The 144,179-nt window shown below is 35.9% G+C and overlaps 2 protein-coding genes and 1 long non-coding RNA gene across 12 annotated transcripts in view; 1 reads left to right on the top strand and 2 right to left on the bottom strand.

The window, feature by feature from the left end:
- Positions 1-34,105: 34,105 nt before the first annotated feature.
- Positions 34,106-87,533, top strand: LOC131056345 (uncharacterized). 6 transcript variants are annotated; one of them, XR_009108612.2, is made up of 8 exons: positions 34,106-35,565; positions 35,710-35,980; positions 36,074-36,169; positions 36,297-36,368; positions 36,954-37,025; positions 37,161-37,232; positions 37,434-37,494; positions 86,615-87,533. It is a non-coding gene; the product is annotated as an uncharacterized LOC131056345 (long non-coding RNA). The 6 variants fall into 6 exon arrangements; XR_009108611.2 differs by lacking the exon at positions 86,615-87,533 and adding an exon at positions 39,676-39,826; XR_009108608.2 differs by lacking the exon at positions 86,615-87,533 and having other exon boundaries at positions 34,106-34,341; positions 34,430-35,565; positions 37,434-39,660.
- LOC131056344 (wall-associated receptor kinase 2) lies at positions 71,008-74,391 on the bottom strand. Its single transcript, XM_057990696.2, has 3 exons — positions 73,416-74,391; positions 72,751-72,933; positions 71,008-72,506 (listed from the first exon to the last, which is right to left on the bottom strand). The coding sequence occupies exons 1-3, from the start codon at positions 74,305-74,307 to the stop codon at positions 71,314-71,316; spliced, it is 2,268 nt and encodes a 755-aa protein (XP_057846679.2). The 5' UTR covers positions 74,308-74,391; the 3' UTR covers positions 71,008-71,313.
- Positions 87,534-141,349: 53,816 nt separating the features above from the next.
- The window catches only part of LOC131056340 (disease resistance protein Roq1), a 21,346-nt gene continuing 18,516 nt past the window's right edge, over positions 141,350-144,179 (bottom strand). For all 5 annotated transcript variants that reach the window (XM_057990692.2, XM_059207639.1, XM_059207641.1 and 2 more), the window contains 2 exons: positions 142,425-143,627; positions 141,350-141,844 (listed from right to left, as the gene is read on the bottom strand). In XM_057990692.2, coding sequence (XP_057846675.2) covers positions 141,389-141,844; positions 142,425-143,627 — 1,659 coding nt within the window. In that variant the 3' untranslated portion in view covers positions 141,350-141,388. The remainder of the gene's footprint in view (positions 141,845-142,424; positions 143,628-144,179) is intronic.

The following is a 144,179-nucleotide window of genomic DNA, read 5'->3' as shown; positions in this document are numbered from 1 at the left end:
CTTCATTCTAAGAAACAAGCATTTGCTATCATACTAGGATGTGGTAGAGAGCATAAATAAGGAATTTCCATCTTTTTCTACGGATAATTCAAACAATAACTCGGCTGAGTATATGCCATGCACAACAAAATAATAGTTGGAAAAGAAACTATTCTCCCTAAAACATCCACATTCGGCACCCGTCCTGAAAGGTAAATTTTTCTAACTCAAGCTTAACCCTAGCTTGATTCCCTCAAACACATATTCTATTGAGAATACAATCTTTCTTTTAAAACAAAAATAGAGATATCATTTTTGTTTACTAATCATTACTTGTCTAATATATCTATCGAAGACAATCTTTCATATTTTGGAAAACGATAAACTTTTATAAGCAATAATCTTAAAATCAATCTTTTGACTAAAATAAAGTACATACAAAAGAAGGTGTTATACATGTATGAAATTAATCTCATATATAACCTAAAGTACGCAAACACATTCTTAAAAATAGAATTAAAACTATTTATTTTTGTGCAAAATACGATATTAACAACATCTTTTCTCTAAATTCTTTTCTTCTATTCCACAATGGTTTATAAAGCATTTCAAATACGATATTAATAATTGATACCCATTTGGACGTATATATCTATTATCTAAACTTTCATTTCTACACATTTTATACCAAATTTAACAAATAAAATAAAACGTAAACAAAGGATTCTAACCTCTTGGAAACTTAGAGTGGATTGTAAGCTTTTGACCTTGTCGTTCTTCATCAAATGATTCCACGCCTTGATCGCAAGTCTCTCTTTCTCTCCAACTATTCTTATCTCTATCCAACTATCTCTCTATCACTCAATCTCTACAATATTATCCAACTATCTCTCTATCTAACTATTCTTCCTCTATATCCAACTATTCTTCCTCTCTATCAAACTATTCTAACCCTCCCTTCAAGAAATTATCGCTCTTCTAATCTCGTGTGAGAAAGAATGAAAGAATGTGTGTGTGTGTATACGTCTATTTATTCTAATCTTTGGCTATGTTTGCTGCTATCCTCTGGGTCTTATTTACTGTTCCACTATTTCTATTGTCATGTGGTTGTAACTATAATCTCCACGCAGTTCTATGAATTAAATACCACCCTTGTTTTGTGGTAAGTTCGAGTCCTTTATTGTTAAAAACCTCCAACCGTTTTAGTTGGAGCTTGATTGCTGCATCAATCAAACATGGAATCTGTCGACTTCTTATCCACCGTGGATCGGGTTTGCATGCCAAGTCTAAATCAATTTAAGTTCTTTTTATATGTGTCGATCAAGATAGATATCGTGGCTAATGAGTTTTACACATTATTTTCATTTGAAAAGGAGTAGTGGTAGTCAGTGGTATTCCCTTAAACTACGCCTACCCTAAACAACTTACCTTTAATTGCCTCCCACTGCATTTGACCTGCGTTAAAGGTTTTGATAGCGGCTACCGTGGGTGAAGGAAGACTGTAATCAAACCGACCAAAGCGGCTCTTCCTCCGGCTTCAAACGGTCGACTACTTTTTCAACCCGCCACCTTATATTATTAATGTAGTCACATAAATCTGTCCACTTAATTAAATGAATACTTAGTATTTATTTGATTATTTAACCATCAATTAATGAATTAATTAAATTAATATTTAATTAATTCATCTTAACCCTCTTCTCCTATTAATTAAATAAATTATTCAATTTATTTGATTTAATTCACTTAACCAAATTTAGACCATTAATTAAATAAATAAATCATATTTATTTAATTAAATCTTCTCTCACATTTAAATAAATTAATATTTATTTAAATTCCCCCAAAATCCCACCTCTCACATTTAAATAAATTAACATTTATTTAAATCACCTTTATCCTCCACCCACTTGCATTTTCCTACAAATGCAAGTTGCACAATTATTTTAAATAAATAATTTATTTAAATCACCTTTATCCTCCACCCACTTGTATTTTCCTACAAAAGCAAGTTGCACAACTATTTTAAATAAATTATTTATTTAAAATCCTATTTATCCTCACCCACTTGAAACCTTTAATGGTTTCCCTTAAAGTATTCAAACTTGATGGCTTTAAAGTCTTCAAACTTGATGGCTTCCTTCTATAGTCTTCTTAAGACTTTAATGGTTTTCCTTAAAGTCTTCAAGCCTTTAATGGTTTCCCTCAAAGTCTTCAAGCATTTTAATGCTTTATCTTCCTTTTTCTCATTTAAATAAATTAATATTTATTTGAATATTTATCCAAATGCAAATTACACCATTTAATTGAAATAAATGATTTTATTTTAATTGAAAATACCAAAATTTCTCCCACTTGCATTTTCCTACAAAATCCACTTGCATGCCTAAACCCCTTCTAGATTCTTCTAAACCCTTCATAATTAACCTAATCCATCCCCTAAATATTGTCACATTCCTAAGCAAATTGGAGTCACTTCTCAAAGACTCCAAAGTCTTTGAAAAGCAATTAATGTTTTGTGTGTTCAACAAATTAACCTCTAAAGTCTTCCAAACCACTTATGGCTCTTACATGACCATTAATGGTTAATTCCACTTGCATGCTTAAACCCCTTCTAGATTCTTCTAAACCCTTCCTAATTAACCTAATCCATCCCCTGAATATTGTCACATTCCTAAGCAAATTGGAGTCACTTCTCAAAAACTCCAAAGTCTTTGAAAAGCAATTAATACTTTGTGTGTTCAACAAATTAACCTCTAAAGTCTTCCAAACCACTTATGGCTCTTACATGACCATTAATGGTTAATTCCACTTGCACCCATGGTTAAGGACTTTGACCCCTAACTTAACCCTCATGTAACCCATGTGTCTCTTCAAATCATTTAGTTCTTTGACTAAGGTAACCATCATGTCCCCTCAAGCATTTAATGCTCTTTATCTCTCCTCTCAAGCCTCCTCATGGTGACACTTGTCAACATGGGATTGGATTGAATATCTTTCAATCCTAACCCTTGTTAAGATTGCTCAATCTTAACCCTTCATTTCCCCATTTCTTCTATAAATAGAACCCTTCTCCTCAAGCAAAAAAGAGAAGCATTAGAGTATTGTTGTTATACTGGTATTAGCATAGAGCTTTTTCATAGCATCACTATCTACACTTGCATAGCATTTGCTTATCATATTCAACCATCTTGAATCTCCATATGGCATCCATGGCTAGTGCTAAAAGCTGAGAGCTACACTCATTTGGGACTTGGAGAGGAGAGGAACAAGGGAGGAGCAACTATGAGCATCTTGATTAGCTATTTTATTCTATGTTTATATGCTTTCTATTTCATGCTTAATATCTCTCTTGATATGTCTGTTTAGAATAATCTTTTGTTGCTAACACTAATGTTTGTTTCTTGTGCTCTTGTGTGTGTTGCCATCAAACAGATTTTCTAATCCTTTTTGCAGAGCATCATTTGGTGAACTCGACGTGAATCCAAACACCAAAAAGATCAACTTTTTTTTTTAACCAATAACATGTTTGAATGTTGAAAATGTCACACAGGTTGCGTTTTTGACACTGTTTTGGTGCGTTTGACATTATTTTGGCGCTATTCACCCTATTTCGGTGCTTTTGCCTTCTCTTGTTTTTCTCTTTCTTTTAGTGCATTTCTGTTAAATAGCACCTCTGTTCAAACGCAGACTAGCGCTATTGTAACAGAACGTTGTACAAATCACCTTGTAACCAAAAAAAAAAAAAAATTAGGCTTGTAGAAGCCCACCAAATAGGCGGATTTTACTAACTATTTTTCTCTTTTGTGCAGATTTAAATTAGATTAAAAAGTAGATTTATATTTTTTACTAACTTGTTTTTGAAGTTGGTTTTAAAAAAATGAATTCACTTTTTATTTTGGTTTAAAATTAACTTCACATTTCAAATTTGGGCTTTTAAAAAAAATAATCACACATTTGTTTGGGGCTCTTAAAAAGAATTTCATTGTTCCGAGGTAAAAAGAACCACAAACTTATACAAAACAACTTTATTTCTTGCAAGTTAGGAAACAAACTTCGTTTTGGTGCTTAAAATCAACAAAACAAATTTTCTTTCTTACATCAAACTTAAAAATCACAAGCCACACTTCAATTTTTGGACAAGTAAAAAGAACAATCAACTTGTTTCAAAATTTTTGCAAAGCAATTTTTCCTTCAAGCAAACGTGTTTTCATTACGTTGACCAGGATTTCAAATTCTAGAATACAAACACATTGCTTTTTGGAGTTAAAAAGAACACCATGACTGTTGGAGCAACATCTCCAAATAGTTAGATCACATTTGCAAATGCTGGATTAAAAAGAACAAGTGTTTTACGTGTTTGGCACACTTGTGCAAAGAGTTGGTCGAGTGGTCCTACTTCTAACACACACTATCCTCTCCCTTGGCTTTCGTGGTCCTAGGTGCAAGAGAAAAGTGTTAGTAACACTCAAGTTTTATCTTTTTAAGAGAGGCCTGCCACGGGATTGATACTCTTGGGAACGACCTCGAGCGGTAAATCCTTCGAGCCGCTATAGAAATCAGGTGAGAGCGAAAGCTGTAGCCTTGGGTATAGTTGTTCCTACAGTGTAACTGGCCGAAAGGACAAATGGGCCCCACCACCAGTTACAAGGCTCTTAAGTGAGTCACTGCAGAATGAACTTATGTCCAAAAATATCGAACATGACTAAACGCCTTTAAGTAGTAGCCCACCCATTCTATTGATTGAGAATATTTGCGATATAATTTAGTGCAAGAGCATAGATGATTTTGCTCCCAAGATACTCACCATACATATTTCCTTGCGTAGAAACATAGCTTTTTGAAAAGTCACTTGTGGCTTGATAAAAGTAGTGACTCCCCCATCATAGGGATCATCTATTTGTTATGCTCGTGCAAGACTTAGTATATCACATCCTTACCTGCCACGACGGGATTCATAAGGTATGTAGTACCAAAGTCGAAGAAATATCAAGATGTGGGCTAAATTTATCACAACTGGCCATTTGACCTTAGGGATAAAAAGTGTTTGAAGTGTGTTCGTTTTAAAGACCAAGCGCAAATTGAGCCAACTTCAGGCTTTGGAAATACACCTTAAAATACATCTAAAGGAAGGGTCATATACAAGTCCAAAGATTGGGTTGATCTAGACCCATACTCATTTGTGCCTTTGAGGCAACATTTTGGTGTTTGTGTGCTTGCTTTGTTTTCTTGTCAAAGAAACATCAAATCAGAAAATCAATCCCAAAAACAAAGTATTCATCCAACTAAACATCTTTCAAAAACAACCAAAAACATCAAAAACAAAGTGCAAACAACAAAAGAGTCAAAAATTTTATGACCATTCTTCACATCTTGTGAAAGAAGAAGCGTCATCAAAATATCAACTTGAAAAGAAGACAATTAAGCTCAAAGGCTTTGATCAAACAAAGGAAATTCTTCTATATCAATAGACAAATCTTTGTCTCCCATAGAGTTTTCTTGCGTCACATGTGTCTCTATCTTCAAGGCAAAACAAACGAATTTGATTCCGAATCATTGAACCGCAGAGCTTTTATGCAATATAGAGCTCTGAGTTATCACAAAAAAAACCAAGGAGGAAAGATTAATCCCAACTTCTTCCCAAACGTCTGTATCACATACAACACAGCTCGAGAAATACCACCAACACCTGAAAGGGAAGAGATAGAGTTTGTCCCATTTGTAACACAAATTTTTTATTGAAGTTGAAAACATTTTCATCCATTATCTCACTCATACATCATCACTTCATCATCAATCCATTCCAACTCTCAAAACATTAAGAGGTTCTTGCTCCAAGTTCTCTTTTTAGATATTGCTTGAATCAAACGCATCACATCACTTTTTAGATTGTTTCTACATCTAGGATAAGCTCATCCTAAGAGACACATCTACGTAGGTTAAAACTAGTTCATGAGTGAATCCTCTCATTACTAGGTAGTTAAATTTGTAACACATCTCAGATTTCTCTACACCTTATCACATCCAACCTTATCAAAACAAGCAAGCAATTCAAAGAAGGAATTTCGGTTACATTTACCTTAAAAGTGCTAGAGATCTACGTGCAACACCAATCACCAACCATCAATCTCTCATTTCAACAAAAACTCATCATAATTTTCACACAACTTCAACAAAAAGCTTATAAACAAAATGGCCCAAACCCAATCACAGTCCAGGCAACGAGAAATAGAAAGGGAAGAAGAAGAAGAGGAAAATCTCAATGAATTTCAAGAAGCACTTGGAGGAAATGTAGATGACGAAAACCCAAGTACTCCCACTCCTGCAACAATAGAAAGGGCTCAGCATAACCCTCTCTTTAACAGATTGTTTGACGAACTACTCAGGAGCAATGCGGATGCTCACTTCTTAAGACTCGCTCAAGAAGGAGCCAAACTCCCCTCTGACTTTGATCTTGCCCAATTAAGACAAGCATCAGAAAGACAAAGTCGTCATGAAGAGGAAAGAGGTAGAGATCCCATCAGATATAACATTCCTCGAGGTAACCCACCACCTCCTCCAAATGAAATGGAGATGTTGCGGCAACAAGTCGAGACTCTTGCCCAATAGCTTCAGAGTGGTGTCAAGATTAACCAATTCTCCCTTAATGACATCTGTCCCTATCCTTTTGACAGGAATATTTACATGCCACCCTTTCCAAGAGGATTTGAAACACCCAAATTTGAAAAATATAGAGGAAAGGGAGATCCTCGTGATCATGTCAGAGAATTTCATTCCGCTTGTCTTGAAGTGGCATATGAAGACACCTACCTAATGCGCCTTTTTCCCCAAAGCTTGGGAGGAACAACCACATCATGGTTTTCCCGACTACCAGGTGGCATTAGAACATTTGAGGAACTCATCCAGAAGTTCCTAGCTCATTACTCTCATAACATTGAACGCGATGTCACCATGGCTGATCTGTGCAACACCAAACAAAAACCAGGTGAACTATTCTCAGTATTCCTACAACGATGGTGTCAAATGTCTAGCAGACGTTCTCTTCAGTTACCTGAACGAGAACTAGTGGAAATATTTATTTCCAACTTAAGCGAAGAAATGCAATTTCACCTGGATGTCAAAGACACAGACTCTTTTAATGATATGATCACCAAGGGTTTAAAATGTGAAGGGGCACTCATCAAGAAAGGACTCATCAAAATCTTTAATGAACCAAAAGATGGTCCTCACCCGCGCTTCAATAGTGATAAACCAAGCTTCTGGAATAAAAACAAGAATATCGTCAACGATGGGGTTGTGGATGCCTGGACTATCCAAAATGCACAACCTGTGGTTCGGTTTGTAGGACAAAATTCTCCACCTCAAAACAACACAAATGTTCCTTCTAATCAAGGTCGCATCACATCTCATGATGAACCTAGACCTCGTCAGCAAAAATAGAAACGCACATACACTCCCTTAGGGGAACCCATTGAAACAGTATTGCGACAACTCATTTCTCAAAATTTGGTCACTCTACCTAAACTATCAAACTATGAGCCTCGGGTCAAACCGGCATGGTGGAGAGATACTGAACACTGAATTCCATCAAGGAAGAGGGCACAAGACAAGTAATTGTCACCGATTGAAAGATCTCATTCAGGATCTTATTGATCGAGGAGAAATTGAAATTGAAGGACATGACCCAAAAACAACCAATAACAATCATCTGATGTTCAAAAATCTACTTCCATCACAAGATCAAAGGGGTCCTTCCACTTCCAGGCGAGGCACTGATACCACAGATTATACGCAGGCTGCATACAATTACACTGTAAATCATCTGTATGATGCCAATGAACAAGTTGCAACAATAACCTTCAAAAATCCCAACTCAAATTGCAATGTTGTTACGCGTCACGACAAAGTTACCATAAAGGCAGCTCCACAAGGCACCACCTCCATCCCAGAGCAGTACAATCTTGTGGAACAATTAGACAAAACCCCTGCGCTTATATCCATTTTAGAGCTTTTGCGTCTATCGCCATCTCATAAAACTATCTTGGATCAAGCACTCCAAGAGGCGTCAGTCCCTGCAAACCTGAATACAGACCAATTTCAAGCAATGGTTGGAAGTCTAAAGTCATCACCTTGTCTCACTTTTTCCGAAAGTGACAACTCTGCCTTCCAGCAACCTCATAATGCTTCGCTACACATTGAAAGCTTTATCAACCAACACAGGATCAAGCGAGTCTTGATCGATAATGGAGCCGGCCTGAATATTTGCACACTACAGTTGGTCACAGCATTGGGATATGCAGTAGAATCAGTAGATCCTCGTCAGAAGATCACAATCAAAGCCTATGACGATGCAGAGCATTCATCCAAAGGAGTTGTGGTACTACCAATCCGAGTGGGCCCCGTGGTAAAGCACATCATTTGTCAGGTTCTGGACCTTCCTCTGCCATACAATCTATTGTTAGGAAGACCTTGGATACATGCCATGCAAGCCGTTCCATCTACCTACCATCAATGTATCAAGTTCCCACATAACGGTGTAGAGATCACAATTCTGGGTGACGCAAATCCCTTTGCATATTGCCATAATATCAACCATCAACCAGAGATTACCATTCCTAATAATAGAGAAGCCATTTCCTCCACATCATATATAAGTCCCGCCTCTCTTGCCCATTCAAACACCACTATACCCAAGCAAGAAAAGCTTAAGATGAAGATAGCAGAGGAAGTTCTTGGGGAATACAACTTGAGTCAACTCTTTTGTGTGGGACAAATGCCCACTTCTCCCATAACACATGGTAAACCACAACAGGTACTCCAGCAACCACTAAACATACCAGCATGTGCCTTGACGCCTTTCGTTCTTGGAAAGAGTCAAGAGGAAGAAACACAAGATGAGGACCTGGCGGAATGGATCTATAAAGATCCCATCACCACTGATATACCGCGAGTTAAACTTCCTACGGACCAGTATGGCAAAGGTCTCCTCATTATGTAAAGAATGGGGTATGATGGTCAGAGTGCTTTGGGATATTGCAAACAAGGATGACATGAACCTCTACTACCAGAATTCAAACCCAAAGGTAATACAGGCCTAGGCTTTGAAAAGGAGATATTTCCTAAACTCAAATTCAAAGGAAAACCCAACAAACCATTATGTCAGCCTACCGCCAAAAGGCCACCTTTCATTATCAAAGTGGCATCAAGCACCATCCCAACTGCCCCATCGAGGCTCAGAAACGCAACACAGCCATCACCAATGCCACTCATCCCACCAAACGAACCAGTAATCCCATCAGCAACACCATTAGCAGTAGCAACTGTATCAGAACTCGCAACAGCATCTATGGCACCAGCAGTTCCAGCAGAAACCACTGAGTCAATACTACCAATACTTCCCATATCAGATTCTTTAATCTCCATCAACCGCCCTGCAGCACCGATCATTACAAAGGTACGTCAACCAATCACACCTGCAGTATTTAACTCAAAAGACATCCCAGTATGGTATAGTAATCGGATGCTAGAAAGTGATTCAGAGACCGACTCACATGAGTGGGAATTTGATTCAGTACAGCTTAACACTTCAGATGAGGAAGACACATCGCCACCTCCACCACGTAAAGACATCCCTGTTTATGGAGAAGCACAGATAAAGACCACTTGGGTTCCTGAGCTGGAAACATCTTCCACAGACCCTACGTCTCATCCTAGGCCTGATTCTGACAGGGAGAGTACCATTAACGACCTTCACCATAATGTATTAACCCTCATTGATACATCTAACACACTTAACCTAATCGATGAAGTAATGCCCATTATCCACCCTGAACTCATCTAATGGAACCAACCAAATCCCCCATGTCTTGACTTCTTCCAAAACGATGAGGCTATCATTGACTTTTTGGAATTAAGGGATAACCTACCAAGTGGGGATCACAAAGCTGGATTCGCCATAGAACTTAATAGCATAGCATACTTCGGGGTGGATGCCAAACCTTTCAGCTGCAAAAATATAACAATAAAACATGGATCTTCTAGTGAAAACCACATTGTGGCACTATTTGATCCGACAAAAGTAAAAAGAAAGAGCGTATCCAACGGTGAAAACCTCTCTGAGGCGCCTGAGGATGAAGGGTTTGACATTCTCCCTGATAGTGCACAATAGGAACGATCAACAATTCTCATCGAGGAAACCAAAGAATACAATGTGAGGACTCCTGACAATCCTCATCTCATACATCTGGCATCTCTTCTCACTCTAGAGGAACAACCTAAATTTATAGAGTTCTTCCAGAAGCGTCAGATCAACTTTGCATGGTCATATGCAGACATGCCTGGGCTTGATCCTGATTTAGTCATGCATCACCTCACTGTAGCAAAAGGAGCCAAACCTGTCAAGTAGAAGCTTCGCAAGATGCATCTTCAGATTGCAGTGCTAGTCAAAACAGAACTCAAGAAACTCCTAGATGTTGGTTTCATTAGGCCAATTGATTATGCAGAATGGATCTCCAACATTGTGCCTGTCAGCAAACCAAAAGGGGGCATCCGCATTTGTACTGACTTCATAGATCTGAATAAGGCATATCCTAAGGATGACTTCCCCCTACCAAATATCGACATCATAGTGGATCTGGCAGTAGGACATGCCATGCTTTCGCTCATGGATGGCTTTTCAGGATACAATCAAATAAAGATCGCACCAGAGGACCAACATAAGACAGCCTTCACATGTCCATGGGGCACATATTGCTGGAATGTAATGCCCTTCGGTCTAAAGAATGCAGGAGCAACCTATCAAAGAGCAATGACCACCATCTTCCATGACATGATGCATACCATGATGGAAGATTATTTGATGACTTACTAGCAAAATCACTCACTAGAGAAGGGCATCTCCACATCTTAGATAAAATCTTTGATAGACTGGAACAATACCATGTTCGACTCAACCCAAAGAAATGTGTCTTTGGAGTGACCTCCGGGAAGCTTCTAGGATACATTGTCTCAAGCAAAGGTATTGAGGTCGACCCAGCAAAGGTAAAAGCAATCATGGACATGCCACCACCAAAGAATATCAGTCAGCTAAGGACATTACAAGGGGGACTTCAATCCATCCAAAGATTCATTGCACAATTGGCCAATAAGTGTCACCCATTTACACATCTGCTACACAAGAACATCCGCTTTCAGTGGAATGCCCGATGCCAGCAAGCATTTCAAACGCTTAAAGACTATCTTATGAATCCACCATTGCTGATGCCACAAGATCCAAGTAGACCGTTGTTACTTTATATCTTAGCAACAAGTACAGCATTAGGTGTATTACTGGCACAACATAATGCAGAAGGAAAAGAGTGTGTTGTTTACTACATCTCTCGCACACTGGTAGGCTATGAACTCAATTACACGCCTATTGAGCGAGCTTGCCTAGCAGTAATCTTAGCAGCCACTAAACTGAGGCACTATCTGTTAACACACAAAGTACAACTCATTGTAAAGATTGATCCACTCAAGTATTTACTCAGCAAAGAAGCATTGATAGGTCGCTTAGCCAAATGGGTGATGATTCTAAGTGAATTTGACATCGAGTATGTGGACCGTAAAGCTATCAAAGGGCAGGTCATTGCAGATCAATTGGTCGATACACCACTCATAGGCGATCATCCTCTCATTTCCAATTTTCCAGATGAAGAGATATTCATGATCACAACAGCACAACCATGGAAACTATATTTTGATGGTTCATACACTAGGCACGGCTCGGGGGCAGGCATTTTGTTTATCACACCTCAGAGTGATAGCATCCCGAAGTCTTACAGGCTCACATTTCCATGCACAAACAACATAGCAGAGTATGAGGCCTTGATCACAGGACTCAGGTTAGCCGTACAATGGAAATTTCAAGAACTGCAAGTATATGGCGATTCCCAACTAGTCATTCGACAAGCAACAGATGAATATTAGACCAAGGATGATAAACTCATGCCATATAAGAAAATGGTGGACAATCTAAAGGCATCATTTACTACTATCACTTTTGAGCAGATACCAAGAGATCATAATCGAGCTGCTGATGCCATGGCTACCATTGCATCTCTACTAGATCTTCCACAGAATTCAACACGCTACGAGTTCTTGGTAGAACAGCTTTGGATCCCCGCTTATGATATCCCTGAATCTGAGATGATATGTCACCTTGTCGGTCCTAAATCCCCATGGTACGGTGAGTTCTAACCTATCTTCGCGATCATACCCTTCCTCCCAACCAATCGAATAACCAACGAAAAACCTTCATTCGCCAAACTGCTCGATATACCATTATTGCCGAAACCCTATACCGACACGGTCTTGATGGTACTCTCCTTCGATGTCTGGAACAAGGTGAGATAACAAAGGCTGTGGAAGAGGTACATGAAGGAATTTGCAGGACTCATTCAAGTGGTCCATCACTCGCCAAGAAACTCCTGCGAGCTGGATATTATTGGCCATCTATGGAAAAGGATTCCTACTACTTTGTCAGAAAATGCAAGAAATGTCAAGTTCATGGCGACCTGATACATGCACCAGCCTAGGAACTGCAACCAATCACAACACCATGGCCTTTCTATCAATGGGGCCTTGACCTTGTGGGTAAGATTCATCCATCTTCATCCAATGGCCATAAATTCATTATTACCGCCACCGAATATTTCACAAAGTGGATCGAAGCTGTTCCACTTACCCAAGTCATTGGCAAGCAGATCGCCTCATTCATCCTCAACTACATCATCTACTGGTATGGTGTACCCATGTCCATCATCACAGATAACGGTCTTCCTTTCAAAAATCAGGATGTTCGCGAACTTTGTGAGAAATTTCATATCCAACACCGCTTTTCCACTCCCTATTACCCACAAGGCAATGGTCAGGCCGAAGCATCCAATAAAAACATATTGAGGATCCTAAAGAAGACAGTCAATGATGCCGCCTGTGACTGGCATGTTCAACTAAATCCGGCACTATGGGCATATCGAACTAGCATTCGAACCCCTACAGGTGCAACTCCTTATTCATTGGTCTATGGTGCAGAAGCTATCTTACCTATTGAGGTTGAGATACCATCATTACGGGTTTCCTTGCATAATCTGATAGATGATGAAGCATATAGAGTATCCTGTCTTCAGGACTTGGAGTTACTAGATGAGAAGCGATAAGCTGCATACAACCATCTCAAAGCCTATCAGCAGCGCATGAGCAGAAGCTACAATCACCGAGTTAGACCTCGTACATTTGAGGTAGGTGATCTTGTTCTACGAGAAAATTCTCGCAACCAACCAAACCGAGAACATCAGGGCAAGTTTGAATCAAACTGGCTGGGCCCATATGTTGTCACTGTTGTGTTTGGGTCCGGGGCATATCAATTGGCTACATCAGAAGGAGAACCGTTTGCAGATCCAATCAACAGCATGCACCTAAAACGGTTTTATACCTAAGCTGTACAAAGCATCAGGCTCCCCTACATACCAGAAAATACCAAAAACATTCAGAAAAATGTCTTGAAGAAAATACAAAAACATTCAAAAAAAGTAAAGAAAAATCATGCATCCAAACGATGAACAACCACTCCGGTGGCACCTTGGGTAAGTACGGTGGTGAAAACCTGGCAAACAGGTGCCACTCGTAAAGGCTATGGCTCCATTGTCTTTCAGACTTGTTGTGATCACATCTACTTCATACATACATCCATCCATCCAAAAAACATGGCTTGTTATTCCTCTGCAATTATGATAGTACTCCATACATCTTATATCCTGCTTTTTCATAGTCATGTCTAAAACTGGGGGCAATGCCTTTAACCTATTGATGGAAGTGGATTCTACATTGTCTTATGATTCATTAAGTTCTTCATTCAAACAATCATCAAAAATCCAAAAACATTAAAAAATATCTCGCAAAAATACCAAAAACATTCAAAACAATTCAAAATCCAAAAACATCGACAAAACCATTGAAAAATCACACAAAAACATGGCAACACCTTGTACACACCCATCCATGCAGATACCAAAATAAACATTGACAAACTACTCACACAATGGCCATTTACCAATCAACCACACAATCAACATCAACAATCAAACTATCTTCAACAAGGATGCATCCTTCCTTACCAAAACAAAGACAAAAGTGACATTTTCTTTGACAATAAAATTATGTTAAGCTATCAAATACTTGGTTGATTTGTGAGTACAATCGTTCGTTTATCTGTATCAGGATCTTGCAGCATTGTTTTGTATCGTTTGCGCATTACTTCCGATAAAGTTCTGGGGCATGTACTAATGGTGTCTACGTGGGAAGTTCACTAAGCTATGTGATCATAGGCAAAAATATAGTCATAGATCACTACGGCTTGCTGACTATAGCGTATACCTCGACCATATGAGCATGAACCATTACCAAGGATCCATATTCTTTATTCTTTATGTATATACTGTTTGTTTGCAGGTACAATGCTCTTTCTTTGGTTCCTCCTACCTCATCCAAACTGGATAAAGGTTTTATCTCTTATTACGGTATGCACTTGTCTCAGGATATGATCAGCCTAAGATCAAGGAGGACAATCCAAGTCATGCATGAAAGGAGATAATCCTTGTCTGTTCTGCAAGCAATACTCAGGTCAACTTGATCCATTATATCAAGTTGCTTTTATTAACTTGCTATATAAAATCCATGTAAGAAATACTCTGGTCATCTTGAATCTATATGTCAAGTTGCTTGTATTTTCTTACAACATTTTAAAGCTCAATGATAAAAAATAAAGCACTATAGATCGTCATCTCATCTCATCTATATATATTGCATTTCGTTGCATTCCACCCATCCCTACATTCATAATAGTTGCATATCATGCATACATAGTCATAATAATGCATACTCTATTTTACTCATCTTCTTCCATAGGACTCGGTCATAGTCCTCCATATCTTCTATCTAACATCAAATCCCCCCTCACCGTCCCTATCTTGATCATCAACATCATCCTAATCCCTTCATCGCTTCCCATCCTCACTCATCCACAAAATTAAGCCAGTTACTCTGTCTACACAGATACATCGACTCCTACACACCTAGACTATCAACAGATACTTTGATCAAGTATCTTCGGGTCTCAACGGGTAATCGATTATGGTAATCCTAGACTACATCAGACATTTATCATAATGACCTAGTCTCAACGGGGCTGCCATGATCCCCCACAACCATCCATCACACGCACACACTATCAATTGATCAACCAATCAAACACAATCCAACAGACAATTACATCAATTGTCTACGTCTTAACGAGTGTTTTGCTTCATATACCTTAACTTCATCGGACAATTACATCAATTGTCTAAGTCACATCAGGTCACTTTGATTCACTTACTCAGACTTTATCATGTCCAAGCGACCAACAGACATCAACTATCACGCTTTGACTTGATCGTGGCAATTAAACCGATTGCACCAGATTGTCTAACCAATTTTGATCAATTGTATAGCATCAATCCAAACCCCACACTACATCTACTATGTATCTCTTGCATGACCTCAGGGTACTCGATGGCTTGTTATTTCTTCATATTCACTCCATTTTCTCTCATTCTTTCATCATTAGTTCTAATTTCTTCTATTCTACATCCCCTCCACTTTTCATTCTTTTTCGAGAGATCGCCCGATTTTTCAAAAAAAAAAAAAAAATTCAGCCCATCTCTCGAGGGGGCATACCACCCATTAAATTTACATTTTATGGGGCATTTCTTCGCACCTATTTTTCTTTCTTTGAAACGACGCGATAAACCGCACCGTCTCAAAGAGGGGCAAATGTAGTCACATAAATCTATCCACTTAATTAAATGAATACTTAGTATTTATTTGATTATTTAACCATCAATTAATGAATTAATTAAATTAATATTTAATTAATTCATCTTAACCCTCTTCTCCTATTAATTAAATAAATTATTCAATTTATTTGATTTAATTCACTTAACCAAATTTAGACCATTAATTAAATAAATAAATCATATTTATTTAATTAAATCTTCTCTCACATTTAAATAAATTAATATTTATTTAAATTCCCCCAAAATCCCACCTCTCACATTTAAATAAATTAACATTTATTTAAATCACCTTTATCCTCCACCCACTTGCATTTTCCTACAAATGCAAGTTGCACAATTATTTTAAATAAATAATTTATTTAAATCACCTTTATCCTCTACCCACTTGTATTTTCCTACAAAAGCAAGTTGCACAATTATTTTAAATAAATAATTTATTTAAATCACCTTTATCCTCCACCCACTTGTATTTTCCTACAAAAGCAAGTTGCACAACTATTTTAAATAAATTATTTATTTAAAATCCTATTTATCCTCACCCACTTGAAACCTTTAATGGTTTCCCTTAAAGTATTCAAACTTGATGGCTTTAAAGTCTTCAAACTTGATGGCTTCCTTCTATAGTCTTCTTAAGACTTTAATGGTTTTCCTTAAAGTCTTCAAGCCTTTAATGGTTTCCCTCAAAGTCTTCAAGCAATTTAATGCTTTATCTTCCTTTTTCTCATTTAAATAAATTAATATTTATTTGAATATTTATCCAAATGCAAATTACACCATTTAATTGAAATAAATGATTTTATTTTAATTAAAAATACCAAAATTTCTCCCACTTGCATTTTCCTACAAAATCCACTTGCATGCCTAAACCCCTTCTAGATTCTTCTAAACCCTTCCTAATTAACCTAATCCATCCCCTAAATATTGTCACATTCCTAAGCAAATTGGAGTCACTTCTCAAAGACTCCAAAGTCTTTGAAAAGCAATTAATGTTTTGTGTGTTCAACAAATTAACCTCTAAAGTCTTCCAAACCACTTATGGCTCTTACATGACCATTAATGGTTAATTCCACTTGCATGCTTAAACCCCTTCTAGATTCTTCTAAACCCTTCCTAATTAACCTAATCCATCCTCTAAATATTGTCACATTCCTAAGCAAATTGGAGTCACTTCTCAAAGACTCCAAAGTCTTTGAAAAGCAATTAATGCTTTGTGTGTTCAACAAATTAACCTCTAAAGTCTTCCAAACCACTTATGGCTCTTACATGACCATTAATGGTTAATTCCACTTGCACCCATGGTTAAGGACTTTGACCCCTAACTTAACCCTCATGTAACCCATGTGTCTCTTCAAAGCATTTATTTCTTTGACTAAGGTAACCATCATGTCCCCTCAAGCATTTAATGCTCCTTATCTCTCCTCTCAAGCCTCCTCATGGTGACACTTGTCAACATGGGATTGGATTGAAAGTCTCACATGGATTGAATATCTTTCAATCCTAACCCTTGTTAAGATTGCTCAATCTTAACCCTTCATTTCCCCATTTCTTCTATAAATAGAACCCTTCTCCTCAAGCAAAAAAGAGAAGCATTAGAGTATTGTTGTTATACTGGTATTAGCATAGAGCTTTTTCATAGCATCACTATCTACACTTGCATAGCATTTGCTTATCGTATTCAACCATCTTGAATCTCCATATGGCATCCATGGCTAGTGCTAAAAGCTAAGAGCTACACTCATTTGGGACTTGGAGAGGAGAGGAACAAGGGAGGAGCAACTATGAGCATCTTGATTAGCTATTTTATTCTATGTTTATATGCTTTCTATTTCATGCTTAGTATCTCTCTTGATATGCCTGTTTAGGATAATCTTTTGTTGCTAACACTAATGTTTGTTTCTTGTGCTCTTGTGTGTGTTGCCATCAAACAGATTTTCTAATCCTTTTTGCAGAGCATCAATTAATATGTTTAATAAAGTGATATATAATATTATATTTGTAATATGGTTTTTCTTTTTTATGTTTTATAATTTTTCTATAAATGACTTTTCATTAATATTTAAACATTAAACTTTGTTTTTAATAAATTCTTTGATAAACCTTTTCTTTGATAAAATATATATATCGGATTTTCATTACCTAATTTACTTTCATAAATACATATACAATATTTTCAAATAGATGATCAAATCATTATTAGAATTCACACACACGCATACATATATATTTAATCTCAAATGATTACGTATGAATAGACAAAAATTTGACGAAGTCAAATTTCACAATAATTAGATATTGATATATGTATATGATTGAATAAATTTCCCAGATATTGTATATATATATATATATATATATATATATATATATATATATATATATATACTATTATTCAATTTACAAAATTAAACTCGTAAGTACAATTTTCATACATTTATACATATCTAAAAAGAACATTAAACCTAGGGTCAATATTCATTTTTGAATCGTTTATACATTTTATCTCTTTTAATAATAAGGCATAATATTTCACAATCACTCACACAACTTAGATTTAATTCAAACACTACTCACATCATGCAATTAATGCACATGTATAAACATTTAAATCAATCTACTTCTTATTCCAAATTCATCATTTCAATTTGAACAAATACTCAAATAAGGTCATTTAAATCATCCATATTTTCAAGATGCAAATTATAAATCCTAATGTGGTGTGTGAGAGATTCCCTTTTCCATCGAAGTCGTTCAGTTAAAAGCAATTCTACCTGATTCATGTTCTCGCCTTCGACCTCCTTCACCTCATCCTACATTACTTGCACTCAAAAATTTATCAGTATTGACAAACCCACAAGAATATTAAATGTCGCATTTCATATCAATTGCAGGAGTAAAAAGCATACTATATTTCCTCATACTAGATTATGAATGATCTAATCTATTTTAAATTTCAAAATCACATTACATCTTTAAATTGCACAATATTAAATAAAACGATTCGTGACAGATGCATCCTTCCTCACAGACAAGACATGATAACATTTTCTTTGACAAGAAAATTCGATTTTGCTAAAAAGTACTTGGTAGATTTGTTATTTTTTTATTTATATCAGGTTCCTACGCTACTCCAAGATATCCACAAGTGATTAAGAGTAGTCAGAATGGCTCCTGATATCTTTTTTCTTTGTTTGTTGTTTACAGATTGTTCCAATGAAGTTATGGGGCATGTACTAATGGTGTCTAGGTAAGTTCACTAAGCTACATAATTCTATGCAAAAATACAGTCATGGATCACTATGGCTTAATGACTATGGGGTATACCTCGACCATTTGTACATGAACCAGAATGGAGGGTAATTTTCTTTGTCTGCGATGCTTGCTTATAGGTGAAACGCTCAACCTTGGTTTCTGCTACCTCAGCCAAGAACGATACTACCATGTTCGATGATGAAAATAAAGCACTATGAATAATCTATGGATCATCATTTCATCCCATCTATTTATATTGCATTATGTTGCATATCACCCATCCATTTGCTCATTCATTGTTCATATATGTTGTTTGCATGCAAGTAATTCATGTTTTTTAATGAGAAATCACCTAATATAAATTTGTCTTGGGAACAAATCACGACGGAGTTCTCTGACACATCATCTCACATTTTCATTCCACATCTGAAAATTCTCACCAACTTGCATTCATATATCATGAAGGCATGGCATTATCATTTCGTTACATTAAATACATTCAGTTCATTATCATTTACTTGGATTTTGTCATTTCATTTGAGTGCATTTGTTCACTCATCAATTTAGTGCATTTAAAACATCAAATGCATTTGTTCTCATTTACTTGTATTTTATCATTTCATTTAGCTGCATAAAGTGCATTTAGCTCCATTTAGATATATTTCAACTCATTTCATTCATCTATCTTCATTTTAGTTACATGTTAGTCATTGACGTACATTCACTTAAGTCATTAAGGTACATTTACTATCATCTAGTTGCATCTCAATCATTAAGTTGCATTCATCTAATCATAAACAAGCATTCATCGTCATTTAGTTGTTTAGTACATTCATTTATCATCATTTAAAGTTGCATTTAAGTGCATTTGTTTATCTGTCATCAAGAACATTCATTCTCCATTAGTTGCATTTATTTAATCATTAAAGTACATTCATGCATTCATTATCATTTAGGTGTATTTCATATCATTTTATTCATTTAGATTCATTTAGTTACCTATTTCACATCATTCTATCATTTAGTTGCATTCATTTAAATCATTAAAGAACATTTATCCATTTTAAGTGCATTCATCTAGTAGCATACATAACATTTGTATAAACATTTGATTCATTTAGATTCATCTTAAAAACATGCATCATTTACTCATATCATCACATTATCTCATCAACATAAGCAAGTATTATCTATCACAATATCATTATTCATTATCATTTAGCATACATCATCATTGCATCACATTAATATCATTACAAAGGCATCATCTATCTATTACCTTGCATCCACATATTAGCAAATCATCCATAGCATGCATGTAGGAATCATATCATCAATAGGTACATCTAGAAAGTAAAACATCTCCATAGCATGTATCTAAGCATAAATCATAAACATCATCCTGCATAAAAAGATACATGTCATCACATATATATACATATCATATCATCACAAAAAAATGGGATCTCCTCATATATCGCATCAAAAAGAATACATGTATTAGAGTACAATGATGTCAAAATATATCGACTACCAAGAGTCATCCAAGTAACAGTCTAATAACAATGTAACAAATACATAGAAGCTCTCAAATAACACTCTAGCCAGATGTTGCTCCCCCACCACTCTCACCATCTCACTGAGAAGGACCCATAACACCACCATGATTGCTTTGAACCCTTTGGGACGGCTCTGATCTCGCTCGCCGCATCTAGGATTAGCTCAGCGCTTGCTGACTACTCAGTACCACCTGCTCATATAATCCCCACCAATAATCTATCTCCTCCTGAGCCTGCCGCATCTCCCTCAACACTTCCCCAGTAGGACCCTGTGCTCTCACTACAACTCGTCCTCTATCCTGCAACTCCCTCGATATGTCCACCAGATCATCTCTCTCTCGCATCACTACCATCAACTTGGCCTCCCATACAAACAGTTGGACATCCCTAGCTACAATCTCCGCCTCTCTATCCTCTAACTATGCCTTGGTTGTTGTCAATCGAGTCTACAACTATATAATCATAAACTCTTGCAGATCTCCCTCTCCTCCACCTACAACTCACTGAACCATCTCTATAGGATCCTCTCCACCACTTGCGGCTCCCTCTCCCATCTCCATAGGCTCCACTCCCCCACCAATATCTCTCCCTCTTTCTCTCGCTGCCCCATGTATCAACAGACCCTATGATAGTTGTAAAGGCTTCCTACCTCTGCCTCTACTCTGTAACCGTCCTCCTCCTCCACCTCCACCTCCACCCCCAAATCCACCTCCCCCACCACCTCCACCCCCTCCTACTCCTCCAAAACCTCCACCACCCCCACCACCTCCATCTCCTCCTCCTCCTCCTCCTCCAACACCTTCGCCAACTCTGTCGCCTCTCCTCCTCCGTCATCATCCTCTAATATCCTCAAAAGGTGGTATAGGCTGTACAAGATCAGAAATCTATGAAATTGGATGAGCGACATGATACTGAGTATACTCCTCTGTCACCCCTGCATCTACAATCTCTGGCCTCATTTGCCATGCTCTCGCTTGTAATGTATGAAACTCTGCAAGGGCATGATCATAGGGTAAAACCGGCCCCCACTACCATCTCTCCTGCACTTCTCATGCATACTCCCTTGAACCCCTCGGCATAATATGCCTCTGCCCAAACTATCTCATCATTCTCCTTAGCAATTGTCTCTCCACCATGTAGGATGTGCGACCAATCAAAAAATGTGTCACATACACATATGGTAAGGCCTCTCCATCATCCTCCTAGACCTCACAATCTAGGTACGACCTCCATATGACCGTATCTAAGTCATCCAATGCCTGCCGCCAAAACTCCAACTTCCCCAAATGGGGCTGGCTCGTCAAACCTTCATACATAAACATATAGTGCTGATCTATCGCCTTAAACCTCAAACATATTGGTCGTGTGACTAGTAGGTGCTCCCAAGCCCAGATATGTAGCAAAGTGATCCCTACCACTAGTGATCTCATCTCTCGGTACACTACCTCGTGTAAATCCCTATAAAGGTGTACTAACACACATGGCCCCCATGCATAGCGGGTCCCCTCAGTCACCATCTTCTCTATCACCTGGCCCCAACTAACGACCAATCTATGTGAACGTCAATCGGAGCAAAGAAAACCCCCGACGATCCCTGATAATACTGATGGTAGAGGCTCATAAAGGGCTGCTATATCCTCCCATGCCATAGAGCCATCCTCAATATACACATCATCAATGAATATCCTCTACACGACTGTCATCCCCAGGGGTCGATCATATGTCACAAGCTCCCCCCTGATTGGGATATGCAGTATCCTCCACACGTCCTCCAATGTCACCATCATCTCTCCCATCACCAAATGAAAAGAGCATGTCTCACTATGCCATCGCTCAACCAATGTTATCAATAGTTCGCAATTTGTCAAAATCACGGGTAGGTACATCATGTCATATAATCCTACTGCACAGACACAATCTACCTCCACCTCAGTCAACGCTCATGCAGTTGTTGTGTTGCAGAGTGTCGCTCCCGCATCTGTAAGATGGGAAAATCCTCCTACACATATCAACTCATATCAGTTGTTTTTCTACAAACTTTCTTAAGTTTCAACCTAAACTATCAATAGATACTTTGATCAAGTATCTCCGGGTCTCGATAGTAATCGATCATAGCAAACCTAGACTACAACAAACATTTATCACAATGACCTAGTCTCAATGGGGCTGCTATGATTCATCAAAACAACCAATCAATCACTCAACACAGGCATCAGGAGATATTTTATCTAACACTGGGGCATTTTACTACAATCACACTACTCTATTGACAATAGCGCTACAACTTATGCACAAAAGTGCTAGAGCGACAATAGCATTGTAATAACTATACCATAGCGCTATTTAATGACAAAAGCATCACAACAAGCGCACAACAACGCTAATACTATAAACTCACTATATCTATGACACAAACACGCTAAACCAACAACAACGCTAACACAACCATGCAATAGCACCATTGTGACACAAAAGCACTATTTTAGGTGATAAAAGCGCTAAAACAAAGGTTTAGCACTATTGTCTTACTTGGACTTTGATGCTTGAAAAAGCATGACAAAAATGCATAAAAAGCAAAATTCAAGATTTGCATACAACTAGTCCGTAGTCCTCTGGCCATTGGTATCAACGGATCTGCTTTGACCGGTGATCTGCTATCGACATGATCATGATGACTATTGCTCACTCCTTCGCCAAAGGTCACTATCAGAGCTCCAAACTTCCAAGGAGATAGGTGCAAATGAGCTAGTTTTTACCCCTTCCCCTCCATATGTACCCCCCCCCCCCCAACCCTAACCCTAATTCACCCCGTTCACCGCTGTGGTCCTCATGAACTTTGGAAGCCTCTAATTTCTCCATCTTAACTCCGTTTTCTCTCATTCTTTCACTATTATTTCTAATTTCTTCTATTCTACCTTCCCCTAACTTCTTTCTTTTTTTCGAGAGATCGCCTGATTTTTCAAAAAAAAATTGGCCCATCTCTCGAGGGGGCATACCACCCACTAAATTAACATTTATGGGGCATATTTCTTCACACCTATCTTTCTTTCTTTGAAATGATGCGATAAACCGCACCATCTCAAAGAGGGGCAAATGCAGTCACATAAATTTGTCCACTTAATTAAATGAATATTTACTATTTATTTGATTATTTAACCAACAATAATTAGTTAATTAAATTAATATTTAATTAATTCATCATCAGCCTCTTCTTCTATTAACTAAATAAATTATTCAATTCATTTAAATTAATTCATTAGGCCACACTCGAACAATCAATTAAATGAATAAAGCACATTTATTTAATTTAACCCCCTTTCCTCATTTAAATAAATAAACAAATACTTATTTAAATCCCTAAACTACCCCCCCCCTCCCACTTGCATTCTCCTACAAATGCAAGTTTCACCTATTTGGTTGAAATACAGTAATTTTATTTTAATTAAAATCCTATTTTCTCTCACCCACCAAACCCACTTGCATCATAAACCCATTCTAGATTCTTCTAAACCATTTCTAAATTAGCCTAATCCCATCCCCTAATTATTGTCACATTCCTAAGCAACTTGAAGTCACTTCTCAAAGCCTCAAAGTCTTTGAAAAACATTAAAGGATTTATGTCTTCAACAAGTTAACCCCTAAAGTCTTCCAAACCATTAATGGTTCTTACATAACCATTTATGGCTCTTACATGACCATTAATGGTTAAACTCAACTCACCCACATGGTTAGAGACTTTCCCTCTAACTCAACCCTCATTTAAATCATGGGTCTCTTCAAACATTCATTGCTTTGACCATGGTTATCCTCACTAACTCTTGCACAAGAGTTTGTCCATTGGATAAAGGCATTATTCATTGGATAAAAGCTTTATTTACTAACTCAAGCCTAAACCTTACCTCCTAAGGTAACCTTCAAGTCATCTCAAGCATTTAATACTTCTTCCCTCTTCTCTCGAGTCATCTCATGCTGACATTTGTCATCCTGGGATTGGATTGAAAGCTCTCACATAGATCACAAAACCAACAATCCCAACCCTTGTTAAGATGACTCAATTTCAACCATCCATTTCTCCATTTTTCCTATAAGTAGAGCCCATTCCTTCTTCAAAATGATCCATAAATCTTTATGCATCAGATTTATAGTCATTTTAAGAGAGCATTCTAGGAGCATTTTGCTTTGTTTATTTTGGGTTAAAATTAACAATAGAATAATTAAGGTGATTTCTCATACTAGTTTGTTTACACTTGCATAAGTAGTGCATCATTTTCATAATCTTGAATCTCCATAAGACATCCATAGATAGTGCAAAAAGTTGAGGGCTGCACTCATGTGGAACTTGGAGAGGAGAGGAACAAGGGAGGAGCGACTATAAGCATGTTGGAGAGCATCTTGGAGGGTTTTGTTTCCTTCCTTCGCATTTGTATGCTTTTCATTATCTGTTTTATATCTCTCTTGGTATGCATGTTTAGGATTATAGTTTCATTTGTCATTCATTTTTTATTGTCACTAACAATACTAACGACTTGTCTTATGTTTTGTGTGTCCTTTTTAGTGTGCATCACTTTGAACATGTCATATGTTGTTTCCAACTTGGAGATAATTGGCACAATGTGATCTTTCACAAAGTCAACCAACATCTTCATTGCTTTGTGGTTGTTTCTCTTCCATTGAAGCTTGTCATCTTTGGTTGGTTCTAGTATGGTTTTCTTCACGAATTCGTTTAATTCATTTTCACCCAAGGCAAGCATAATTCTAAACTTCCAAGATATGAAGTTTGATTCTCCCTCAAGTCTGTCTTCAACTCTAATTCCATTCACCATCTTGAGGTTTGATAGGAGTAGTCGAACTTGAAGACAGTAGTGGAAGATAACCTTGCTTCTATAAATTTGATATGATCTTTCCTTAAGCCTTCTTTGATACCATGTTAAGTTTTGATTAGTTTTGAATAAGCAGGTACATTTTAAATTTTATAATACCTTGATCACAATCAGAGATCAATTTGAACTAAGAATTCAGATATGAATTCGATTTGCAGAACAAGTATTAGTTCGAACTATGAACTCAGATGTGAATTCAATTTGCAGAATATTGACTTGCTCAGTGTTTATATAATTTGTTGATTATATGCACCTTCAATATTGTTAAATATTATGAATTATAGTATGTTGTATGCCACAATCTTCTTTATGTAATTCAAAGTCTTTTGTTGTATACGTATTGTGTCGGTCTTATTCCCATTCCATATTTGAATGCCAAAGACATATATACATATGTATCAACCACAATGGTTGTCCAAAGGATTTGTGACTTTTCCCTAAGTCTTTTGCTTATGATAATCGAAGTTGGTTATGAATAGACCGATGCACAACACATGACTTGTTTTTTTAACAAAACCCAATAAGATAATATTCAGTTTAAAACATAAAACTCGATAATACATAATCAATACGTATGAATAGTAAGAATCTAATGATGCATATTCGAATTCATAATAGCATTAGGAGATTAATAAAGGTTAATTGATTTGATCAAATGTGTAAGGTCGATAGATGACTTACACATTTGATCTGCAGAGTCGGCTTTATAGGATTCCGACTACTGATATATTATCAACATAAATTATAGTTTGATATCTGATTTAATAATAATTTTATATTTGATTTATTAATCTAATGATCCATAATAATAATAATAAAAGATTTAAATATAACTCTACTTATCCTCAAATTACCTCACACAAAAGTAATAAATATCAAATAACCTTCATAATAAAAATTGAGTATCCTATTCCATTAATATAGTTGGACTAACTTCCATCAAATCTATTGAGCACTATGAAGGTAAACATACATGAGAGATTTGGTTAGAGTAAATTGGAGTTTAATCATTTTTTTTTTTATGGTTTTAAAACTATGACTAGGAAATTTACTTTATGTGCATGTTTCAGATTTGGTTCCATGAATTATTTTAGGCATCTAAATATTTTTCATTAGTTTAAGGGCTCAATATCATCCTCAATCAATTTAACTATTTTTGCATTTTGCCTATCTATTTAAATTATACATTGTATTTTTTAAAAGTTTTTTGCTTTTAACTTTACACTATTTACATTACTAATGATTTTGATTTGATACTTTAAATGCTATAATTTTTAAAATTATAATAATATTAAAAATAAATGAAATTATTATTATCAACATGTTGATATTTTTGGATTCTAAATTATACTTCTTTCAATATTCAATGAAATTCACTTTTGCAAATTCTCGTTTTGTAGAAATTTACTCCAAACCACGACAAACTCATCATAAAAAATAAATAATACATATCAATGGCCAATATCAATTGTACTCTACTCCTCATCTAAACTATTTTTAATTCAAACTATTTTAGTTACTAGGCCTCATCTAAACTATTTTTAGTTCAAACAATTTTTTTTACAAAAGTTTCAATTATGTAGAATACAAAAATTTAATTATTTTGGACCTTCATTAACAACAAAGAAGATATCTCAACAATTAACAACAAATATATTGATATAATTAATTCACTAAGTTGATCATTTTCATACATTTTTTTATATTAAAGATAGTTCAAAAAAGATAACATCCTTTACACTATATCAGTCACTAATTAACTGTATCAAACATTATCACTAAAGATCTTCAAACCTATTACAACTTACTTGGTAGTCAATATATCAGAGTATACAAAAAAACAAAAAAGTAACTACAAGAGTTTGTGGACATCAAAAGGACCGAAGGAGAGTAGGGTTCATCAAGTATCCCGTGACCCAATCACATTATTGCTACACTCGATCGCATCAATGTCAAATCTCCCCAGGGGGGATCAATTGTAGTATCAATAATAATAATGGTATCCCACCTTGGGGAATCCAGAGCTTTGCGAGTTTTGTTCTCGACATTGATCTCTTCCTTAGAGGTACCTTTATCTTTTAATATATGGTTCAGAGCATCAACTTCCTTTTGGTCCAACATATCCCTGTAAGTATTAAAGTAGTGAGCAAATCTAATGTTCCATTTGTAAGTAATAAGGGCCCCTTCTTGTACCAATATCATGAATCTACTCTTTGGAATCTCAAACACGGCTAAGACCTGCATCATAACCATATAATGGGTGATTTTATGGCTAAACTCAGTAAGTTTCCTCATCTTGTCCTAAAAAACCTCATCATTCCTATGTTTCCACAAAAACCACAAGACTTTAGGAGAGAAAACAGACCAGAGCTTGTTTAAATTTTTATCAAAGGAATCAACATAACCAGTCAGGGGTTTGATCCAAGACAGACCATGACGAGATTGCCAACAAATAGGAGACCCCAAAAAGATAGACCAAACTTGTCTAGCAAACTAGCACTCGAAGAAGATGTGTTCCGCAGACTCAGGGACCTTGCAGATGGAATAGGACAAAGGGGGAACACCCACATAAGACAAGACAAACCCAACATCAATTTTCTTAAGCAAAAGGAGCCATCAAAAACAAGATTTTTTGGGTTCAAAAGATTGATGCCACATCAAGTTGAGTACTGAATGCCATTTAGAGATCGACCAGTCAATACCCCAACACTGATTCATCCATATGAAGATCATGACATCCTCATTCATCATATCATATATTTCTTTGGTCGTAGCATCAAGGGATCCATCTTGCCATTTAAGCTACTTTGGAAAGGAATATGTATGCAAAACTTTACCTGGGAAGAGGCTCCCAACGACCCTCATAATCAAAGTATAAGTTTTCTTGTGAGAAGGAGGAATCCCATACTTATCACAAAGATCCTCCCAAGACCCAAGCTGATTGTCAATCAAAATGTACCCTACCAAATATATCCCCAAAGAGGCCCAATGTTTAGAAAAACAACTTTGAGTTAAAGCAAGGGGCTTGTTATTCAGCTAGATGTGCCACCACAAAGATTTGTCCACCACTGAGAATGTGGGGGGGGGGCGCTCCAACAACACCTCTGGAGTACAAAAAATCCCTCACTTGAGTCCATGCCTTCCATAGAGAAGAAAAAATAGGAGAGCCAAAAGTTTTAATGTTAAAATCCCCATAAGCAAGTCACAAAGATTCAGATATTTCCAATTCTTACCTTTCTTCACCTGAGACCTCATAATATTATTTTTGATTAGGACTTTCCAGGGCTCATTGCCATGAGTGGCTTTGAAAATCCATTTTGATACTAAGGAAAACCCATGATCCCTTAAGTTCCGAAGGCCCAAGATGCCTAACTTCATAGGCATACAACACCATTCCCAATTCACACAATGTCTTGTCCTGGTCCCCTTGCCATTAGACTAGAGAAACTCCCTCATAATCATATCCAATTTGTTAACCTGATAATTTGCAAACAACCAGGTGGAGGAATAATAAATTGCATGAGAAGCCAATACTTTTTGTACCACTTGTACTCTATCAGCCAATGAGAGAAGGTGTGTTTGCCATTTGAGTTGTTTCTTTTCCACCTTCAAGTATATCCACTCCCACATATCCTTAGTAGATGGGGAAACAAAAAAGGGAATCCCCAGATATCTAACAATATGTGAGGGCCCAACCCAACCCCATCCCTTACTTGGGATCCAATATGGAGGAGATTCTGACCATCCTAAAACTATAGACTTAGAGGTGCCAATTTTATCCTAGAGGCCATACAAAATTACTACAACCTATCCATGACATTATCAAAATTCCCTTCTGCAATTTCCAAGAAAAGGGTAGTATCAACAACAAATTGGGCATTAATCAATTCCTCCTGATCAGGAAGCTTTATCCCCTTTATTGGAGGTCCAAGATCAGAAGCTCTAAGAATATAAAACAAAGCATCAATTGCAATCACAAATAGGGAAGGAGCAATTGGGCAACCATGCCTTATAGATCTCTTGAGCACAATTGGATCTGATACCTCACCATTAACATCTATCACCGTGGACAAATATTGGAAGAGAATATCAATCCACCTACAAAATTATGGGGGGAAGCCAAATGGCTGAAGCATATTTACTACAAATGGCCATTCAATTCTATCATAGGCCTTTCCAAAATCTAATAAGACCATAGCAACCTCCTGCTCATCCTCCTTGGCCCAATAAAGAGCCTCCCAATTGGTTATAAGGTTTTCTAGAATATACCTACCTTTAATGAATCCAGTTTGAGTAACAAATATAATCTTATCCAGTATCACGACAATCCTTCGAGCAAGGGTCTTGGTTATGATTTTGTAGGAAAGATTGAGTAGGGTAATTGACCTCCAATTTTTTACCTAGGTTTTATCTCCACTTTTTGGAATGATCTTAATTACCCCCTTGTTAATATTCTCTCTAAGGGACCCCTATTGGAAAACATCATTATATAAATCTAGCAATTTAACACTAATCCACTTAATGTTTTTTTTATAGAATTATGTAGGAAGCCCATCCAACCTAGGTTGTGCCCAGGTGCTTTCCCATTAGCAAGTGATCTAATGGTATCTTCGATTTCAGTGAGAGAGATTTCTTATTCAAGACTTTTAGCATCTTCTCTAGATAATTTTCTAGGGATCATTTCAACACACTTCCTTAATATCTCATTATTTCTATCATCATGCTCTGATGTAAACAACTTCCTATAAAAGTCACAAAATGTTCTTTTGATCTCATTCACATCCTTAGATAGCCCACCATCAGTCTGCAATTCTTCAATCATCTCTCTTTTGTTTAGCCTTTATCAAATTAAAAAAATAGTTAGTGCCTTTATCACCTTCTTTCAGCCAAGTCATCCTGGCTCTAATCCTTTGACCTTGGAATTTGTAATTTTGGATTTTCCTTAGTTCCATTTTGGTACTACATAGTTCCCCTTCGAGATCTTTGTATTCTACACCTGCCTTTCCAAGACATTTAATTTAGTCTGAAGCTCTGTTTTAGCCTTGTTTCCATCATTCGCCTATTTTTCACCAATCAACTAGAACATTTTCCTCCATAGATTAGTTTAGGAGTTCCACTGCTCTCTTGGTTTTTGTCCTTATTACAAAATTTGGATAAGCAAGTGGCCATTCTTATAGAATCATGAGTATCATTATCCTTAAGAAGAGAGGTATTAAGTTTAAACAAGTTTTTGTTTCTAGTCTTGTCACTATCAAGCAAATCCACATCAACTTTGATGAAGGCATAAATAGGAGAATGATTATAAATGGTGACTAGAGTAACCCCAATAGACATACCTCCCTCATCTTTTTCAAAAGAGAATAGTGAAGAATCCATATAAAACCTGTCAAGCCTACAATATATCCTCTATCTACCTGACTGATTATTACACAAGGTATACCAAATATCAGAGCAAGCATCCTTTCTCCTCTCCAAGGGATCCATCAAATTGAGTCTCCTCTTACACTTGGTCTAGAAAAAATATTCATTTCCTTTCCAAAAATTCTTTGTGCCACCATATTTATCCTCCCTATATTCCACCATGTTGCAGTCATCAACAATAATCCAGTGAGCCTTTGGAAGAGAAGAAGCTAGCCAGACCTATAGGGCTACTCTTTCCCTATAATCATTAGACACATATATATTACAAATACCAATACTTTTGTTCATGTACTTCATACTTACCCAATAGTCCCTGTGACATGGACAGAACCCAAAGGCCTCAATCTTGTCTGCCCATCTAGGACTAATGAGAATTGCAATACCACCTTTACCCCTCTGATGGCTTGAGATAAAACATGTAGCCCGATTCCACATAAACTTCATGATAGTAGAGACATGAAATCCAACTACCTTAATTTCTTGAAGGCATATAATATCTTTGTTAAACATCTTATTGCACTAGTCTCTGACAACATACCTCCTATAAGACATTTCCAATCCCCGTACATTCCAACTGGCCATGTTAATCATCTTATTATTTTACATGGGAGGGTTTTTTTATTCTTATATAGTCTGTTGAAATAATTGGGTAGGTCGGCTCCTTTCTTCTTATTATTATTCCCCGTAGAGTTGGATAGGGACTGTCTCTCCATAGTTTTTCTTTTCTTTTTCATACTCTGGCTCATAACCTCTTCAAACTGATCATTTCCACCTTCACCCATTTCAATTTCCGAATTAAAGGGCACAATTTGCTTATCAAAAGCATCACCCTCTAGATGAACAATGGAATTCATGGGCTTGTGTGAGGGGTCATTGTGCACCAAGGGCTTTTGTCTCAAATTCTTCAAGAATTATGCTCTATCATTAATGGTATCTAGGGAAAGTTGCTGTGCATCCTTCCTTTAAGGATTATGTTTATCAAGGGACTATTTTGATTGACAAACTTCTCGGGAGGGGGGGGGATCACACCCATATCCAAGAATAACTTCCAAATCATCTTCAAACAATGGGTTAGTAAGTGAAACTTTAAACTTAAAAAGAGTATCAATTTCCACTCCATTGTCCTTATTGCCATTGGAAATAACATTAGAAGCATCAACAAATTTATCAGTTTCTTTATCTCTATCAACCATTTCAACATTTTTATTCAAGTTTGCAATAGGGTCATCCCCCAAAGGAGCTTTTTGTGTTGTCATTACATTAAAGTTACCTTTTTAGACATTTCTTAAAGATGGGCATTCCTTTCTTGTATGACCGTTGAGTTTACAATGAAAACATGCATTAGATTTCCAAGCATACATATATCCTAGAAGAAATTGTCTCCCTCAATATTCAATGAAATCTTTTCAGGTATAACCACCTCAAGGTTGAAGGCAATTAGAATTCTTGCATTCAAATGGGTGAGGGTAACCCTCAAATCTTCAACCTGAAGCACATTGCCTATTGGCTTCAAAATTTGGGGCAAAAACGACCAAAATTCAGGAGGAACCCCTTTTACTTCTAGCCAATTAGGGGAAGATCTGGCAACTACCTTATCAAGGTCACCCTTTAGAGACTAGGGAAAAGCACAAAACAAGGACTGAACCATGTTCCAAAATCCTTTGTTGAGGACCCACTCTTGCATATTATGTGTTTTTAGTAGGACCACAAATAGACCTTTTTATATCATGCAACAAAATGTAACATAGACGATCCCTAATTTTTTTCCCCAAACATTGTTCATCCAATCATCAAATTTTTTTCGTGATGGCAAAGCATTGGAGTCCATGCAAACAAAGAAAATAGCCACATTTCTAAGTAGATTGCTTAGACCTAATAACTTTTACCATATCTTCATTCAGAGTTAAAGATAGGGTTTTCAGGCTAGGAAGATGAGACTTACCATTTCTTCCCCCTCTAGGGTTACCATTGTCGAGGATGCTTCCATCTTGCAGTCAATCTCTATAGGTCCCCACATTTCTTCTTGATTCATTTTCGTTATGTTCCATGATTCTACCATGGAAGGCAACAGATGAAGTGCAAATAGTAACAATATTTCCTGAAACAACTTCTTTGAAGGACGATTTATGAGACTCCTTACCAATATTAATTGCTTCTTTCTCCATTTTATCATTTCCTTCTTTACAAGTCCAGTCAATCTGTGCATCATTAATACTTCCCATTTCACCCCAGATGGAGTAAATGCAGTGGCAGGGTTCAAAGGGTTGAACCCTAGTGTAAGTGGTCAATAAGACACGGGCTCATATATGCAAAGTAGGGGACAGATGGGGCTAGGCCAAAACAAAACAATAGAGCAACGAAGAACAAGATAAAGAAAAAAAAACATCAATAAAAAACAAAAACAACCCCCAAGAGACCAAACTGACGTGGCACGAGGAAACACAGGAAAGCAAGGGAAACTAGTCATTATGCAAGTACATACTCTGAGGAAGATGAAGTGTCCATTCACCTCTTGTAGAGCATACCAACATTCTCTCTCCAAACAAAGCTTCCCACCTATATCATTTTTATATATTGTAAAAACATTTTCTATAATTTATAACTTCAAATTAATTTGTACTAATGTAATTAACTTATTAAGTTAATCACTTTCATATATTGTAAAAACATTTCCTATAATATATAGCTTCAAATTAATTTTCATTCATTCAATTTATATTTCCTATAGTGTCAAAACATTTCCTCTTATTTATAGCTTCAAATTAATTTCTAATTTATTTATATTTATATTTTAATATTTTGAAATCACTTCCTTTAATTATCACTAATAAACGGACGCGTCTATTTTGGTTTCAAAACGACAGTGGATTGACTAACACGTGTGTTAATCGCATGTTTTACACCGTCAATTTTGCAATAAACGGCTGCGATTGACTAACACGTTGCTATCACGCTGTACGAAATGTCGATTTTGAACCCAGAATAACCCCGGCCGTAAGACTTTTCACATTCTATGTGATTTCCTAACCTCCAATATACCATTCAAAATATTTTTTTAGGAAAACGGTCGAATAAAATATTCACATTAAAACAGTTACCGTTGGGAAGCTGTCAATTAACATTTATTCCCAATTTGTTTCGGAATGGAAGCTTGCGAACAGGGCGCGAGCATATGTCAAAACATAGAGGAGGGTAGAGAAACTTGGTGGAATGTTTTAGAAATCACTGCACTGGCGAACAATAAAGTAAAATGTAGAAGCATTCAGAGAGAAACAAAGAATATCGATTGCTAGCTACCTAGTTTTTGTGTTTTTTAAATTTTGGCGCAATTAGAATCTGAAATCCTCAAAAATGGAGGAGATAAGAAGACAGAATAATTGGGTAATTGGTGTGGCTTCCGCATTATGCGTTCATTGCTCTGATCTTTGCCTTAATTCTTTCTAAATCGATTGCCATCTTTTTCTTTCAGAGGCGACAATTTGCGAATTACCCGTTATTTGGGTCGCAGTTTCGTGGCGGAAGCTGTAGGAGAGGCTCAAATGTTGCCAGAGGTTGAATATTTAGAAGAGGAGCGAATGCTTCGAAAAACTGTGCGCGAAGAAACGTGTAGGAAATGAGGGCTTCGAACTTAAAACCCTAGAAAGCAAAGGTTTGGAAATTGAAACCCCAATAGACATGGATTGAGAGTTTCAAGCTCTGGAAAAGGGCGAGAAAATGAAGGTTCTGGAGGTTCAAACCCTAGAAAAAGAAGTAACACCCTGAGCAGCAAGGGTTTGGATGTTCAAACCCCTGGAAAAGACTGTAAAACTTCAAGTTCTGGAAGAGGGCGAGAAAATGAAGGTTCTTGGGGATCGAAGCCTAGAAAAAGAAGTTAACGCCCTGAGAAGCAAGGGTTTGGATGTTCAAACCCTTGTAAAAGATGCTAAAACTTCAAGGTCTGGAAGAGGGCGAGAAAATGAAGGTTCTGGAGGTTCAAACTCTAAGAAAAGAAGTTAAACTCAAACCCTTGGAAAAGACGGTAAAACTCTAAAAGGGAGGTCCAAACCCTAGAAAAAGAAGTTAAATCTTGAGAAGCAAGAGTTTGGATCTTCTAACGCTGGGAGAACATCATAAAAACTCTAATAAGGGAGGTCCAAACCCTAGAAACATAAGTTAAATCTTGGGAAGCAAGAGTTTAGATCTTCTAACCCCGGGAGAATATCATAGAACTTGTAAGGCAAGGGTTGGGGTTTAAACCCTTGAGAGTGAGGGCTTAGATGGGACACTCGGAACGGGAAGTAAAGCCGTAGCAAGTGAGGATTTGGGGGATGAATGTGGAACTCGGAGGCTGCATGATGAGAGCCATTTGTTGACAGGGTTTGGAGAGTATGGACTTGGTTTGGGGGATGAATATGAAACTGGGAGGCTTCATGATGAGAGTCCTTTATTGACAGGGTTTGGAGATCATGGAATTGGAAGGAAGCTTTTACTATGCTTGGTCAATCTGCAGAGAGTATTTCGAATGATGTGCAGTTGCAGTTTTATGGACTTTGTAAGTTCGGTACGGAGGGGCTATGTACCGTTTTCGCAGACTCCACCTCTTAAGATCACTGCCAGTGTTAAATGGTATTGCTCATTTACTTACTTTTGGTTTATGGCTGATCTGCAACTGTGGAGGTTGAATTTTGTTAATTTTTGACGGCTGATATTAAGAGGCACAACGCAGACCGCCATTTCTATGTGATTTGATTCCCTGTCATGCTTTTGCAGGGATTTATTGGTATTTGCGGGCCCTTAATTTATTTAAAATTTTTGTCTTTAAAATCATTTCCGATGGCATTCCCCTGATTTTTCTATGCCTGTTACAACTTATGTATTGTGTATTCCTTAACCAGTCAATTATGAAACTGGCAATATTTATTAGTTTTGGTGGCTGTGGACTGTGGACCGAAAAATTAGGGCCTCTACTGTGCACCGCCTTTTTATATGGTCTCTTCTTCCCAACTGAACACATAGGTGGAATTCAGAGACAAGAATGAAGGTACATGCCAATTTCATTGCATTTACATGAATTTCAGTTCGCTTATTTGGACTCATATTTTTAATCTCTAACCCTTTGCTTTTGCTTTGACAGCTGAAAACACTGAGAAGCTGAGGATAATTTAGTTTCTTTGATCGGGTCGTAACAGAGCACAATCTCCCTAGAAGATCTATATGGAAGAAATGTTGGGTAAATTAAACTTCCATATTACAGGAAGCTATAACTATTTGTTTGTGCTGAATAGGCTATATGATCTATTCTGGGTATGGACTATGGAGACAACAGAAGAAATTCATTCTGTTAATATTTGTTGCAGAACATATCCAAGCTTAAATCAAAATGGAACGCATCCACCAGAGCTAGTCGATCTGTCAGACCTTGCGGGACTGTAAGTGATCAATATTATATTTTCAGGATTTTATAGTCTGTGTTTAGGCCAGCTAAAGAAATGGTCAAATAAGTTTGATGGTAAGATTTTTATAAAAAATATTGATGGAAGTCACCACACTTTTACATAATCACAATAATATAGGAGTGGATTGAACAACTATTGTTTGTTCTGTTTTTCAGTTGTGTGGAAACTAACTTTTACCTTGAGTTCACAAATCCAAAATACTAGTTTAAGTTTGTAATTGTCAGGCAATCTTCCAGTTTATCATTTGTCTTATTACATAGATTTATCCACGTTTGTATTAGACTATTATTTGGGCTAATGCTTTTCTTTATAGATATCGATTGTTCTCTTTGACAGAGATTTCCAGACAATTATCTTAGCAGTTCAATATCTAAAGAATTTGGTTTCCTGCCTGTCTGGATAAATTTGTGCGTCCTCTAATTTTTTCAAGTGCTAGAGTACCATTGTGTTAACGTGTAACACTTATGGAAGAATGCTTTCCCGCATATCTCAATTCAATTAGATTAGGGTTGTTCTGTCATTTGTGTCTATGATTGAAATTCTTGATTGCCTGATCAGATCTATGTCAGGAAGTCTCTTGTCTGGCCCTAATCCAAAGGAACTTGGAAATCTTGCACGCTTGGTTGAATTGTAAAATCCTCCCTACATCACACTATTTTGGTTACATTTGAAAATGCTCTTAGAGGAATAATATAATTTCTATGTTGGTTTCATTTTCATAAATGTGTGAAACTTTTGAACCATAAAAATATTTTTGCTCTGCAGGAGGCCCTTATTCGAACAATTCTGATGGGACGCTCCTCCAAGAGATTGGGAAACTGACATTACTATGAATTTGTATGTATCTATAAAATTATCACAGGAGCTTATCACAGGAGCTTATCAATTCATATGAATAGTCTACTCACTTGTGTTTTAATAACACAAACCAAAATTGAGAGCTTATTTTTTATCTGTCAATTCATTTATGTTTGGTCCAAGGCTAATTAGTAATTTGAATTATATCTCTGACAATCTTTGTTACCCTTTCATATGCAGGTATTTATCTTTTAATTCCTTTGGAGAGAACATTTTTCAACCTACGGAATCAGATAGAATTGTAAGTATCCATGTTCCTTGATTTATATGTCATAATTGCAAATAAATTATAAGTTAAAATTGTTAATCACAGAAATGGTTTCAAGCACATAAATATAATTTTTCTTTTATAGTGGATACAGTTTTGCATCTAGCAATGGTTTTGCGGTCACCTTGTGCCTGACGTGGATGAGTTAGGAGTAATAAGTTAAGGAGTTAGTAGTTAGAGACCTATTTTGAATTTCATGTTTACATGTAAAGCTTGTATAAGTTTGTAGCAGCCTGTGAGGCAATTAGTAATTTGCATATAGTAGGCAATTAAGGAGTTTGCAATCATTTTGTTATTTGAATTAATAAGAATCTCTATTTTCTTCATGATATTTTTTGTTGTGTTAACTCTAGGTTGCACAGTTGGACAATTGTCCTTTGACCCTCTGTTCATGACTACATCAAGTTGTATTAGAGTGAGTTTCGAATCCTAGAGAATGAGAAGCATTTTGAAAGATACTAGGGTGAATAGATCGTTGACTTGAGGCAACTTGCAAGTGTTTCTCAATAGAGCATTGAGCATCGATTGTGAGACAATTGCTACCTTATAGCTAGATTGTCAACTTGAGGTAGTTGCACCGGATTTGAAGGAAAGATGCAACCAAAGGAAATGCTTGATATGGCAAATGTTGCTGGTAAAAGATAGGTAGAGAGGCCTAACACTAGGCACGTGGAGAGGTCTAAAACCTAGACTTTTGGATAAGAGTGATGGTGATGAACCATAAACTCACTATTAGAATGAGGAAACCTTAGAAGAGTAGTCCGACCAAATCAAAATGCTGAAAGCCATATCCAAAATTAGTAAGAGGCTTGGAAATTAAATTTTTTCTAATTATGCCGGTATTTTGAGTCTTGAAGAATTGATTAATTGTATAAGTGATATGGAAGAATATTTTGAGTATGAGGAAATTGATGATCTAGATAGGGTTGGATATGCTAAAACTAAGAGGAAGGGTCATATTTCTATTTGGTAGAGAGAAGTCCAATTATATAGAAATAGAAGAGGAAAATTGTAGGGACTCAAATCAAGACGCTTAGTTGTAATTTGGCTGTCCTTTCCTTGGATTACCCAAGAGGAAGAGGATGTAGAGCATCATTGGGTAAGATGTCCTCAGCTTGTTCTAATTTGTAATTTTAAGTCGAGTGCACATCTTTTGATGCAACTTAAGTGAACTTAAGTTATTTTAAGTTGCACACGTCTTTTTAGGCAATTTTTAAGTGATGCCTAGCCAAGGGACTTAAGTTGTCCCCTCTTTTATGTACTTAAGTGACCTAATTAAAACATGTGACAAAAGCCAAGGTGGGCCCCAACTTCAAGAGTTCTTATTGGTGCACATTTTAGGGTTTTATTTTGGAGCCTTGGATTAAGAAGTGGATTATCAAGGGTGGAGATTGATTCATCTTTTTAGAAGTTGTTATAAAATACCCTAAGGGCTCATTTTGAGAGCATTATGTGATGAATTATTTTGAGTGCTTGACGAGGTAAAACCTTGAGTATCCCTGTTTTTGGTGTGACACATGGGCTCACCCTAGACAAAAGAGTGTTTCAGCGGAATAACCTCATGTTTGTGAAGCCCTAGCTCACTATCATTCAGAGCTGCAAGTATATATATCAGGTTAGAGGCTATAAAACAGATGAAGATAACAACGAACAAGTTTTAGATTGGTGATCATATTCAGTCAATTTTACCCATTTATGATCACTTTGTGGAATGACTGTCAAGGAGTAGTTGGGCAGATTGTTTTGCAATCATTTTGGAAGCCTAGCGCTGCCATCTCTGGACGTCTAAGGTTTGGTAAAACCCAAAAATAATTCTGAGGTATTTTTGTGAGTAGATTTGTTTATTTATTTGTCTCTATCTCAGGAAAAATTAAAGAGAAATCAGTCAAATGCTTTTCTGAAAATTCTGGGTAGTCATAAGGGTTTATGTTGTAATTTTTGGAACCCAGCATTAATAAGAACTCTCTATCTTTTAGTTTTAAATCAGTTCTCAGATCTGATCAGAATTTTGGGTTATGAAAATATTTTTATGCAAATAATTTTTTAGATATTTTGTGCCCTAGTTTGCAAAATTTTTTGTCATTTTTCTATTACTTGATATTATGCAAGATTTTTGGATTAAACTATGTGAGAACTTTTGCATCGATGTTTCAGGTCACACTGTGCGAACCATCATCAGGATGAGTAGAACAACTGAGAGAGAAATTATAGATTGTAGACAAAGACTAAATAAAAAGACCAGAGGAGAGGGGAGGTGAAAGAGGCTACACAATTCAAGGAGAGGAAAGAAAAGACCAAAAAATTATATGTATGCACATATACATACATATATGTATGTATGTGTATGTACCTATAATTATAGATAATAATAAATAATAATTAAAATAAAAAAAATAATAATAAAAATAATAAAAGAAATAATAATAATGTGTGTGAATAAATATATATACATAAGAAAAAATATGTTAGTGAATATGTGTGTCTTATATATATATATGTATGTATTGGTGAAGGATGGTACTATGAGGATGTGCATAAATTATTGTGCACTTAATAAGACCATCAAGTACAAGTATTCTCTTCGGCGTATTGATGAGTTGTTAGATGAGCTACATGGAGCGGTCTACTTTTCCAAAATAGATCTTCGATCAGGATACCATCAAATCCGAGTTCGAGAGTCGGATGTGCACAAAACAACTTTCATATGCCACTATGGACATTTTGAGTATTTGGTAATGTCCTTTGGATTATCAAATGCTCTAGCTACTTTCCAATCTTGTATGAACCATGTGTTCAACAAGCATTTGCGGAAGTTCGTGTTGGTCTACTTTGATGACATTCTAGTTTATGGCAAAATGTGGGAGGAGCATCTTTCGCATTTTGATGAGGTATTGAGCATTTTGGTAGCTAATTCCCTTTTTGCAAAAGCCTCTAAGTGTGAGTTTGGTATGATTGAGCTATTGTATCTTGGATGTCATTGGGAATGGTGAAGGCACATAGGGAGAATATTCAAGCTATACTTGATTGGCCACCACCGAAGAACGTGTCACAATATAGAGGCTTCATTGGTCCATGCACATATTATAGATGGTTTGTGAAGTGCTTCTCTTCATTAACCGCTCCTTTGACAAGTTTGACCAAGAAGGATGTTTTTCTTTGGACAAACGAGTGTCGAGGGATCATGGATCATCTTAAGAAGGTAACGAGTACTTGTCCCATTTTGGCTTTGTTGGATTTCTCAAAACCTTTTGTGCTTGAATGTGATGCATCCAGAATTGGCATTGGGGCTGTTCTAATGCAAGACAAGCATCCCATTGCTTATGAAAGATGAAAGTTGAATGAAGTGGAAAGGAGGTTTTCTACATATGATAAGGAGATGTTGGCGATCATGCACACACTTGAAAGTTTCTCCAGTATCTTGTGGGCAGCAGATTCACAGTGAGGAATGATCGTAACGGCCTCAAGGATTTCATGGAACAAAAATGATTGAACGAAAGACAAAAGTGCTAGGTAAGTAAGTTGCAAGGGTATTATTTTGATATTGAATTTGTTAAAGGGAAAAATAATGTTGTTGCTGATGCATTATCTAGAAATCCTACATTTTGTTCACTTTCAAAAATTTCAGCCATTTGGAAGGATCACATATTAGCAAAATATGTTGAAAATCAGCATGCTTGTGACATTTTAGATGGTAAAATAGATGATGAAAGGTATAAGGTGTTGCAAGACATCATCTATTACAAGGAACAAATCTATCTAGTACTTGAAAGTGAATTTAAATATAAAATTCTTGCTGCTGTTCATAACAATCAGCTGGTTGGTCTCCGTGGTTATTTGAAGACATACAAATGCATTCGTGAAAGATTCTCATGGAAGGGAATTAAAGATGATGTTCTTAAACATGTGAGAGAATGTCTTGAATGCCAAAGAAATAATGTTGAAACATCTTTTCTAGTAGGGATGCTATAACCACTTCCAATTTCGAATAAAAAATGGGAGCAAATATCATGGATTTTAGTACTGGGCTGCCAAAGGTGAACGGTAAGGATTGTATTGTTGTTGTAGTGGATAGACTTACAAAGTATGCTCATTTTATGCTTATGCCTTTCAAAATTTCTAGCTTGTTTTTTGAGCAAGTTTTCATACTACATGGAGTGCTAAAGAGGATTGTAGGTGATAGAGACCGCATATTCATCAGCACTTTTTGGCAAGAATTGATGAAGCTAGTTGGAACGAAACTTGATCATAGGACTAGTTATCATCCTCAAACAAAGATGGTCAAGTCGAAATTGTAAATAAGTGGCTTGAAGGCTATTTGAGGAATTATGTTTCGGGTCGGCAAAAAGCATGGGTAAGATGGTTACATTTGGTAGAATTTTGTTACAATACTACATATCACATGAGCATTAGCATGACTCCTTTTAAAGCTTTGTATGGGTATGGAGCTTTTACATTTGTTGATTTGATTTTTTTTCAGATTCTAGAGCCCCTAAAGCTCTTGAGTGGGCTAAAGAAAATCAAGATATCCTCAAAGCACTCAAGGAGAATATTCAGATTGCACATGAGTAGCAAAAGAAATATGCTGATCGACACTGAGTTGAGAGGTCTTTTGAGGTGGGAGACTTGGTATTTGTGCCTCTTCAGCCTTATAGACAATCTTCATTGAAGATGAGTGGGGCAGAAAAGCATAAACGAATTGGTGAAGTGGCTTATGAGTTGGAGTTGCAATCTACCAACAAGATTCATAATGTACTCCATGTATCATGCCTGAAGAAGGCACTTGGACAACATGTCATACCTTTTACAAAATTGCCTCCCATGGATGAAGGTCATTTTGCTATTTGGTGGAGAGAAGTCCAATTGTGTAGAAATAGAAGAGGAAAATTGTAATATCTGCTACTCAAATCCAGACGCTTACCTGTAATTTGGTTGCCCTTTACCTGGATTACCCAAGAGGAAGAGGATGTAGAACATCATTAGGTAAGATGTCCTTGGCTTGTTCTAATTTCTAATTTTAAGTTGAGTGCGCATCTTTTGATGCAACTTAAGTTATTTTAAGTTGAGTGTGCATCTTTTGATTCAACTTAAGTTATTTTAAGTTGGGCGCGTCTTTTTAGGCAATTTTAAGTGATGCTTAGCCAAGGGACTTAATTTGTCCCCTCTTTTATGTATTGAAGTGACTTAATTAAAACATATGACAAAAGTCAAGGTGGGCTCCAACTTCAAGAGTTCTTATTGGTGCACATTTTAGGTTTTTATTTTGGAGCCTTGGATTCAGAGGTGGATTATCAAGGGTGGAGATTGATTCATCTTTTTTGAAGTTATAAAACACCCCAAGGGCTCATTTTGAGAGCATTATGTGATGAATTATTCTGATTATTGCTACAACAACTTGGCTTGATGAATTAAAACCTTGAGTTTCCTTGTTTTCAGTGTGACACACAAGCTTACCCTAGGCAAAATAGAGTGTTTCGATAGAGTTACCTCAAGTTTGTGAAGCCCTAGCTCACTATCATTTAGAGTTGCAAGTATAGATCAGGTTGGAGGCCAAAATAGGAGAAGATAATAGCAAACAAGCCTTAGATTGGTGGTCATCTTCAATTGTTTTTACCCATTTATGATCACTTTGTGGGACAACTGTCAAGGAGCAGTTTGGCGGACTATTTTGCAGTCATTTTGGAAACCTAGCGTTGCCATCTGTGGACGTCTAGGGTTTGGTAAAACCTATAAATAATTTTGAGGTATTCTTGTGAGTAGATCTGATTATTTATTTGTCTCCATCTTAGGAAAAATTAAAGAAAAATCAATCAAACCCATAATGGATTGGATGGATCCAAGATAATCATAAGATATTGGTAAGTGAGCAATGTTTGATGAAATTTCATATAGTACCATACAATGTTGAGGTGTTGTGTGATATTATGTCAATGGATGAATGTCATATGTTGTTAGGATGATCATGCCAGTATGATAGGAGAGCAATTCATAATGGAAGGAGGAATACTTACGCTGTGACCTTAAAGGAAATAACATATCCTAATTCGCTTGGATGAAAAACGTTAGAGTGAAATATGTTTTAATGCTATAATATGTTTTGTGGATGGAAGATTTTTTTTTGGATGGATTGAGACATGAACATGTGCTTTACATTAATCCCAAACAAGTGTGGCAACTAAGAAGATCTACATGGAATTTATCTTCTAAACTTTGTCATGAATTTGAGCCCCTTTCCCATATGAACATCTAGATGTCCTTCAATTTTCAGCCACAATCCATAAGCAAAGGGAGTAACAATAATCTAATGCTTCTAAGAATCACTTTGCATTAGATGCCTGCGAAAGAGACATACTTCTTAAGGCTTGGATCAAATGTGAATCTTTATGGCAAGGTTCAATGCCATTTTTCAAATTGAATATGAAGATTATCTAAATTTTGACATGCTTGATATAAAATCAACAACATTACAAGGTCAAGCCTACCAATTATCATACCTGAACAATTTTGTAGGCCATTGGTTATAATTCCTTCTACCGTGGGTTGGCAACTTGTCTTAGTGTTTACAATGTAGTCAATGTTTAACCATATTAAAATGTACTTAGAAGAGTAGATAGACTTGGATACATGCAAAACCCTCCGTAAATAGACAACCTTTATTGCTCAATAAATTGATTAATGTTTAATATAGGGTCATTGCAATTATGATGGACTTTATTAAAAAAGGGTTAGGCAATTAATGTCCCGTGCAAAAAAGACACCAAATAAGACCATCTTGGGAGTTTGCGTTTTATCCGAAAATTACTAAATCACTACAATATGAACTTTGATTCATTAGTAAAACATTCCAATTTGTCCCTTTGATTTAAGCCTTGCATGTTTCATTTATTGTTTCCCCAAAGGATAACTATAAAGCATATTGCAATCTAATACATTTCAATGGAGTGTTATTGAAATAAACATAATGTAATTCGAGTTGCTGGGTTGTTTGGGATTTACCATGTTAAACATGGATTGAACTTGAACCATTTAACTATGGTATATTAGTTAACAAAGATCACAATATTGAGCAAGGTCTTCATGTAAAAAAATGAGAATCTCAAAATATATCCATAATTGAAACTCACAATACTTGTAAGAAACCCAACTGGTACCATTGATCAAGAACACATTGTCATTGCAAAATATTAATAATACATAGATATATCTGTATAATTAATATAACCTTAGCTTATTACATAGCTATTACATAAGTCCATAATTAAATTATCTAAACAAATCAAGTACAATTTGTTAAAAATAATGTATGGAAGAAGCTAACACAATTCGATAAATCCTTCAGGTCATTATGGCCTTCAACTCATGAAATTGATACCCTCCAGAGTCTTTGGTTCATCATGCAACTTATTCAACTTCATTGTTGAGGCATTTTCTACAAAAATGGGAGTCATTATAATTTGTTACAAAACCTTTACAATTCTTGACACACATTTCAGTATCAAAATAGTTTTTGACCATGATTTTGCTTGTCAAAGACACAAGTATGTGTGTAATTGAGCAATGGATTCCTTGAAAGGCTTAGAAACTTGCAAGCAATGCAATTGTTAGGCATGAAGTCAAATTCTGCATCCTTAATAAGAGTTAAAAAGATTGTGGAAGATAGTCTAAAAAATGAAGAAGTAGAGAATTGTCGTAAAACCCCAATTTGAAGGAGAATAGAGGATACAAAATGCTTTGGCCTCCTTTCACTTGAGAGTGTTATCCAACAACCTCCACGACTTGACCTCCTTTCCCCCAACCTCCTCCAGATTTTAGAAATAAATCTACGTGTTGAGTAATGTTTTGCAATTCATAAATGAGGAAAAATAGAAGGTTTTTTTAGATTAGCTAACAACACATACTTCGATATTTGTTAATAACAATTACATTAAATGTCATATGTTGAGCCTATGAAAAGATTGACTCACATTTCCATTAGTTTTGCAACTACCCCATGCTTCATTTTGTATGGATGGAGTTAATTTAGTATGCTAGGCACTATTAATATGTCAACTATGCAACCTAATCTCATTTTTGAGAAATACTGACAAAATTAAAATGCTAAAAGTAAATATTTTGTGGCATTCAATTTTTTTAAATAATTTGTAGCCTTCAATTTTTTAAACAATTATTTTCTTTATTCAAACCTAATTGTTTGAATTTATGTAACTTTGAGGCAATTCCTACAATAATGAGCCTACATTTTGGCTAACATATGACATTGAAATAAACATTTTCAACTAAATCTTCAGTTTTGACACACCTAAACCAGGAATTTGAAGATGACATGAACTAGTGATTTGTGGGATTTTGTCTGTAGATTCTAAATATGTATTTTTTAAAAATGGAAATAAATCTTGTATTTTTTATGTAACTTTTAATTTGTTTTTTAATAGTAAATAATATTATTTAAAATTGACGTTTTTTGTTGAAACACATAACTTTTTGATTATAGAGAATAAAATTCTATTTTATTTTAAATATAGATTTGTATGACTAATATCTAGTGGTTGCATTTTGTTTCACAATGTTTATATATATATACACACACAAATTTAGATATAGGCATATGTTGAAATGCATTTGTTCTTACACTTGATATTATTGTATCTCAAAGTGATGATCTTTCTTTCATATATTATGATGGTCTTACGTCTATGAAGTCGTTCCTTTTTTAGACCACATATCCCTTCTTTCATGACATGATTTGATGTCATGCACGATGAAATATCTTTGTATATCTCATGTTTGGTTGGCTCATATTTTGTGTGGCAATGTTATATTGATCCTATGATTATACCCGTTAGCTATTCAAATGTCGATGATTATAATATCCAACTACACCATTTTAATTGCTAGTTATGAACATTTAAATGATGATATAAATTATTTGATTCTAGCAAATTTTGAATAAACTGAAGGATAGAGCATTAAAATGGCTTTATTCTTTTTGTTTGCTTTACATTTTCTTGTCACAATTTTCTTTCCTATAATTTTTATCATTGTTCATATACATTTCCAACATGGACTTAGATAAATAAATAATCTTTGGATCCAAAATCATCTTCTATTAATGTGTCTTATGCCTAGATCTTATAACTATCTTCTATTGAAACCCTTATTCAAACAATTATAATCTCATGGGACATCTCATCGAAGATTAGGAAGAAGAGCTTGAAATTTAATCTAACACCACATCCTACCAAATTTCTTATTTAACTCGCCTCACATCGTAATTAACATCTAAAAAAGAGAGTATGGTATTATTCAATTAACATAAAGCATTCAAGCTAAAATGCACATATAAGAACTAGTATAAACATTACCTCGTTATAGAAACATAATACAAAAACTCTTATAGAACTAAGTTGGTTTCAACATCATTCTAAAATACACATATAAGAACTAGTATAAACATTACCTCATTATAGAAACATAATACAAAAACTCTTATAGAACTAAGTTGGTTTCAACATCATTTCACAATTAGTTACTTTAATCAAATACATTAGGCACAATGAACATTTAAGTATACGATGATTCAATATGGCACAACATGTATTAAAGGGAATAATGACATGGTTCAACAAGGGCCTTCTAACCTTGAAATATCTAGATTTGGTCATTCTTAAGTAGTGATGTAATGGTGTTGTATGCAATTGAAAACCATCATGGTAATATTAAATTTCATAAACAATAAATGTATGCAAAATTTTAAAGGAAGGAAAAGAACCTATAGATGAATATGTTTCTAGAACATCACTGGAATTTATTGTTAAAGTTTTCTAATGTTTCCATTAGACTTGTCTTCATATATAGTAGAAAATTACTCTAAAAATGGGATTTGTACAATCTCCTTTTTTGTGAAACTTATTGATTTGTGCATTTATAGTAAATTTAAATAATCAAATTTATTTTCAAGTTTCCCTCTTGATTTTTACATTTTTTTTCTTTTGTTATTTACCTAAAATATACATTTTAAAATTAGGGTTTTTGATTATACTTGTAGTTCACCATATATATCTTTGAACTCCTAACCTCCTACCCAAGTATACTTTAATCAAGAAAGTTTATTATATAATGAATCCTTTTAAGTAATTATCACAACGGTTAATATTCATGTGTATTATATTTTATATTTTTAAATGTATGGAATCTACACATCAAATATTTCATAATGTGGATCATCCATTCATCCTTGATATTCTAAAAGCATTATACGATTATAGACTTGAATATGATCATGTAATTGTATGGAGGTTTTCTTCTACCGCATGTCCAAGTGTCTTATATTTTCCTTCCAACATGGAATTGATTATTATATACATAGATTGCATGTTATCTATTTAATTTAAATAATTTTTAATTTAATGACGAAGTCACTTTAAACTAACATTACCTGGTGGCGGATGGCCCTCGCTCGACTCTTTCTCAGCATCACCTGCTGGCGACCTTGCCCTAGTGGGCGATGTGGATGCCTCTTGTCCCTCTGCCTCTACCGTTGGTGGTTTGCAAGGCACTGGTCTCCCTCCTCCTATGGTTGTTGACGGTGGCTCCCTTTCACCTTCACTTTCACCCACGCCCTCTGTGCAGGGGTTTCGGATTGGGTCCCCCATGGTTGGTGCTGACCCAACTTTGGATTTTGAGGCCCTTGTTGTTGCTGCGGGTGATGCTCGGGGTGAAGATGCTTTGCCTAAGTCCTTTGTTGGAAGGCGTAGCTTTGCCCGTGTGACTAAATCTGCTGCCCAACCTTCTAAGGGTGTTCGTCCTCTCCCTTGTGCCAAGACCTCTCCTGCTGTGGTCTGTGGCCGAGAGGTTATGGAGAATGTTGACTTCTACCAATGTAGCGCCCCGATCTGCAGATTTAATGGGTTTTGGCTTTCCCTCCCAAACCTGCATCGCTGGGTGAGTGATTCTTGGAAGCCCCTTGTTTCTTATGGCATTGAACTTTTCCCTTGTGCTAAGGGGTTTTTTGTTGCCTCCTTTACCTTTACTTTTGAGCGTGATTTGATTTTGGGAAACCTTTGGACTTGGGGGGATCACTCCCTCTCTATCAAGCCCTGGACTCCTTCCTTCAACCCCCTTACGGAATCCCTCTTTGTTCGTCCGGTTTGGGTCTGCTTGCCCAATCTCCCCCTCCATTTTTGGGAACATTCTTGTTTTGAGGCCATCGATAACTCCATTGGCAGCTTCTTGAAGGTTGACAATGCCATGTTCTCCATGGGTCATTCTACATTTGCTCGCCTTTTAATTGATGTTGATTTATCTCTGGGCCTCCCTAGGGATGTGGTTCTTATGGTTGGAGATAGGCCTTGGACCCAATCGCTAGATTATGAGGGCCTCCCTTTTCGTTGTCGAAGGTGCTTCTCAACGGGCCACCTTGCTTCTGACTATTCTTTGTCTTGTCGCAAGGGTGCTGCTACTTGGTGGAAAGATGCTACGGAAGACCACTTGATGATTAATGCTTCAGATTCTGTTTCGGTTAATTCATCAGGATGAGATGCCCCTTACTGTTGATGAAGGCTTGGTTGATATTACTGTTGTGGCGGATCTTTCCCCCCTTGGCTCTTGCACCTGTTGCTCCTACTCCTCACCTTCACTTTGCTCCTGGTGTTGGTTCTCTTGCTGTTGCTCCGCTGCAACAACTTGTTGCCGCTTTGCATCAGCAGTCTGGCAGCGACCTTGCAGGGACTTCCCCGCTTGATTCTTCTTTGAAAGTCCCTAATGATAGTGTTGCATGGACGGTTGTTTGTTGTAGGAGGAAAGGAAAATCTAACCCCCTTTCCCAAGCCCCCCCTGGTCAAGTTTTGGGTTTTTCTGCCCCCTCTTGATTTGGGTTGGGTTGTTGATGGTTTTACAGGCCAGTTTTGCTTGTCCGACTTTGTTCTTTTGGGATTTGCTCCCCTCTTGGTCTTTTTAATTTCGTTCGCCTTTGGCTTTGTAAATTGCCAAATGCCCTCCTTAATTCTGCTTTTTTTGTAATAAAAAACGTGCACCTATATTTTATGCTACAAAATATATAGATAGGAGTTAAATCTTACATATGTTAAATTTGTTTTTTTAACCAATTTTAAAACTTTATAGTGATTTTGGCTCCTATTTATGGAAAAATGGAATTTGAGCTATATACATGTTCAAGAGCTTATAGATAATGATTTTAAATTAATTAAAATACATTAATTTTATTTTGAACCTGAAAATTAGAATTTTATATGTATACAGCCATGTGTCCCTTATATATATATATATATATATATATATATATATCAAAATACAACAATTGAAATACAAGTTGAGTCTAATTTAGATAATGAAGCAGAGGAGGTTGAAGAACACATAGTTGATGTTAAGGAGGAAGCTCAAACGCAAACAATGGATGCTAGAGAGGAAGTCCATCGATATTTTGATGTTGGCAAGTGGTTAGTATTCCTTCTAGTATGGATATGCATATGAATTTTATTAAAGAAGTGAAAAAAAAATTCTTATAGAAATATAGATCATTTATTTGAAATGAATATAGAGATTGAAATTTTATGTTGAACCTAGTCTAATTATTAAAAGGTCATTGAATAGAATTTCAAAGGAAATATTTGTGGCTTATTATGAAAATCGTGACACAATTCGTCAATTCCAACTATTATCAAATATTCTTCTTAGTAACAATCTAAAAGAGGCATTACAATTGTTTGGTGTGGATTTCACAAAAAAAAGAAGAAAAAACATCTAAAAAAGATATTGTTGAAAATATTAGGAAAAGGTTTGTATTTCACTGGAAAATAATCTCGATCAGTCAATAAGAACATTTTAAAAAGAGTGATGTTGATATATATTGCAAATTCACAAATCCATATAAAATGACTAATTTGTTCATTTTCAATTGAAATCGGCTTAAGTACTAACAAGATATGTGAAAATGAGAGATTTTGGATGATAGTACTACAAAAGAGAATTGGGCAATGATGTGTGTATCTTTGCATTTTAACAAGATTAAAAATGGTGTTAGAAAATTGATCTCAAGTTTTTGGCATAGTCTTTTTTGTCTTTCATCAAATAGAAGAGATGTTATCAAACATAGAATTGAGCTCGTTGCCCTACTTTTTAAACTTTTAAATTTTAAAACTTTGGTACTAAAACTAATGTCTGGCCTATCTAGGAGTTTTGAAGAGGCAATCTAGCTCAATTTTAGTCTCAGGTACAATGATTTAAAAAGCCTCATGTGCCACTCATTTAAGCCCCACAATGATCTCTCATAATGATTTAAATGCAAAAACAATTAAATTTCAAAAATCGTAAAACATCAAGCCAAACCTTCTTATGAGCATGTTCTTGTTACCATTTTCAGCAATGTGGCAAAGTTTCGTGAAAACCCACTTCATTGTTTGTGAGATTTTAATGCTTCAATTTTTGTCACCCTCTATCTAGAAAATGTCAAAATATGGTTCTTGAGTTTGTGTCATGAGAAAAGACTTTTGGGTTGTGGTCATTCAATCCTCACAAGTCCATGCTTAAATTTTCAAGGTCAGACCCTATTAATCAAAAGTTATGATAGTTTGAAAAGTTAAACTTTTAAACCTCACCTATGCTCCAATGTTCTGAAGTTCTAATTTTTGCGTTTGGAAGTTAAAATTTCTAACTTTCAGCTTTGATGTTTCAAAATTTGAACTTTTGAACCTCCCAATGGTTTAAAATACTCCAGTACTCAAAAATTCTATTTTCTAACCTCATGTCTACTTGGTCGCTCCAAAATCTTAACTTCAAAACCTTTTTTGTTTGGTTGGTCTCAAAACCTTGGATCAATGAAGCACTCTGGAACATATCCTAACTTTGTAAGCTTTATTTAATGAATCATAAGAACATTGAAAACACTTAAGAACTTTAAAGCAAATGCCATTGGGAGATATGAAGCTTGAAATTTATAATCAATGCAATGTCAAAAGCATCGAATCAACATATTTCCACCAAGGTTAATTTTGTCAATATTTTAGTTGTAACTACAAAAGTGGACTTGTTTACAAAATGTAGAAGTATAGAAAAGGCTTATGACTTGTAATGAATGATGTTCAAAGCTCTCAAATTGAGTATGAGCAATCATTAAAGTATAAATGATTCCTATTAGATGTTGCTACTGCAAATGCTAGGATAGACATGTATGTGAAAGGTGAACACAAATTGGGTTGATCCCACAATAGATGGTGACACTTTTTAGCCAACTTTGATATTAAAACAAACATTTTGGAAAAAAATTTAACATTCAAACACCTATTACTGCTAAACCATAAGGAAACTATAGATGATGTAAATTAGTGATTTGTGACATTTTGTATGTAGATTCTAAATATATTTTTTGATTTTTTTTTTGGAATCAATTTGTATCTATTTTTCTCTCTCCCTCGAAAACTAGTTTTTAATATTAAACATGTTATGCTCGCCAAAATACCCTAGAGAAAATAACTAAACTAGCCAACAAAGAGAGAAATTTGTTTTTTAAAGAACATCTATTGATGCAACATAGTAAACTAACATAAGTTCAAATCATAGATCAAGTTCACAAGAATGCATAAAACATCATGAAGATAACCATAACCTCTTGCATTGCAAGTAGAAAAAACATTATAGCAATTAACATCTCAATGCATACCTATACTCATTCATCCATTCATCTATTCATTCATTCCCTAGGGTACTTTAACGTCATTACTTACTAGCAATAACACATAACACGTCAATATAATAATACCATTAGTATTTGTTATAACAATTACATTACTATATCTCATCATGAGAATCATAAATTTTCAAACACTTATCCTATCATATTCCCCTTAACTCTCTTAGTTCATTTGAAAACACCAATTCCAAGTGTTCCTAATTCCCCATTTCTCATTAACCATCTAACTCATTATGAATCCAAATAGCACTATCAACATATAAGCAATTATAATATTTTTTTTCCTTCATTAGTTTAATCATACATCCCATCAAAATAATGTATACTCAAACATAAACGAGTCTACACAACAAATGCTAGCTACTTTCCAAATGAGATTACTTATAACAAGATTATCTAATAGCACCATTTCTACTTATAAGGACACACATAGCTAACCATTGCAAATCTTATTCCATATAGATCTCTATCTCTTCTCTACCTAATGAACATTCTTACAACATGTATAATACATTAAATACAACATCTTATTCCATTACAAGATCATAACCTTGAGTACCTCATCATCACTTCCTATCACAAAAGAATACATGGTACAAGTGCATAATCTCTTTAATATTTTCAATGTCATCATGATTCAATATACTATCTCTATACATAGAAATTAGCTCCACATAAGGAAGAATCATAGAGTTCATTTAAACTTACAACTACTCATTCTTTTTGATACTCTAAGGATAACTAACATTAAGGATAACATCTTTCGATTAAAGTATACATGATCGTTAACACATCCACTACCATCCGCATGATATATACAAGATAATCTAATCGTATCACTTAATCATTTAATTCTTTTCTAATCTAGAATTACATACACATTGAATATCCATTTACAACAAACACATCCAATACATCTTATTCTGAAATCAACCTGCTACAAGTCCTAATACATATGTTCACAAGATACTAATTTCATAGTCTTCTTTAATATTACATCTTTCTTGAGATACAAGGCACATGATATCAATTCCAATTATATAGGATATTCTCCAAGATTCATTGACATGATGAGATAATATAAATCCATGCACGCAAGCATCCAATGAAGAACATCCCAATGGAAGAAGGCATCAAATCACTCGACCATGTGGAACCAAGTAGGAACCACCCCCTGTGCTAGGAGATGACAGGGGGTTCCAACTCACACTCAAGACTTACGTTGACACCTAACAACCAAGGGACTCAACATGACAACTACAATAACAACAACCATAACATTGAATTACATCACATCACAAGACTAATCATAAATCAATAAACTTCTAGAGGCATAATCAACAACGAAGGCATAAGGATAATGGACACATGTAGGGAAGAGTATCGTTACATTCTATCCTCACAAAGAAGGGGCCATGCCACACCTTGATAGACATGAGGAACCATCTCCATCTTGGAGCCAATTAAGGGAGATCGGTTTACCGCTCCAACGGTCTTACACGCTCATCCTGAGTCATCATTCAAGGGCTATGATGGGGCACAAAACAACATGTTCATTATCTTGATTAAGTGAATTTCCAATTACCCAAAGTCACTAAACAAATATTATGGTTCTCACTTGCAATTAATCATAAACTCTTCATGTGGTCCCATGACATGTGTAGACCCCAAACATCCTCTCAAGGAACCTCTTGGAAGCCTATTGCTCTCGACACCGGTCCTACACATGCAAGAGAACACTCCCTATTCATGGACCAAAACGTTAGGGTGAACATAACAATAACATCACATGAACATTTTTCCAAAAGCATAAATGATAGCCATAAACATCAAAATCAAGCCATCTAGCAGACAATGCCTAATTACAACAATATTCAAAAAGCCTCAAGAAGGATAAATACACATAAATAGGGGCAAAACATAATATTAATAGATCCACATAATCCTCTACAACGAGGCACAACGTATCCTCTCGTTGGAGCAACAATAATCTATCCTCAAACAATAAGGATTCACTCAACTTGTTAGAGTAACATTGCAAAAACTCAACAGACAAATACAAAACTTCTTGTTGAAGCTCAAAAAAATTCAAATACATCAAATATGAATAGTATAGTGCCCCAAAACCTCAAATACATCAAAACAAGGCTTCTAGAGTCAAAACCAATCGAAAAAACCAACTTTGGAAGGCTAAAACTGACTAAAAACCCATTGACACTCAAATGGTGTTATTATAGCCCAAAGTTGCGCTTTTGTTCTTTGAAGTGGCACTTTTGTCACCCAAAGTGGTGCTTTTGTATTAGCATGCAAAAAACTAAAAAACGGAACCTTGAGCAACTCAAACTTGCCTAGAATTGAACATTGACTTCATAAGGCCATAAAATCAACCCAGAAAGTTCGAAAAGCCAAAATAAAATCAAACCAAAGCTTTACTAAGGCCAATGAGGCCCATATACAACATTTAATCAACATTTGCAGGCAATACATTGCAAAATCCAAGACACAAACACAACCCCTTCTAAAATTTTCAATCGGAAGAACAAATGATACAAAGAGATCCTAAAACACGATACACAAGGCTAATACCCCTCAAATAACTCCCAATCAAACCACATTGCATTCACAGGGAATTTTCAAATCAATAACACATACCAAAATTGCTTTTCCTAGCAATACACACTCAGATTAATAAAATCATATATAAATCTTTTCCCAAATTATTCTTTCAGATTTAATGAAAAATGAAATGATTGTTCATTCCCAAATCTCCCCAAACAGTCTTTTCGTGAAACAAAATTGAGAATAGGGCATCCAGAAACCGACCTAGAAAATGAAGCAATGGCAAAAGAAATTTGACGAAGAGAAGTGCCAAATCCAGCAAGCTCCAAATGCAAAGTCTAAAATCACAACACAAGCAAGAATCCTTCAAAATATTTTTGAGCAATCTCCAGGAAGTCAACCCCCTCGTGAATGCTTAGGAAGCCCACATTAATAAAAATCAAAACTCAAAACATAAGAAAAAGTTGACCAATCAAAATATTTGATTAAATTATAAAATATTCCTATCCAAACATAACTTTGAGGCAAATAATATTTAGTTGCATGATGGGGTAGGTGAAATATATGATATTCCCACTAACCATGTAATAATAGGGATAATATTTATTTAATACTAATAATCACTCCCAATGATAAATAAATAAATGATAAATCATTAAATCAACTAAATTAAATAAAAAATATAATAAACATTAGAACCCAATAAATAAATAAATAATCAACTAAACAATAAATCACTTAACCAATAAAATAAATATCAAGGCACAAATAAATCAACAAAGTATTAATCAAATAAATTAAGCTCAATTATCATTAATCAACCAATACGAATAAATATTAAATAATCATCCAAATAATCAACTATAATATTTATACTATATTGATGTAGCCATAACCGGTGAAAACCCTCAAAAGAGTCAACTGATTTATGCAGCAAGGGTAACACAACAAAAGCAGTAAGAAAACATAACAAATTCATATGAACAGATCATCATTTGGTAATCATCAGATTATCATCAAAGAACATCTGGTAGTTAATCGGTTACATGCAGGCTACAAGCTAGAAACAACCTAAGAGACTCCAAAGATCAATCAGATCACAACATGCGAATCTCAATCCTTATTCTAAGTTCTACTTCCTCTGTCCCTACAAATGATTACATATCATATTTATACCCACCATAACATATCCGGGTCGGCCACAAAAGATTACATTCACCAATGCAAGAAAATGAAACATGTAATTAGGTCGGCCCTAAGATTTAATTTTTTTTTCCGGAAAATAACAACCAAGTGATGCGGTTCAGTAGGAAGGTCGGCCACGCCAAATTACATCAGACAAGACCCAAGGTGCATCCACACGCCAAGAATTGCATCAGTAATGAAGGAAAACCAACTGGTAAGCACAAGAACTATTCCAGAAACCTAGAAACAACCATCCGGAAGCGATAACATGTCGGAGAAGAACCCAAATGAACTAGAAATCTGGAATCAACCATATGAAACCACTAGGAAATTGCCAACAAGATCTGCCACGAAGAACAAGCAACTATCGATACATATCGGTAAGAACATAGAAAACTGTACAAGGAACTCAACAATAACAAAACTGAAAGGAAATATTTTTGGTTGATGCAAGATTGCTCATCGACCAGGGATGCTCCTGCATCATATATTAATCAAATATTAATTAAATATTAATCACATACTCACAACACCTTAAGATAATCCAGCATAGAGTCGAATATCGACACAAGACTCTAACCACCAACTTGTGCCACAACATATACTAACAAGGTGAACCCCTAGAGTGTAAAAGGGAAACACATGCCATTTCAACAACTTGCTATTGGGATAGGACATGTTTAAACCCGTGAGACTAGGTGGAGTCGATGTCTGGTACCTACAATCTACAACCACCACCAAACACAATACGATACATATAGAACATATATACATCATGATAAATAGACAAGTGAAAAGATAACCACAACGCCATATCATGCTCACAATGAGTGGTATGACATCTTCTCTAATCACGAAGACACTAGAAGACAATTACAATCATCGAAACATCAACTCAATTATCATAAACATAGAGTAGGGTTAGTGTAATCATAATATCATCAAAATCCCATAAGCAATATGATCCATCATGAATAACAAACACATAAAAATCATCAAATATAGGTTCATCATCAATATAGTCTAGGATGTATCATTCTTATAAATCATCAAATAGCATATGTTCATATAAAGTATTTAGCATCATCAATATCATCTGAGATAGAAATCAAAGCATCACATAAGAGTACATGTCTATCGATGCATAAATCAAAATGCAAGTCTAGGAGAGACTAATGCCAAAGAGACTATGAGAGCACAAATCCAAAAGTGTTTATCACATCCTTTCACAAGGATGAGTCAAAGAGAGGCACTACAAAACAACATTTATAAAGAGTGATAATCACTTGGTAATGCATAACTTTTTTTTTTCAAAATAGATAAAATTGTGATTCTCTCAAATTTAGGCTTGTAACATCGATATTTTGTGTTTGCAATTGGTTTCATAACATTATGTTGAATATTTAATATTTTATTAGGTTTTGAAGTCGAGGTAACTATAATTTAGATATAGGTTCATTTAGTAACTTGCAACTTGGGTATGTATCGAAATTCAATTTTTTTTTGTTGGAAAGAGGACTTCAAAAACTTAGTTCGTAGATCTTTTTCAGAATTTTTTTTTATTTGTTTGCTATTTTTCCATAAGCATTGAATAGAGAAGTTAATATTTGCTGAAAAACCTATGTTGAGTTAAACTAAATTAAATAAATAATAAACTCAATATATATTAAAATTATAAGCATTGGAAAGATCGCTTCAAGTACTTCTATCATGCATTTGGGTTTGCCAAGATTGTTCCATTTGAGCCTTCAATTAGAGCTTCAAATGTTAGAAATATGTAGAAATTTGGAGAGATTGGGGGGTAGATGTATAGAAAGCATGTTTTATCAAGGGTTTTGATTGAACATATGTTCTATCAAACATGTTGGGCACAATTTTTTCTATAATGACCATGTTGGATAGATCATGACCTATATTAACAGCCAATAATTCACATTTTTAATAAAGAAGACATTTTGAAGTGAATTTTGTTGGTGTGGAATTTTCAAGGGGCATTTTTTCAAAGGAAGCAAATGGGAAATAATAGGACAAGGGTGAATAAGACTATGTGAAAGTATTCATCTGATGTAGAACAAAGACGTCATGAGCAACAATTGGCAATATATCATATGAATAAAACATGTATGCATCTTTTCAATTTAGAATTCATCAACCCACTTAAATTTGGTATGAATAATTTGAACTCACTTGTCAAACATACACAATTGCTAATATAGCCTAAAGAGTTTGAGAGTAATCAAATTATAAAATGTAATAGAAATAGATGGAATTTTCTCTATGTTGAAGAGAGATGCATGCTTATATTTTAGGAATATAATTTTGGGTTTTTTTATTGCAACATTTAAATAGCTAAAAGATAAGGTTTTCTATGTGTAAAGCTAGAGACCATTGAAATTAAGATTTAATTCAACAATGAATAAATAATTATACAGATGTACTTTAATTAAGAATATCGTCTAAGGCTCTCCCCTTGAGACTCTCTCTCTCTCTCTCTTTATTATTCTCTTTAGGTCTTTTTAGTCTCTCTTTCTCTATTCTCTTTAGATCCTTTTAGTTTCTCCCCTTTAGGATCTATCTCTTTGTATTATTCTTAGGGGATTCTCTCAACAGGCTCAAGCTCAAGTAGAAGTTCAAGTTGTAGAAATTGGAGAAAGATTAGCCCAAGCTCAAGCAAGATTTCATCTCTCTCTCTCTCCCCCTCTCCTTAAGTCTCTATAATTAAATTTATACAATTCTAAATTGTTCTTCTTTTTTTGTGTGTGTGTGTAGCTCATGCTCAACAAGAAGAAGCTCTAGTAAAAAACTCAAACAAATGTTGGAGAAGGGTCAAGATTGTTTAAAGATAAAAAATAATTATCGAAAGTTAGATCATTTACTTCAAATGGATGTAGAGAAATTGAGATATTATGGTGAACAACCTACACATACTAACTGAATAGAAAATCAAATAAAATAATTGTTCAATTTGAAAAATTTTATACACTTAAAAAACCCAACTATTATACATTCAACTTCTTTGTAATAAGTTAAAAGAGCCATTAAAATTGTTGGGTGTAGATACAACATTGGAAAAGAGTTTTTTTCACTCACAAAAAGATATTGTTGAAAATGTGTTGAAAGGTTTGGGTTCCATTGGAAAACAATCTAGATCCGCTAATAAGGGCATTTCAAGAAAAGTGATTAACATCTATTTTAAATAAAAACATGTTCCAAAAAACACAAATATCTTCGCTTTCATTTGAGATTGGTGATAGTAGGAAGACAATATCACATTATGTGAAAAGGAGAATCAAATTGGATAATATTACTTTGGAAGAAAATTCGTCAATAATGTGTAGAGCTCTTCATTTTGACATGATTGAAGATTGAGTTAGAAACTTAATCACAACACTTTGGAATGATCATATCTATCTTTCATTAAGTAGTAGAAATATTATCAAACATAGGACTGAGTTCAATGAATATATTCTACATACAAAACATTGGTTCGATACAACACAACATGAATTGTATTTATTATTTTGTAATTCAAATCTTAATATAAATATAGGACAAATAACGTTTGAAAGATTAAAGCCATATTATGTGAAGATAAACAAAAACTTTTGAAATTTGTTATCGTTATTATATTGACTTTGATCTTTACTATCAAGTGTTTTAAAAGATGATAAAAGAAAGTGATGGTTTTGAAAATGTTCCCCCTAAATGGCTAAATTAGTTCATAGCATCGATTTTATGTGGTAATCAGATGATAATGCAACAAGTCAAATAAATTGCATAAAATGACTTTGTGAAACATGTGGTAATTTGGTTAAATTCTCTTTGAGAAAAAAAAAAAAGATATAACATGACAAGGTAAAATGTAAAAATTACAAGTATATGGAATCTAAAACATAATTTGGGAAAGAATCCATAAGGTTAAAATATGTAGAAAATGAGATATCTATTAGAATCTTTATGGAGAATTTTTTTAAATTGATTCAACTTTATATACATCATGCTTTTTTTGATAAGTGGCAAGCACAATAGTTCAAAACATTAAGAGACATTTTTCTACCATCACTTGTTGACTTTGTAGAAAATTATTATTTTTATACATAAAAAACATATTCAATTAGAATACTGCTTTTAAGAGCATATCACTATTATGGCGCTAGTGTGTTATCTACATGCATAGTTGGATTTGAATGGTGTTGATAATACATTTGAAACACGTCATTAACAAAATAATATCACGTTTTTTTTCGTGATGCTGTCTGCGTCTTCTGTCGCCGTTGCCCTTAGGTCGCCTGTGTCTGCCGCCGTCGCTGCCCTATGGCAGTCTGTTGCTGTGAAACCGGCTGTCCAGCTCCCTATTCCCCCTGTTGTGGCTGGTGAGACTGCTTTGCCTGGTGCTGCGAATGGGGGCTCTATGGGGCTTTTGCCTAGTGTTGTGAATGGGGGCTCTGCGGGGGTCTCGCCTAGTGCTGTGAATGTTTCCTCTAAGGATGGAGATACGGTGCTTCCAGCGCCCTCTGCTACTGATCGGGATGCCTGTGGCTTGGGGCATGTGGCTGTTACTGTTTGCAAACCTTTGGTTTTCAAGGTGTCTGCTGATACTGATATGGAGATCGTCCACACTTCCTCTGTGTTTGAAGCTCATGGTTTGATTTGTAGGTTTCAGGGTTTTTGGCCAAGCCTTCCTCAGCTACACACTTGGATTTCTCAAAGCTGGGAACCGATCATAAAAGGTTCAGTTAACATTTTTCCTTCAGCCAAGGGTTTTGTTAAGCTCCCTAACCTTCCCCTTCATCTATGGACGAACTCTCTGCTAGAGGAAGTGGGGGATGCTTTAGGTGAATTCCTAATGATTGATAGGGACTCTTTCCAAATTTATCACTCTACTTATGCTCGGATTTTGGTTAACATTGATGTCTCTAAAGGGCTTCCAGTTGAGTTAGAAATTGAATCTTCCTTGGGATCTTGGGTCCAACCGCTCGACTTTGAAGTTATCCCCTTTAGATGTCAAAAGTGCTTCCAGACTGGACATGTTGCTGCATGATGTGATACAGATAAAAAGAAAAAAAAAGATCTACGACTTGGTGGAAGGGTGCATCCTCTGAACACTATTTTGTTAAAAAGAAAAGCTTCTCCCAGGTGGTGGCACAGGTTCCTCAGGCCGAAGAGCCTTTGGTTGCTGCCTCTGTTCCTCAGGAATGTGTGGATGCTTGTGATGGCATCCCAACTGATCGTTTGAAAAATGCCGGATCTTCTTCTTCAATGGATGACCCTCCCGCGTCCCAGATTGCTGTTGGATCTTCTACTATCCCTGCCTCTCTGGATGTTGGCTCTGTTCCTCCTGATGATGGGAGGTCCTCTATTCTGGATCCATCCTCTTGGCAAAAGGCTGCTGCTAGGGTTGAGGAGGGATGGATTATTGTTAAAAGTAAAAAATCTAAATTGTCCTAGTCCTCTTTTGATATGACCCTTTGATCCCACAAGGGTAGGAGAAATTCTTGATCCTTCCTGGTTGGGTTAGGGCTGCTGGTTTTTTGCAGCCTGTTGGTTTTTGGTGGGGGTATTTGTTGTTCCCCTTCTTTTGATTGGCTGTGTCGAGTCTCTATTATGTTTTGTTTCTTTGAGTGGACTTTCAAGTTTATCTTTCGGTTCAGGGTACAAGTCCTAAAACCTGTCTTGGAAAGGGTTTCTGGTCCCTTAAAAACTTTTTTTTCCTTAATCAAAAACAAAATAATATCACATTTATCTTAGTGATGATAAAAATGATGACACACATTTTGCAGAACATTGCTTTAATAAGTTTTTTGGATATTTGGAAAACATGAACATAAAAATTGAAAAACATTTTGTTTGGTTTGATGGATGTGCGGTACAATTCAAATCATCAACGCCATTTCATGCACTATGTAGATATCATCGAAATCAAAAGACACCACATGTTTGAAGTTTTTTCGAGAGGACATGGAAAATGTGAGTATGATGGTGCAGGAGTTTGCATCAAATATGCTCTAAAGAAGTAACAAATGAATTGACAAGGATTTCATATAAAAGATACACATGATGTAGTTGAATGGTGTAAGACACATTTTGCACCAAATAAGGCTAGTGCATCCTCAAGAATTAACCGAGTCGTATTATATAAAGTATTTTGGGGGATATCAAGTATGCCCATGTGTATGTGATCTTTCGAACCTATTTTGGTTTTCAATTTTTTTTAACATTTATAACTTAATATTGAATTAAAAATTCATGTGTATTTTTTTATGTTTTGAAGGTGTGGAGAGAATAATGCATGGATGCAAGAAAGTAGACAAGATAAGATCCTTGCACTTTGTCATGAGTACATATAGTTACATTTGGTTATTGTACACTAGACATTACTCAAAACTGGTATCGATTATGACCATAGTTTAGGATTGATTAAAATTGGTACGTATAAATTTACATGTACAAAAAATTATATATAATAGTTATATTTTTAATATATATTTAAATCTCTAAATACATTTTTCATATAAATTTATAGTAGGACATGTTTTTGTATTCATAAGAGTGTTTGAAAAAGTAGAGGGCGTTAGTTACTATTTATTACGTTGCATAGAGGAGAGGAAAAAGTTAACAAAACAAGAAACAAGAGATGAAATGTGTATCTTACTAGTTCAATGTTTTATTTTGATTTTTCTTTATCTTTTGAGTGACTATCTTGCTCTGAAGGATGTGTCAACCCCTTTTAGATAAAACGATACAGACACATACACACACACATATATATGCACGAATGTGTGTACATGTACATATAAATTTAAAACTCACATCCACTGGGGTTATCATCAACCGAGTTCTATCAACGTAAACAATCAAACCTCAAAGTAAGAGTAATAAGAGGCATCTCCACACACACACGCACATATATATTTAGTCATTTGAATTTAGTTATAACACATTTAAATTTATTTTAAAAATTATAAATGAAAGTTTGCAATATGAGCATTACATAAAATTTGTATGTGTAAAAGGTGGCACATTATAGTATTCAGATTCTCTAGCAACAATCATATCCACTAAAATATCAAGATGATTGGTCTCATCCATGCTCAGATCTACATCTGTATGTGTCGTTATGTGTCGCAGTAATGGTGAATGTAAGGGACTTTGCAACTAAGATGACATTGACGATGATTCTGAATGTGTCAACAGATCCATATAACTCGACGTCGTTTGCATCATATTGAAATCAACATTATTTAGGGCAAAATCTGATGTATGATGCTCTGCACTTGCCTGAGGACCTGTGCTGTGTGTGTCTTCCTCCGCAACAACAAAATGATTAGTAGGTGGATCTTGATGTGCACTAGTGCTAGGCCCATCTGAGTGATGAAAATGATGAGATCTTAAATGTGGATTAAAGATAGAATACATGATCTCTGACCTCTGCTATAGGGATATGATGCTCTGATGCAATAAATATATATTAATCCAATAGATCATTAACCAAACTAATCAAAGTAACTCTAGTGATGTTTCTTGTAAGACCCTCCAAGTTAGTGGGGAGCCATTAATAGAGTTGGTGACATTGCAGTTATAGCCACTTCTATATCTAGTGATTGAGTTGGCCAATATTTGATGGGTCGTCCACGTTCCAGATCTTCATTTACAACACATACTGGCAATGACTTAAACGATCCTTATGATGTAGCGAGCATACCTTCGCCTGCTAATTTGGAGGGTCTTATAGAAGACATGGCTCGAGTTACTTTGATTAGTTTGGCTAAGGATTTATTGGACACATGCATTCATTGCATCAAAGCATTGTATACCTATAGTGGAGGTCAGAGGTTGTGTGAGTTTTGTTTTTCATCGACATTCAAGATCTCATCATTCTCATCACCTAGGTGGGCCCAACACTAGTGCACATCAAGATCCACTTACGAATCATTTTGTTGCTGCAAAGGGAGACACACAAAGTACATATCCTGAGGTGGGTGCAGATTGTCATACACGTGATCTTCACTTGGAGGATGTCAACTTCAACATGATGTAGACGACGACAGGTTATATGGATTTGTTGACACATTCAGAGTTGTCGATGCCATCTCAATTACACAATTTCTTATATTCATCATTAGTGCGACACGTGATGACTCATGCAGATGTAGACCTGAGCATGGATAGGATCGATTATATTGATGTTTTAGTGGACATAATCGTTGCCACAGTCTGAGTATTATCATGTGGCACCTTCGACATAGGTAAATTTTATTTAATGTTCATGTTGCAAACTTCCAATTTATAATTTTTAAAATAAATTAAAATAAGTTTTAAATAAATTTAAATGATATAATTTTTGTAGGTTGAGATGCCTCTTTTTACTCCTAAGGTTTGATCGTGTATGTCGACGAGACTCAATTGATGATCCTACCATCAATGGACATGTGAGTTTTAAATTTATATGTACATTTATATCGCTTTATTTGAAGGGATCAACACATCCTTTGGAGAAGGATAGTCACTTAAATGATAAAGAAAATTCAAGATAAAGCATTGAACCTATGGGAAACAACATTCTATTCTCTATTTATTGTTTTGTTAACTTTTTTCTCTTCTTTTTGCAACGTAATAAATAGTAACTAACACCTTCTACATTTCCAGGCTTTGCTATGGCTGCATAAACATGTCCTGCAATAAATTTATATAAAAAAATTACTTAAAGATTTATATATATATTAAAAATATAACTATTATATGTTATTTTTTATACATGTAAATATATACACCAATTTTGATCAATCTTGAAATATGGTCATAATCGGTAGAAATCAAAGCTTTTGTCCTCATCTTCGTTGTTTGTATCAGTAACAACTAGTGGCATCAAATTTCATGCTTTGATATCTCCACGTTCTTGGTTGTTGCATTCATCATAGTTTTCAAGATTGTAGTAAAAACAAAAGCATGAGTAGTCATTGGTCTACAATGACCACATGTGACTATTTGTACTCCTGATAGTATGCAAGAATCTTGTCTTCTTCACCCTCTCACATCCATGTATTGTTCTTCTATGCACACTTTCAAAACATACAAAAATACAATTTTTTTTTAATTCAATATTAAGTATTAAAATTTAAAATAATTTGAAAACTAAAATAACTTTAAAATATCACATACACAAATGTGCATACTTGATGTCCCAAAATACTTTATATGGTATGACTCGGTCGGTTTTTGATGATGTGTCAGTCTCATTTGGTGCAATTTGTGTCTTACACCATTCAACTACATCATGTGCATCTTTTATACAAAATCGTTCATAATTCATTTCATACTTTTTTAGAGCACGTTTGATGCAAGCTCCCACACCATCATGTTCGCTCTTTTCATGTCTACTTTCAAAGAAACTCCAAACATGTGGTATCTTTTGATTTTGATGATATCTATATAGTGCATAAAATGGTCTTGATTATTTGAATTGTGTTACATACCCATCTGACTAAACAAAATGTTTTTCAATTTTTATGCCCCTATTTTCCAAATATCCAAAAAACTTATTAAAACAATGTTCTACAAAATGTGTCATGTTCGTCAACATCACTAACATAAAAATGATGTTTTTTTAATGACCCGTACTTCAAATGTGTTATCAACACTATTCAAGTCCAAATGTGCATGTCGATAACACAACTGCACTATAATAGTGATCAACTCTGAAAAGTAGTATTTTGATTGAATCTATTTTTTATGTACAAATAGTAATTTTCTACAAAGTCGACAACTGACAAAATAGTTCTAGGTGGGTAAATGTCTCTCAGTGTTTGGAACTATTGTGTTTACCAATTAACAAAAAAAATACGATGTATATAGATTTGAATTAATTTACGAAATTTCTCCTTAAAGGTTCCAATAGGTATCTCCTCTTCTATATATTCTAACCTTGTGGATTTTTTCCCAAAGTTTGTTTCAAATTTTATGTACTTGTAACTCTTACATTTTACCATCTTTGTCATGTTGATATCTTCATTTCTTAAAGAGAATTTAACTAAATTATCACATGTTTCACAAAACCCTTTTATGCAATTTATTTGACCTTTTGCATTATCATCTAATTTATCACATAAAATCGATACTATGAATTGACTTGGCCGTTTAGGGGGAACATTTTCAAAACTATCACTTTCTTCTATTATTTTTCAAAATTCTTGATAGTAGAGATCAAATTCAATATGGTGACGACAACAAAAAGTTTGAAAGACTTTATTTATATTCACATAATATGGCTTTAATCTTTCGAATATTGTTTGTCCAATATTTATATTAGGATTTGAATTATAAAATGACACATACAATTCATGTTGTGTTGTGTCCAACCAATGTTTTGTATGTAAAACATATTCATTGAGCTTAGTTTTATGTTTGATAACATCTCTATTATTTGATGAAGGGCGTTGAGTTTGATCATTCCAACATGTTGTGATCAAATTCCTAACTCAATCTTCAATTTTTTCAGAATAAGGAGCTCTACATATTATTGCCCAATTGCCTTCCGAGGTACTATCATCCAAATTGATTCTCCTTTTCACGTAATGTGATATTGTCTTCCTACTATAACCAATTTTAGATGAAAGTGTGGAGATTTTTCTTTTTTGGGATATATTTTTTTAAATTAAAATAGATGTCAATTTAGTCTTCTTGAAGTGACCTTATCCACACATTTAGATTATCCACACATTGAAGTGGCCGTTAGGACCCAATCCTACTCCAATGTGTCACCACAATTAGAAAAATCCCCAATCGTCAAATGCTCATGGTGGGGATTTTTACACCAAGGTGCCTCATTTTCTTGCGATGAGAGCTGGGGTAAGTTGAAGCCAAGTGTCCTACAATAAAGCATCTTTGTAGCAAAAGGGGAGACCATCATAGTTGAGTGTTTGAGTCCAGGAGCTATCCCCAACAAGCTGGACAATATCCCTAGCAAAATCCTTAGAGGTGTTAATGTCCATGAGAATGCAAGCATAAATAGTACGGCCATAGTTTATTGTCGTGGCATCTTCCTTCAAAAAATGGTCAAGAGTATTGTTGATAGATTCAAAACAAGTCACTTTCCAAAAGTGGGGAGGAAGATTGGGAAGTTTGACACGAATAGGTGGGATACTCAGGGGTTCTATAAACAGGTTGAAGGTAGGAAACCAAGTTTTAAGAGAGAGATAATGCTTTCTCCACATCTAAAATCCACCATTCGAAAATTCCCTAGAACAAGGATAGAATTCAATCTTGCCCATAGTGAGGGGCCTCTAATTCTCCAAAGCCCATTTGTTTAGATGAGAGGATGATTTGTAAAGTGTTTTCATTATCTAGCACCCTTGCCCACAAATAACAATTGGGGAGGAAGGAGAGCAAGACAAGGGTTTACCCCACTAGGAGGGTTGAGCAAGCCTAATGGAAGGTGAGAAACACCATCAAGGAAACCAAACTGTACAACTCTAGGATAATAAACCTTCACACTATCCGTGTTGAAGCTAGAAGAATGCACAACACAAACATCAGGAATAGGGGCGTTGCCAACACGAATTGCAGATTTGTTGCAACACCATAAGAAGTGGGAGCCACAAGAAGAATAGTACACGAGATGGTGCCATGAAGAGAAACCGACAAGGGTTTATAAGGGAGATGAGAGCTATTTGATCATTGGTTGCCCTTGACACAAAGAATTTTATGATTATTAAGAACATAAGAAATACAAAAAATAAATAATTGTCAAACGATGAAATGAATTTCACTAAAGTATAAACTTATGATTCACTCTAACAATAAGTTAAAAGACCAAAACAAATGTTCTATGAATGTCCTGGGAATGTAAGAAACATAAAAATATGCTTAATTGTCAAACATTTATATGAAATTTGTTAAAGGGATAAAAGTAATCATTCAATAGCATTGGAAATGTGTAGATGATGGTGGAAAAGATAATTTGTTAGATAAAACAAACGAACATGTAGTTTTGCTGTTTATTATTGTATTTCATATAAAGGGATAAAAGTAATCATTCAATAGCATTGGAAATGTGTAGATGATGGTGGAAAAGATAATTTGTTAGATAAAACAAATGAACATGTAGTTTTGTTGTTTATTATTGTTATTGTTTTGTTGTGTGGAACATATTACATGCACATTATAATATGTGTGTATTTATTTTGATTTTGATTGGAAATTACCAAACTTGAAGTCTTCAATTTGGTTTAAATATTCAATCCTATTTAAAAAATATGAATCTTAAGCATACTCTCCATCAAGTTCACATATTTTAAGACATTATTATAGAAAAACATCACTATGACATCGTGCATCAAAGCTTTCTAACCATCTATTTTTTTTTCGAACATCTAAACATATGAAGGTTTTTATTTTTTATTTTTTTTACTACTATTGTCTTTTTTGCCAAAAAAGCATATATTATTTTTCTATGCAATTTTATTTTGCTCGTCCAAATTAGAAAAAAAATGCATTTTCACATTATACATTTCAATCTGCACACATTGAAACAATTTAATGTTTGATTTTTCTCCCCCAAAATCATGGGGGATATTCTCACTTTTTCATTTTATAGGATGCGTTTATTTTGAAAATTAGTAAAGAATAATGTATTCATAAAAAACTTAGTAAAATACACACTAATATATGATCTTAACAAGTTTGCAAAAACTTATTGGAACTCAAAACATTGTAGGGATGCTATGATACTATGTTATATTTTTGGATAAAAAACAAGATCAATTTGTGTGGTCTCAAAATTTGACCCTCTTAATATCCACCATTTAAAAAAATAGTTAAGAGATTAGATTATGAATATTTATTTTTATATCTGTGTCAAAATTTGATGATAGGATTGTCAAATTTTTCATTGATGTTAAACTTTTGCTGATTTTTAAAAAAATGGTCACTTTTGACACCCCTTTGGCCCTTCATTTCCATGCACTTATTCATTAATGTGTGCAACAAATAAATTTGTATCATAATTAAACCCTTCAACTTTGATTGTGTTTTGTTAATGAGATCTTGTACCTTATGTTTAAGACATGCAAGTTTTGGTATAATAACCTGTAACTTGATGATAATTATAAAATACTTGTTCATTCTATGATCTAAGAAATGCTTTTTAGGATCTAATGGACCATGGGAGGGAGAGTATGTAAATTATCATTTAACAAGATTTGATGAACAACATCTCTAGAGTCTTGAAGTCTAATAAAATTCCCATAAGGATTTGGTTTGAAGTAAAAATGAAAGTTTTGCAACTTGATAAACATGTTCTTTTATGTCATTACGTTTTGAAAGTTGTTTAACTTTTGATATTTTAAAGTCTAAGGAGAATTTTGATTAGAGGTTCAATGTTTAAAGGCATTTCATGCTAGCAATTTATGCGTCATTAGTTTTTACATGTATGCATAAGTCCATGAAAGAAGAAAAAATATTTAATTAAATATTGTCTTGGACTATTTCAAGTAGCTGCTGAATAAATATGTTCTGATATTCAAAATCATGTAAGAGAATGATTATTTTGGAGCATAAAAAATGGAAATTTATAGGTTGACAACTATCACTTTTTTTGATCAATAAAAGGCCGAAGCCGCATTTTATTTCATTTGTAAAATTTTTACAAACTCCATTCAGTGTGGGCACCGGTAGGAAAGAATGGAGCTAAGAAAACCTCCGGTCTAGCCCAGATCCCTTAGGGGATCAGATATCAGAACAACTGAAATTTTTTTTACAATTCCTCAACTGAGGGAGATGACTGTCTTAATAAGACATTTTAAGTTTCTTTTTGTGCATAAAATCTCGCACCAATCTCTGGATGTACCCGTCTTCACACAAAAAAAGGAGAAGCCACTGATACTCCGAGCTTTGACTTTAGGACCTGAATCCTGCATCTGCAAAAACCTTATTGCAACATGCTTTGTCAAACTGTTAGTAGCATAGTAAGCATGATAATATGTAAAAATCCTTCAATGAATAATAGCATCTTTTCAATTTTATGTAAGAGGATTGTAGCCTGGATAACCCTTAGCTTGAGACCATTTTCACCTTTTAGGATTCAATTTAAGAGATTATCCAGGCTACAATTCTGCCTACACTAATGAGAAGTGTCAATTTCTTAATCACTCTTAACACAGCTTACATCTGAAACTCCATAGCAAAAATAAATTAATATGCCATTGTATGCACATATAAACTATCACTTTATGGTTCATGTTCACTTTGAATTGTTTTAGGAATAGAGGGAAATAACTTTGTTAATAACATATCACCATAAAAAAATTTATACATCTAAAAACATATGTTCTTAGATTGGTGTTGGGGTTATGATTTTCATCACACAAAAAAATTTAGGGGCCATTAAACTCATGAGGAGTGGATATTTCAGAATGTCAAGAACTAATAGACAATGTCAAGAACTAATAGTGTATGTCTAGCATCTCTAAATTCATCACTATTGACCTTTTGAAATTTCTATCCAATTCTTTGTCCTATTTTTCTATTTTATTGGAATGCATCTAGGGTGGAGTAAGAAATGGTAACCTATGAAAGTTGAGGACAACTAAAATGTGTGTGAGGGTGAGTATGAGAGCTGAGGGGGTTCGATGAAGTGATGGCTTGGGATAATTGCTTGGAAGAGGAGAGGTAGTGAAATGCATTTAGGTTATGTGATTGAGTGTTGGATATTGAAGTAGCATGGCTTAATGGGGTGACAATGGGTCAATAGTGATAGATTAAGAGGTATGAAAGTGTGATGTATCATTTGGGTAAACAGAAATCTTAAGAGTAGTATAATTAAAAAGTAAGCTATAATGAAGGTAAGTGGAAAATGGATAGATAGATAAAATTAGATCTACCAATTTTAATAAATGAAATATGCTTGAAAAGTCTCTAATCTAAATATCATATTAGCTAACATATCATGAAAAATTACCCCAGGATTTTCTATAATAACCAGAGTAACAAGTTCACTTGCAAAGTCTTGCTGCTTCAAATGAGCCTCGTGTTCATCATCCTCGGTATTCTCATCAAATATATTTCATCTTTTATTTATTTGTCTATGCAATAAAAAAATATTGAAAATTCCTTTTCATCTGTTTTGTACAGTCATTACAATCCCCAAAATATTTGATCTTACATCGATGTGGTATGCTTGCTAACTGAACGGTTAGAATTCGCAATAGATGCTTATTGTGATGCAGCTTCAAAGATGTGCGCCCCTATGCTCTAACACTGGTATTTGCACGTCCATAGACCGGAGTCTTAAATCATGAGGTACACTGCAGTGTGTTAAAATAGACTAGAAATGATTTGCTTTTCCGAATGGTTCAGAGTAGGCTCGACATCTGAATCAGTGCAGTGAAGGGCTCCTCCGACGTACGCCCCACTGTGGATGGAAAATCGTAACTCCTGAATTCGGTTGACGTTTGTGATGCTTTTTGGGAAATGCTTGTCTGCTCAAATGTTGCATAGTCACTCTCATGGAACTTTGTCTTTCTTGTGCCACCTCTTATCCAAACAAGTTCCTCCACCACCTCTTTCATGGACGGTCTCTTCCTCCTTTCCAAATGAAGGCATACTTTTGCTAGCCTTGCCACATCTTCCATCTGTTGCAGGTTTTCGTCCTCCAATGCTCCGCTATCTAAGATTTCTCTGAGGCGGTTGTGGTTGAGTCTGGCAAGAAAAAGAGTAGATAAATTCCACTCCTCGCTGATCCTTTCTACACTCAGGGGTTTCAGACCTGTCAAAAGCTCAATCAGGACAACACCAAAACTGAATACATCACTTTTGTCAGTCAGCTGATAAGTTTGGAAGTACTCAGGATCCAAGTAACCTTTTGTGCCCATTATATTGGTGGTGTGATGTGTATTATTGGAAGTTGAGATGAGACGAGAAATCCCAAAGTCTGCAACTTTGGGAGAAAATGTCTTATCCAGAAGAATATTAGATGACTTTACGTCCCGGTGGAAAATGGGTTGAGATGCTCCAGAATGCAGATATGCCAAAGCCTCCCCTGTCTCGATTGCAATCTGCAGACGTGACTCCCAAGGCAAAGATATCTCTTTGAATTGTAAATGTTCATACAGTGTTCCATTCGGAACAAATTCAGATACCAACATTGGGAATTTAGTCTGGATGCAGCACCCTAATAACTTCACTATGTTTCTGTGATTTATTTGGGAGAGAATTGCAATTTCATTAAGAAATTCATGGTCATCCTCTAGATCTAAAGCTTGCTTGGACTTTTTAATGGCCACAAGTGTACCATCCGACAGAATGCCTTTGAACACAATTCCGAAGCCACCACTTCCCAATACCATTTCCTTTGAATAATTATTAGAAGCTTTTGCCAATTCATCAGCAGAAAACATTCTCAGGCTTTCTCTACCTCCTCTAGAGGCGAGGTGTTGCTGCAACTTCTGATAATACTTGGCCTCCACAAGTTTCAAGTGGCGTTTCTTAAGCCACCAAACCAAAAGAGACGCTGCTACACAAACAACTGCAACTGAAGAGACTGATCCTGTGTATTTTACCAGACCGGACGTTGAAACAAAATTAGAGTTGGCAATGTAATAAGTTCTCTAGTATTATCCACTTCAACAATTAAAGTAAAATTGGGCTATAAAAAAATCATAAGTACAGAGATATGATATGTAGTTTAGATTAGATTTGTTTAGATGTTATTTATTAATATAATTTAAACTGAACCATCTAAATGAATCAAAATTTAAAATACGTTGCTTAAACGAAAGTCTGAAGGTTACCTATTATTGCAGGAGCGGCAAATTGATTTGAGTCTGATGATTGACATCTTGTCCCGTTTTGAAGGCCATCTCCACTATAATCCTTTGCACATGAACAATTGTAAGAACCAGGCAGATTATAGCATACACCCCCCTGCGATGGTTCAACACACTGATCCAAGTGTCGATTGCATTCATCCACATCTGTACATCCATTATTATCATCATTCAGTGAGATGAATCTAGTGTAATGAAGTAAGGCCCCATCATATGGGAGCTTCAGGATCTGGGATTTAATGAAACAAAGATGAATCTAGTGTAATGAAGTAAGGCCCCATCATATGGGGGCTTCAGGATCTGGGATTTAATGAAACAAAATATAAATATGTTACAGGGTTAATTATAATTTTTTTCAGCAGCCCCTACTTTTTAATTTGAAGAAGATATTGTTAAAGATTTTTTCAACTACTTATGAATCATCTAAAAATTTAAGTTCTCAACAATTTTTTTTCTATTATTTTATATCTATTATAAATCGTAAAATTCACAAACCTACCCTAAACTTCCGTAAATTTCAAAATCTTAAATTTTGAAACTTAAACAAAAATTCTTGAAAACACTCCAATAAAATATTCCATGGTACCTTACCCTAATGGTGCTAAATTGAAAAACTGTGGAAATCATACCTGTGCAACCGGTGCCGTTAGAGTAACCAGTCCCTTCATAGCCTGTAAGACATTTACAGACATGGCCGCCCCCAATTGCGTTTGAACATTGAGCAGTCCCTGCGCAAGAGTAATTTGCTGTTCCTTTGGCCGTCAAACAATCTCCATGGCCGATGCCCCACTCGAGGCGGAGGCCGTAATGACCGCCGCCAATGGCACCATATTGATTTGGAGGTAAGGACCATGTAACTGGATCAAGAATAGTGGAGAACCCACAAGCAGTATAAGCCGCATAACTAATTCCCCCACCGGTGAAATTAATAACCCTCTGTTTTCCTGGAATTCCAGATTCACAACACCCATATGTGTTGCAGTATTCTGGATCATACTGATTTAGACATGTAGTGGTTCTACAGATCACTTCCCCACCATCAACCTCATTATTATAATTCCCATTATAAACTCTGAAAGAACCTTTTGATCTGCATCCAATGACCACGAATTTGTTATTGGAGGCAATGGTGAAGGGGCCATCTGCAGGCAACTCGAACAGCACAGAGGCATCATCATTCCCACTACAGGACATGGCTTTTAGAGAAGTGGAATTTATGATGAGAGATCCGGTATAATCGATGTTCAGTATCTCAAACTCTGTCTGTGTACCATTCACACCAGCTTCAAGAAACAGACCGCTTGAATTCCCATTGTCTTTCTCCCTGCAGCTGATCTGAAAACCTGGGTATCCACAACTTGGATTGTCTATCCAAAATGGGTAACTCACATTTTGCGATCCACAGAATTGAATATTGCATTGTGAAACAGCAGAAGCGGCCGAATACAACCAAATAATTAATACACAACCCACCTGCCAAGGCGTTTGTAGAGTGGACGACTTTTTCTTTCCACACGCCATTAAATTGAAGGGTGCATGGCCAATTGTTGTACTATTTAAAGAGGGCCATCTTAGACTGGGTTCGGTCCAAAATGTCTGCTTGGGAAGCTACCTGGGTATACTGCTTCAAAGCTGCTTATTTAATTTATAATATGAATAAACCGACTCTCTTAAACATTATGCAAGTTTGAAGTCAATTGATAACAACGTTTAATATTATATTTATATATAATTTTAAAAAGTGTATAAAAAAACCTATTTCTAATTAAAAGATAAGTTAGTTCAACAATCATGTGAAGAGGATCTTATGTGACTTAACTGTTCTCTGTGTAAGAATTGTAAAAGATAAGTTCGTTTACATACGAATATATCTATCACCGATAGAATTTGAGAGAGATTTTTTTGTAAGAAATAATTTTTTTTTATATGCAATGAATGCTGATATCGACTCTTGAACGTTGCCAGCCTTACTTATATTCATTCTATAATTTTCTATAAAGTCAAACTCGTTAATCAAATTATTATTCATTTTAACCTGCACGCCTCTATATCTCACTCTTTGACATTTGAACATTAACTGAACGGTTCAACTGCGTGATTTTTTATTAGTGCCCACCCACAGCGGAAGAGCAGTATAAAATGAACATAAAGCTGAAAAGATCGGACAGTTATCAATACTTAGAAAATTTGATATAAACTTTTACAACTTTGTTGAATAAAAAAAATATGTCAACTTTTACAACTTTTACAGCTAGACTTGAATCAAAGTCAATAGCAGAGGTTTCTAGAAAGTTTAGGTGTAATGCAATGCTATGCTAGGAGTGCCTGGAAACCATCAGAAGTTATTTGAGCTTCTTTAGGAAATTTCACTTTATTTCCTATTTAAACGATTCATTCTTTCCAGAAGCGTGAAAATTCATTGCAACGTTTTATAGTGCTCCAAAAGACCTGCATTTTTTTACATATAGTTATGGTTTGTTTCTTTTTATTTTGTAAAACTTGGAAGACGCTTTGATTTTTTCAATTATTGACATTTTTTAATTATCGAAGGGTGTAAAGTTATTAGCAATCTTATCAAGTCAGAATGTGATTATTTATGTGTAAAATAAATTGTAATGGAAAAATTTAATATTTAGTTTAATTTTTATTAGCAATCTTATCAAGTTGGAATGTGATTATTTATGTGTAAAATAAATTGTAATGGAAAAATTTAATATTTAGTTTAATTTTTATTAGATTATATTTTATTTTGAGAAAACGAATTAATATAACTATATATTGATAATATTATATTTTTATTTTATTTTATCATTTATCTATTTTCACATATTTTGGTATGTTATTCAGATTTGATTATATTTTTATATATTTTGTTTATTGATAATTAAAAAAAAAAAACTTAATTAAAAGTGGAAATTTTGCTTGGCTCGAATTAAGTGGGACTACAACTAGGGATCCATCTCCCCAATCTACATGGCACCAAAGAGCAAAGACCCATCAATAGGTCGTCAATTTAAGTTTTTTATTTGACATTCATGTCATGTGAGCAAGGCAACAGATTGAGCAAACCCACCTCCATTGCTCACTTGAGCCTCTTCCCCTGCACCTCTTTTCACCCTTTCCCTTGCTCAGAATCACCTCAATAGAAACACAAGATGAAACTCCTATGCCCCTCACCACTCACTACAAAAGTAAACCAGTATGGCTACCATTTTTATCTACTAAAGAGCAACCACCACCTTGTACGTTGTCCCTGTTCTTTGACACCACCCCTTTGTCCCTTTTGAAATTGAAGAGTCTAATCTCTAAATGCCCTTTGCTATTATTTCAGCCTCCTTGCTTGCAACATCTAATCTCATATTTTCCATTTTATCAGCTCTTGCATTTCCCTTCATCCTGCAAGATAGCTTCTTCCTTTTCCATTGAATAATGGTGGGGGGATACTTCCCTCCACTAGGTAGCCAATCCTTTTGTATTTTTATTGACACACTTGGCATCCATATGCTTGTTTGAAAGTATCTTCTGCATCTAAAGGGGATTATTTCATAATCCACCAATTGCACTTAGATCCCCTTCGTTGATTTCACAGAAATCAACAAGAGGAGCTATTAACATATCCATCTCTACTAAAATGCATGCATAGATAGTATCCAAATAACCTAGAGAGCCCTCATTGACCCCCAAAAATTTCCCCAAAGTATTTCTTTTAGTTTTGAAGCTAGATTCAAACCAAAACTGTAATGGTAATTTGGCAGTCTTACTCGAACAACATTTTTTTTAAGACTATGATTGTGTTGAAGGCAAGATACCATGGTTTCAATGAAAGTATGTGCTTCTCCTCCCAGCTCTAGAGATACTAACAAAGGATTCTCTTCCTATTTTGCACATTATCAAACACCACCACAAAAAAGCCATGAGCACCAGGGTAGATCTACACATCCCCCTCCAAAATAGGGCCCTAACACAATAAATCACTTTTGTAACTTTGCCAAGCTCAACCAAAAACCTTGAAACCTCCTAATTAAACCCATCAGAGCAAAATATAATTCATTCTTCTTCACTTCATCAGTCGTCTTAGCATCAAAACACGTAGCAAGCCTATCATCTATAGGCTCACCTCAAAAAATGGGCAAAGCCCTTTGGAATCCTTACTCCAAAAACCCTCTCCTAAATCGCCCATTTTAGCCTTTTCTACATGTGGCTTTTTCCCACATTGTCATTCCATCTTCTTCCAAGCAAAGTTATCGCCATTATGAGCGGAAGAAGCACCACATTTTCCACCACCTCTCTGTAAAGACCTGCCATCAATAGGAAGAGAACTAGCCACAAAGTGGGAACCAAAGCCTCACCCATAACCACTTGAGGTTCCTTAAAATCATTGTGTAGTTTGAATGGCATCTCCATGCGTGCAACCACCTACATAACCCTAGCAGAGGGAAAGGAAAGCAACAACGACATCCTCTTTCTTTCTCCAATGATACTTAAGACCTAGACCTAAGGATTAATCTGTATTATTGAGATAAAATATTTGATTAAAATATGAGCAACAAGAAGTTAGTTAATTGACAAAAGGAAAGAACTCCTACACTTTTGACTTTACAAAGTCAAGAAGGATATTCTGAGAGGTCTATTATGAAATAAATATAACCAAATGACAACACATTAGGTCTTCAATTAGCCACACACCATGCATACAAATACGTGTACTTTTGATTTTGATTAAAATAAGCAGTAGAACAAGGGTGTTGACCCTATACAAACTTAGGTTGAATAGGCCATTAACAGTAGGTCATAAGACCATTGTTAGCAAAAAAAAAGGCCAAAACAAACCTTCAATAACACTAGCAGTACAACTAGGAACCCAACGCAAGAGTGGGAAAATATTTCACCCACAACTCGAGAAAGAGTTTGGGGGCGAGAAGAATTACCTTTTCTCCTACAACAAACAACAGTCTAGACAATACCACTATTAGGAACATCATTACAAGTGGGATCATGAGGGGAAATTCCCTTAGAGGGTTTGTTGGCTTTTGGAGTAGACTTTTGACCAACTGTGAAAGGTTATTGCAAAACAAGCACAATAGGAGTAAAATTCATAGGGCCAAAGGAGGCCACACAAGTAACAAGAGGAGTAGGATCCACGAGGATTGAGGAGGCCACAACAACAGTAAGAGGCACCACTTCATTCTAATAAATTTAAACCAAAATTAACTTAACCAAAACTTAATGCTTAATACCGGTAAACCAAACTTTATGTCGATAGACAGTTTTGTCAGTTAGATGCAGTATCGATAAAGATTAATGCATGAAACAGAAAGACAATAACATCCACAACACATAACACAAATTATTTGTACGTGGAAACCTTGTAAGGGGAAAAACCACGGTGGGAAGCCTTACCCACAATCAGATGATACTACTGCAGATAGTATGTGTACAAAATGAAGTCTGCACATGCAGAAAGGCCAACTGCCTAGAGCTCACTGCTCAATCACAAAATGGGAGTCACACTTACTACAAATGGATGGTTAAATCCAATGATAATGTACTGCACAAAATAGCATCTTCATATGTTGAATTCAGTATCGGTTTAGCTCTGATTTTCCTTCTTCAAACCTTCCTTCAATCTTGAATGATGTCTACGTGTATAGCTTTGCTTATATTCGCATATACCTTATTACAATCCTTTTTCCAATCCCATTTCAATCTCACAAATGAGATCTTACATTTATACCATAACCTAAGACCAATTGAGTAGGTCGGCTTACTAAAGATATTACAATAAAATTAATTACAAATGAATCACTATCCGATGTATCATGTCGGCTCAATGCATTTACAATAATAACAAATCATTTTCATGATGTGTCATGCTGATCTGAAATAGATATGCTTGCTGGTGCATAACCTGGACCTATTTGCTGGTAACAGCAAATATACAAACCCGAATAGACCAATGAACAAATCACCATAACAAAGTGTCCAAACAATGTCTTCGACATAACCAAGTAGTCTCCAAGTCATTCCAAGTGTCGGTGAACAATATAACCTGTCGGTGAACCAAATATCGGTGACTGTGCATAAGTCACTGACTTGTCGGTGAACATAATCAAGAGTCTCCAAGTGCTGATAAGAGTAGACAAGTGTTGACAAGTGTTGACATCAATGACAAAACCATATCAACATATCCAAAATACCAACAATCTCCCAAAGAGATCATTAACCAGAAACCAAAATATAGATATAGAGAGTAATAATCAATCTCTCCCCAAAGTAATAGTCTCTTCCCCAAGGGATAATGTGTTTTTCCATAGATATCTCTCCCCCTTTGACATCAAATGCCAAAGCAATACAAAAACCAGATTCAAATACAAAATACCAACTACTCCCCCTGAGAAGTAGCTCTCCTCATCAAAGTCGGAATAAGAGATTTCTTTGTTAATTCTGTCGGTTGATGACAAACATCAACTGTCTAAATTTCTACCGGTGGGGGTAGAACTCCAAGCTGCTCTTTGAGATATTCAAAAGTCTCCTTAGGCAAAGGTTTGGTAAAACTATCTACAATCTGCTCTTTAGTATTCACATAAACCAATTTCACTTTTTTTGCTTCAACATTCTCTTTTAGAAAATTGAATTTGATAGAAACATGTTTAGTCTTTGAGTGGAATACCGGATTCTTAGATATATCAATTGTTGCCAAATTATCACAGTAAATAGTTATAGGTTCCTTGCATTTTACCTTTATGTCTTTCAACATTTGTTTAATCCATAATACTTGTGTGCAATTAGTTGTTGTTGCAACATATTCCGATTCTGCTGTTGATAAACATGTGCAACTTTGTTGTTTACTCAACCAAGAAATTAGTCTGCTACCAAGAAAAAAAGCTCCACCTGTGGTACTTTTTCTGTCATCTACATCTCCTACCCAATTTGCATCTGTGTATGCACATAAATCAAAGTTTTCATCTTTAGGATACCATAAGCCAAGATTTGTAGTGCCTTGTAGGTACCAGAAAATCCTTTTTACTGTAGATTCTTGATTTTCTTTAGGATTACCTGGAAATCTTGAAACAATACATACTGCCTTCATAATATCAGGTCTTGTTTGTGTCAAATACAGTAAACCTCCTATCATAGGCTTGTACCTAGTTGGATTAACAGGTGTTGATTCATCCTTCAATGATAATTTATCAGTTGTAGTCATAGGTGTGCTTACCGGTTTAGAGTTCTCCATGCCAAATTTCTTTAGTAATTCCTTCAAGTACTTAGATTGAAATAAGAATATACCTTTATCAGTCTGTGAAATCTGCAATCCTAAAAAGAATTTTCTCCCCAATCATAGACATTTCAAATTCTTGCTGCATTTTATTAGAAAAGTCTTTACATAATCCATCTTTTCCTCCAAAGATTATATCATCAACAAAAACTTTTATAACCAAGATGTGATCATTAGTCACTTTGTAATATAGATTGTTGTCTGCATTACCTTTAATGTATCCAATCTTCAAAAGATATTTGTCCAATCCAGCATACCAAGCTCTAGGAGCTTGCTTTAGTCCATACAAAGCTTTTCTTAACCTACAAACCATATCTTTGTCATCTGTCAATGAAAATCCATCAGGTTGTTCAGTGTAAACTTCTTCTTCAAGATCTCCATTCAGAAATGCACATTTAACATCCATTTGATATACTTTATAGTTCTTGTGGGCTGCAAAAGCCAAGAATAATCTGACTGCCTCAATTCTAGCTATCTGTGCAAAGGTTTCATTATAGTCAACTCCTTCTTTCTGTGAATATCCCTTACACACTAATCTTGCTTTATTTCTGATTACCTTGCTATCTTCATTAAGTTTATTTTTGAATACCCATTTAGTTCCAATTGCATTTTTGTCTTTAGGCCGGGGAGCTAACGTCCATGTGTTATTCTTTTCAATTTGTTCCAATTCATCCTCCATAGCTTTAATTCAATATTTATCTTCACATGCCTCATTAACTGATGCTGGTTCAATTTGAGAAATAAGACATACCTCTTCATTTGGCAATCTTCCTCTAGTCATAACTCCTTGATACTTGTTTCCAATTATCGGATCTTCAGAGTGGTTCAATCTTACATACTGGGGTGTTTTTACTTCTTGTTGTTCCTCAGTCATTGTGGAATCCTCAAATGATGTCGGTGTGACTGGATCAACATTTTGTACCGATGTACTTATTATAGGTTCATTTGTTATTATCTCTATTGCTGGTTCGAAGTCCATGTGCCTTGAATTTCCTCTAAACTATTCATCAATCTTCACATTTGCACTCTCAATAACTTTTTGCAATCTCTTGTTAAAACTTCTATATACCTTGCTCTTAGATGAATAACCAAGAATTATTCCTTCATCACTTCTAGGATCAAATTTGCCAATATAATCATCTTTTCTAATATAGCATTTACTTCCAAATATTCTGAAATATTTAAGAGTAGGAGTAATACCAAACCATAGTTCATGAGGGGTCTTACCGGTTTCACCTTTGATGTGAACTTTGTTGAATGTGTAGACTGTTGTATTCACTACTTCTCTCCAATATATATGAGGTAGGTTTGCTTCTGATATCATGCTTCTAGCTGCATCCAAAATGTATTCTTACCAGTTTCATTCTCTACCATCACCTTGAATAGTTTGAATTTCCCAAAAGCTTCTGATTTCTCCTTGAGAAAAGTAACCCACACATTCTACAATAGTCATGAATGATTAGCATAAAATATCTATCTCCTTGTAAACTTCTAGTTCTTGAAGGACCACATAAGTTAGTATGAATTAAGTCAAGAACATTATTGGATTTTTCTGGAATACTTTTAAAAGATACTCTAACTTGCTTTCCAAATTGACATTCTTTACATATCAGATTGTGAGGTTTAACAATCTTAGGTAAATCTCTTACTGCCTTAGTTGTACTGATTTTCACAATGCAATCAAAATTTGCATGACAAAGTCTCTTATGCCATAATCGACTTTCATCAATATGAGCAATCAAACATGCCTTCTCATAGTTATTCAAATGAAAGATATTACCTCTAGTCTGATTACTGGTTGCAATTTCTAAGCCAGTTCTATTTATTATTGTGCATTTACCATTCTTGAATTGTAACTGAAATCTTTTTTCAACTAATTGACCAACACTCAAAAGATTATGCTCCAAACCTTCAACATAGTAAACATTATCAGTATTGTGCTTACCATCAAAAGATATAATCCCTTTTCCTTTGATTATAAAAGCTTTATCATCTGCAAATCTCACTAGACCTCCATTGTATTCCTGAAAGGTTAAGAATTTACTTCTATCACCAGTCATATGATGTGAACATCCTGAATCAATGATCCATTCATCTTTATCTTCAATTTTAGCTGCCAGGGCCTGCTCTACTGGTTGAACAACAGGTGCCAGTGGATCTTCTATTATAGCAACAAAAGCCCATCCATTGTCTGTCGGATTCTCATTAGAATCATCAATAACTCCTTCATCAGCATAGTAACAAGATTTGTCTCTATTTTTCTTAAATTTGTATCTTTGATATTCAAGGTTAGGCGTATATGTTCTTTTAGCTTATTCTTTCAATCTTGCATGTCTATCAGGACACCTAGAAGCCATGTGACCAACTTTATTGCAGTTAAAACATTTAAAGGGTGTTTTACCTTCATACTTACTTCCAACTGGACCTTTAGGCATTTCCCTTGCAAATAGTGCTTCAAGTTCTTCTAATTCTTCATTTTCTCTCTTGCTTTCTTCAAGTTCTCTTGCATAAAAGGATTTGCAATCAGATTTGTCAAATGATGATGATGATACAGATGATGTTAATGCTTTGAAAGCTAAATCTGTCTTTATTGTAGCAACAAGACCAAATTGCTCAAGTTCAAAAGCTGAAAGTTTTCCAACCAAAGTGTCTCTAGATACTGATGTATTAGGCATTGTTCTCAATTCATTTATAGCAGTAACTTTTATTTTATATGCTGGTGGCAATGCTCTTAAAACTTTAGAAATAATTTCATCTTCACTTAAGGTTCCTCTACAACATTGTATACCCAAAACAATTTCATTTACTCTTTCCATAAAAGGAGAAATCTTTTCATCTTCTTCCATTTTCAGATTTTCATACCTGACTCAGAAGCATTCAAGTTTTGCAATTGTGATTGTGGAATCTCCTTCATTCAATGTTTCCAATTTGTCCCAAATAGCTTTAGCAGTAGATCTGTCTAATAATCCCATGATTTGTTAATTTGACAATGCACTCAAAAGTGCTTCTCTTGCTTTGCAATCATTTTCCTCATCTTTAGCCAAGGTTGGTGGAATAGGTTGACCTTGAGTAGGGGCAGTATAACCATTCTTTGTAACATCTCATATGTCCTTTCCAATGCAATTCAAATGTGTCTCCATCCTGATCTTCCATATGCCATAGTTAGTTCCATCAAGTTTAGGACTGTCATTCCTGAAATAGTTAGAAGACATTGGATCTCTTCAAGCTGTTAAACTTCTGCAAAAAGAGGACTAGGCTCTGATACCAATTGTTAGGCCCCGGAGACAACTGAGAATGGGGGGTGAATTAGTTGTTCAATAAATTTAAACCAAAATTAACTTAACCAAAACTTAATGCTTAATATCGGTAAACCAAACTTTATGCCGGTAGACAGTTTTGTCAGTTAGATGCAGTACCGGTAAAGATTAATGCATGAAACAGAAAGACAATAACATTCACAACACATAACACAGATATTTGTACGTGGAAACCCTGTAAGGGAAAAAACCATGGTGGGAAAACTTACCTACAATCAGATGATACTACTGCAGATAGTATGTGTGTACAAAATGGAGGTTGCACATGCAGAAAGGCCAACTGCCTAGAGCTCGCTGCTCAATCACAAAATGGGAGTCACACTAACTACAAAACCATATCAACATATCCAAAATACCAACACTAAATCATACAAGCTAGAAACTAATATAATCTAAAAGTAAGAATGAAGAAAGATGTTAAAATAAATATTTGATCGATTAGCCCTTTACGACTGGTGCTTGTCTCATTGGCTAACAAAATCAACAATTTAAAAGAGATAGTGATATTCATGTGAATTTGAAACATAGAACAAGAAGTGTACATGCAAATTAAAGTCATAAGAGGCAATCACATAACTAGATCTACTTTGATAATTGATGACTAAGAGAAACCTCATGTCATTATGAAAGTGCATCCCAAATACTATGAGTAGGTTTTATAGTTTTTGTGATAGAAAACAAATAAAAAATGATAATGCCAACAAATGCGACTTTACAGGCACATACACTATGCTTCAAAACATCTTAGTTAGGTATGGAGACATTATGGGTAGATCTTTGCAAAATGACACCTTCTCTACACTCAACACAAACTTATCCCTCAACACTCTAAATTGTGACATACAACATTTGATTGCCCTAGAACACACTATAGATAACTCTATATAAAATCAGCCACATATCTTTTCTCCTAAGAGGAACATGTATATAGGGCTAGCCAAGATCCTCAAAGATACTAACACGTGTTGAAATCTCTTACACTGCATTCCATATGTTTTCTTAAAATTCAATAAACAAATATGAGAACAAGTATTGAATTAACTTCAAAATTTTGTGTATATGACTAGATTTAATATCTTTGTTATGATAGGAAAAAAATCTATGGGTAATTAATTTGTGTAGGAACACAAGGATAAGCCTTTTCAATTATACATTTAACCTTCTAGTAGCATGTAATCCTATTGGTTCTTAGAGCCAAATAAATGCTAAAATGGTGTTGAATGAACAAAAAATAGACTTATTAGTGCTAAATATTTTCCATAGTGTTAAAATAGTGTACATTAAGACTATTTAGAATAATTAAATGATCCTAGTCATGTAGGAAATAGAAAACTATAAACAAAGTAGCTAACTAACATACATAAGAGTTGGTTCTAACAACTACATAGAAAACAAAATTTGCAAGTAGGAAATAGGAAACAAAGTCAAGCTATGAAAATAGATATTGATGTGCCTAGAATATGCTTGATTTGATGTTGGAATGGATCTTGGAAGGTTTAAAAAAAATGAATTTTAGTTTTTTAAAAAATAAAATAAAATTGGAGACAGACTAATATATCACATAAACTCTAGGACAAACTTCTAATTGATGTTTGGAGTACTTTGTAAAATGTCACATATTAGGAATTAGAATAATAGAAAAACTAAGTACTATTATAGATCTATACAATATGAGAGATAGGAGTAAAACTAGAGAAATTTAACTGATAAAAATAGAGTATGAAAGATAGAATAATGTAGATAATTAGCAAAGGTCACAAGTGAAATATGGAGGGTTTATGATTAAATGTTAAGAGTGTTGCCAAAAGCACATAGCACTAGAGGGTAAAATTAACCATTTTCAAAATTGCATAGAATGCTTCACAAGCCACTTGCAAGCACACTTTTGTAACATGAACCTTAAAAAATTGAAATGTTTGTAGGGGAGTTACCTCATTCACCCCCCTTGTAGGGTATTCAAGCAAAATCCACATACTCAAATAATAAAAAACATGTAAAACAGATCTAAGTAATAACAATGGGGATCACTTGACCATCTACGCTTCCAATTCTAATTTTGATGACTCTTCCCAAGCTTCTTCTTTTGGTTATTCCTACTAGGATCATGATGAGATTCTTGATTCAGGTGTGGCCTTATCTTACCTTGTGGACCCCATTTGGGGAACGTACTAGTTTGTGCTTGCAACTTGTTTTGCATGTTGTTTCTGCTTAGCTCTTTTTTCATGGGGATGATGCGTTGCCTTGTCTTGTCCCCTTTATGTGTGTTGATAAGCTCTCCATGGTAGTTAACCCTCGTGCTTTCTCTTGTGTTTGAAATTTGGATGATATAATTTCTTGGGTTTTTGTTTGTAGATAGAGGAAAGGTCTTTATTGTTCCTCTTTTTAAACTCATACTCGAGTTGTGGGTGAAAGTTGTATGCACTCTTGATGTGGGTTGTTTGTAATTTTCCGCGTGTGTTGTAAGTGGCCTATTGATGGCCTATTTAACTCTGTCCTTGGTTTGTTGTAAAGGGTCCAACACCATATCTTGTTGCTTAATTTAACAAAACAATGATAATTGAAAGCATGAAAATTAGAACCTGGGTGGATGTAAGTCTAATGTACACCCATATGCTCACTCTTGCTTGCCCTGCCTCAATGTTTCTTATTTTTGTATTAAAGGTCATATGAATTTAATTACTATTTGATGTGATTGTAAAATGAATATGCCTTGCTAGATTACATGCCTCAGTGATAATTATATGTTGCTTCAACCATGATTTGTGATGTCAAATTTGATGCTCTCCCTTGAGAGTGCATAAAATATATGGGTGTTTGACCAATGGAAGGATGTGGAGGAGAACATTGATTCACTTGGATTTCTCATTGTACGCAGTCCTTGTGGTCATGTTAGTGACCTTGTGACTCTTTTGGTGTAAATAAAAGTGTTTCCTTTGTTTACCCAATTAGTTGCAAATTCAAATTGTTGGTGATTCTATACTTTTATTGTGGATGATCTCACATAATGTTAGGTTGATTTACATGTCTTTATTTAACTATAGTTCATTTGTATTGAGTCTTTTTCGATAATGCTTGTGAGTGCTTGTGGAAAATTGTATTCTTGTTTTATAATTTTGAAAATATATTTAAATTATGATGCCTTATATGTGTTGTCAATTGCATATATTTAAGTTACAAGTGTTGGATTAATTGATTATGTGTTGCATTGATGTTTTGTCATTGATGTCAACACTAGTTAATATGGTTGGTTATCGACATCGACAGACAAGTTTTGGCTACCGACAGATCTAGTGTTACCGGCAAATGAGACTATCTATTGGACACTTCCGATATGTTTGGATCTATGGGATATGTTTGATTTCATGTGGTACGTGCCCCTGGAGCATGTCTTGCTCAGTTGGTATGGACTTGGTAATTAGATGCTATCATACACTCTGGTAAACCCTTACCAACATTGATTCAAGGCTTTACCGGCAGAGCTTTCATTGAGGAATCTTGATAGGATGCATAAGTGGTGTTGGTGCAACTTCTAGATGGATTTCAGGATGCTGAAGAAGTTCTTTGATTGCATTTCAACTGCTTGAAGACATTGCTTTGGCGTGGTGGACCCAGAATAGGTTTGGTACCTATCTAGATTATGGACCAATGTCATGATAACGTGTTCTCTACGCGTTACTGGGATGTTTTATGGATTCGTTATTGTTGTTTTGGTCTTGAGCCGACATGGCATATCATTGTAAATGGATTTATGTATTGATCTTATTGTAATATCTTTTAGGTGGCCGAAATAATTGGTTTAGGCCTTAGGGTTTGTATAAATAAGAGGTAGAAACTCTTTGTAAAGTATCATGGTTATTGAAAAGGTCATGGTCAAGGATTGTAATGTGTGAATATTGTAATATCATTCAGGCAGAGGATTTGGTCGATCATTGGTGATCGAATTGGGATTAAGGAAGATGATTTAGTCCTCCAGTATTGAGCTTAACTGGGATTGTAATCAGGCATGATAGATGTTATCTCTGGTAGTTCACTCTATTGGATTGTTGTCCATTTATCTTGAGAAGGTTGTATCCTCTCTGTAGTCAGTGAGACTCTTTTTGTAAAGAGCAGTATGCTCTAGGCATTGTGCCTTCCTGCATGTGCAGGCCCCTCATTGTAACACATACTTTATGTAGAAGTATCATCTGACTGTGGGTAGGCTTCCCACTGTGGTTTTACCCTTTTCGGGTTTTCCACATACAAATCATGGTGTTATGTGGTGTGGTTGTTTTGCATTGATTATTTGTTTATTTGTTAAGTTGCAGTGTTTACCAGTACTTAATTTGGTTAAAGGTTATAATCTGTTAACAACTGATTCACCCTCCCCCTCCTCTCAGTTGTTTACCGGTTATCCTAACAAGTAGTCATTTAAAATAATAGCACTAATAATTTTTAGAATGCTTTGAGTTCCTACAAAATGTTGTCTTGCTAGTAATGGGTAAAGTTTATGTTTTTCAATGCTTTGTAATGCATGGTGAATTGAATGGATTTAAATTACATTTAAACATTTATAATAAATACATTATCATTTTTAGAATGCTTTAATTGCTTGCAAAATGGTGATATGTTTTTTATTAAAATAAGCAGCAAAACAAGGGTGTTGGCCTTGTATACAAACAACTTGTGGGTGGTATAAAAGGAAGGCAACAAACAAGGGTGATAACCCTATACAATCTTAGGTCGAACAGGCCATTAACAATAGGACATAAGACCACTATTAAAGGCCTGCCAAACCAACAAAACAATAGCAGAGTGCTAGGAACCCACCTCAAGAGTGGGGAGCATCAACACAACTTGACTCACTAGTACATTCGGAGCTAATTTCTGACGGCCTATCGTCGGAATTTTGATTGCTTTTCATCGGATTGCCGACAAATGAAGCCATCAAAAACTCGTCGTCGAACTTCCCAATGATGCCATTTAACATCGAAATTTCGACGACATCGTGAACTCTTCTTACGGTGGCCATGATCACTCCTCCGGTCAAAAATGTTGTCGAATGGACGTCAGAATTCCAACGCTCCCCCATGAATATGCATCGACAATCGTCCGACAAGGAAGTGCCATCGTGCATACAACATCCTCGCCGGATGTTTCTTTAGTTGGCGTTAGAATTCCAACGGCTACCAAAAACTTTGCACCGATGAGAATGTTGTTGGTCTGACGGTTTGGTCGTTGGTGCAAATTTTAGTTGGTGTCGGAATTCTGACAGCTATTTATTTAAAAAAAAAATTAAAAAAATTGATTATTCCGTACTATGACTGCAACAGGGGGTAGCGACCAGTCAATTTGATTATTTCGTACTGTGACTGCAGCAAGGTAAGGCATGTGGTATCAGCCAGGTGTTTACTTAATGTAGTTTGACTTACTCGAGTGGAGGTGTTTTCCACAGTCTAGATCCTCCCGAATACTAGAGTATCATGCTGGAGGGCGGGTGTTGTCTACAGTCTATTTCAGGTGGTGTCCTCATCGATCTACGCATACCTTTGTTGGGGCAGCCAGGAGTGCTATTAAAATATATATATACAGTTACCAACTATCTCTATACATACACCATCTCTCTAAAGTATATCCAGGAGTGGTTCTCCTTATCTACTCGTAAAGCACACCTAATTGATATGTACCACAAATGGTATTTTATCCCCATTAGCTACTAATAGGGGGCATAAGTTTCAAGTTAATATGAGGCGTGCCATGGTTGAGATGGTCCAACTCCTAAGAGGACTGTATGAAACACTGAGTACTGGTAAACCTATTAATAATGGGATCAAAGGGAGCAGCTCTGGTGTTGATAGGGAATTAGCTAACCCAAATACAAGAGCCTTTAAAGCCAATTTTCTGGAAAAAGAAGGGACAACACCAATGGAAGAAGAGCAACCCAATCAGGGAGATGAAACGACAAGACTTCATGATAAATACAATGCCCTAAGTTTTGGCATATGAAGAGACACTTCCTTTACAAAATAGTATGGGATGAAGACAAGGAATGGGCATAGGAGGAGAAGATGTGATGAGCAGCCCCAAAAGGACATTCAACACTGCTTTGGAAAGATCACCATTCCCACCTTTATTGTATCCGATAGCTCTTCAACAAGAGCTTGGTTGAAAAAATTGGATGCATGTTTCCTTTTGAATCCTAAGTTTGAAGAAGAGGCCATCAAGTTTGCCAACTTGCATCTTGAAGGGATGACTCACAAATGGTGTTATCATGGCATGATGGCCCAAGAGAAAGATTCAATCACTACTTTAGAAGATTTCAGCGAGACATTGATAAAGCGATTCGATAGAAAGGATAGAGAAATTCATTTCAAAAAGCTAGCACAACTAAATCAAGAGGGCATAGATAAATAGAGAATACATAAGATTTTGAAGGAGTGGCGAGACTAAACCAAACTTAGAATCGCAAAACCTAAGGGTCAGACCTAGTGTCTCGGGGGCTCATCACAAATGGCCTTGCCTATGTGAAGGCACAAAGACTTTGTAGTTCTTGAAACTATTTAAAACCCATTTAACATGATGGTATATAAAGCAGTGGGTATGCAACCCTTTCTAGGGTCCCTTTACCCTAGATAGTTTTCTCGTCGGTTGCCACCCACTTAGGTGAAACAGAGACGATGACCTAGCTAAAACAAAAGGTCCATCTATAACCCATAAACCAATGTTGATTGTAAAATAGTGATAAAAGTAAAACCAGTCTATATGTTCATCCATGGATTATCTCTACCACACTTATGTGATCTCCCAAGAGTTATAAACACAATTTTGATTCTTACAACTCTCATGATAAGAATGACTCTTAAATCATACAATTTTCAAGTGATATAAAGTACATGATTATGCTCATATCTATAAAACATGATCATTAACCAATACTAGTTACCCCCTAATGAATACCCCACTCAATTTGCATCATGGCATCATATAATAATGTTGATAATCAAAACAAGATCAATATAATATACCTAAATTTGACATCATTTCAATCATCTAGTAGGAAGCAATGGTCCTAAAACCATCATAATAAATCAACATATGACATTACAAATCCGCTACTTAGGAACCTCGAGAAGAATGAGAATTATTAAGGATATCAAACTTGAAATCTTTGAATATGGACCTGCCGGCTCCAAAGTCCTCTTTTGTTTGAAATCTTTGAATATGGACCTGAATACTACACCAACACCAGACGACACTCTCAATGTATACACCCCTAAAACTCATAGTTGTTGTCACCTCATGAAATGTTACGATTGCAAGATAAGCATAGGATGAGTTTGTTAAAAAGGCTTTAGAATCTTTCAAGAAAATGTGATTGGCATGGTGAAACCCTTGTGAGAAAAAAACCACACCAAAGAGAACAATGCTTGTGTTATTCGTTCAAATGGGTTACAAGAATACTTCTCTCTAAATTCCTCTAGCACTTTATTACTGCTACAACCTACAAAACAACTTGTCTAACCTCCTAGACCAAGCTCCAATTCACAAAATAAATAAAGGTGAAAACATGAGATGGTTTTGCAAAACATTTTAGAAGCCCAATTTCACATCTCACCAATGCAAAAGGTATGCATTTTGATTTCACGGTATGGAATGGTTTCTCAACTTGTTTGTTATGTTTGTCACTTGAGGATAGGCCAATGGGGAGATTGTTAAATTTATTTGTTGAAGAGTTTGGGGGAACTCTATGAATCATTGAACACTTTCTTATCCAAAATCAGGTCCTTCCACTCCCTCTCTGGAATCATGGGGGGGCACTCATACTTTAGGTTCTTCTCTAAATGGGTCCTATATTGGTCCCTCACATACTTTAGATATGTGCCAGCTTTTTCAAGGAGCTTGGTTTTGTCAAAGGTGTCATTTCCAAACCACTCAACCATATGGTTTGTCAATTCATCTTTTAACCTTTTTTCTTGGTCATTCAACCTTTTAAAGCAAAAACAAACTTGTTAGATTCAGAAATGAACTGAAGCTACAATATTATAGTTCAAGAAATGGATCAAAGGAAAACTATTCTAGCAATGATATGAAATCAAAATAGTGGATTAGGGTTAGTTCACATATGATGTTCCACCTTTTACGTATGGTGGGCCCAAATATCTGCAATACAATGTCACTAAGATTTTTATAAAAAATATCATTTCTTGCAAAAAGTTCATTGGATCATTAGTCCAAAACGAGTTATCAAAAAGTAAATTACAATTAGACTATATATAATAATAATTTTAAAGTACCTGGAACCTTCTGTATCTTTAAGGGAATCATTTCTTCGTCGGTCACCACCAATGTGGCATGCAACGTTCTCATACTAGCAATACGAGAAGATCCAGGAAATGATGGTATGTTATCAGCAGTAGTTGCCTCTGGTGCATCCTCATGTGCATCTCCTGCTGCAGAAAATGAATCCACTATGAAATGCCCCTAAGAAAGAACTCTTGAAGGGAACTAAACACATAATAGAAGATAGAGCAAAAGAAGGATCTACCAACAGTGGGTGGGCCAATATGACATGCAGTAGAGGATGTTTGCATGCTACGTGTTGCTGACATTGTCATCGGCAATACAGGTGGGGCTAACCTCTGATGAGGCGCCGATGAAATTTGCACAGGAACATTGACAACACCTGAAGAATAATGCATTAAATATTTAAAACATTAAATATATGAAAAGTGCAAGAATTGTAAACAAGGATGAGCCTTTATTATGAACATTGACAGTATCAAGTATGATGTATTTTGGGTACTCAAAGTGATAAGCCAAGCAAATGATAAGCCAAGAAAACCGTCATCACCTGAACTACTTGCAACACCCTAATCATGGCCACCAGTTTCATGAGGACGCATAATTTTTTGTAAAAACAACACGTACATATTTTAGTTAATGGCATAAAAGAGTATAAAATATAAACCATTATTGAACTTTTGTTATAATTAAAGCTTTTATTACTACTTGCAAGTTGTCTGCTGTCCAAATCAATTTTTGTACCCTCTCTTGTATCTCATCAGTCTGAGGCTCCACGGATGCCAAAGCAACAATCTCTCTACTAATTTTTCTAAGAGATTTTATCAATTCCATAGGGTTTGTAGAATTTACAGGATCATCATCACTTAATCCTGTTGAGTCCACATCCCTAGAGAGGTGCTCAGGTACTGCAACTCCCTTTCCCTTTCCCTGAACATCCGTCTATGACAAGAATATCATTAACAATTACAAAATTAGTTTAAAACACTCAAAAAAGAACATAATAATGTAACAATTTGCTTCTATCTAATTTGTACAATTACAATGAGGTTTACCTGCTTGGTAGAAGTGTCGCAACCTACATCCCTGTCTGCGCTATGTGATGGATCCACGTCGCCTTGTAACAAAGAAAAAATATAAAAACGTTAGCGAAATTAAACCAATAGACTTAACAAAAAAACTTCATAATAAAATGATATATTGGAGTCATTAATTGGAGGTTGGTTAATTTAAATGGTATATAGTACATACCACCCCGATGATAGTAACTTTGTTTATATCTATACAATTCAAATTGTAATCGATTAGAAGCTCTTCCCCTGCACTTATTAATTTTATCGCACATACGAATACATGATTTCCTTCACGCGCCTCAAATATGCAATTGGGTTGTTTATTAGTTGACCCAGGTCACGTACTATTTATAAAACCTGCAATATTCCTTGTTGCTTTTGGCCTTCTATCAATGTATACAGCCACTCATTTACTTTGATCATTATCTTTTTGTTGTATATAATTTGTTGACAATGCATACCTACGCATACTTTTTTTTATATTGAACAATCGACATCCAATTATTGTAATTGTAACAAGGTCCGACAAACTCCATCAATTCAGCAACTTTGTTGCAACAAACCTTTATGTCATCCATGGATATTAGGCCTAAACCATGTAACGACAAAGGTGCTGTGCGATATATCCTATCGTTAACACAAAAATCGGTGTTTATTGGAGGAAGTTCCTTGGGTACCCATTGTTTCTATAGATGTTTGTACCTCAAGGGCACCTCAATGTCGCATTTGGTCTCATCATCATAAGAACATGACCCCCCTTGAGCAAGGAAAAATTTCATGCGTTTATTGAATTTTCTTCTAATCTTTTGACCTCTAGTTGATCTCCCTATTGTAGACCTACTACATGTCTCACTTTCGTTTTCTAGTTCTGCATTTCCCTCATTCGAGGAAGACACATCTGACAAATACATATTTGGTGGTACCTGCACTCCATCAAATGAGAGAGTTAGTTGGTAATGAGAGAGATATTTTGCAAATGAGGGTAATGTTGATGAAGAAGTTGGCCCTAAAGTTGTTGAGATTAAAATTTGAATAAGTCCAACTGGGGCCTCAAGTTTTGATAACTATATTAGATTTGTTGCTAATGTCGAGTTTTAAAAAATTAAGGTAGTTTGTTTTCCAGGTAATTTTTTAAAAATAAACTATTTCTATAAGGTGTATTGACTTATACCTGTCGATCCATGAGACTGTGCAGGATCCTCGTCAAAGCGGTTCAGGTTCCTGCACATGTAATTTAATTATCTTAAGTTAGCTAAAAATTACATAGTAGACAACATGAACATGAACTTTGTAGACAAAAAGAGTATTAAATAAAAAAAAGATGTTGTCATCATAATCATTGTAAATTTTTTAATTCCTTACCTTTATTTTATGTAGACTGTGTAGGATCCTCAACTAAAGGGTTGACAATGTCTGTAGTCAATGACCTATTCCCACCAAGGGTGACAGTATCACACAGTGACTATACATGAAATCAACACCATCAATTGAGCATCATAAGCATTACATTTGTAAGATGATAAACAATAAATACATATGTATCATAAGCATCACATGATGTATCATCATATATGTAATTGAGCATCATAATTAGCATCACATGTGTGTCATCATAAACATGTAATCCATCACATATGTATCATAAAATAACCATCCATCACATAGGTAATAAACAATCCACATTCTATAAATAAACGCAAAGTTCAAAAAATGTCACATGTATCATCATAAACATGTAATCCATCACATATGTATTTTAAATCAACATCCATCATGTAGCTAATAAACAATCCAAATTCCATAAATAAACACAAAGTTTTAAAAATGTCACATAAATAGTCATCCTCCCTATCTCCATCTCCTCGGGGTGGCATAGTTCTACTATAAGGACCTGCTAGAGGTCATGGAACATGAATTAAAAATATTAAAAGGTGCATCATGAATTAATTTTGTAATGGCATTAGAATTCAAAACATAATGAATTAATTATGTAACCATATAAGTCAAAAAATATTCTATCAAGAAATCAATATTAAATAGATAATATACTAATCGCATACCTCATACATTTCATTCACCATCATGATCATCGTCGCCATCATCATCATCATCATCATCATCATCATCATCATCATCATCATCATCACCACCACCACCACCACCACCACAACCACCACCACCACCACCACCATCGTCTTCGTCATCGTCATCCTCACCATCACCATCACCATCGCCATCACCATCATCATCATCACCATCATCAGCTTCTTCTTCTTCATCATCATCGAGTAACTGTCAATCGTGATCATCATCTACATCATCTTATACTTCTTTGGTATCTTCTTCTTCCATCACATTATACTTTATCGGCCTTCCTCTTGGATCATGTCTAACAACAAATGACCCAACTTCGTTTATGTGGAACCTCTAAGTAAAATACTTGCTCGCATTGGCTTGGAAGAACATAGGGCTCATCCCCAAGTGGTTCAAATAACCTTGTATTAACCATTGTAAAATCATTATCATGTTCAATAACAGTTATATCATGATCATTTTTATTCAATCGTAGCCTGTACCATTTGACAACGAACAAAACTAATTTGAAGGAATTAAAGTCGCACTCAAGTATATCATCCAAAATGCCATAGTATTGATTTTGAGACTCTTGAGGATGTATGTCATTTCTCGATGAAATATTTGTCACCTCAAAGATTGTAGTTATCGTAGAATCACAAGTTTTCTTTGTGTCATCCAACTTTTTGATGCGAAATTTATGACCATTGCAGCACATAGCGTTGTGGTGTTTGACCTGTGATATGTCAAACATGTAAAAATTATTGCATCGTGAGTTGATAAACATATGGGTGATTAATAAATTTACACGTAGCTGTTTATCTCTTAAACCATATGCTAAATCAATTTCCCTTTGCGTAACATTGGAATCTCCATTACGATGAGCTTCTTTAACCAATGAAGCCACACCTTCCCATGTTAATGTGCAAGCAGAATGTTGATAACGTTCAATCCATACCGTCATCCAATCAAGATTGTTTGCAATATACAAATGTAATGCATCCCACTCTCGACCAACTGTACAAAAAATAAATACACATCTTACAACCAATTTATTTTGAAGATTAATAATTAATTAACTACAATAACATCTTATAATTACCTCTTACTTTCCTCAATCTACCTTTCCCCGTTAAGTACTCCCCTTCGAATTTGTTAATGGGGTTGGGATCCCAAATGCGATCCACATGGATATTTGTTGCAAACTTAGGAAGATATTCAGAAATGTACACCATAGTCTGATATACCATATATCCCTCCACCATAGAACCCTTAGGATGTGCTCTTTGTCGAACCAAAACCTTCAAAAATTTCAAGTGCCTCTCAACCATCCACATTTTCCTAGTGTGTACAGGTCCACACAATTCAATCTCCTCAACTTGGTGTATGAGATAGTGTTCTTGTGCATTGAAAAAAGTTGAAGGTAGACACTTTTCCATTTCACACATTAGATGAGGAATTTTTCTCTTCCAATATTTAATATCTTCTTTCTGGATTTCTTTACATGACAACCACCTACAAGATATTCAAGATGCAAAAAAATATATTACATAACAAGTAAAACAAATCGCAAATATAATATCTATACAACAAACTGAACAAATATCACTAGTTAACTCATGTATTTTCCAAGATCATATATGACTTGCTTGACATTGTCAAAGTCGTCTGGGAGAGATAGAGGTAGAACATACTACAACAATTATAAAATTATATTTTCATTTTTTTCTAACATAATACAGTGAAAAGTACATGCACAGTATACAAATATATAGTAAAAACACAAGAACACGAATTACCTTAATGAAGGTATGCCAATCATGCATTTTCATCGCTGACCCAAATTTACTTTTCTTTGATATGAGATTGTTTATGTTCATAGCAAATCCTGTGGGAAATCAAATTTTTCATATGACTTCTTTTATAACATTGCTTTGTTGGTCCGTTTATAACCAAGGAAGGTCACTTATATTAATTTGGTCTCCATGGTTATTTGATTGAATGACATTTTTCATCGCATGATTGGAATCCTGAATGTCACTACAAATTTTGACATTTTTTTCTTTGTCACGCCTTCCATCCAATATTTTCCATAATGTCTATGTTATATTCTTTCCAATGCATAGTATCAAACAAATGCACAATTTGTAACTACTCATAGTAGGGCAACCTACTAAATTGTCGAGGATAACTTTTTAGTCCCTTAGGAAGGTGGTCATTTATGCCTTGACAACCTACACGATCATCAATCACGTAATCAGTTTACAAAACACAATAGAAAAGATGTTTTATGACATAAACCATTAGATGGAATGGAATTACCTTGATGATTAATTCTATTATATTCCAACTTCCACAGATGAGGTGTCATTCTTCGTGGCTTTGATATTCTCTTCTTTCCCATTGAAAAGATGTTTTTCAGTATTTCGATACTTATGATTTTTGTGGAGAAAGTGCCTATACTCATCAAACACCTGATTTCCTAAACTTTTTGAATGACAAGATTTCATCTTTGGACCACAAACTGGATATGCAAATTTTCCCTTTGTTTGAAGACCTACAAGATAATGTATAATTGGATTAAATATGTTAATTTTTTTAATTATAATTAGCATGTGCAACTTGAACACTATAACATACCACAAAAATGTGTTAGCCATGGGGCATTGTGTATTATCTATACAAGCATCGCATGGAATTGAAATTGTCTTTGTCCTATTGGTCTAGAGAGGTCATACATAGTGACACCATTCCATAACTCCAACAACTCGTCGATAAGAGGCTTGATATATACATTCATATCTTTAACTTGGCACTTAACTAATCGAATGAACAAAAACATTACATAATTATTATGACCATTTTACTGTAATATTTATAATTAAATGTAGACGATTTGTAGACGTATAAAAATGACCATATTCCTAAATGAATATTTTATGTTCATTTCTCTATTTAATTAAATCCAATTTAATTAAATTACTCGCATTCCTCTATTTAATTAAATAAATTACTCAATTAAATTCACTATACCCATTTAATGAATAAATCATTTTATTCAATTAAATCTCTTCTATCCACTTTTAATTAAATTCAAATTTAATTAAATAGTTTATTCTAAATTGAATAAATCTAATTTATTTGATTTCCCCAATTGCAACCAAATTGAATTAAATTAACTTTATTTCAATTAAATCCTATTATCCTTCCACCCACTTGCATTCTCCTACATCTCCTACTTGCCTTCCTAAACCCCTTCCTAATTTCTTCTAGACCCTTCTAATTACTTCTAAATTAACCTAACCCATCTTCTAAACTTTGTCACATCCCTAAACAAAGGGAAGTCACTTCTCAAAACCTTAAAGTCTTTGATAACCATTAAAGGCTTCAAGTCTTCAACCACTTAATTCTCCAAAGTCTCCCAAACCATTAATGGTTAACTCAACCCTCTAGCATGATTAAAGAATTTCTTTTAACTCAACCTCCATGTAACCCAAGGGTCTCATCAAGCATTCATTACTTTGACTATGGTTATCCCTTAATCATTTGCACAAGAGTTTATCCTTGGATTAACTCTTATTCCAATGGGTAATCTTAACTTAAGCTTGACCCTTACCCTCTAGATAACCATGAGGTCTTCTCATGCATTTAATGTCTCCAACCCCTTCTCTCAACCCAACCCTATGTTGACATTTGTCACCATTTCATTGGTGCCAATTGCAAACATGGATTCCCAACTTTCAAACTCAACCCTTGATTAACTCTTTCAATCCCGACCATCCATTGCCCTATTTTTGCTATAAATAGAGCTCTCATCCCTCCATTTTAATCATCCAAGTTTGTAGTATCATACTTATGCTCAAATACATTCAAGCTTTCATTTTATATATGCTCATCATTTAGCCTCTCTTTTAAATAGGAATTAGTCTAAATATGCATGTTTAGAATATTTTCTTTATCATTTAGCTCAATCATAGACTAATATATCATGTTAGGATAGTATTTATACTAACCTTGTCATCTTATAATCTAGTTTATTGCATTTTAAGATCATGCATAGCTTAGGATGCATTTTATTCTAAAATCTATCAAAGTATCCCTCGTTCTTGCATTTGTCATCCCTAAACCATTTTGCTCAGTGATCTGAGAGCAAAAACATTGGTTTGAGGGACCGTGTAAGATAGAGAACCATGGGACCAACCTTGGGAAGCTGAGTGATATTTCATTACTCCATAGTTTGCACCAAGAAGTCCTGTGAGTGTGTGAGCAAGGCTCCATAGAGCTCCGTTTTCCACATTTTGAGTTCTATCGACTCACTTTTCCCGCATACATTTATGGCGCCCACCGTGGGGCCCTACCCCATATATCAAATTGGTTTTGAAATATAACCACTTTTGCAGGCACACAGGAAAAATGAATTAGCGCGTTGAGTTAACTGTTTAGCGCATCCGGTTAACAGCCTAGCGCATTCGATTCACTGTTCAGCGCGTGGAGTCCATCATCTAGCGCGTCAAGTCCATATATCAGCGCGTAAGATTACTAATTTTTCCTGTAGGTCTCAGCACAGGAGAAAAACAGAGCAGCGCTTTCGGCACACAGAGTAGTGCATCCCGAAAACAGTGTAGCGCGTTGAAGACTTCTTTTAGCGCATTACGGCTATTATGTAGCACGTATAGTTTGTTCTGTAGCGCATCACAGACTGAAATAAGAAAAACAATTATTGTAACTGAAAGTTTGAAATTAGACTTGTAGAAGTCCACCGAGGTATCTAACTGGTTATTTTGCAGGTCTCTAACAATTTCATTGCAAATAGGAGCTTCATCTTCGGATTGGGATAGTTAGATTTTTACTAACTTATCTAGGTTAGTTTAAAATTTGATTTTCTTTTCTTAAAATTGAACTCATCTTGTTTTGGGGCTATAAAAAGAACCAATATCAAAAAATTTCTTGCTTTCATAGGAGAAAACCTTCATTTTGGGCTCTAAAAAGAACAAAACAAAAATTTCTTTTTGCAAAAATAGAGCTATAAAAAGAACCTCACCATCCTTTGGTGTATAAAAGGATTCATATTCAATTTTGTGCAAAGGAAAGAACCTCACCTCAAAAGCCTTGTTGCAATTAAAGAGGGAAGTTATTCCCCTTTTGTTTAGCGATTTTTATTTGTTGACCAAATCGAACCTTTTGCTTTGTTGACTTGGTTATTTCCTTAGGTTAAATAATCATTGCTTTGAGGAAGTAAAATTAACACCATGCTTTTCTTGGAGCAACATCTCCCAGTAGAGGTTAGCAAATCACTGAATTGAAGGTTTAAAAAGAATTTGTGATTACCTTGAATCGAAAAAGGAAGGTATATGCTCTCCCCTTAACTGGGTGATCCAAAAAATCAGACCTCTCTTAAAAAGCTTTCTTTTCTTCAAAGCATTTACATCCTTTAGCAGGCCTGTCTTCCCGAGGAGTTGAAATCAACTCTTAAAGTCGTTTATGGCCGGTGTGAAGGGAACGACCTAAGTGGGGAACAACTTTGACGCCAAGTATTTCAACCCACTATAATCAAAGGTGAAAAGTGACAAAAGTCCTTTTCAACAGTTGCGCACAACGATTAGGCTTCCCCCAATATCCTCGAGATACGTAAAGCCTTTGTTCTAAAGGTTGGGAAGCCTCTTGAAGGAATTTATCACTGACGGCCGAACAGGAAGCCTGATTACGAACCATAGAAATAAAAGCTTTGAACCAAGTCAATAACCAGACATTTATAACATCATAGTGCAAGGGTGGGGAAGAATCCGCCCCCAAGATTACTCACCATATATCTCCCAAGATAACTATTCAACTGTGAAGTGATTCACTTTGAGTTAATTTCTGGCAAAAGACAAAAAAACGGGCACCTTCTAGGGGGTGACACGGCTGTTTGAGCTGACGGAGTATCAAGACTAGTGGGCTATGATGTTATTTATGACCTTTGAATAAAGAGTCTTTCTGAAGTGTATTATTTGTATCCAAACCTATTGAAACATTGGAGATTTGAACACATCTTCGCAGAACATACACTTTTTGTTAGATTAGGCAAAATGGTTGTACTTTTTGTGTTGTGCTTATATTTATTACTTCAGAAAATCATCCATCTAAACTAAAAAACTCACGATCAAAACCAAAAATTGTAGAAAAACCAACTGAAGGAAAAATCAGGGCAGATTAGTGCGTGAGGACAACTCCTTAGCGCGTAGGGTATTTTAGTTAGCGCATCAAACCATCCAATTAGCGCATATGTTCCAAATAGTAGCGTTTTATCCCAAAATCAAAACAGTGTTAAACATTTAGCGCATCAGAGAAACAGTCTAGCGCGTGGAAGCATCAGCTTAGCGCGTGGCAACCATAAATTAGCGCATCAAGTTTAAAAGTTAGCGCGTCACAGACCCAGGTTAGCGCGTAACTTTTTACAGGCAGAAAACAAATTTTTGAGCAGTCAACTCTTTAGCGCGTGTCTGGGGGCAGCCTAGCGCATGTGGACATTCTTTTAGCATGTGGAGTAATTTGGGTAGCCCATTTTGTCCCTGTTTTAGCGTGTGACCAAAAACATATAGACAGGGGGCAAAACAATGAGGAATTTTAAAAATTTTAAAAACCTTTTCAGAAGCCTCTTGTTATCAACAACATTTTTCATCAAAGCGGAGTAGCGAAAACAAACTGTTAAAAACTATTTCTTGAGCTAAATTTGTGTCAAAACAAACGTTGTAAAAATCCAAAACTGATCGCACGATAAAACATATCTATCTTATCATAATCCGGAAACCTCATCATAAGTATCAACAGAATCCTTTACCATCTTACGGATTTCATCTCAAAAACACTTGTTTAGCAATTTCAGGTTGTCAAATCAAGTCTCCATATCGGGAGGCTTTTATCCATATCATTTGATACACTTTGTCGTGAAGGGGCATCTAAACCTTCATTCTGATAGAGTAAGACTTGAAATTTTCCAAACAAGATCAACCGAATCCAAACAAATCAAAGGAAACCATTGATCACTCATGCATGACTAATCCCCATATTCTGAGAAGAAAGAACCTTTATCGTAACATCACGTTGAAGAAACAACAACCTAGTTTTCCCAAATTCATCAAGAGAAATAAGTTTTTATACATCAATCGTCAACTCTTCAAATCTCATCGGGTATTCCTTTATCACGTCAAACGTTATATCCAAAACAAATCCAACGAATTTGACAAAGAGCCTTTAAAAACAAGAGCATATTGTCAAAAGTTCGCTTTTAATCAAATCATAACCGCGGCAGAAGGATCAATCTAACATTCTTGCCCGACGAGTGTATCACTTATAATACATCTCGACCAAAACCACCCACCCCCAAGCAACATATCAACGAGGATTTTGTCCCCTTCGTCACTTAAAGTTTCTACTAAAATGCTTGTTACTCGCTCTCAAAGAAACCAACAGAGCGAGACACGCAGAGTCTAGTATGAATCGAAGCTTGTCAAACCCTTTTGAAGGTCCACACCTAGAAGAGACTGAAATTTCTAAAGCGCTTCTTCAGGAATGTCAGGAAAACCCTTCATTCCAAAAACTTGTAGAAAGGCTCATGGAAAATGACAAAGAAAAATATTTGCTCATGCTCACAAGTAAAGGATTAAAACTCCCTGAAAACCTTGACGCAGATATGTTTAGGACACACCCTCAGCATTACGAATATCAAGAACGACAGCGAGAAAGGGAAATCCGTGACCATGAACAAAATATCCCGGATTAGAACATACCAGAACAACATACACCAATGCAAAACATCTCGGATCAAAACATACCGGAGCAACATACACCAAGACAATACCTTCCCGAATAAAATATACCGTTCCAAACACCGTTTCAACCCAGGATCAATACAAGGGAAGAACTTTTCCCTTGACAAGACAATGTACCTTTGGCTGCCCTTACTCAACAAATGCAAGACATGCAACAAGGGACAACAGTACGGTACTCTTTAAACGAAATTTGTCCTTATCCTTTTGATAGGAGATTGCACATGATCCCTTTTCCTCCAAACTCAGACGTGCCTAAATTTGACAAGTATGATGGAAAAAGTGATCCCCATGATCATGTCAGAGAATTTTGTACCATGAGTCTTGAGTTTGCTCATGATGACACCTATCTGATGAGGTTATTCCCAAGAAGCTTGGGAGGGCAAACAATGGAATGGTTATCCAAAATTACACCACCTGTCAGATCGTTTGATGAATTGGTTAACAAGTTCATAACCCAATACTCCTATAACATTCAACACGCCATAACCATGCTCGATGTCTGCAACACCAAACAAAAGAACAACGAAACATTCATGATATTCCTTCAACGTTGGCGACGTATGGTATCACGATATCCTCGAGATATTCCTGAAAAGGAGAAAATGGAAATCTTCATTGACAATTTGAATGGTGAAATGAGTTACAGGCTAAAACTCCAATGCATACCGTCTTTTGCTAAATTGATTGAAAATGGCTTTCAAGTAGAGGAAGCGTGTGTCAAAAAGGGAACACTCAAATTCTTCAAGGAAGGAACAAACTCATCAAACTACAATAACCAGAACAACAACAGCTTAGACAAATCTCGATTTTGGACTCGAAACAAAAACGAAGGCAACAATGAATCACATGATCCCAAATCTAAGTAACCAGTGCTTGCATTATCCGGAAATCCTCAAACTACGAAGAATCCTAAAAATGCTAATCCAAATGCTAACGCATATGCACCAAACACCGATCAAGGACAACTCAACACAAACAACACCAATGATACTCAAAGCAAAAACATGAATCCAGGACCTAACAACAATTCACGCAACAGCACGAACAATTTCCAAAAACGTATCTTCACACCCCTGGGGCAATCACTAGAATCAGCATTCAGAGAACTTCTGGCAAACAAAATTCTTTCCTTACCTGCGATTAGCAACTATGAACCCCAAATCAAACCACCTTGGTGGAATGATTCACACTATTGTGATTTCCATCGTAACAAGGGTCATCAGACGAATGATTGCATGAGATTGAAACACATTGTGCAAGACATGATTGATCGAGGTGACTTAACAGTAGATGGTCTCAAAACAAATGGTGATCACGGAGCCTTTAAAAATCCTCTTCCAAAATACAACAAGTATGGAGCTTCAACTTCGAATGATACACGCGGAGCTCGTATCAACCATATCTACAACAACACCATAAATCACATATCAGCTGAAGATCATCAAGTAAATGTCATCACCATCTGAGATCAGTGTGATCATGAATCTGTTAATGTGACAACCCAAACTCAGAAATATGTCTTAAAAGGGCATACTACACCTACAACTACTACACCAAAAATTCAATATGACTTGGTTAGCCAACTACGCAAAACTCCAGCTTAGATATCTATACTAGAATTGCTGAAACTATCACCGAAGCACAAAGACATATTGGAACAAGCGCTATTGGAAACCAATGTACCTCAAAATCTGGATGCAGACAAATTTCAAGCCATGGTCGCCCATATGACAAGACCTCATAACCTCACCTTCTCAGAGCATGACAATGCTTCCTTGAGTCATCTGCATAACACTCCTCTCCATATCGAAGTCATTGTTTGCAAACACTGAGTAAAAAGAGTCTTAATAGATGGAGGAGTCGAACTTAATATATGTACTTTAAAGCTTATCTGTGCATTAGGCTTCTCAGAAGAGTCTATTGATCCTTGCAAGAAGATTACCATAAAGGCATATGATGATGAGGAAAGGTCCTCTAAAGGAACCGTGATGTTACCTATTCAAGTGGGACCAGTACAAAAGGATACTATGTGTCAGGTCTTAGACATAGATCTCACCTACAATATTTTGTTAGGGCGACCCTGGATACATGAAATGCAAGCAGTACCTTCTACGTATCACCAATGTGTCAAATTTCCTTATGACGGACAAGAAATCTCCATATCTGCTGATCACAATCCATTTCAACATTGCAACGCAATGGGGGCAGCCCAAGACAGTTTGGTTCCTCATAATAGAGAAAAGCAGCGATCCTCAACATCAGATCTACAAACAGCAAAGCCCAACTCATTATCTGGAGATTTCAAACAGCAAATGCAAATCAAAGATCAAGATATGGGAGAATACTCTTTGGAGCCTTTATGTTTGGCCAAATTACCAACATCACCCAGATCTCATGGATTGCCTACTACATCAACACATCTGGTAACTCAGCCCATCACCAAATTTGATGGTACTTTCATCCAATTGGGCACTCTAGCACATGAATCAAAAGACAAGGATATTCTTAGCTGGTTATACAAAGATGAGGAAGAAGATAATAGAGCAGCTGCTCTGGACATTGTTCTACCTACACACCTATATGGAAAAGGATACTTAATCATGCAGCACATGGGATATGACGGTAAAGGACCTATTGGGAAACGCAAAGGAGGAGTCACTGAACCCATAGATCTTCCTTCACAGCCCAGTAGAGACAAAATAGGATTGGGTTGTGAGCTCACTTTCCTATTAAGAAAGTCGCCCCGCATAATTACGAAACCTCAATGGAAAGTAAAGAAGAAGTACCAAGAAGAATCCTGGCAAGAAGCACTCTTTGAGTCAGCAGAAACAATCCGCAAGGCACGAGAACGTCAAGAACAGAAGTTACATCAGGAAAAGCTTCTAAGCCACAAGAAGGCCATATCTGTAGCAGTAGCTCATATTCAAAATCCACTATGTCAAGAACAAATAAGATCATCTCAAGATACCATTATTTCTCCCAGAGGAGGCACAGTCTATGAACAAATACAGAAAGTAGAAGCAGGATCTGACACCGAATCAACAAAAACTATCAAAATGGTATCCATCATCAAAGATTTGTTTTCACCATACAACATACCTATTTACAGCATTGATAGAATCTGGGATGATGCCTCAGAGACTGATTCCAATGAATATGAATGGGGTACCTGCTCAAAAGCTACTACAGATATCCCTGATGATACTAACACCATACCCCTTTCTCAAGAAAAGCATAACGCAGAAGATAGACCTCTTGAATTTGGACCACAGAATATCTATGATGCCATGGAAAGCGAACAGAAACATTACGAACAAGTCTATACAGAAGATAATACCATCAAAGACCTCGATGAAATCCTAAACTTCTTTACAACCAAGAACAATCACGATGAAAACTTTGTCTTGACACTTACAATAGCAGACCTTAATCCACCAAACGATTCCTTACCGCTTGTCTTTCTTGTCCTCATCGACTGGGATGAACCTGAAATCCATGATATACCAATTTTCCCAGATGATGAATCTATTATCCACTACCTATGTAGCGTAAATCCGAAAACAAGCTCTACCAGTGAACAAAGTAACGATGTCTGCCAATTAGGTAGTGCCAAGTCTCTCAGTCGCAAAAATGAACCAAGTAAAAGATCTGATGCTGAAAACCAGTCAATGGCAACTCTAGATCATAAAACAGTAAAAATAAAGGACGCATCTGAGGGTGAAAACCTTTTTAAGGCACCTAACGATGGGAGACTTGACACTCTTCCTGAGCACTTTCATGAGCGATCACCCATATTGATTGAGCCCACTCAATCAATCAACATTGGTACCACAGAAGTAGTCAGAAACATACACCTTGCAGAATCTCTAACAGAGGAGGAAAGATCAAAATTCATCATTTTCTTTAAAGAACAGCAAATTAACTTTGCTTGGTCATATGCCGATATGCCCGGAGTAGATCCACACTTGATCATGCATCACTTGTCCATCTCTTCAGGAGTTAAACTAGTCAAGCAAAAGCTACGAAAGATGAATCCACAGGTGGCACTCATGGTCAAAACTGAACTAAATAAACTATTAGATGTCGGATTCATCCGACCCATTGACTATGCAGAATGGATTTCCAATATCGTTCTAGTATCAAAACCAGATGGTAGTATCAGAATATGCACTGACTTCAGAGATGTCAACAAAGCTTGTCCAAAAGATGACTTTCCTCTGTCCAGTATCGACATAATTGTAGATCTCACAGCAAACCATGCAATGCTCTCACTAATGGATGGTTTCTCAGGCTATAATCAAATCAAAATAGCCCCGAAAGATCAAGATAAAACAGCGTTCACCTGTCCTTGGGGAACGTACTGTTGGAATGTTATGCCTTTTGGCTTAAAGAATGCAGGGGCCACTTATCAAAGAGCAATGACAACAATCTTTCATGACATGATGCACACATTTATGGAAGATTACGTGGATGATTTACTAGCTAAATCCTTTACTAGAGCGGAACATCTCAGCATCCTAACAAAGATCTTTGATCGATTGGAGAAATTCCAAGTCAGGCTCAACCCTAAGAAGTGTGTCTTCGGGGTTACATCAGGCAAGTTACTAGGCTACATAGTCTCAACTAAAGGTATCGAAGTAGATCCAACAAAAGTACTAGCCATTATGGAAATGCCACCACCAAAGAATATCAGTCAACTCAGATCTCTACAAGGACGACTTCAATCAATCAGGCGATTCATCGCTCAGCTAGCAGATAAAAGTCTACCATTTAACCATTTACTACACAAAAATGTACCATTCAGATGGGAGACCAAGTGTGCAGAATATTTTTACCAAATCAAATAGTACCTGATGAATCCACCAGTTCTGGTACCACTAGTCGCAGGAAAGCCACTTATCTTATATATCTCAACAACAGATATATCGCTGGGGGCACTATTGGCACAAGAAGATCAACAAGGAAAAGAACGAGCCATATACTATATCAGTAGGACATTGAATGGCTATGAACTCAACTATACATTCATTGAAAAGGCTTGCCTAACAGTGGTCTTTGCATCTCAGAAGTTCCGACATTATATGCTAGCACACACAATTAAGCTAGTGGCAAAAATTGATCCTCTCAAATATCTACTTAGCAAGGCAGCTCTTACAGGCAGATTGGCTAAATGGGTCATGATTCTCAGTGAATTTGATATCCAACACACAGAAAGACGAGCCATCAAAGGACAAGCAATTGCAGATTAGCTGGCTGAAGCACCGCTACCAGGAAAACAAACTATGGAGATTGAATTTTCGGACAGGGACGTTCTTGCTATTTCTACCAAACAATGGACTCTATACTTTGACGGATCCTACACACAACATGGTTCAGGTGTTGGCATTCTATTCATCACTCCTGAAGGACACACTATACCAAGATCATATAGGCTTATGTTCCCATGCACAAATAATGTGGTTGAATATGAGGCATTGGTTATAGGCATCAAAATGGTCGTAGAATGGAAAATCATAGAATTAAAGGTCTATGGAGACTCACAACTAGTCATCAATCAAATCAATAATGACTATTTGACAAAGGATGAAAAGCTACTACCCTACAAACGAATGGTGGATGACTTCAAACAGTATTTTGTGCACATCACCTTCGAGCAAATACCAAGGTTGAACAACAAAGCAGCCAATGCAATGGCTACTATCGCTTCATTACTACAAATTCCAGAGCAACAGAGTCGTTACGAGTTCCTGGTAGAGCAACTGTTCTCCCCAGCTTATGACCACTCTGAATCCCATGTTATCTATGCCTTGACTGGTTCAAATTCTCCATTATATGGACCAATATACGACTACCTTAAGAACAATATCTTACCCATTGACCAATCTCGTAACCAGAAACGTAACTTTATCCGACAAGCTGCCCGTCATACCCTTACCGCTGATACTTTGTACCGTCGAGGTCTAGATGGTACTCTTCTTCGTTGCCTTGATCGTAATGATTCTGATTCTGCTTTACACGAGCTTCACGAAGGTATTTGTGGCACGCATTCAAGTGGGACTACTCTTGCTAAAAGGCTTCTAAGGATGGGATACTACTGGCCTACAATGGAGAAAGATTCATATCACTTCACCAAGAAATGTCCTAAATGCCAGATCCATGGCAATCTGATACATGCACCAGCACAGGAACTGCAGCCATTTACAACATCATGGCCCTTTTGTCAGTGGGGACTAGACTTGGTCGGCAAAATTCATCCTTCATCTTCAAATGGACACAAGTTCATTATAACGGCAACAAAATACTTTACCAAATGGATAGAAGCAGTTCCTATGACCACAGTGATTGGGAAGCAAATTGCCTCTTTTATCCTAAATTATTTGATTTGCAGATATGGTATTCCAAGTTCAATCATCACAGATAATGGACAACCTTTCAAAAATCAAAATGTACAAGAACTATGTGAAAAATTCAAAATCCAACATCGGTTCTTTACACCATACTACCCACAGGGAAATGGTCAAGCAGAAGCATCCAACAAGACAATACTAAAGATCCTGAAGAAAACAGTGAATGATGCAGGCAAAGATTGGCACGTACAACTTCATCCAGCCCTTTGGGCATACAAAACCAGCATCTGCACACCTACAGGAGCAACACCATACTCATTGGTATATGGATCAGAAGCCATTTTACCCCTGGAGGTAGAAATTTCATCCCTCAAAGTCTCTTTGAAAGGTTTAATCCCAGATGAAGAGTATCGAGTTAACCGATTGCAAGAACTTGAACTATTAGATGAACGACGTCAGCATGCTTACACTCATCTCAAAGCATATCAACAACGCATGTGCAAGAGCTACAATCACAAGGTCATCCCTCGCAACTTCAAAGTTGGTGACCTAGTCCTCAAAGAAAATCCAAGAAATCAGCAAGATCGAGAAAAGAAAGGGAAGTTTGAACCTAACTGGTTGGGTCCCTATGCCATCATATCAGTCTATGGATCAGGTGCCTATCAGCTAACAACTTCAGAAGGAGATGTGCTCGACGAACCAACTAACAACATCCATCTGATGAAGTACTACACTTAAGTAGCCTAATGCACGGAAAAAGCTAAAACAAGCAAAAAAATCAAAAAATCCAGAAAAAACAAATAAAAAGGTACAATAAAAGCAACTAGTGAATACCTGGCAACAGGCACTATTGTGAAAGAACGACTCCTCTATCTATCTCCATACCATTTTATCTGTATCCTTAAAACACTATCAGCCATCGCCCGACATTTCGCACATATCCATTCAAGACATACTTAGCGTAGTCACTATCTTGGTCTATCCATATATATCCTCTTACCACATTCCACCATGGCTTGGAAATCACTGTACATATTCACATCAAGAGGCACACTCAGCTAGGGGTAATACATCATCAAAACTTGCAAACATTCAAGACACCAAAATTATTTGCAAAACTCAGAAACATTACATCTAACAACCAAAACTACGCTTCATCGCAAAACAAAACAAAGAAACACAAAAATACCAAGGATGGATGATTTTCTGAAGTACTACATGTTGCATTATCGCATAAAATCTTGACTATTTTTGCATTATTGAACTTTTTAAATTATTGGATTCTCTCCCTTTTCTCACTAAATGCTTCATAGCTAGAGATCATGGGGAACCTCCAATATTTTCTTAGTCTTCTGTCTGGGAGGCGATCACTTGTACTGTGTGGACACTTGCCTCGAGACGTGATACATCGAATATCACTGACAGCATGATTCCACTTCACAAATACAAATGATTTAATCTTGTCTGTTTACGCAATCCGCACTCAGGTCATCTTGGTTCAATTATACCTTGACGCTTGTGCTATCTTGCAAAATCAAATTATCATGTAAATTTTTCTCAGGTCATTATGGTTCAATTATACCATTATGCTTGTATAAATTTTCAACATATTCTAAACAAATCAATGCTCAATGATGATACCTACAAAGAAAGCAAACAACATATGGTTGTATCAGGATGGCAAATACAGAATGAGGATGCTTCAAAAACATAGTTGCATATCATTTTACAATTAGTTGCATATCATTTTAACAATTAGTTGCATATCATTTCACAATTAGTTGCATATCATTGTCATACATCTCATTTTCAAGATACATCTCACAAACATATCAAAGCATACATCCTGCATCATACATTATATCATATATTTAAGCATTGCATCATCATAAAGTAAAGAAAAGAACACATAAGCACATACATCCATATAAACACACCACATGATCAAAGATAATGATGTCGTATATATATATATATATATATATATATATATATATATCTCCAAAAATGATCCAAATGTACAAAATCTATCATCTCTGTGTCTAGTACAAAGAATACAATGATCAAAAATACAACAAAGACCACATCTCTCAAGTATGGCTATCCCCTGACAGAGATGGTCTAGCTCCAGATGTCCCCACCCCTGGATCTCCAGCGGGATCATGTCTCGATGGCCTTGTCACACATCGGTTCTCGGACTGCAACCCAGTATCTTGAGATCGACTAGATCTCGACTGTGTGAAGCTCTGTACTCGACGATCCCTGGGTACCGCAGCCTCATAGTGCCGGCGGTAGTACTCCACCTCCTGAGCTCTCAAAGATAGCTCTCTCAGGGTGTCTCTCATCGGACCACCCGCCGCTGCTCTCTGCACGCTCGCTGCAAGCTCCTCCGCTCGACCTCGCCGCTCTATCTTCGTGTCTCGCTCAGTGGTCAATTGGGCAATCTGCCGCTGATATTTCAATACCTGTGCCTGCAGCTGCTGTACAGTCACCTGCAAGGTCTGAATCTATGCATCCTCAACATGAGTGGGGATCTGAACCCGTAGTGGTACCTATGCAGGGGCATCCCCTCTAACTCTGCCTGTCCTTGGTGTTGGAGGTGGGAGCACATCCGTCCTCCTCCTCTGAGCTGGCTGTATCGCCTCATCTATTCCCCCCACTGCAGCTAGAACCTCCCCCACCCTCCCCTCTCCACCGGCTCCAATGGCCAATCCGCCTCTCCACCTATCTATCACCGCCCGTCTGACTACTCTCTCCAAACCTCTATCTCCCCTCCTCCCTCTATCTCCCCTCCTCCCCCGATCTCCTCTCCCTCATCGACCTCCTCCACCATCTCCATCATCCTCATCATCTCCACCTCCCTCATCATCATCATCATCAAATGTTGGCCGCATCTCCTCTGAATCTGAAATCCTCGCCACTGCCCGTGCAGCGAACAATCTCGCAAACTCATCTATCATGCCCGCATCCAAAATCTCTGGGGCATAATCCCATATCTGGCCCACCAAACCGACAAACTCCTCCATGGCCACCGCACTATCAATGGTCAGGCCCCAATCTGGTATGTCCTCCCTCCGGCGTGCATATAAACAGGCCCACTGAGGTATACCCTGCTATCGACCAAACTGTCGTAAAACTCTGGTCACCACAAACCTCTCAATAACAAATGGGGTCCTCCCAATCAGGTATCTCGTCATAAACACACAGGGCATCTCTAACCTGTCCTCCGCCCATACCTCACACCCTGTATACAGTCACCAAGTGATTGTATCAATGTCATCCAGCACTCTCCTCCAGTGCTCTAGTTTGCCCAGCTTCCGCTAGACAACTAGACCCCTGTACCCATAGGCATAGGCACGTCCAATGGGCCTATCTCTGTCTGCTAATGGCCTGGCTGCTGGAATGTGCTCCCAGCACCATACCTGAAGGAGCGTCACGCCAGCTAACAAACTGTCGTAACCTAGGTATACCACCTCGTGCAAGTCCCTGTACAGATGGGCTAGCATAGCCAATCCCCATGCAAACCTATGGCCCTGTGTAACCATGTCCTCCAACACCAGCCCCCATCCCACAGAGAATCCCTTTGACGTGTGATCAGGAAAAAGGAATCCACCTATAAACTCTGCCAGTACTGATGGAAGCGGTGCATAATCCAAGTCCAGGAACTCCTGCCAAGGGATCTCATATCCGCATACTGTCTCATCATGAAATATGTGGCGAAGTGCCTCTGTGCCACCCTCCTCTGACTGCTCATAGGGTAGTAGTGAACCTACTACTGGTATGCGCAGAATCCTGTAACAATCCTCTAGCGTGACTGTCATCTCACCTGTGGCGAAGTGGAAGGTGTTCATGTCGCTGTGCCACCTCTTCGCGAGCGCTGTAAGTAACCCCCGGTTCACAGTGAACCGAGGCATATCCAACAGGGACGTCAACCTGCATCTCTCAATAATATCCAGGTCGGCCTGTGTCAACCGTGGTATCAAAGTCCAAGGCCTAGGAAATTGCTCATGCGACTGAACCACGTCCAATCGCTCCTGTCAACCAGCAAAACAAGTCCAATATCAGTTTCCACATCAAAACAAAGATATCAAAATCAAAATCACATCAACAACATGAAACAATTTGCTCATCTACATCAAGTTCAAGATCCTATCCTTTCATATCAGCTTGGAAAACAACTCAAGTTATCAAAAACCATATCAAAACTTGTAACACAACTCAAGTCTCCAAATCACATAAACTTGTAAAACAACTCAAGTTTCCCACCCATATCAGCTTGTAAAACAACTCAAGTTTCCAACCCATATCAGGCTTCACACATTGAACTTGAAACACAGTGCAAAAACAAATCATGCTTTGATCAAAACAACACATTAATATCTATGCATAACTTGAAATATCGCAAATCAAAACAAGTTATATCAACACTCATATTGGACAAATCAATAAAAACCATGACAGTAAAACACAACAATTTCACAAAACACCCCATCTCACAAAAATTTTCCTAATGCGCTAATACAGATTGTCTACGCGTTAAAATACACCCATGCGCTATGTTGTTTTCTTCACGCGCTAATCTATTAACCCTATGCGCTAGAATGCTTCTATGCGCTATCATTTTTCCCCAATGCGCCACCCAACCTACCTTATGCACTAAAACCTGTTTATGCGCTAACATATACCTTGCTGACACTACCTATTTGATCCTATGCGTTAGGTCTACCCTACTCGCTAAAACCCCTTACCCATGCGAACCCCTGTGACCCTTATGCGCTAGGTCTCGCTCACGCGCTACCCTGTTGACCTGACGCGCTACCCTATGTTTCACATGCACTACTTTCCCGCCATGCGCTAACCTAGACCTTTTATGCACTACACTATTTTGTTTCAAACGCAGCCCTAAAATCAAACTTTATGCGCTACATAAATTTTTGTATGTGCTAAATTGCGACTTTTACGTTGTAAACCGCTAAAACCAAATTTCAAAAATAAAAAATTGACCAAAAACGACAAAATCAAAAATCAAAAAAGGGTCACAAGTGTTGACTTATTGGTGGTCCATATGCGGTAGGTCTCTGGTACCTCCGAACGCGCTCAAAACGATGCCTGGAATACGGTAGGCATTTTGACTTCTCTCCAAATTCTCTTTCTCCAAAGTCAACAATGTACAAATGAATCAAATCAAAGCACTTTTCCCCTTTTATAGAAGGAAAATGAAATTAGGGTTAGGGAACTGGGCATGTAATTTGCTCGCGGTCTCCCTTATACCCTAAAACATGTAAATTATCGGGAGATGAATCAATTTCAACATTTCACATAGACAAAATCATACACACCACACACAAATCATCAAATCCAATCAAAATTTTCAAAATATTGATTCATCTCCCGAGGGGGCATCACGTATCAAATCAAATCTGGGACACGACTTGCAAATCATAAAAGCGACACAAAAATTTCATTTGATCATAAATCACGATAACACATCATTTTCTTTGAAATAACATGTGCACACACGTCACTTCAAAGAGGGGCAAAATGTAGACGTATAAAAATGACCATATTCCTAAATGAATATTTTATGTTCATTTCTCTATTTAATTAAATCCAATTTAATTAAATTACCCGCATTCCTCTATTTAATTAAGTAAATTACTCAATTAAATTCACTATACCCATTTAATGAATAAATCATTTTATTCAATTAAATCCCTTCTATCCACTTTTAATTAAATTCAAATTTAATTAAATAGTTTATCCTAAATTGAATAAATCTAATTTATTTGATTTCCCCAATTGCAACCAAATTGAATTAAATTAACTTTTTTTCAATTAAATCCTATTATCCTTCCACCCACTTGCATTCTCCTACATCTCCCACTTGTCTTCCTAAATCCCTTCCTAATTTCTTCTAGACCCTTCTAATTACTTCTAAATTAACCTAACCCATCTTCTAAACTTTGTTACATCCCTAAACAAAGGGAAGTCACTTCTCAAAGCCTTAAAGTCTTTGATAACCATTAAAGGCTTCAAGTCTTCAACCACTTAATTCTCCAAAGTCTCCCAAACCATTAATGGTTAACTCAACCCTCTAGCATGATTAAAGAATTTCTTTTAACTCAACCTCCATGTAACCCAAGGGTCTCATCAAGCATTCATTGTTTTGACTATGGTTATCCCTTAATCATTTGCACAAGAGTTTATCCTTGGATTAACACTTAATCCAATGGGTAATCTTAACTTAAGCTTGACCCTTACCCTCTAGATAACCATGAGGTCTTCTCATGCATTTAATGTCTCCAACCCCTTCTCTCAACCCAACCCTATGTTGACATTTGTCACCATTTCATTGGTGCCAATTGCAAACATGGATTCCCAACTTTCAAACTCAACCCTTGATTAACTCTTTCAATCCTGACCATCCATTGCCCTATTTTTGCTATAAATTGAGCTCTCATCCCTCCATTTTAATCATCCAAGTTTGTAGTATCATACTTATGCTCAAATATATTCAAGCTTTCATTTCATATATGCTCATCATTTAGCCTCTCTTTTAAATAGGAATTAGTCTAAATATGCATGTTTAGAATACTTTCTTTATCATTTAGCTCAATCATAGATTAATATATCATGTTAGGATAGTATTTATACTAACCTTGTCATCTTATAATCTAGTTTATTGCATTTTAAGATCATGCACAGCTTAGGATGCATTTCATTCTAAAATCTATCAAAGCATCCCTCGTTCTTGCATTTGCCATCCCTAAACCATTTTGCTCAGTGATCTGAAAGCAAAAACATTGGTTTGAGGGACTGTATAAGATAGAGAACCATGGGACCAACCTTGTGAAGCTGAGTGATACTTCATTACTCCATAGCTTGCACCAAGAAGTCTTGTGAGTGTGTGAGCAAGGCTCCATAGAGCTTCGTTTTCCACATTTTGAGTTCTATCGACCTGCTTTTCCTGCATACACTATTAAATGATAAAATACCTGGAACGATCATTGCCAATATTATGTGCTCCCTCTTTATTGACATCCATGGAGAATGTTATTGTTGATAACAAAAACAGGCCACATTGGGTAAACAAATCTCAGCTCTCCAAATGGATCGACACCGTCTGCTGCCAATGAAAGTCTGAGATTACGAGGTTCTTCTTTAAAGTGTGGCCACTTTTCCTCTATGTCCATAAATGTTGAGCCATTCGCAGGCATTCGAATAATGTCATCTCGACTTCTATTGCGTGCATGGTAATCCATAAATTGTGCCAAGCTAGTGCACTTGAATAATCGTTGCATACGTGGAATAATGAGAATATAACGAAGAACCTTGCGAGGAACCCTTTTTGTTATTTGATCTGTTCGATATCTACTGATATGACTTTTAGGGCATTCAGTTCGAAAGTCATGTTGTTTGTGATATATAATATGATCATTGGGACAAGCATCTATTGCTTGATACTCCATTCCAATATTTTTCATAATGGCAGATAATTCTCGGTATGAGCGAGGTAGAATATTTGATGGTGGTAACAAAAACTCACCTATCAATCTACAACAAAAAATAATAATTTGTTAATATAAAGAATATTAATGGTACAACATGATTCACCATTTATTAACTATAATGACATATATGACATACTTTAACATACGTGAGATTGTTATGTTGGATAAACCATTCATAACCTTCAAGTTCACCAACAACAATACAATGAAGAGAAGAGTTGTCTGGGAGCCTTCATAAAGGGCCTCAGATGCCTTCTCAAGTAGAGGGACATCATGAACAACATCAAGGTCATCTTCATCATCATAATCAGCTACACCAATACTAAATGTGTCATGGATCACTGTATTTGTAGCATCATCTTCAATTGTGTTTTGTGGCTCATGATCGTCATCTTCCATGGGATCATTATCTTCAGCTTCAATATTCACACCTCCATGTTCCTCCACTTCGATTACCATGTTCTCCGGGTTGTGTTGATCCATATCATGTGCTCCGGCATGCTCGACCTATATAAAATTGATAAACATAAATAAACCATGATCATGATCTCATCATCAAGTGATTTCTTATGTATATAAATTGTTAAAATGATATAATGAAAATCTTACCAATGGATGATAATCATATCCAACTTCAATGCGACCATGCAGCCTACAATGTTTCTTAGTTGTTTTGATTAGAAGTCTTCTAGTCTTTAACCCCTTACAAATTTTGCAGGGAAAATAACATTTTCCATCACCTTTTTTTTTCAAGTTAGACCACAATCTAGCAATTATCTCCTTATTTTTTTGTTCGCTGATATTGTCTGACATGGTCTTTCTTCACAAGAAAAAAAATCAGGCTATAGAACTATTTATATAGAAGTTGAAATGTTAGTTATGAAATCAAGCTTTAGTATAATATACCAAATTAAATTACTTGAACATAGAAATTATGCAAATTGAACTAAAACCATTTAACTCTTATTTTTCATCTCAAAACATATCTAATGGCTTTGTGGTGATTTAGAGAAGGTGATATGCCCATTGAGAATCATAGACCCAAGTTAGTCTAAAAGGAAAGTAACTATCCATTCCCATGCTCATGCATACTTATATGACTAATGTTGCCCTTATGTATCCTAAACATTGGAGAGACCTTATTTGACTTGCCTAATCAATGTGGTTGTTATCCTAATATGAAATACTGAGTTCTACCCTTGCCTTTGCATCAAACTTTTCACATCATGTTTCTTCACCAAAACACACTATTCCCAATCTTCACCAAAACACACCTTTTTGCTTTCTAGGTTAGTTGTCTTAGCTTAGTTGATTGTTGTTGAGTCTTTGTTGTTAACTTTTTGTTCGTAGTTGCTCAAGAGCTAGCCAAGTCTTTCTCTTTGAAATAAAGTGAGGTTTAACATTCCCTTTGCCCAACCAAGGCATAATCCCTTCCACTTCTGTCGATCCTATCAGTGGGTGCCCAAACCCAATCACTCCCATTTCCATATCCTCCCATTTCCACCTCCCCTAACACTCTTTACTTCCATTTACCATACCTTCTAACTCACCTACCTTCCTATCCTCTATCCTTTAACCACCTTTCATACCCCATGCCTTAACCTCCTTCACATCTTAACTTAAACCTACCCTTCCATCTTACACCCTCACCTCCCTCCACTAACTTCCTTTCCACCTTACCCCTACCCCTATTCTATCCTAGCATCTCCCTTCCACTCATACCTTATATCTCACACTCCCCTCCACAATACCTACCCCTTTACCCCTTTATTCCCCTAAAATCACCTATGCTAACCCACATCCCATAAGTTTTACTTCCTTTATTTCCCTAAGCTTACCTCTACCACACACCTATTAACCTATCCTTTCTATCTTATCCCCTACCCCCATCCTAGCCTACCCATATCCTATCCCTATCCTAACCTACCACCCTACCCCCTTACCCTTTTTCCTTGCCCCTTATAATTCCCATTATAACCTACATATAAAAGAATGGGATAAAATAATGTGCCTATTCTGTAACACTAGAGCAGTAGAGACGAAGCAACATTTTGTTATGAAATGCTCGGCATATAGTGACATTTGTGCCATTTACAAAGACATTTTGAAAATAAATAGTTTAAACACACTTTTTCAGGAAACAAAACTCAAAAAATGATAAGTTTGCTAATTAAAATTCACTGAAGAAGAGCAGATCTTGAGAAGAGGTTACATGTTGTTTAAAGTCATAATCCCTAATTTTATAGGGTGTGTGTTGTCTGTGGGTCCCATGGGCTGCTTTGGCCTCGTGGACGTTATTAAAATCCATCATCATCATCATTTCGTGTGGCATTCAGAGTATCTTTGTGTTCATGTCAACTTTTCTTCTTGTTTGGGCTCCTTCATTGTGAAAATGAGTTTAACTACTAAAAAAAAGTTGCGTGTAAACCCTTATACGCCTACTGCACCACCAAAGAAGCCACAAAAATGGCAATAATCTAAACCACGTGAAGAATCATGCATATGAAGGGCAGTCCCAAAGATTCAACGAGAAGTTAAAGAGCGAGTTAAGAAGAGTTTTCAACCAAGATCAGAGATTGAGGTAGGATTTCAACCCAAAGCCAACACCTTACATTGCAAAGGAAAAAGTAGTTGCATTCAGTTTAGATTGTTTATTGATAAATATATAATCATTATCAATTACTTAGGAGAGTTAATTTGTGAATATTACATAAGGAGAGCCAAAATAAGATGTTTGCAAAGATATGATGACAACCCCCAAAGGTTAATAGTCATAGAAACCACATAGATGTCAGCCATTAGGTAGAAGATGGTGAGGAGAACAATGGGAAGATGATCAAAAATAGATGGAGCAGCAAATGTTACAATCCAAATAGAAGTTTTATAGCAGCCAAACATAGAGATTAAAAGCTCATGCCTAATGGATAGGTCTGAAGTGCTATAGACAACAAGGGTGGAAAGAAAAGTTTTAGAGATGAAGAAAACACATGCTTAGAGGGATTTCATTGACACCAAGGAGTAGAGATTTGGTCTTGGCCTTGAATTCCTATGAATGCATGCAAACCATTGCCAATGATAAAAGATATAGGTTTGTATAAAGAACCAATAATGGAGAATATGATATTCTTAGGAACATAAGAATATAAGCATGAATCTTAGAGTAGTCACAACATCAAAAGACAGTCCAATGATAGATTTTGAGATCTCTTTTTGGCAAAGAAATTATCGAAGGGTGACAATTGAGATTTGGGAGAAAGTGGAGCCAATCAAAATAAGTTTAATATAAATGAAAAACAAAGATCAATAATACAAATCATAGCAAGTATGTCCAAGGATAACAAAGAAATTCACCACAAGCATGTGGGAACAATGCCAAATTGGTAGTTATGTAGTCCAAGACAGTTCAAGGACAAAGGCATTGGAACTTGTAGAAGTTTTTTTATCATCCAAATGGTATGAGGCAACAAGGTTTTATGACAAAAATATAACTATGTGAACAAAGAATCATGTCAAGACATAAAGAGGTAAGGTGGTATCCTTACGATCAAAGTATGACAATTACCAATATTATGAAGAGAACTCACATGAATAGATCTAGTCACGTATGCAAACATTTTAGTCATCTTGTGACAGTCAAAGAGGGCAATAGTAATAAGTCTTCATGATGGAAGTCCATTAAAGGTGGTAGTCAACATAGTGAAAAACCCTAATCATGTTTAGAGCAATAGGCAACCCTAAGAACAAGAAAAAATAGTCATGTGATAATGCATAGGACAACCTTAATGCCCAAGTTTAGAGAGCATACAAGATGAATAATGATAGTCTATTTGATAAAATGTCATTGTTACATGAAGATGATGATCTATGGCTATTGTGAATAATGTAGGATGTAGTCAAATTCAAAGCATAGTCAATGATATAAAATAGTGAGCATCATCTTCAAGATCTTTATAAAAAGGCAGAAAATTGATAAGGTCTGCTACAAGTCTAGATTAGTCGAGATTGGGAAAGAGTTTGGTTGATCCTCTATTCATGCCTTCTAGTCCATTAGCGAGATTGGGAAAGAGTTTGGCATTGAGTTTGGTGTTGGTGGAAGGTTTAAGGAGGTACACTATCATCATAATTAATGTTAGAGAGTGTTGTGAAGAAGAATGGCCATGAAAGGAGTGACTGTCCTAAGTGCTTGAGACTGTCACAAAAAGTGAGTGTTGCAACAATGAATCTTCCTTTGACCTTTGGGTGGTTGGGAGGGTAAAGACCCATGGTGGTATATGTTGAGTGGTTGGGAGGGTAAAGACCCACATATCAACTATCTACTTTGACATCCTAGGATGGTGTCCACCTACTCTAAAACCTTGTGGGCACTCTCTGTCTGATACTAACATGATATATATAACATATGCCTCTCATATAACCCTATGTTGGCTAGGCCCCACCATAATTAGAAGATCCTAACTACTAAAAACACTAGATTCTCCCCTAAAAGGTTCTTGAGTCATAGAAGGCCTAAATTGATAGCCCTATAGTCTCTCATAGCTAAAATATCCTTTTGTCAATGATGGTCACATGTGACTACCCTATGGCCCCTACTATGCTCTATACCTTTGTCCCTAATATCGATATTATTGGGGTTTTCTTTGAAATCCTATAGTAAGTCTAAATTGTCCTTTGAAGGATGGGGAGGCCTATGGACACTTTAGTCCCTTGATCAAGGTTACAAACTTCTCTCATGCCTCTTGTGTCCTCCCATGTACCTCCTTTTCCATAAGAGACACTGCCATAGCAACCCTAAAGTCATTTGGAATTGCCATGTGTAGGAAAACTGAAATTTTGGGCTTTCCACCCCTAATGAAATAATTGACAAGTAACTTGTCTTGAATGTAATCTACAAACTACAAGAACTCCAAAAACTAACTCTCATGTTGAGCCACTACGAAACCTCATTATATAAATTGTGAAACTCATCTATGCATCTTTGTCAAAAATATTTTGAAATAGAACACACTTTGAAGCACTCCAAAATGGTATCCCATGAGAGGGTTTCCAATGTGAGTTGGTGCATTTTATCCTCCCAGTAACACAAGGTGGAAGCAAGTCCTCTCAAAAATTGCATTACAAATTATGCCTTTAGGTTGCTCACATATAGATGCAACCCAAAGCATAAGTCCAAGCTAAGTAACCAAGACTTAGCCTCAACCCCATTTGTGGATCTTTAAAATGTAGAGGATTGGAGATGAAGCAACTCTCAAATATGATCTTTTGGCTCATGATATGTGCTTGCTATAGTCTATACCTCTTGTATTTATGCATGATGAGGCTAGGTAATGTGTATTGATCAATCTTCTATCTCCTCTATGTGTATTTCCCAAATTCAAGGCGAACTCCTAATAAGCTACCAAGAGGAAAGTATATGCTCCTCTACTACAAGTGGATCCTCATGAGGTGTCTCTATTGTGGGTGAAAACCTATCATGTATCACACCTATCAAATTCTATAAGGCTTGTAAGATTTGAGGTCCATACTCAGGCTACTCATCTTGGTGAAAACTCTTAAAGTGATATGACTCTTCTTGTCCCTCATGTGAATGTGCTCCTCTTGAAGTACTATGGGATGGATGATCCATCCTCATTGTGTGTGGCATCATATAATCCCAAATTTAGTTTAATTAAGTGCATGTTAAATTCAACCCAAATTTTCTAGTGCAAGAAAACAAAAACAAATTTTTTTTGCCAACCACTCAATATAAAGAGCCCAACTACCGACTGTTTAGATTAAAGTCATACCCAACTTAAAAAACCAACAACTATATACGGACTCATGAATATATTTCTACTTACAAAATATCAACCAATCCAAAACAAGAAGTACCCAGGTACTTAACTTCTAAAAACATCGCTTGAGATATGCAAATTCATAAACCAATTGCACGAAAGTTTGGAAGACTAAAATCCCTAAAGAAAGAAAGCCCAAAGCAAAGTACATTTTGTTTTTGTCTTTTCAACAAGATATGAAGAACATTAAATTCAAACTCTGCTGCAAAGTCTAGCCATGTCAGCCATATATACGAAACCAATCTTTGATACCAATATCATGCTCTCATTTTGTGATTTTTTTTTGAAAAGCGCTTCTTTCAAAACTTCAGCCATTCAAATGTAAGGCTCTTAATATTTTGCGGGCTTCAAGAAAGTAAGCATTAAACTATTGAACTTCTGCATCCACAAGAAACTTAAAAGAAAACCTAGCTCACAATTTAAATTGAATACAACATAGACAACAAATTAAAGAAATTGAAACATCTTATATAATTTGGCGGATAATCAAATGAGACCTGTGAATGAATTGGTCAATTACCCCTACCTTTTTTCTTCAACCGGATCTTGGCAGCACCCCCCACCCCCAGCTATGGAGGCCCTATCTACCTATCCTGGGTGACCTCAATCGAGAATGTTTTGTTTCCCTCCTTGTAATGCCCAATGTCTTTGTGCATGCCAGAGGTCGACGGGACAAAGTCTAAATGGGATTAATGATTTCTCAAATAACTTGCTCTTTTTTTCTTTTCTTTTTTCTAAGTAATGCCCGTGATCGTCAGAATTTCGACAAACACGGGCACTTTTTCTCAAAAAACATAAATTTCATTGTCAATTCCTTCTCCGTTGAAACCAAATGTGGAATTATCGTCAGAATTCCGATGAATTCGGGCATTTTTTAAAAAAAAATCAAATTTGGTCACAATATACCTTCTCCGTCGGAAACCTACGTTGGAATTTTAGGCCAAATGTGTTAGTGACTTGGAAGAGTTTGGGGTGGGGAAGACTTACCTTTACACCTACAATAAACAAAAATCCAAGCAACACTATTATTAGGACCACCCTTGCAAGAAGGATCAAGTAGAGAAATCCTCTCAACGTGTCTGTTGGCACCAGGAGCAGGCAGTTGCTATAGAATGACACCCAAAGCATACTCAATGGGAGTAGAACCTTGCAGTAGAACGAGAGAAACAAGAGTGGAAACTTCAAGGCCTGAGGAGGCTACACCAGTAGGATCCAAGGGGCAATAGAAGTCACAACAATAGTAAGAGGCACAACCTCATCCCAGGAGGAGTCATCAAAATCAAGAGTCTTGATAGTCAAATGATCAACACTAGCATGTTTCAACCAAGTAGCAACATCTTTATGGCCAAAGACAGAGAACAATCTCAAGCTAAATGACCAATCGAGAAGCATCTACGATAGTGAAAGAGGAGGTCCTCGTAATCTAGCGATTGAGTCCATGGCCTATCCACAACCATAAGAACCACATCCCTCAGTATAAGCATAGATATGTCAATGTCGATTGAAATGAGAGTAAAAGTAGAATGACTCATGAAGGAAATGGAATCATCTACCTTTAAGAATCAATCGATAGAGTTGCAAATGGCCTTGCAACAAGTATGCTCCCAAAAATGAAGAGGAAGATTGGGAAGGTGAACCCACACTAGGCGCACATTGAGTGGTTTAGTAAGAGGGTTAAAAGAAGTTGTCCAAGGTTTGATTGAGAGAGAGTTAACTCCCTAGGTCCATAGCTTTCACCACACCAAGTCACGATCATCAAAAGAAGCAAAGGAAGTAATGAAAAAACCCCTAGCACAAGGAAAAAGCTCAATGTTACTAGCAACCAAAGGCTTCCAGCAATCACTCACCCAACGATGAAAGATTAGGGAGAGAAGGCTACCAATAAATTTGCACACCAACCCTCTGAGTTGGTAGGAATAAGCATTTTCAACCATATCCTGGCCACAAACCACAACAGGGGAAGTTTTGGCATCAGAGGGTGAGATTTTCCCATTGGAGGATGAGTAGCCATAGATTTGGCAACGCAGACAAAGCTCCACCCACCAGAAGTATAAAAGGCCCAGGAGGGACCTCAACACCCATAGTAGCCTTGACAAGACCACCATCATCAAAAACCCTAACATGGCCACCATTTGAAGTAAGAGCAGCAACACCATCCACCAAAAATGACGAAGGGGACTCATACCTAAATCGAGCCCCACCCAAAAGGGGCACACTACGCAATGTAGGCCCAACTATTGTAGGAGTAGATGCCATAGGTGCAACAATCGCAACAAGAGCATCAAACGATGTAGAAGGAGTGGGTGGTGGAAGATGAACGAGCACTATGGGAGGAGTAGGCACTTCGAAAGCCATAGCAGTAAAAAAAACTTAGTTTTCAAATGGTGATATGTTATTAATGGGTAAAGTTTATGTTGTCTAATGCCTTGTGATGTGTGGTGAATTTCTTAAGTGATTTGTTTTTTAAACTGAAATATACTTATGTCAACATCTCAAACCTAATGAAAATCCCCAAATCTACAAATAATCATTGAATTGCAGGTCCCTTGTAGTCTTAATATGATAACAAATAAAGTACTATTAGATACCCCACAAATGCCTAAAGAACCTCTTCACTACATCCCATTGTGCTCATCTAGGATTATTTATGAAATGGCTAAATACTCCCAATGCTTGGGTAACGTATTGTCTTGTATAGACAATAACATACATCAAGCTTTTCCTATAGAGCCACTAATCAATGGTCAAACCTCATGGGATTACCATGTCAATGATGGAGAGTTTCTTACATTCACCCTTAGAGAACTAGTGGGGCTTGTTGCCTATATAGCTAACAACCAAGGTTTAATTTTTTTTTGAAGAGGAGACCCCTTGGTGAAATGATGGGACTTCTTGCTTGTTGAGCCAACAATCAAGGCTCAAACCTCATGGGGTTGCTCTCTATTGTGTCAACAATGAAGAGTTGCTTACCTTGAACCTTAATGAAAGATAGGGGCTTCTTGCCTATAGAGCTAACAACCAAGGTTGAAATTTTCTATAGGGGAGGCCCCTTAGTGAAATGGTGGGGGTTCTTACCTATAGAGCCAGCAACCAAGGTCCAAACCTCATCTGGTTTCTCTCTACCTTGTCAACAATGGAGAGTTGCTTTCCTTGACCCCTAGTGAAATAGTTGGGCCTCTTGCTTGTAGAGTTAACAACCCAATTTTTTTAGGGAATAGCACTTGCTAAAAATGGTGGGGCATCTTGCTTGTATAGCCAACAACAAAGGTTTGAACCTCATGGGGTTCCTCTCTATTTTGTCAACAAAGGAGAGTTTCTTACCTTGACCCTTGGTGAAATAGTGAGGCTTTTTGCTTGCAAAGCTAACAATTAAGGTTCAAAAATTTAAACAAGAGACTCCTTCATTAATTGGCGGGGCTTCTTGCTTGTAGAGCCAACAAAGAAGGTTTCAACCTCATGTGGTCATTCTCTACCGTGTCAACAATGGAGAGTTGCTTACCTTGACCCTTGGTGGAATAGCGGGGCTTCATGCCTATAGAGCTAGCAACCAAGCTTCAAAAAAACTAATTTTTAATAGCACTTTCACCCTTTTTCCGACTCTCTCACCTAGGGAATTTTCAAACCCTATTGATGTTGTTGGCCTATGAAGCATTGGCTAAGACGTTCCTCCATCTACCTCTCCTCCTATCATACCGTTGGGGGATATTATTTGGAGCAGGTTTGTCTCTCACCCCCTAGATTGTCGATGGGTTAGTTTTGGCCTTGTTATTGGGGTCACTGGTTGTGGTCCTCTTGTCAAACCTATTGCTGCTATGGATGGTGGTCCTATTGGGGCCCCCCTCCAAGGCCTTTTTCTACTACTAATGGGTGGAGATTTGCCCATGCTACTAGATCTATTGTTGCTCAACCTCCTACAAGGAAAGCTCGTCATCTTCCTTGTGTCAAGACCTCCCTTGTGGTTTGTGGCCATGATGTGGTGGGAAATGTGGATTTCTACCAACATTGGGAGGGGGGTAATTAGGGGAAGGAGAAGAGTGAGGGAGAGGGAAGTATTAACACACACACACACACAGACGGGGGGGGGAGCCTAAGAAGTATCAATAAAGGGATAGGGGGAGATAGGTTAGAGAGGACAACCTATAATTAGGGGGAATAGAGATTGAGAGAGATTTGGGGGTGATTAAGGGTAGGAGGAGAGGGGGCGAAGGGGAGAGGGAGGGAGGCAAGTATCAACAAAGATAGATGGGAAGAGAGGTTAGAGAGAAAGAAGGTAATTAGGGGGGAAGAGAGAATTAGATAGAGTTGGGAGTAATTAGGGGGTGGGGGAGAGGGGGGAGATGGAACTATCATAGAGAGAGAGAGAGAGAGAGATGGGTACAAACATGTGTAAAATGTGGGAGGGATAGCGAGAGAGGTATACCTGTAGACAGAGGGAGAGTGTCCAAAAATGAGAGTATAAAAAGTATAGAGGGAAACATAATTTATTTAATATAAAAGGTTATATCAAACATATATAAATTAATAGGAAATAAAAGGTTATATCAAACATATATATAAATTAATTGGAACCATATCATATTATATGTATTAGTAATATATATTAAATAAAAATATATACAATGCATTTTAATATTAAATATTATATATAATTATATAAAAGATTATAATATATTATACATTATAGACTAAGGAATTACTTATCAAAATATAGAGTTGAAATAACAAACTTTGTTGTAATAAATAAACTTATAAACTAATAAAAAAAGAGACAATAATAGAGATCCATTAGCATCAAATATTCGTTATTATCATATATTTGATACTAACAAATATCCATTTTCTAACTTGCACCCTTTGGATTGTTTTGGGATTTGGCTTGGACAAATGCTAAACTTGGAAAGTCAACACAAAAAATGTGTTTAGAAGTTTTCCTTGGTTTTCCAAATTTCGGCCATGTAGTTGATGACTTTTTTTTTAAAACCGAAAATTGATGAAATGAAAAGGGTTTTTAAAGGAAATTGACAGCTTTCCACCAATATAAACTATACCTTATTTTCAATTTAATAAATAATTATTATTGTCTAAAGTCCTGATTAATAGGCTAATTGAAAAATATCTATAACTTTCAAATGGTTTAACATTTTTCAATTCCGAAAGATGTACCACATTCTATGTTTTGCATACTGCAAGATTGAAAAAAAATGAATTTCAGAAAGTTTTGACCAAGTTATGGTGGTTGGACATACGAGTTTTAATATTTTTTTAAAAATCATAGCTAATTATTTACTTAGCAAAAAATTACAAAATAAATCTATCACATCTGAGCATGAGTCCTTTACTTATATTTAAAGTGGCAAAAAAAAATATTATGTATTTCTTGTACTTAGGTTGGTCAAACATACAATCGATTTTTATCTTTTCCTGAAAATTTAGTACTACTACATTGAAATTTCAAATTTTCACCAAATATATTTACTTTTTAACAAAAAAACAACTAGTAGTTTAGAAACTACATTCAATTTGCTACAAATTTTTTTCTTACATATTTTTCAAATTATGTTGATAACCTATTCAAATTTTCATGACAAATTGCCTAACTCTTTTTTTTTAATTTTCATCATCACGTAAGGGCCTAGTTTGGCCTACCATGATCCTGCACATATCCTATTGTGAACCTTCATAAGGCGGGTCACATAGACTAAATTGATGTTCCTATAGTAACTTAAAATTGGTATTTATTTTACTTATTTCTTATGCATTTAGATTTAATGTTTAAATGGTAGAAATTGTATAGAAGTGATTATGCTTTTAGGTACTCACCTTATCAAAAAACTATTTTGATACTTTTTGTAAGTGTTGAAATAACAAGCCATATGCTATAACATACACATTCAAAGAGACAACACTAATATAGCCTTAAGTTGTTGAATCATAATTGAGAATAGATATATGTATGCAGGTACATAATATTTGTATGACATTTTTTTTTGAGGGATTGGGTATGTTCTAGGTACATTCATATGAAAAATATAGAATTTAAAGTATATGCATATTTGTAGGTTATAAATAAGAATTAAGTTCAAAACACTACATATCACACTAAATAAATGTGTATAATATTTTATTTTATTGATGCTACATTATGAATTTTTTGTATTGTAAGTAGAATAATTGGTATACTAAATTTGTGTAGATACAATGGCATATTAAATTGGTTTAAGGTTTATGGCTTGTGAAATCTACTTTAGTAGATGATGTGTTAAAAATATATGAAAGGTAGTTTGAGTACATGAAAGAGGGGGGGAATCAAATTTCAAATAATTATGGTCATGGGTGGATTAAGATGGAGCTTAGGTCATTAAAAAAAATATAAGAAATAGAAGAAGGGCAGAGATGCAAAGAGAAGAGTGGAATGTGTAGGATGTTGTGGGCTAAAAGTAGTAAAAGTAAAGGTGGCAAGGGGGAGAATAAAAGGTATATATGTAGGGGAGAGGATCCAATACTCAAGCACATTAACTTTGTGTCTCTCAAAATCTTACATGGTAATTTTGAATTAGACCCAAATTTTGATAGTAACTTTTCAAGTCCCTTTCTTATACCTAAGGTTACAAGTTTACCTCATTGTGATTTTTGTTGAAGCATCTAAATAAGGTTAGATTGATAGTTGTGTCCTTTAGGTTATAATAGTTGTATATTAAGTCAATCTTTTGTTAATGTGTCAATGAGGTATCACATCATTTGTTGCTTTTTGCATTAAATGAGCATATATTTCATTCAATTATTTATAATAATGATCAACACTAACAAGTTTGTTGTCATAACTAATAGTGTTATGATAATTAAAACTATCAAGATTTAAATATATAAATATTATCATTTCTTTGGGAAACAAACTCAATTTGGGTCCTTTCCCCTAGATAGGAAGAGATGATAATTCTAAGGTAATATGAAGGTGAGATTTAGACTTTGATATTTATAATTTTTTATAACTTAAGGTTGGTGGCATGATTCTTCCCTTAAAATGGGATGGTTCACTTCTTGGCTTTATTTCAACATTATGTGCACAAATGAAGGTGAATAGGTGACACTACAAAAACAAGAATAGATTGTTTGTGTATAGTGTTTATATGCAATGATTTTTCTACCTAATTAGTGTAAAAGAAGAATTATCATTATGTTGTAAATGATACCACTAATCTATATAACTAATAAAATTTCTGTCAAAATAACTCGTGCTAAAACCTACAATCTTCTTTACACAAAAGAGAATTCCACTTAATTACGCATGATTATCAATGTCTATTACACATTAGAGTGCAATTTCTAATGCATATAGACTCAAGAACTTATGAAGGGTTTCCAAAATTTAATATTATATATTGGATAATAAGAATTTAATGATATATTAAATAAACTAGGTGTGTTTAAAAGTCACTTATGCAAAGTAATATTGATCTATTATGTGACCTTAGAGCTAATGTACAAAATTAAATGTCCAAGAATAAGGACTTATGGATGAGGACTTAAATAAATGTGTTGATGTAATTAAGGTGTTGTACCTTGATTATTCTTCACCTAGGTCCTAATTACATGTCACTTAAGCTTACTTAGGGACCACATAGGAGCTTTTAGGAGCATCTCCACTTTAGGTGGTGTTATAATGTTATCATTTACACTTTATGTGGTGTCTCCACCTTTAGTTCTTTTATCACATAACCATATCCACCTTTCGTGGTTTTTATTTTCCACCTTAGGTGTGTAATCCACCTTTAGTGGTGTTATTGTTGAACACACCACGAGACCAAGAGGGGGGGTGAATCAATTTGGACCTCAAAATACTCTACTTTTGATCTTCAAACCACAATTAACTTATTATTGCAATTATGAAAGATGCAAGCACAAAACACAATAAACACGTGAACTCCGAATTTTTGTGGAAAATCCTAAACAGGAAACACCTATATGAAAATCATTCACAATATGAATAGCTAATTACAATGTTTTAGGCTCAAGGCCAAGGAGCTCACTACACTTGATTCGGACTTGTAAGACTAAGGTGTATAACCTTAGGGCAAGATACAAGGGACTTGCATTACTGAGACTCGCTATCTTAGAGAAAGATACAATGGGTTGCACAAGCTACCAAATGGAATACACTACCTTTCACCAAGTATAGGGAATAGATGAATTGAAATGAACAAGGTATCTTGATCATGAAATTGTCCTTTAACCACTGTGTCAAGTGACCAATATGATGGCAAACACATCTGACATCAATCATTGTCTCAAAATAGTCACATTGAAGATATCATCATCAAAGCTCTTCATAAACTGACTTTCTCACTTTTGCTACACCAAATCTGCTTGCACATCATTCACTTTCACTTCACATCAAATCACACACATTTCCTGTTGGAAACACGGTCGTTGTTGTACCAAAAGATCGACCTGTTAATGCTCGATACAACTGTGTGACACATAGAATCCACGAGAGGCAGTTAAGCCATGTTGCTAACCCATCACTTGTGTTGTGCAACACAAGGAGACCAAGGGCCCACACCTTGCAACAATCCCCCCAGTGCAAGCGGGGGGTTTGAACCCATGACCAATCTCTGATACCACTTGTTCGAAACACAGTTATTGTTGCACCAAAAGATTGACTTGTTAATGCCCGATTCAACCGCGCAACACATAGAATCCACGGGAGGCGGTTAAGCCATGTCACAAACCCATCGCTTGCGCTACACAACACAAGGAGACCAAGGGCGCACACCTTGCAACATTCCACACCTCAACTCATGCAATTATACATCTATCTATACAAGATCATTCATTAAAACCCTCAACTTGGTTGGCCACAAATAGAATATACAATAATACATAAATTAGGCCACCCAAACCAATAACACATAATGTGATCCACTCCAGGAGATAAATGAGACCCAAACACATCACAATGCATTCTTCTAAAATGATTCCAACTACACACACTAACACATCCTTCAAAGTCAACATCAAACAAAACGTGTAAAATATTTATAAAGCATGCAAACCAATCGGCCCAAAAGCATCCTCTAATGTGAAATACATAATGTGGATCTACACATGCCATAGTGAGACCCATATCAACATCCAAACTATGCATATCCAAACCAAAGGAGCATGATACAACTAAGATAAACCAATTGGGTTGACCAAACGTCAACACAACTGAGCATGTCAAACACAGAACATAACTTTACTTGTCAATCAAACTAGCACTACAAAACTGAAGTGAAACACTGCACGAACCAAATGAACATGTCCTCCAAGCCACAATACATGAATCAACATATTCGAGAACCACCAAGGATTCTCTAGACCAGTTCTGATAGACAACCTCACTATCAGAAACAACAACAACCAACTCTACCATCTGAGCAATAGAGGACCTAAAAATCCTAATAGTGCAATATACACATATCATAAACATTATATCCAGAACCGAAAGCCATAATCTTCACAAGCTAGAGGAACATAAAGCATTCTTCCACTGGGACATTAAATACTATTTCCTCCATATTGAAACTTCCACTATTGTAGCCTTCTGGAAACACCTCATACTAACTCAACATCACTATCAGACAACATATCAACATCTCAATACATATTTCTAAACCATATGCAACATTTGCACAACTAAACATTTGCTACAACCTCTGCACTTCTACACACAATTGATTGTGACATCAATGACCATTCGCTCCCACAAGTGTAGATCAAATCCTTGATCCGTCCTAGTTGGGTTGGGGTTGCTTGCTGGTCTTTGGTTTTTGCAGCCCGTTGTTTCTTGTTGGGCGTCCTTGCGTTGTCCCCCATCTTTTGTATGGTTTTGTCGAGTCTCACTTATGTACTGTATCGTTGGGTGGACTTTCATGTCTATCTAAAGGTTTGGGTTTCAGGTCCTTCCAAAACCTGTTTTGTATAGGGTTTCGGGTCCCTTCAAAACTTGTTTTCCCTTAATCAAAAACAATAGACAAGTTTGACATAAATGACAACACAACTCAACATACCTCAAGTTTCTAATAGTTATCACACTATCACTTTTCCACTTAGGTGGGATGATAGGTTTTCATTTTAGTTATCATGTCAAAATATTATGACACTTGTCGTAATCTTATGCACTCCTATGTTCTCACCTTGACCTATATAACCAAGGTGTCTGCTATGTACATTCAACGAATCTAGTTGATTGATTATATTGCTTCATTGATATGAATACATTTTATTCTTGTCACATTATTTCTCTCTTGTTCTTGTGCTTTCCATTAGGCCCCTAGATCTTGGGTGACTTCCTTCATAGCCAAATCTTACAAAATGCAATCTTCTAAAGTAGATAATAAATATTAATTTCTAGATGCATTTAAAATTACTAAAACCATGCAATGATGATCAATTATTTAGTCTTGATATAAATTTATAATAATGTAGTTAATCTTAAGGACTTATGCAGGAGAGTTTGAATAATTAGTCTTATGGATCATATAGTGGATATTAAATCCTATGAACACATAAAGTAATTTGGTAATAAGGTTATAAATCATCTAAGTTTGGTGATTGATGTTATAGAACATAGATAGGAAAAACTATGTGTGGAAAATACTTCCAAGAGAACCCCTATAATAGTGATGATAGTGTTTAAAAACATTAATTGGCTCAAAATTGAACAAACAACCTTTAGTGAATCACCACATATTTCCTCTCTCACATAAGAGACAACTCTAATATTTTTCTTTCTTAGTTTCTCTCTTTAATCATTTGCATTTCACAAATTAGGCATTCTGATTCTCATATACCTAAAGTTATGGATTAATTTTTCTTTATAAAGTGTAAAGACTATTTTATATTCATGTTGAACAATATAAAGCTTCATGAAGTAGATTGTTGATGCACGCTATTTTCTTTAAAGGTTACAAGTATTAGAAGACTAACCAAATTGAAATTTGATCTTCAAGCTAAAATACTCAATAATCTAAAACTAAAATAATAGCATTAGATCAAATTTGATCATTTCTAAGTTAGTTTACATCACTTAAAAGACAATAATCATTTTTTACAAACAAATATTGTTTTTATTAAAAAAATTATTTTAATTTTTTTCTCATTACAATTTATAGAAAATACATAAAGGTCATTTACTTAGAAGAATATAAATGTTCTAATAAAAAGAAAGTTACTCTTAAAAAGCTAAAATACATGCGTTTATTAGATCTAATAAGGTAAATAATATCTATAATATCTACATAAGAAAGATGGATAAGTTAGGTAGGTGAAGTGCAAAAAGATGGGGAATAAAAAATTGATCAAATATATGTTTTAAGTTGTAATGCATTTGCACTTCTTAAAGGCATACAGTTCATAACATATACATATTATGGATATATGTGTTATAATATATTTTTAATTAAATAAGCAACAAAATAGGGGTGTTGGCTCTATATACAAACAACCCAAAAAAAAGGAGGAAAAAAGGGTGCTGACCCTAAACAAACTCAGGTCAAACAGGCCTTTGACAGCAAGACAAAACCATTATTAAAGGCATGCCAAACCAGTAACAACCTAAAAGGACTCAAATCAAGAGTGAGGAGAAACACCCAAAACTCTATTTAGAGGAGTTTTTTGGGGGGGCGGGGGGCGGGGGGTGTGGAAGAATTCCCTTTCCGCTTGAAACAAACACCATTCCTGGCAATACTATTATTAGGAACATCATAAGAAGGATTAAGTTGGGAGATCCCCTCAACGTTTATGTCTGCAACTGGAGCAGACTTGTTGCGAAATAACATCTAGAGTAGACTCACCAAGAGCAAATCATTGCTACAGAACATGAGCAACGAGAGAAGAAGCCTTAAGGACAAAGGAGGCCACACTAGAAGCAACTAGGGGACCAACAGAGGTCACATCGATAGTCAGATGCACAACCATATGTGAGGAGACATCGTCATCGAAATCAAAAGTCATGACAATCAAATGATCAACAGTAGCATCTTTCCACCAAGTAGCAGCACCTTTATGGAGAGAGAGAACAATCCAAAGCTAAATAACCCATTGAGAAGCATCTTCGACAACGAAAGGGGAGGCCCTCATAATCCAATGATTGAGTCCATGGCCTATCCCACCATGAGAACCACATCCCCAAGGAGAGGCATAGAGATGTCAATATCGATTAAAATGCGAGCAAAGGTAGAATGACCCATGAAGGACGTGGAATCATCAACCTTCAAGAATTGACCAATAGCATTACCAATGGCCTCATAATAAGAATGTTGCCAAAAATGAAGGGGAAGGTTGGCAAGATGCACCCAAACTGGACGCATGTTGAGTGGTTCAATAAGAGGATTAAAAGCTGTCTCAGGCTTGTAACTCCCTAAGTCCACAACTTACCCAACACCAAGTCACGATCATCAGAAGAAGCAAAGGAAGCAATGAAAAAACCCTTAGCACAAGGGTAAAGCTCAATGCTACCAGCAACCAAAGGCTTCCAAGAATCACTCACTCAACGATGGAGGTTAGGGAAAGAAGGCCTTAACCCAACAAATTTGCACACCAACCCATAGCGTTAGTAGAATCCAATATTTTCTATGACATCTTGGCCACAAACCACAACATGGGAAGTCTTGGCACAAGAAAGGGGACAATGTTTTCCCTTGGGAGGATGAGTAGCAATAGATTTGGCCACACAAGCAAAGCTTCACTCGCCGATAGTATAAAAAGCTCCAGGAGGGAGGACCCCAACACTAGAGGAAGCCCTACCACCATCCACAATAGCATCCAACCCACCCACAACTTGGGGGGCCACTGAGGGTAGGCCCAAAGTCTCTGTAGCCCCATGTGAACTAAGGTCAAGGGCAGTGAAGGTGGCCACAACAGGCACAATGATTGTAGATTGCAGAGGAGGAGGGGTTGCAAGGCCAATAGCCTCTAAGCGCAAAGGGATCGAAGGAGCAAAGGAAACAACCCCATTCAAATTTTGCAGAGCAGGAGAGACGTTGGGAGACGCAGCCATCAGGAGAGACAAGCTTAACTAGTGTTTATAATATGTTTGCATTATATTAACTTTGAGCTTTTTGTGATTTAAAATTTTTTAGATGTTATCATTTAGAAAATTAATAATAAATAAGATATGAAAAAATAGAAAAATAAAATGGTGAGGAAAATGAGGTTCAGTAGTCTAAACATGCAAAATAGGAATCATTCCCAATCCTGTCAATTTCATTGGAGAACAACCAATTAGCCCCATCTTCAATTCGTTAGGAGACTTGGGCACTTGTAGTTGATTGTTCTCTTTTGATGTTGATATGATTGGATATGATATGATGTAAGAACTAGGTAAAATGTAAAAAATTAGCAATGTTTGACACAAATATAAAGATACAGAAGTGAAAATCAACACAGAAGGATAGATCTGGAAATAAGACAAAAAAGAGCATTAATGAAATTTGGGCTTAGAGATGGTGGACAAGTGTGTTAGGTGTCTTATTGCTAATAGGTGTGTTGTGGCTTGAGACTTTAGAACCCAAATCAGAATGCTCTTTGGATCACACTCTAAAATTTAGTCGAAAAGTGTTTGATAGGTAAACAATTTGACGTAGTCTAGGGGTTTCTACCTATTCAAAATCTGGGACTGTAGGTCTTTGTCTACACTATGCAACCTTCAATAGTCAAATTTGCTACATGCACATAAAAAAGTGAAAAATCTTGGGTTGTATAGGGGCTTGCCTAAGTCAAACCCTAGGGAGGAATTAAATTCCACTATAGCAATGATGATTAGAAATGAGAGCTTACCCTTGGTAAAGCAAAGGCTAAAAACCTTAAGAAAATACATAATTGGCAAATGATATCTTTGTTGTGAAACTTTTTGCCTTGAAGCCTCATGAAAGGTTGATGTTGCTTGATAGGAGTTAATGCATGCCTTCATTCATGGAGGAACATATAAACTTAGGCATGGATGCTAACTTGAATGCTTGACTTCAAATCTCCCCTTCACTACCTTGAAGATGCTTGATTGGAATTGATCATTTGAAGTATGAATTGGAATTGGATACTTGTAGAGAATTGTTCAAATGAGGGGGTGTAAGTTGTATTTATACACAAATTCACATGTTTCGTGATTAAATGTTGAAAAAGGCTAACATCAAGGAGCATTTTCCTGCTTAAAATTTTCCCAACTATTGGAGGTTCAAATTTGAGCCCGTCTTGATTGGACCATGGAACTAGGCACCATAGTCCAAGCATTATAAGCCAAACTTGAGGTCAATGAGCATAGAATTGTGCTAGGCATCCAGATTTGGCTATTTAATGAGCACAATCAGTCATAATTAGGGGTACGAGGGAAAACCACTAGAGTGAGCTCCAAATGAGTGTGAATTGTATGAGGATACAATTTACTGCACTACAAAAAATGTGCACAAGATATTAGTGCTAAAATTTTTGCTTAAGAATTTATGAAAAGATTATATTTTTAGTTCAAGCTATGTATTATAGGAAAATATTACTCATTAAAAATACTATAAATTGTTAACAAATATTTTTGTAAGTATCTAAAATATAAGATTAATTTTTTTCATAAATTTTAAAAATTCAAAATGAAATTCACATATGAAAGATAACAAGATTATCGGTTTACATTATCTTCAAACTCTTTATAGATCCATTTCTATAATTTAGAGAAAATAATAAATTTCAAAAATGATGATTTGTGTAGCTCACTAGACTAAAAAGTGAGATTATTTTATGTGCCACCTCCTTTTAATCTTAACTACTTTTTGAATGCTTTAATATTATAAAAATTAGATTTAGAGTAAAAAAATTTGTGTTCTATCACGTTTTCAAATTTTGAGTGTAAGCATCTCAAATTATGCATTGAAGTTTATGTTTCACCAATTTGAAAAAAAATGTGCCCCCTATTTCCATGCAAGAACCTACTCATATATGAAATGTGTTGCCCCTTTAATCTTAGAATATTTAGAATAAAAAATATGAAAGCCTAAGGTAATTCTCTAGCAACTTTTGTAATACAAATCAATAATTGTTCAATGACCATGATGATTGCTCATCCTTCAACAGTCCACCTTGGTTTGAATGCCAAAAAGCTTTAAATTCTTGATTTGTGTATCAAGATTTTCAAAGATAGGTACTTGTCATACATATTCATTCTTTGTCCTTAAATCCACATTCACTTAATTTGGATAATAGAGCAACCTCAAAATTGCTTTGGTTTATTAGCTTCCCTCTCATCTACTCTACAATGAAGATTTATATAGATCTTGAAATGACAATAAAGGATACCTACCTATGACTCCTTTAGCATGCACAAAAAGATGAGATATGATATTGATGTTGATGTGGGTGATCATACTTGCTAGAATTTTTATAGTAGTAGAGGGCCTTGTATTTGAACCATCAAACCGGATTAACGATAGGCTATCCTCCCACCGGCCCACCATATAGCTCTTGCCAGCGCTTCCAGCAGGCATCCCCCAAGTTCCATTTCCTGTCGACCTCTCCCTCAGTCATCAGTCATATCACGTCTATAATAGATGGATGATGAGTCATAGCTTAGCTTAGCTCAGCTGTCTGGTGGTGGCTGAGACGAAAATAGTTGTCATACTGAGCTGGGGCTACTATTCTAAGGGGCTGGCATCGGAGTGGGCTACTTATGAGGTACAATCTACCTTTGATCAAATGAAATGGAATTTGGTATACTTAATCTCTCTATCTATAGGAATTATCGGCCTTATATTCAATAGTCGAAATCATTATATTGGTGAATCAATCTATTGCCAGCTACCCACGCTCCTCTCGTTGGTTCCCTCTCCACTATAGTGCGGCAAGTGGCCCTCCCTCTGCACGCACCAGAAAACCCTGCCACCCCGATGAACTCCTCCAGCCGTTCCCACCCTGCTGCCCCAACCAGTTATAGATAGTTCGGGCAACCCCTACACTAGAGTTTCCCACCCAACCCGCAAAATGTCTTTAAATCTTTTTATATATATATATCATCTAGTTTATCAAAACTAGACAATTTGAAAAAGGTTTACATGGACTGCAATTTTACTTTGATAACATGTTGAAATATGTAAAGTTTCATTGACGTAGATTGTTTTTGTAATTCATTCTTCTAGCTTTTCATGATCTCCTTTTTATTATCTATTACCATTTGTTATTTTCCCTCATTAAGAGCACCTCAGTTCCAATTTCGCATATGCATTCATAGTCACTCACATCTTAACATGTTTCATGTTTTATCATAGGATGATATCTTTACATTCTTAGATGCTTATATTGTTTTATAGGATCATTTTTTTTTATCCTCACATCCCTTCTATGCAATCGATTTGAGTGGGATTCATATAATCACTCATTATCCTTTGATGAGTATGGTTACAATGACTATTTCATGATCATTTGCATTCTAAATAGAATATATTTTATCACTTTTGCTCCAAGTAGAATCCCATTGCTATTCCAAGTGAAGTCCCTTATCCATTTTACTTTTCTTTTTCTTTTTTTTTTGTTGTTGACAATTTTAAGTAATTGTAGTTTGTGCTTCTTTCAAAGGAATATCAAATGCTATTTATAGATTTTTTGGTAGATTTTTATCAAATTGATATCCTTATCTATATCTTTTTTATGATTTTTTTTTATTGATATCCTTATCTATATCTCGAACATCTAGCCATCCCCAGGACTGTTGTGGGATGTCTGAGATGTCCTCGGCCATCCTTGGGACGACTAGACTCCCTCAGCGTTAGGGGACGGTGTTTTTGGAAAAGGGGATGCCATTTCTGATTTAGGGTAGAAAGGGGGATGTCCCTTGGCTATCACCAAGTCCTCGAAATGTTCCCGATATGGGGATGGGGTTTTTCAAACCGGGGATGTGTCCTCGAGTTTCCTTGGGTGATTACCTTTTTCACTCTAATGCCCCCCCTAAGTGCAATGTAGGGAGTAGCTAAAATGCACTGATTATTAATTCATGAATGAATTCATGGATACAAGGCTTGAAGAGGAACCCATGTATAACATATAAGTCTCTCATAAATTCATGTATGGATTCATGGATACAAGGCTTGATGAGGAACCCATGTATAAACATATTAATCTCTCATAATTGGAGAAAAGGGGAAAACCACGTGGTAAAGAACTCTCCAAAGGAGAGAAAAATGAAATAAATGCATACTAATGAAAGGACTCATATGAACCCTCCAGGATTGCTTCTGTTACATAAGTACAATGAATATACTCCCAACAAGAGAGAAATAATGAGACTACAAATCCACCCCTCCCCAACTCCACACAGAAGTAGCTCATGTGCCAATAATGATAGCCTCAAGATAGAATATGGTCAATTGTCTACAAACAACATTTCTCCCCTTAGGAAGAAACAAATCCAATGGTGTTGGAGAAGTCATTTCCACAATCTGAATAAATAGTTAATCACAATTCAAATGTGTCTCTAAACATTGTTCAAATGTCCACATGTTACAATTAGGTGATGCCAATTTAAAATTCTTTGAAGATTGATGTAGAACAAGCTCTGTAATGTCCTCTACTAGATTAAGGCATGTTTTACTGTTTTAGCCATAATTAATCTATTTCAATATACTTATAACTCAAACTAAATATATTAGGAGACAATTTCACCTTAACATGCATCAAATCAGTGATATTATGCAGCTCAATCAATTAACTATTATTAAATAAATTGTTCATCTATCTTACATCTATAGTTCTTAATGCAAGTGTCAAACCAATTGTAATGGTCCTTATCAGTACTTTTGTGTTGGCTACTTGTTTTTAGCTTAATATGCATCTCCTTGGTAGTTCACATGTAAGTAAAAGTGGGGATGAAATGTGTGAAAATAGCACATCTTGCACTTTTCCTATTCATTTTGGACTCTTTTTACTTTATTGTCCTTTATGCAATACCTATTGTATAAGTGGCATATTTTAATATAAAGCTTACAGAATAGTGTGCACCTCCTCTAATTCCATTAGCACATATCCCTAGGAACTAGTATTGATTCTCATTACATTCATTCAACATCCCAAGTCAACTATGAATACAAAATTGATGCAAGATGCAATTTAGATTTTTGATAATGGAAATCACCCAACTTATAAATCATATCTATTTCCCTCCAAGTAGCTATTATGAACCGAATTGAGTGCAAAACTAGGTAACTTGTAATCTAGAGTCTTAAATTTTAGGACAAACCCTAAATCATTTCTATTAATTTGAGAACCTTTATTTGATTCTCATTACATTGAGGGCATAATAGAGAATCAATAATTGCATAATCATCTTACATTTATATTCTAGGCTTTGTTCCATATTATCTTATTGTCTCCAACTATTGTATCAATAGTTGAATTGGTAATAAAAGATAAAGGATATATATCTATAGCACCCCTACTTAAAAGCAAGTTGTAGACATCAAATCAAGAAAATTCTACATATCACTTTTGTATAGAGCATTTCCATGCATAGGGTTTAGATCTACAATTAGTTTATATGTGCAAGTGCAAAGATCAATTTCATAGACATGAAATTAAATTAAAACTTAAGGCAGCAAATTTGATGATATAGAAGCATTCTTTTTAATCACCTTCTAAAGCATAACACATTAATAGATCAATAACACATCCATCACGATTGAATTTTTATGGAAGTTAAAATCAAATATATTATTATTTTTATTTAATTTCTATGCATTTTTTTTAATATAATCAATTGAACTCATTAATTTCTAAAATTAATTAATAATCTGTTAACTAAACATTTTGGAGTGAATTAATGTGAATTGAGAGTTGAACTTAGACCATATATTTCTCGGAATTACTATTTTAAATTAAAATGAACATATAAATGAGAGTTAAAACAATTATTATAATTAAATTCAATATGAATCTGCAGTTTGTAGAAAATTACTTAATTTTAATAATTTGTATGATAAAGAATGGATCTTCATTGTGATCTATATAAAACAAATATCTTAATCAGTTAAGGACAACACATTAACTATGATAATAGATTTATCATCAAAAATATCAATTTGCAATGACTGGTAATAAGCGGTATAGAGCCTCGACAAGCCTAGCCTCTTCTCCCATTACAAGAAATCCTTTCTCCACTTCATTATCTTCGCAATCCTCTTCTGGCCATCCCCGTACATAGTAATTATCTGCAGTGTGCCAACTAGAATGCTGTGTGAAGACACCTATCAATATCCATTTACCCTCGTCCACCTCTGCTGAAGATATTCTATAAAAATTGTCTCCCTGTATGATCAATTTCTTAAATGTAGAGACGCATTTAATAACCAAGCATAGCATTATGGCATCCGCATTTGAGGAATGCTCCTGCCTCAGTGTCGGGTAGGGGTAGAAGATTTTCTTTTTAGCAATGGAATCAACAACACAGAGATTTGGAAAGGCTAACTGGTTTAATATTAACTCCGCATCAGGAACTGCCTCTGTACTTATTATTAGTTCTTCTGGCCATTTCTGTTAAATTAATAAATACATTAGAACATTCTGTGAATGGAAGGATTTACGAAAATTAAAGAAATAAGATTCTTAAAAGTTTCTGATTTGACGGTATGAATTCTTTTCTATCAACATTTTGGATCACACCACAATCCATATCAGAATGAAGTAAATGGCATGAAAAAAGAAATGAAAAAACATTTCATCATTTCTCTCCTCGTACTATATACTCTAATGATAGACCATAAAATATAATCTCAAATACAATCAAATCTAAAAACAATTCAAACTAAAATTTAATTCATTAATGCTCACTTTAACAACTAGTATGTCATCATCAATATGCCTATTGTTTTTGTAAAACCACCTTACAGGAAAAGCTATATATTAAATACGCTGCATTTGTAGAAGTTCCAGGCCCCACGTAAACCACCAGTAACTTATAACCAATAAAACTGACTATTTACATAGAACTAGATCTACCCAGTAATATATTTATCATTGACTACAATCTACTGGCTTTTACTGTTGGACTCAATCTGGACTCAGTCAAATCACAGTACAATGAAAATTTTATACCTCTAGAAATTATAATTACCTGTATTGTTTGAATGCAAGGCCCAACAGCTGAAACCTTTTTTGCTACAAGCTGCAGGGTTTTCAATTTTTGCATCTGCTGCAAACTTTCTATGCCCGGCAACTCCCAACAGGAATAAGACACCAGCAGCTCCTCCAATGATGAGCAATGTTGTAAACCTTCTATCCTCTCAACTTTGTTGCGACCTTTGAGTTCAAATTCTTTCAGACAAGTCAATTCTGCAAAGCTTGGAAAGCCATTTAACTCTGGACAGTCAGTTATCAGCACTTTCTCCACCAATCTGCAGTATTGTAAACCTTCTATTTTTTCAACTTTGTTGCAACCTTTTAGTTCAAACTCTTTTAGAAAAATCAATTCTGCAAAACTGGGAAGCAAATCTAATTCTGGACTGAAACTTATCTTCAATGTTTGAAGGTTTACTACTCCACCAATACCCATTACGGTTTTCAGCATTTTACAATCAACTAATTCTATGTCTCTGACTGTGATTGGCAGGGTTTCGATCTCTCTTAAGTGCTGATTATCAAAAAGTTGGAGAGTTAAAAGACAAGGACAACAGTCTTCAGAAATTGAAATTTTGGACACTCTTGTGTTGCTTAGATGTATTTTCTTGAGGTTGGATAAAGAAGAAGTAAATGGCCCCCGCCCAAAATCGAATTCACTGATTGGAGAATCGGCTATTATCAAAAATTGTAAATTAATGAGATGCATAAATGATTTGGGTAAGCAGGTTAACCCAGTATCTCTTATATGGAGCTCTTTCAAGGAGGCCTGATTTGTGATGTGAGAAGGCAACTCTTCCACTTTCCGGCAGAAAGAAAGGTCCAAATACTCCAGCTTTGTCGTGTTTTCTAACACATCTGAATTTAAGGTAAGCTTGCTACACCAGGCTAAATTGAGATGTTGCAGGAGAGCCAATTGCTTAAAAGAAGCTGGCAATACATTTAATTTGTAGGAACCGTGCAAATCCACATGTCGCAGGCGTGTCAAACTACCAAAACGGCAAGGTAGAGATGATAGCATTCGGCAATAAATCAACTCCAAGTGCTCCAGCGATAGTAGCAAGCAAAATTCCTCTGGCAGTTTCCTCATCTTCCCAGCAATGACCGAAACTTTTTTCAAATGCTTGAGATATCCTATTGACTTTGGAAATCTTTGGAATCTTTCACATGAAATAGTCAACTCTTTTAACTGAACCGGAGCCTGCAGCCAATTTTCAAATTAGTTATATGGAAAGGGTTATAGATTGTATTACAATCTTAGTAATATTTTTAGATTCAATTATGTAAAAAAAATTTAATCATATTTCATGATTCATTATGAAACGATTAGAGAAGAGAAATCATTTGTCTTTTTTAATTATTTCATCTTTATGACGGATATATAATCAACAACTATGCGCATTCATGCATGCTTCCTTTTCAGATTAATGCAAACATCAAATGATCAGAAGAAAATTTGAATTATATTTTTTTTTTTAGTTTAGTTTGTCTATATGTTAGTATTTTGCATTTTTGAAGGTCTTAAGGGCATTTTTAGCCCCTGCTCTTTCAAATCCTCGTCTACATCTCTTGGAGAGCTTTCCAACGAGATAAATGGCTCATAATTTCGAGTCCCAAGCAGAAAGTTATGTCTAGTTGAAGTTAGGATAAAATTTTATATAGTTTTTTTGAAAATTTCGTAGTTTTTAGATTTTATTATGTAATGAATAAATGTGACTGTTGGACTTCGATTCTCAAGAGGTTCTTGTGATCC

This window comes from Cryptomeria japonica, chromosome 7, assembly GCF_030272615.1.
Source record: "Cryptomeria japonica chromosome 7, Sugi_1.0, whole genome shotgun sequence".
Lineage (NCBI taxonomy): Eukaryota > Viridiplantae > Streptophyta > Pinopsida > Cupressales > Cupressaceae > Cryptomeria > Cryptomeria japonica.
The sequence above is the reverse complement of the archived record's forward strand: the minus strand, read 5'-3'. Positions and strand labels throughout refer to the sequence as shown.

Bases quoted from the DNA above. Each gene is read 5' to 3' on its own strand.
- LOC131056344 (XM_057990696.2), bottom strand. From the start codon at position 74,307: ATGGCGTGTGGAAAGAAAAAGTCGTCCACTCTACAAACGCCTTGGCAG. The intron at 72,934-73,415 runs GTATGATTTCCA...ATGGATGTACAG, and splicing joins TAACGGCACCGGTTGCACAG to ATGTGGATGAATGCAATCGA. The intron at 72,507-72,750 runs GTAACCTTCAGA...TAAAATACACAG, and splicing joins TGCCGCTCCTGCAATAATAG to GATCAGTCTCTTCAGTTGCA.